We start from the raw sequence: 121,896 nt of genomic DNA, 5'->3' as shown, positions 1-121,896 counted from the left end.
CAAGAGAGTACAAACACAGGAAAAACCTGGGGATCCTCAAAACTAGATGTAGGTATAGAAGGAAGGGAAGGAAGCCCCAAGCCCCATTGCAAACATGTAACATTTAAAATCTGTCTTTTACCTCTGTTGTTCTGAACACAGCAGGAATTAAAAATTGTTGTTTACTACAATCCATTTTATCTCTTGGTTTCAAAAGCATGTAACACAGAGAAAGGACTTTGGATTCTTCTTTATGAATTGTCCATTTTCTAATTGGTAAAATTATGTGATTAACCTTTTGATACAGTTCCGGAGAGGCAGTTGTACATCTAACCATTGTATTTAGCAACTGTTAAACAAGAAATCAGAAAGGAAGACTACGGTACCCATGTCCATGGAGGCAGAAGAGTTTAGCCAAGAAAATAATCTTGATAACATACAGCAGTGCTTGTAAGGTGATTGTGTTTGAGATAACTTGGAGCTTTCTTCTCATTGTACCTGACTTTTAAATTTCATTTGCTGAATACCAGAGAAAACATTTGCCATGCATCTTGAGGAAAAATCCTTCCACTGAAAATTCAGAAAAAAAAAAAAAAAAAAAGGTGGAAAATATACATATTTTAGGAAGAAATTCTATTTTTTCCCTGTCTTTTGGGATGAACGACAACAACCAAAGCAGGGGGAGGAGGGCCGTGTGGTAGGTGGAGGCCTGGCAGCAGAAATGAGGCCACTGATCCATCCCCATGGCCCTGATGAAGGAAGCTGGCACCTGCAGCAGCCAAAATCCCAACCGTAGCGCTCTGAAGCCAGCATCACCACAGCCCTGGGCCCGAGAGAGGCCTGCAGAGCCAACCTGCAATGGAGAAGCTGCCTAGGCAGTGACCCCAAAATTTGGTCACTTTTCCTCAAAGGCTTCCAACCCCAGCACAATTTCCAAATTTTCTCCCTGCTCCCAGCTCTGCCCACCCAGTAGCAAAGTCTCATGCCCATTTCCATGCCTCCCACTGCTTTTTCCCAACTTTTGGAGAACTCCAAATCAGCAGAACGCCTCCTTTCATTGGCGTTTTAGGATTTTTCTGATTTTTTCGTACTCCCTTTTTCCTTTCTTCCCCGCACGGACGCGGCGATCCGTGCTCCCAGCCCCGCCGCTCTCCCAGGGCTGCGCGCAGCTCCGCGGGTGCGGAGCGGGGCAGATCCGCCAGGGGGCAGCAGCGACCCGCGCACCCGCGCCTCTGCGCGCCCCCGCCGCACCGGGACCGGAATGGGGCAGGGCAGGCCCTTGGGGGGGGTTGTGGGTTTTGTATCATCATCATCATTATTGTTGTTGTTTTGTTGTTGTTGCTGCTATTATTGTTGGTTTGATTTGTTATTATTATTATTTATTATCGTTATTACCATTATTACTATTACTGTGTTATTTAAATGGTTGATTCCCACCTGCAGGCGGCTCCCCCGACCTCTCGGCTCTGTACACCTGGGGGCTTTAGAGGTTCTTTAGAAGATTTTTTTTTTTCTTTTATATTTTTCCCCTCCCTCGCCCCCGACTCGGTGTGCAGCAGCTGGAGTTGTTCGTCTGGGGAAGGCGACAAACTGGCAGAGAAGTCGCGCGCTCTTTTGGAAATGACTCCTGCCGGTTTTCTAAAGCCACTTGGGGAAAATAGTCCGCTTTGAGCGTGTCAGGGAAAAAGAAAAAAAAAAAAAGAATATCCCCCAAAACAGGAGGAAGGGAAAAACAGATAAAATAAATAAATAAATAAATAAGTGAAAAAATAAAATAAAATAAAATAAAATAAAATAAAATAAAATAAAATAAAATAAAATAAAATAAAATAAAATAAAAAGAGTAAAAGAAAAAAGAAAGAAAAGAAAGAAAGAAAAAAAAGAAAGAAAGAAAAAAAAGAAAGAAAGAAAAAAAAGAAAGAAAGAAAAAAAAAAAAAGGAAGAAAATAAGAAAGAAAGAGAGGAAGAGAGAAGTTAACGAAGCAAACCCGCAGACGTAGGCAGCTCCCCGGTCTCCTGCGGGGAGAGCGACGATCGCAGCCCAACTCGCCGTGGTACCGCCTGCTGCTCCTCGCTCCCTGTCGGCCGGGAAAAATCCCAAATTCTTTCGTTTTGGGGGCGGGTCAGGCTCGCTGCTTCCTTCCTTCGTTCTGACATAGAACAGGAAGGTGACGTCATGTCGTCGCCTAGGGGCTGCGTCACAGCCCCGTGGGAGTGGGAGCGGGCCTCGCGCCGTGTGTGCAGGAGCTCGGGGCTGTCACTTCTGTGCTTTTTCATAATAACGCCCCGTCTAGGTCTTCTTTTTTTTTTAGGAAATGACTGCCTGTACACGCACCGAGGGCGCTGCCCGCGCCTCGAGGCTGCCCCTGGTCCTTCCCCGGCAGAAGCGTCCTGCCCGGCTGCCGGACCGCAGCCTGAAAGCATCTCAGTGACTAAGGTCGAAAAGAAAAAGAAAAAGAAAAAGAAAAAGAAAAAGAAAAAGAAAAAGAAAAAGAAAAAGAAAAAGAAAAAGAAAAAGAAAAAGAAAAAGAAAAAGAAAAGGAAAAAAAAAGAAAAAAAGAATAAATAAAAATACGATAAAGTAAAATAAAGAAAGAAAATAAAAGGAACAATATAAGATAAAAATCCAAAATACAATATTAAATAAAATAAAACTAAGATAAAACTAAACTAAAATTAAATAATAATAATAAAAAAATTCTCGCCCTGTCCTTACCATGGACCTGTTCCTGTCAGGATCGCAATTTTTCAAGCTTGTCACGGATGGGATGGGGAGGGGGAGTTGAGTCGTGGCAAGTGGAGAATCAGGATTTAAAGCACTGCACCCCCGGCCGAAGGGCATCTGCCTCTTGGAGAGGCTTCTCCAGATGATAATAATAATGTCCCGTTCAAGTTTGCTATTGGGAAGGAGAAACAAGCCAGTAAGTTCGGGGGTTGATTGTGTGTGAGTTCAGCAGTCCCCTCCTTTAAATTTCTCTGTAAAAGCTGTGTATTTTGCTTTCACCTGCCACATGTAAAACATGAGCTTAACGAGAGGTGGGGATGAGAGACGTATTTTAAAAAGAGCAGCTACACTCCCTTGTAACTTGAAAACTGGGCCAAATGCTGCCCGTTTAAAATCAGCTGTACCGATTTCAACGGCTTTAGAGCGGTTTGGAAATCATTCGATCCTGAACAACCCACTCTTTCCTTTTATTTTCCTTTCTTTTCTTTTTCGAGGTTGAAAACAGTTCGACATCACTTTAGCTGGTTTAGCCAGAAATAGCTTAGCTCTTATTTTCTAGTCGAAAATAATTTTCCTGTATTCCTACATTTACAGAATTATAAAATAAAATAATAAAAAAAAAACCTACTTTGAAGAAGAAACCTGGCTTTTAGCACATTCTGAAACTGCCGACAGCAGACAATACGTTGTCTGAACGAGAAAATGAGTCTGTGCAATCAAAAGCAATGTTTATAAACAATACAAGGAAAAGAAAAAGTGATTTGCAAATTCCAGAGCTTGCGTGGTAATTGTTACGGGCTATAGCACCGGCAGACTGCTGTTCTGATGCCAACTTTTCCGATCTGAGAGGAAGCCACTCGCAACACGTTGTTATTACTTTTCTGAAAATGAGTAAATTAGAAGGAAAACGTTTCAGTGCTCCTTAGAACGAAAATCAACAATCGATTGATTTTATTTAGTTAATTTAAATCATTTTTTTAATAATTTACTCCGACGTAGCTATTTGTATTTATTGTGTTAATCACTTTATATAACAGCAACCTAGATACAAAAACAGAGACAACTTCTGAACGTAACATGGGATGTTTACAACGCTTTTTTTTCTTCTTTTTTTTTTTAATCGTAAAATATCAAAAAAAAAAAATAGTTCCAGCCTCTTTGTCCACATAACTTAATTCCGGCTAATTCATTAATTTGACGCCATTAGCGCTCTCCCTCCCCCGGCGGCCTCGTGGAGCAGGGTCCGGCACAGCGCACACGTAACCCTAAACCCTCCCACGACACGGTGCCAAATTCACGCCCAATTAGCCCCGAGGCGTCATTAACAGCGGCAACACCCCCCTTCTCCCTTTTTCGTCCCCAAACTGGGTCCCGAAAGTGCAGGGACACGGGGCGGGGGGAGCTCCCCAGCTCCTCCTCCGCGTGTTTCTGGGGGCGGGAGAGGGGAGGGAGGTGGGAAACGAGGGGGGACAGCTTCCGAGGCCGCCCCCTTCCTCTCCCCGACCCTCGTCCTTCCCCAATCGGGTCGGGATAGGAAAGTCAGCGACGGGGTGCGGGGAGCGGACCCAGCGGGTGAGTACCTCCAGGGACCCCTAGGGATCCCCCCCGCGGGACTTTACCCCCGGGCTTCTTAAAGACGCACCTTCTGTTGAATAACTCTGGATAAATCGGCACAAAAACAGGAAAAAAAAAAAAAAAGGTGGGAGGGCTGGGGCGGGTGGTCGCGCTGGCTGTCACGGTCACCTTGCCTCGTCCCTGGGGTGAGAGGCACGGGGAGGACATGGGTGGAAGGAAGACCTCTGCCGCGAAGCTCCCCCTGCCCCTCACGAGTGTGATTTCGGGGGCGCGAAGGCTCGGTTGGGGCGCGGAGACCTCCCCAGCATCTCCGCCGTGCGCACGCCTCGGGAGTGCGCGGCGGACACCCAAAACTTTGTGTTACCCCCGCCCCTCTCCCGTTTTTAACGAAGCTGGGTTTTAACGAGGGTGCCAAGGCCCCGACGATGTGGGAACCGGTCCGAGCAGCGCCGTCTGTCCGTCTTTCTGTCCGTTCCGTCCTGCCTGCCCTCCCTGGGGAGGGAGGATGCGGAATGGGGGCTGGGAGGGGCGCGTCCGGGGTAAAAGGGGTGAGATCCGCGGCTGTGATTTATGGGAGTGTCAGCGTGGTCGGCGGCGGAGAGCCTAATATAATACTAATTTTTTAAAAAGCAGCCGAAATCTGCTCGCGGCTCCTCTTACGACAGGTTCTGAGGTTCCCTTCAGCACCTCGGGGTGCGCGTGGGTTTTTTTCATCGCTTCTACTCACGTCTTGCCGTCTCGCCAAGCACGATCGCTGTCCAAAGAGCACCCCGGTTCCTTTAGCAAACGTACCTTTACCTGTCCTGTCACGCCACGGGTTATCGTGGAATCTTTTGTACCTCGGTTATATGACCCGTGAGGTGATGGAGAGAAGTTTTCTTTATTTTGGTACTGGCAACGGGCGCTGGAGGAGCGCGGAGAAAGGGAAAAAAATAAGCATAAAAATAAAAGAGAGGGAAAAAAAAAAAAAAAGAGTAAAAAAAAAAAGAGAGAAAAAAAATAGGAAAAAACCAGTAGCATCACGCGTCCTGTTGCTGCCTCATGCAGCCGCAGCGCTACCCTTAAATACAGGTATTTCGGGGGGGGGGGGGGGTGTCACTGCCCTCACCGCAAGAGCTCGGGTGGCGGTGAGGTGCTCGGGTGGGACCGAAATAACCCCGGAGGCTCTCGGAAAAGTTCCTTGACCCCCTCTCCACACGCAGCCTGTGGAGAGGTTTCCCAGCCGAGGTGGGAAACGCGACCGAAATCCCTAGGAGGAGACCTCGGAAATCAATTACCGGGAGCACGCCGGGTTTGCGGAGTCGCAGCTAATGAGCTACCAAAATTAAAGTAAATAAATAATTAAGAGGCGGTTAATCCAATCAAACGTAACCTCCAACTTCTCGCCTGCCTCCTGACAGCCCAGTGCGGTCGATGCTCCCTCACCGACAACCGCGCTCGTAAAAATTACCCTATGGCAGTATCGGGTCTACACTTTAGTTAAAGATTTTTATTAAAAAAAGGAGAGGGGAAGAAGTGTAAAGTGTAGAAACAGTAGTAAGGTATAGGGGAAGAGGGGCAAGGTATAGGAACAGGGGTAAGGTAAGGAATAAGGATAAAGTAACACCTGCGAAGTCCTTCCAAGAAAAATCTCAGCACAGATGCAAGTCAAAATAAACCTGGTTTATTTTCCTGCCGGGACGAAGAGCGAAATTTCGCCATTCCTCGGTACATCCCGAATGACTTCTTCAGGCAGCAGCAGCAGCCCACGGGGGAAGCCCAGGGCTCGGTGCCGGCAATTAAACCTGCTGTGAGCCTGGCCTGGCTCACGGCCTGGACGGACAGCACCGTCGGATCTACAGTTTCTTATATATATATATATATAAAAATATATATATATATATATGAGTGGATTATTTTCTTATATATATACATATATAAGCTTTATAAATAAATATATAAGAAATTATAATGTGTATATATAAGATATATATCTGCACACACACATATATATACAAATACATGTGCATATATAAATATATATAGTGGGTTTTTTTTGTTGTTGTTTGTTTGTTTGTTTTGAGGAAAACAGCGTGGGTCTGGAGGCGGGGGGCCCAGGATGCCCGTGGAGCTGCGCGGCGCGGCCCCGCCGAGCGGCCCCCGGCAGATGTCGCTGTCCCCCCGTGTCCCGCTCCCTTCCTCCCCACTCCCCCCCCGCGCCTCCCACGGGGATGCCACGAGTGGGCTGCGGGGTGCGGAGGCGCAGGAGAAATAGCGCAGAAATTACCACGGCTCAGGGCTCCAAAAATGTCCGGCAAGGGGGAGCCTCGCCCCCCGCTCCCCTCCCCGCAAACCCGGCGGTTTAGGAGCTATCTGAAGTCTGGGTGAAAGTCCCAAAAGGCGCCGTTCTCGTCCCGTCACTCCCTGCCGATCCTCTTGGCTTTCACCTGTCTACCTGTAATTAGCGGCATTATTAACCGGAGAGGGGCTGTGGTTTTACAGCTTTATTTTTTCCGAAAGAGGTCTATCATGAGGTGCATCCGCACTGGAAACCTTTGTGTAAGGAAATACAAATTATGATTTATATATATGCATATTTATGCGTGTAGGCAGAAAACACTAAACTTTTTCCTTAATAGGAAAAAAAAAAAAAAAAAAAAGGGATTTTATTTTTTATGACTTCAAATTTTGGTCACTTCATCTGAAATTATTAATTTGTCATTGTACACGTTTTCGTTCTGATACTTAAATATTTGAAGGAAAGGAAAAGGGAAAGGGAAAGGGAAAGGCAAAGAGAAAGGCAAAGGGAAGATATTTTTCTATACCTGCATCTCCACTCTTTTAAAATACTTCGTAAACAATGCGGGATCAGGTATGTTCATGTGCAACAAGTGCAGAGCGTAAAGGCACGGCTCTGACTGTGTGCGGTTTGATTACGAGGCAGACAGAGGAGGCGAGGAGTCAAATCCTAAGCGCAAAGTGTTGGGACCTCGGTTTAGAGGACTGTGTCCCTTGAGTTGCAGATAGCAAAATAAAATAAAATAAAGTCACGGAGGAAAGGAGGTCTGATTTATTTGTTTGTCTTCAACCAGACGCCTTCTCTCACCTTTTCCGCTGCATTGGTCACCCCAAATCTGAGCAGTACCACTGCGGGCGTGGGGCTGTGTGTGGACAGCGGAGGAAGATGGGGAGGAAGAGAATGGAGGCGCTGTGCAGGAGCCGCCTGCACCGTGCTCTGCGGGGAGGGAGCGTTACACACCCCCCTCCCCCATGGGGGCACCGCCGGACAGACAGGCAGGCAGGCAGACAGACAGACAACAGAACACACAGCCAGGCCGGGCCGGGCTTCCCCCGGCTCTTGGCTCTCTGCATATGCTAATGAGGGAGACGCAAGTGTGTTAATTGAAAGCAGAAGCGAGGGAGTCCCCGGCACCGCTGGGCGCGTCCCGGCCGCTGTTCGTAGAGTCGTGCCCTGCTAATGAAGTATGTGATGATGAGGTAAGGGATGACATGACCAGACACAGCGTCTGCTTCCTTTATCTGGATTTTTTTTTTTTTTTTTTTTTTGTCACGTTTTGCGTGGAGCCGCCTGATCGCTTTTTATTGGGTGGCACATGCCACCCCGGCACGTCACCGCAGGGCTGGCAAAGCTGGAGCTGGAGGTAGCGCTGCAAATACCAAAAGAACTCACGTGTACTTGTGGTGAAACAGACACTGAGCAACACAGACCGAGCATGACACCCTGCTCTTTATTAAATATATATATAAATATGTAAGCATGACAGCCTTTCGGGAGGGCTTCCTTTTGCCCTACACTTTCATGCAGGTAAGTCATTCACAGAGTAACTGATTATATATATATGCATGCACTTAGACGTTAAAAAGGAAAAAAATAAAAAAGTGTATATGGATAGGCGTTGTTATTATGGAAAATATTACTCGTTTAAAAACATCATATTTCTGTACTGGACAAAGAGAATAGCCTTCTGTTTTAAGTCAAGTTTAAATTATTTTTAATAGCAATTCAAATGCCCCACTAAGATTAATAGAAGTGATTTTGATGTAATTTTGATGTAATTCAAGGCCTGTGCTATTTTCGGATAAAATAAATACAATGCTACCTGCAACGCTTTGAAATAATCCCTGATGATGCGTTTTTTTCTGTTAGGTAGGTAGGTAGAGGTAGGTAGTCGTTTTACATCTACATGCCTTAAAATAAAAGGCATCACATTTAATAATACAGAAGTTAGAGCATACAAATGTCTTCCTCGGAGAAAGCTCTGTGGACCGGGATCTACAAATTTTAAGAGTTTTTTTTTTTTTTTTAAATAAAAGATTTCTGAAATCAGTGCAGATATAAATGCGTTCATAGGCCGTAATCCAGCAATGAGATATTACATATCGTTTTAAACAGTTTATGCTTAATCTATGCCGCCTGATACCTTAATTTGTATGTACGTATTTAATTATTTATTTATTTGTTTGTTGTAAGACGAACTTAATTTGTTGATCAAACTCCCGGTTCAAGCTATCGGCATTACATCCGTGCACGGCAGCGGTGTGTCCCTCCGGTCCCAATAAGCGTGTGGTGCGCCTGGGTTTGTATCATTGCCAGCACTACCCGCGGTCTGCAACCTCTTGCAGACAGTAGCAGGGAGGAAACTGAGTATAAAGACATGTACACAGCAGTCTAACAAAAAAAGGAAAAAAAAAAAAAAAAAAAGAGGGGGGAGGAGATAGGAAAAGGGAAGGAGGGAGGTTTTTCTTTCCAAAGACGAGATGAAAGGAAAAGCGATAGCCTGTAACATCCAGCAAATTAAAAAAAAAAAAATGCAAATATACCTTTACATATGCATCAGCATTAAAAATAACACACGGCGGGGCCACGGGGCAGGAGGAGGATGGCGCAGCGGCGAGGTCCTGCAGCAGCCTGCGCGGATCCTGCGCGCACCGCGCAGCGCAGCACGGCTCGGCTCGGCACGGCACGGCACGGCACGGCCCATCGTGCTCGTTTCGGGGCTGTTTCTTTTGTAGCTGCCGATGCTCTTCGGCTGGAAAGGGATACCCGGATTATTATTATTATTATTATTATTATTATTATTATTATTATTATTATTATTATTATTATTATTATTATTATTATTATTCGTTCCGCTAATTGCGATCGGTTCGCTGGATCTGCGGCGAGCGCGCCGGGACCGTGCGGCCGCTTCCGCGAGTAGCCGGATTTGCATATTCCTTCTCTCTTTTCCTTTCCTTTTTTTTTTTTTTTGTTTTTTCCTTCCTTAATGCCCTAATTTCCTCGATGTATGCAAATGCGGCCGGACGTACAGTAAGCCCCCTGCTGACGTCAGTGGACGTGACCTCGCCGATAAACCCCGGGGTTTATCGACGCCTTCCTTACCAGGCGCCTTCCGCGGGCGCGCAGGCTGCGCGGATCCGGCCCCCACCCCATCACACACCCGTTGGCAGAAGCGGAACCCCCCCCAAGATCCCAAAACAAACCCTCCGCCCCGCTTCCCCGAGCCGCACCAGCCCCCGCCCCCTTTTTTTTTTTTTTTTTTTCCTTTTAACGGGACGTAATTTGATGCTTCTCTTCATCAGACGACGAGCGGGAAATAGAAAAACCCCCAATAAAAAAAATAAATAATAATGATATAAAAATCGCATGTTGAGACGGGTCGAGCATCCCCGCGGAGGGGCAGCGGTGCGCGGTCGGGCACCTGCCCGCTGGCCCAGGACCAGGGGCGGTTTCCTAAATCTGCCTCCCCCCTCTGGATCGATCCCCGCGCTCACACCGCGGTGTGAGATGGTGCTGGGCAAAGTTTTATAGCCGGGCTATGCTGCAGCATAAAATGCAGTCGGCGTTTTGAAAAAGAAAGGTCTTCCTGAGGTCTTTTTTAATTTTTTTTTATTTATTTATTTATTTATTTATTTATTTATTTATTTATTTATTTATTTTGCCGTGATGTCTTCCAGAGCTTCTCCCTACCTCTCGGATCTCGCCAGGAGATCCTGGAGCGAGCCACCGGGCGGCTCAGCTCACGCACACCTGCGCTGCTCCCCGATTCAATCCTCTTTCTCCGAAATTGAATGGCCAAGCCACCTGGGGGGCGGAAACACGCGTGTATTTAGGGGGAGGGGGAGGAGGGGATTGGGAGGCGTGCGGAATTTTGCAAATCCTCTCCGCGGCGTTTGCCCTGGATTCCTGCCCTGAATTCCCGTGGCTCGGTCTGGGCTCGCGTTTTCGGTCCTTACAGAGCTCCCTTTGTCCGTCGTGGGCTGCGGGGGGCTGTGGGGGGGAGTGGGGTGCAGGAGGGGGTGTCCCCATAGGGAAATTCGCGCCTGCCCCCTCCCCGTGCTGCGGGATGGACAGGCGGTGTAGCGCGCTGTGCATACACGTACACACACGTATGTAATCCATAAGCATATATATATATATATAAGGACCCCGCCCCTCCCGCCGCCCGCCCCCTCGCCCCAAGCGTACCCTGCACCCATGGGTGCCCCCCGCAGCCGCTTCCTGCCTCCCCCCCCACCCCCCGAGCACCCCCGGGCCCCAGGCAGGGGGGTCCCGAGCCTCTCCCCGCCCGCCCCCGCGCCCTAAAACCAGGCTTTTTCACTCATTTTCGGGCGCCGCCGGCCTCGAAGCCCGGAGCGGTGGAGGAGAAGCAGGGGAAGGATGCGAGGAGCTGCGGGAAGCCCCCTCCGCGCCGGGGAGAGGTCACGATACAAGTTTGCATGACAGCAGGAATGGGAGGAAGGTCTCTCTCTCTCTCCCTCTCTCTCTCTCTCATTCCTCTTTTATTTATTTATTTTTTTTTGGTAGCATTGTGATATTTTCCCCCGTTGTTGGCCGGTTGGTTGGCTCTGAGAAAAGTTAGGCAAAATGCCAGCGACTCTGCCAAACGGGACTCGGAAGAATCTGTTCAGAAGTTAGCCGAGGAAAACACCTTAAAAAAAAAAAAAAAAAAAAAAAACCTACCGATCGTTGCATTTTTTATTTATTTATTTTAAGTTTACAAATAAATGTGCGCCTTCCTTCTTCTCTAGGAAAATGTAGCCATTGCTCTTCTTTAGACGAGACATTTCTAATTTGTTCCGTCTGTCAGAATGGCACTAAGAGAGGTTTTGGTGCAAATTCATTATCTCTGGCAATGCAGAACGTATAGTAGGAACTGAAAAAGACCGTGGCAATGGACGAACAATAGGGCTTCAGTTCATCAGCAACAAAAGCGCTGGGGAAATTGGTTGAATTTCAGAGCACGTCCTCCTCAGCAGAGAGGGCTGGACTAGACCTTGGCCAACCCCCCCAAAAAACTTGCAGAGCCTCACATACAAGACTTCACTTTCCACTCCGGGGCGTAGGAGGCAATATGGAAAAAGGGAAGAAAATGAAAAAAATATATATAACTTTCTGCGTTTGTCTCCCGCTTTGGCGGGTGGAAGATCGCTCGACGATTTTACAGCCTTTTTGGCGCACCGTGGAGCTTAAAGCGGCACTTTCAAACGGGGATGGCGGTGGGAGAAAGGCGTGAATTTGGGGAGCCCCGAAGGAAACGGAGCCCCCCGCTCCATGGGGATCTTTTTTATTTTCCACGAGGCCCACCGAAGCCATGTGAGTACGGCGGGGGCTCGGCGTGTGCGCTATGGGGGGGTCGGGTCCGGAGCCCCCTGCGGGGACTGAGTCCCGCAGCGGGTCAGGAGGGGCCGGGAGGAGGCCGGGGGTGTCCGGGCGCTGTCCCAGCCCCTGCCAGGAGCTGCGATACGAGGGGGGCTCCTGCAGACCTGTTGGTCGCGGGGTGGGGGGGAGGCGTGGGAAGCTCTGGGTGTTTGCAGGGAGCGGTGCCGGGTGCCCCCGAGGTAGTGCGGGCAGAGCGACGGCCGCTCATAGAGAGTGAAAAAAGAGTAAAGGTTGCGCTGTCACCTCTTTTCCACGTGAAAAAAACATCCTCGGGATGGCCGGGGGACGAGGTGGGTCGCAGCGAACAAGCATCCCTCACTTCTGGGCTGGGCAGAAGGCTGCCGGGCCGAAAAGATCATCCCTCGGAGCTGGGGGTGCTGGATCACCCTGTCACCGGCTGCCCTCGGGCCGTATGGCTCGGCTCGGCTCGGCTGGGCACGGGTGTCCACGGGTGTCCCTGCTCCCTCTCCAAATCAGCATCCCTCCCACGGGGAAAAACTTCCCGGGGTTGTGCAGTGGGGGAAACTGCTTGAGCACGGAGTGGGAGAAACAGCCCTTCGCTAGGAAATGTGCTTTTTCAAAAAAAGAAAACCTACATCTGATGCAATCCATACGATGCCATGGAAGCGTGAGGCTCACGCCGGATTTATTTACCCCTGCAGCTCTACAACCCGCGGTCCCGGCTGCAGGACAGCCGTGGTGTGGAGGACCCGGAAAAGCTGTTGGGGAAATGCCGGCTTAACGCGTTTTGCATGTTTTGAACTGAAGGCTAGGTGGAGCCTCCGTCCTTTATTAAGCAACCGGCAGCTTATAGTATGCAAATGTCACATCTCTCTGTAGTTCTGGCCACTTCAGTTCGTCAGCCCCAGGTATTCTTAATTTTTTATTCTCAGCCGCAGCTTCCCACAAGTAATTGTACCACTTTTGTTATTGTTATCCCTATTATTTCCTGAAAACATCGATTACCATATTTAACCCTGCAGATACCGGGGTGCATTACTTATATCTATTTTGTGCTGCATTAGATCATCTGCAGGAAATGTGGCTACTTATTTCCCCGTTTAATGTAGAGCCAACCTTTCCAGTGATTTATTTAACAATCTCAAAAGTTAATATACACAGTGCTTTCTGAGCACACACACACAAACGTTTATCTGTTAACATAGGTTCCAAGAACAAGAACCGAGCAGGAAAAGTGTTTAAACTGCGACCTTTTATGGCTCTTTTTCAGATTTAGACAACGCAGACAGACCACAGGGAATGGCAATCAAGACACGAAACGGTAATTTTTATTTTATTTTATCTTTCAAAACCAGACGATGCCATACGCGTTATGTAAAGATTTGAATATGAGGTCTTTAATGCAGCGTTTCCACGTGTAACTACTGTTTGCGGGTTTCTTTTCATTTTTTTTTTTTTTTCCTCGAGATTTTGACCTCTCGATAGCCTGCATTTTCTCATGTCGTAGTTTGGGTTTGTACTGGATGTCCCTTTGCCTGCAATACTCTCAGCATAGCACAGATACAAGAAATGCAGCAGGCTTTACAGGCAGGTGCCTGTCAGATGAAATCGTGGCCACAAAGAAATGATGAAGCACTTTGCTGGGAGTCGAGCCAGCCGAGGGACTTACCTGGCTGCCAGGAGAGGGGTGCTGTGCGAGAAGCGCTGCCCTGGGTTGTACCGGCGTGAATTCTGCTCTGGTTTGGTACGAAGAGGGGATCTGAGTAGCGCTGGACCTTGTGATGCGCCTCACAGCAGCTTCGCTGGGGCTCGTACGCGTGCTCCTTGGCGGAAGGTGGGGACACCGGCATGAGACTGCGCTAATTAGAGAGTTCCTCTTTAAAGCAAATAGAGACTGTTTATTCTTAAGAAATCCACGCAGGATGTTACTTCTTTACGTCACAGCCATCTGGAGACCTATAAAAAGATTAGAAAACAAGCATGGCAATCACATACTAATCTACAGGCCATTAGCGGAAATTTATTAGGGAGGCAGGAGGAAAAAGCAAATGTTTGGAATCGGTAGCTTGCAATGTACAGATCATTTGAAAAGGGATTTTGGGGCTGGGAAAGCGTGCGTGTAGTGTTATCAGCTGCTATTAACGTTTCAGACGGTATTCGTGGCAGTAATTTCAGAACTACGCGTTGTACAAACTTTTCACTTGCTAGACAATGCTGCAGGCTTGGATGTGTATGTATGCTAGCAACTGCTGCACGCTGTTTTTTTGTGATATTTAGAATAAGCAGAGACTTCGTTGCACTTTTTTTCTGGACAGGTGTGGATTTCAAAGCCCTGCGAGGTGATTGAGAGGTAGAACATTCAGTTAGAAATGCGGCTAATGAACAGCTAGGTTGTAATTGTGGTGTTGGCTCTTTTGGCTTACTGAAGCTCTCCTGATTAGTCAACAAAACGCGGCAGATGTATTGCATTTACCACTCATGTCGGTGTGTGAGTAAATTAGGCGGTCTTGAGGAAAGGACTTGATGTTTTTAAGGTATGTCTTGCATCTTTAAGCATGATTATTTGGAAGAAAAAAATGGACAAAATAAGCCTTGCTCTTAACTGTAAATCCAGTAACATGGTGATGTGTTTTAAATGCATGCATTACTGCGTAGTTATGTGTCTGTGTTGATATGTGTTACACATGCATCTACAGGAGCACAGACACACGCACATGAGGAGTACCTGAATGTTCATGCCCCTCACTGGAACAATTTAATGCGTTAGCTCATGGGCTTGTTGTGTGTAACACATGCCTGATCACTACTGCTGCTGCCTCTAGCTATTGCCAGGAAAAATATATATATTTCTGTCTCTCTACCCATTCAGAGAATCTCATTAGAATTTTACATAATATCGCAATGATCATGTGCCTGCAGATGTGTAATTCAGCCGTCTCTGTTGTGTCTGAACAGCCTGAGAGGTAATGAGGGAGCAGGGTAACCAACAACGTGGCGTTACAGGGACCCTAACCCTCCCGTGCCAGACTCTGCAATACCCACTACGAGCACTGGCACGACTGGCTCCTTGACCCCTGGTATACAAAGCAGTGGTGGCAAACTGCGGTGCCCCCCGATACCGGGATATCTGACAGGCACTACATAAATAAGTAAATAGATAAATAAAGTATTAAATAATTCCGTCTCAGATTCAAGGGCTGGCAATCCGAGCGAGCCCCTGGTTAGTGGCATCACCGCTGAATTCAAGATCGGGCACTTCGGTGGTGTGTCCGTGTTACTTCGTGGTGGCAGCATTAATCTGGGGCCTTGTCTGGTAAATGAGACAGCTCCCCCGTTTCCGTGCCCTTATAACATTAACTCAGGGTAAAAAATGGGATGGTTGATGTAGATGTCACTCTGCAGTGTAACCACACGCACGTACGTGTTAAAATAAACACGAGTGCACACTCGCATGCATCCATGCACCCAAACTGACACATGTATGTGTGTTCCCCTGTGCACACAGCAGCACACACACAGACAGGCTGTGCAGCCAGTGCAGAGCCACCAGAGCTTCAATTTAACTCCATGCACTAAAAATTTCCCCCTTGAAAATAGCACCACATGCAAACACGGGTTAATTTACAAACAAATCCATGTGAGTGCGGTGTGGTATGTGCCCTACAATGCTACGGGAGGACAGAGCAGGGTGTGCTGTGCTTTATTTTACACCTTAGAAGAGCAGCAGCAACAGCACAAATCTCAGGTCCTAATTCCTGCAGCAGCCCGTATCGTGTGGGTGCCGAATTTTCCAATGCACGTCTTACTCCTGCTGCCGCTCCTGAAGCGCATTTATTAATTTCTACTGTAAATACTGCAGATCTCGGTGCGAGGATTCATCGCATCGCGTGCACCCGAGATGTTTGCACCCGAGATGTGATGTTTGCACTTTGGACTTGGGAAAAAATTCTATAGGAATCATACCGCTAAATAATTCAGAGTGTAATCGTGTATTTATTTATTTTTTTATTTTTTTGGGGGGGTTGGGGGGTGGGGGTGCTGGGTGCGGAGGCTGAAGTCCTAAATCCTCGCGTTACACGGGCGAACAGCCGGGGAAGACTTTGCCTCCCCCGGTTCCAAGGGGTAAAACGCGGTTTCCCCACTCCGGGTGCGAGGTCAATAAAAATCGAGGATAAATCGGTGTTTTTTTTTTATTCACGGGGCGTTTCGCCGCCCCCGGTGAGCGTCGGCGCACCCTACCGCGGGCGCGCAGGAGGAGAGCGAGGGAGGGAGGGAGAGGGGAGGGAGGGCGAGGGTATGGATGCTATAAAGCACGGCGGAGCCTGCTGCCCGCAGCATCCCCCGCGCACACGCGGAGGGCAGCGCGCAAGGAGCCGTCCCGGTGTCAATACCTGCGGGGCGGAGAGAGGCAAAGGCAGAAGCTGCCCGTGCCATCCATCTCACGGCGGCTCCCGGCACCCGCAGAGGCCGGGCCCTGGCAGCAAAGTGCCTCCCTCCCCGCCAGCCCCGCGGAGGCAGGGCAGAGGCTGAGACAGAAGAGAAGCGCGGGCAGGGAGGCCAACCCACCCCCACTCCAAAAAAAAAAAAAAAAAAAAAAAAAGACCTGAAAACGCTTTTATCTGTCCTTAGAGAGGGCCGGCGGACGGCAGAGCGGCCTGCGCCGGCCGGCAGGAAGGTGAGGGCGGCGGGCGGAGGCTGCGCTGGATGGAGGCTGCGCCGGATGGAGGCTGCGCCGGATGGAGGCCGCCGCCGGGCTGATGCACAGCAGAGGTTTTCGCCTGGCATCCTCAGCACCTTGGCCTCCCGCGGCACGGGACCTCTGACCCCGGGCCACGTTTCGGCGCCGGGAGCTCCCCTTTTTTCTCCTCCTCTCACGCCGGGGGCGGCAGCAAGCCGGCAGGAGCGCGCCTGCCTCTCGCCAGCCCTGAGACACCGAGGATTTTCCCCCTAAAAATCACGCACGCACGGTGTTTGCGACCGAGCTGCCACCGTTTGGCAAAACGCTCTCTGCCTGCATAGCCTTCAGGGGTCAGGAGCCGGATCCTCGAATCATCTCACTTTCTACTGGAATGTGATTTTATTTTATTTTATTTTATTTTTTCTTCCTCCTTACACCGCGCTGGAAACTGCCGCTGGCTTTTACATCTTCATAGAGGCTATAAAGAGCCTTCCGTGAGAACGAAGCGATTTACAATGCAAATAGAGGCCTGCGAAGGGATGGATGCTTCTCGCTCTTAACGCAGCTTGACGCACCTTAATAGCTGGTTTTATTTTCTGGTGTGAGCAGACGAATTGTGGGCTACCGCTGCCGGAAATCACTGGCTGAAAGGAAAAGTTCGGAATAAACTTTGGAGGCAACAGATCTCTCTCTTTTTCTTTTATTTTTTTTCTTTTTTTTTTCTTCTTTTTTTTTTTTTTTGAATGTTATTAGCTGCACATGCACGCAGACACACAAACCAGGTCACAGTTGCATAAAAGGATGAATATTTTAAATCAGGACTAGTGCTCTTGGAGGAGACAACACGGCTGTTTGCCAGAAAGAATTTGGAGTCTAGCAAGGGGGAGGAAAAAATAATAATAAAAAATAATAATAATAAAAAAAAAAAGCTTTGAGGGAAGCGAGTTGTTATCTTTGGTTATCTAGCTGTATGAGTGTTTTGGTCTTCATAAAGCTAGATAACCGAAAGTAAAAACTCCTTCAAGATCATCGTACAGCGCGTGAAAATGAAAGACTACTGCAAGAGACAGTAAAACCCGAGAAAGGTCAGGAATGCTTATTGAATCTAACATTTTTACAGCTGGAGGTGGGAGTGGAGGAAATTAAATGGCGTACTTATTCCAAAATGTGAAGTTGTCAGACGCCAGAATGGATAGCTAGCTGCTGCGACGAGGAGACGGTCCTGCTGGTAAACAATGCACGTGCAACCGCTGCTGTCATAACAAAACCAATAAGTAAGGACCCAGACCAGTTAACGTTGCGCTTATATAGGACATATATACCTATATATATACCTATATATATATATATATATGTACTATATATATTTTCTCAGGAAACTATTTGGGAAGGCCGAGTTTCATTTCGCGTAGTGATTCATTGCAAGGAAGTGGCCTTGCAAACAAAGCTAGTAGCTGGTGATGATGAAGATGGTGATACTGTGTGGACTGAACTGGGGAAAAACAAAACCAAGCCAAACAAAACTGTCTGCGTGCATCTGAGACAAAGCGTTGGGGCTTTGCTTCGAGCCATACGAAAGTAGGCTTTCAAAAAGTTTACACTGAGGTGTAGGCAAGCTTAATAATTTATATCTACTGAGGACTCGGTGGAGCTGCACAAGATGAAAAAAGTGATGGCCGATTTTTATTCTTCTATTCAGAACGCGAGCACAGATGCTTCTCTGTTCCGAGAGGGTTTCCTTGAGGAAGCTACTGAAGCAGAAAGACATGATGGAGACGAGACCGCCTCCCCCCTTGTCAAAGTGTTAAAAAATGTTCTGTGTCTTACTCCGCGCCTAGCATTGGAAATGAAAGTGACATTTACTCCCAAACCCACGTGTGCGCCTCCTCTCTTTTTGTTTAAGGATGATCAGATCTATCCGGGAAACAGCGCTGGCATCCCAAACCGAAATAATTAGGACGTATATAGACCTGACAAAAACGGAGGGGGGAGTGCTGAAGGGGGGTGGAGGGGGGGGGAAAGGGGGGCGGAGGGGTGGGGGCGAGGCTCTGTCTTGCCTAATTGATTCCGCTAAACGCCGCGCAGGAGATGTGAACGGCCGGGCGCCCCCGTTCCCACGCTCGGGCCGGGCGGCAGCGCCGTGCCCCGGCTGCCCGTGACAGACAGCGCGGCGGGGGGCGCGGGGGGGCGACGGGCACGAGGGGGGGGGGTGGGGGGCAGATCCCGGACCCTCGCCCCCCCACCCCACCCCCCCCTCCTCGGGAGAAAGGCGGCCGCCGCAACGGGGTCCGTGATGGGGAGGCGGAGGGGGGGACGGACGGACGGACGGGCGGACAGGACGGAGGCTGAGCCTCACGCCCCCCGCTTCCCCCAGGAGGGGGGAGGACAGAGGGAGCGTCGCGGTATTATTTATTTATTTATTTATTTATTTATTTATTTATTTATTTATTTATTTATTTATTTTTATTATTATTATTATTTTCACAAGCGTCCGTCCTGCGTCTGCGGGCAGCGCCTGCGGTGAACACGAACCGGGGAGGGGGGGGGGGTGAATGTCTGCGGGCGGCGTTTTTTGCTCTGGACTTGACCCGCGCGGCTCCCCGGCTGCGGTGTCGCGATCACAGCCCCGCAAGTCGCGATCGTGTTCGATACTTATCCCAGAAAAAAAAAAAAAAAAAGTTCCCGCGGCCCCGCCGCAGGTGCTCGCACGGAGCCCCGGCACCTGCAGCCGTGCCCGGGGGCTGCTTGCCGAGAGGCGTCGTCGCCGGCAATTAGCATCTGCATGACAAAAGTACGCCGTTTTCCTTTCTCGGGGAGCTTCAATTAAGGCAATGAGCTGCTTTCTGGAGAAAGCTATTGTTTACTTAGCCATTCAGCGGAGTCAATGCACTCAAGCTTTCGCTTGCGTCTTGCTCTTTGGCGAGGAAAATACCCGAGAAAAATCCTAATATACCCGCCGCACGCTGGCCATTGTCACATCGGGTTGTTGTGTTGGTGTTAGGTGGCTGCCGGTCAGTAAAACGCACAGGGCTGCTGTCGCTAGCAGTGCTGCTACACCTTTCGGCTCTTTAGGAGCAAGGCTGTGCCCCCTTTTGTCCCGCGTGTCCAACTTCTGGCTCGGGGACGGGAGCGGGAGGGCGTGCGGCTCTCGCGGCGAGTGAGGCTCCAGCAGGATTACCTGGCTGGGAGGTGCTGCCTCCCGAAAACTGCGGGGGGAAAAAACAATATGCACCTTTATGTTAGATGGGGGAGAGGAAAAAGAAGCGTAAATATCATTCGAGCAGTTCTTTGAAGGCTCGTTTCAGCACTGGGAGAGCCCAGATCAAGTTTATTTAGCATAGTGGCGCATTGTAAAACAGTTGGAGTGGAGTTGCAGGCTGCGTGAGCATGCATGTTAACTAGCAGGGACCTGGGCTGCCTCTTTGTGAGAAGGGAGCAGCAGATTGCTCTGCAAGGCCAATGTTAAAAAGGCAGCTGAATTTAACACCATCTGGAAGAAAAGATCCCTTCACGACTTTCTCACACCGTCAGACAAAACTAGTGTCTCTTGTTCCGAGCCCTTGTCTATGCGGCCATACAATACTGGGTCATTATACTTTTGCTGAGAGAAAATTTGAGAACACAATATGGGTAACCAGTGAATGACCAAGTTTCATTGTGCCCGCTTAAGTCGATTGAAATCTACGTCTAGAGCCATGAATGGCAGCATTGTTTTCCTCACCGGGGCTGTACTAAATGTCAGCACAGTGTAAAGAAAAACTTGAAGTCTGCAAATAACTTACCAGATCTCAATTATAATATTTTCCCACACTAGAACTAATATCATTGCTAGGGTCTACAATGCACAAAATACAAAAAAGAAGCGGGGAAAAAAAATAATGAGTTCATTTACAAGTTATTTTAGCCAGATAAACATTTTAATTTTCTTGCGGGAGCTCGAGTTTGGTGCGTGAGGCTGGCTAATCGCTTCCCGAAAAGTTACAGAACGGATTCTTATGTAATTGAGAAAATAAACTGTGTAAACAAGCTTGTGTTCTGCAACTACTGCAGCCCTCCAGCCTGGCACCGATAAGATGCTAGTAAGCGCACTCTATATTACGAGGGTCGAATCTTCTGAGCTGGGTCTAGGGAAAGCTCTCCTCTTGAGCGTTTGGGAGAAATAAAGCTGAAATTCATAAACAAAGTTGTGAGAAATCTGTATCTCCAGGTGCTGGAGAAATCTGTCAGTGCAAATCAGTGTGGACCCAGGTACAGGACAAAGGTTTCAATTTTTATATTATTTTTTATGGCAGTTAGCACTGCCATTTCCCCCAGCCCTCTGCTTAGCACCCACGCCGCTGGCAGGCTATCAAACCCGCTTGCCCTGAGACCTGGCTGTGGTCCCGTAACCCCCCCCCCGGGTGAAACACCCACGGCTAGGGGCAGCCCACGCGTGTCGCTGCTGTCCCGGGCAGGAACCCTTGGGACAGGAGCTCCCCTGGCCGTGTTGGGGGGGAGCTGCTCTGACGCCCCCCTGGCCTCGGGCTGACGGCTCCATGTAGGCACTGGGAATGTGGTCCCATGGTGTTCATTGCCCTTTACAGCCCTCGTTATTTTAATTTAGAAGAGAGAGAGAAAAAAAAAAGTCAGTCTTTGGCTGTTGAATTTCCTAACTAAATAGCAAACATGAGGTAAAAGGTAATGTGTTTTGATGGGCCTTGCTGGAGGGGATGGGAGAGGAGAAAGGAGGGTTGTGGCGTTGCAGCTGGCCATCAGCAGTAACCTGTTTGTCTCTTTTGGATGTTCTTCCCTGAATATAGCCATGGACACACATACACACAGACATGCACAGTGTGGTGTAAAGCAGGCACAAGGATTGCCTGCATGACCAGTGTAACGCAGGTGAAGTTGCGGCACTATCTGCTGCGGCAGGAGGTGCCTCGCACCCAACTCCTATCCAGCAGACACATGTACAGAGCACAGCAGGTGAAAGGGAGTGGGGTGTTCTGTCGGTGTCATTGCAGCTAATGTGATTATCCCCCTAATTTTATCAGATGAAGCTATTATAAGCCAAATCTCATGGTTTTATCCTCATCGCTTGCTCCTCCCAAAGACTGGACTTGTGGTTGTCCTCTCCTCTTGAGGAGAGCAGGAATGGCTTTGGGATTGAGTGAAAGAAGTTAACAAAGTGACCATTTTAGCAGGCCAGATCTCAAACTTGCCTTTATGACTTGTGATCGTGATCTCATACCACACCAGGCCACAGCAATCAAGGAAATTTACAATCAGCTGCCCACAGCAAAGGCCCTGTCATGGCCTCACAGCAGATGAGCGCAGGGGGCAGACAGGAAGGGCTCTTCCCATTCCCCATGCATGTTGCTTTTCCTCTGGCAACTTTTCTGCCCCCTTTTCCCTCAGACCCCAGCACACCCCAAGCCACCCATCACCACTGCCACCCTGCCCCTCATCCACCTGACAAAATGGTGGTTGGCACTGATTGGCATTTCCACGGAGATAGCCCAGCCCTCATGGGGCTGGTGGCTGCTAATTACCACTCTTAATTAGCGCTGATTACCCACACAGGGAGGCCTCCTGAGAGGGCAGTGGCTGTTAAGGCCTCACCAAGACAGCTGGGGGTACGGCCCTTTGGGATAAGGCCTAGCCTGGTGCCCCCAGCATGGTTCTCCACCTGGGATGCCCTGCCCTACTAAGAGTGTTTGGCCAACAGCCAAGGGGTGCTGCAAATTCATGGCACAAATGGCCTTGTTACCCCCATATACAGGGCTCTCAGGGCATCTTTTCCAGTCCCTGCAGTAGTTGCTGAAATACCAAGTGTGCAGTGTTGGGGACTCCTGGCATCCCTCTTCCTAAACACTGACAATTTAAGTGTATTGTGCAAAGAACCCCAGTCCTTTTTCATTTGCTTAACAATTAGTGGCCTACTGTGGTTTCAACAGTGCCCAAAAGCACGTGGCTGGCATGTGAGCGGTGCAGGAATGAAGGAAACTACTGACGCACAGGGGCTTGATAAGGAGCGCTTTAGCCTTTTGACCTCCAGTTTGTACGCCAGCATGGAGAAAGTAGAGGATAGGTCAAAATGAACTTCATAAATAATGGGAAATAAATCAGTAATTTGTCTTCTTTTGAGTCTAAGAGGAGTTTGTTCGGAAAAATAAATGTCCAGTGTTTTGGTTGAAAGCTTGGTCAGTCTCTCCACACTCATATTGAATCATTTTATGCCCTTTCTAAAGAACCTGTTTGGTCAAACAGGGTTGTTATAACTCCAAAACAAACCCTGTGCAAACAAAAAAATTGTGTGTATATATATATATATATATATATATATATATATATATATATATATATATATATAAATTTTAATCACAGTTTTATAAGAGATGTCTTTTTGGGTAAGTTACATTTGCTCTATTAGTTATGTTAGTTCTCAGAAAGGGACATTAACATAAAAAAAATACTCCACTGTAATTATTGTTTGGAATGTTACATCTAGGAAACAAGATTTTGAGCTTGTTTGTTTGTTTGTTTTATAAAATACTGTTATTATCATGAGCATAAGGATAAAAGTTTAATGTAATTGGAGTCTAACACAATAGCCTTGTATAAGAGAGCTGGAGTCAGTATCAGAAAATCTGCACAGCAAGGACAGAAAATACATGTAATTCTTTCTCAGCTGTGGCTCAGCAGCAGTTGTGCTACATCGTAAAAAAGTAAAAATAGCAAACTTTCATATGAAGTATGAATTACTGTCTTTAGCTTTTTTCTCTTTCAATCTGTGGTTGCTGTTGTGGCATCTCACAATTCTCCGCAGATGCACAGAAAAGTACAACCTTGTGGTGGAATGGCCTGAAACAGCCAGAACTAATTCTTTGCTGTCTTTTCTATGTTAAATATTTGGTTCAAACCAGACCAGTAACACCTCTTTCTCTATGGCTGTAGTTGGCTGCTGTCAGTTCAGCTGAGCACTGAGGATTTAATGGGTACCAGTATTTTACTAGTGGGCATAAAGGTATTGTTGGGACATATATGAATATTAATTTTTTGTCTTCCTGTAGATTCCCATAACTCTCCAGTGGCATAAATTAGGCTCCTATGGCATCTATGTAGAGCCTCTTTCTACTTCAGAAGCATTTGCACAGTCAGGATTAGCACAAGCAGGCTTGTTTTTGTTTACACGTTTATGAATTACTCTGCCACCACTCTGGCCGTATGGACAAGGCACAAAACTTGCATTTCTTTCCTGCGCAGTCCCTCACCAATGGGACAGCCTATGGTGACTAAACAGAATCAACTGACCCTTCACATTGTGTTAGGTCCATCAGTGTTCCCTCTGGCAGTTGACAAAGAGAGACCTCAGGGTTTTATTGTAAACTGTCTTTAAATTCTTTTCCACCCCAGTAGGAATAACACTTGATTTGAAATAGTTCTTTTTTGTTGTTCTTACTTTTTTTTTTTTTTTGGTGTGCGTGTAAAAGTTGTCTTTTTTTTTTTTTTTTTGTAAAATAAAAATACAAAGAGAAAACAATATTTCCTTTTCCTCATTTAAAAATGATTCCTCAAATATAGCTATGTTAGATATTACACCATCTTGCGCATCACTACATTATTAAGTGAATCTAATGCCCGAAGTCATTAGGCACATTCCTGCATGTCATTCTGATATCTCTCCAGTCCACTGGATTTTGAAGAGTGATTATGTAAATTTTTCACTGATAAATAAATTACTATAATTGTAGTTGAAATACCACTCAAATTCTTAAGACTATTGCATCTAAATAATATATTATGCATTGCTTAATTATTTATCGAGACTAATTCAAAATAACTGTAGGGCAAAACATACATTTGTTTTTAAATAGCCCCCTTTTTTTTGCACCAGGTAAAAATGTTCCAGATGTCAGAAAGAAAAGGAGAGAGAATAAAGTTTCCTTCATTAGATGTGAGGTTTTTGTTTGGATTAATAATATTACTACAGTGATGCCATTCTATTGCGATCATACTATCTATCCAAATATAAGCTGGCCAATATGTGTGATTTCTGTTAACAGGAAGACAGGAGAGAACAGTTAATATGGGTGGAAGGTGAATATATGCAACAATAAGAGGAGAATAGCATTTTTGACTTACACAGAGAAACAGTGATGTGTTAGCAAGATTTTGGCAGCTTTAGACTTAGAGGTGAGTATTAAGTGATGTATCAAGCACTGCATAATTAAAATCATGGGCTCTGTGTATTTTGAACCTGGCGTTGATTTTGGATGTAGAAAAGTCTCAATGAACTGACTGTTGGTTATTAGCAGCACTTGGCCGCTTTCAGAGAGGCCACTTAAGTGCACTTGTCAAGGAACTTTATTTTCCACCTTGTGCAAATTCTAATTCTAGACTGGGTTCTAATCATCGGTTAGGAATCATCATCAGTATCAGAAGTTCACAGCCTATACACAACGGTTTTTCTCTTCCCCTTTCAGAACTCTGTCTAGCCACTAATGAAATACAGGAGATTGATTGCAGAAAACCTTCAAGGGCATATTTACTGTACCATATATAGTAAGCCCCATTTGGTGCATTAGCATTTAGCCATTTTATGCAAATTTAGTGAGAAAATGACTCATGATTTAATATGCATCAGCGATAACTCGGAACATCCTTATAAGAAGAAAGAAATTAAAAATTCATTAGAAAACTAGACTGGTGTCTCTACACGGTTAAAACATTATTAAAACATATTTCAGTGCTTTGCTTACACCAGTGTTCTCATCATGGTGCCACCATTTCATGACAAAGAGCATGGAGGAGAAAACATTCAACTTAAAATGTCTGCTGGCACACATCGCTCTATTTGTATGTCACTAAACAATGAACGAGCATAGCCTTGAATACCAACTATTTAATTAGCACTTTTGCCAGCCATGCATAGAAAATAGCTCATTTACATGCGTCATGCTTAGCAATTATTCCCATAAAAAACTATCGATTTTTTGTTTAATGTATGTAGTATTCACGTATGCCATCGTAAGAAAATCAAAACATACGTTATTATTTTAAACACCTTGAAATTCAGAAATTTAATTAAAACATGTAAAATACTTATATTTCTCTTGGAGGTATATTTTAATTATTTAATTTAACCTTAACTGCGCCATAAAGGGCTGTATACAACTAATAATTAAGAACTTCAAAGGGCAACTGAAACCTCTAACAGTCCTCAGTTAATTAAAGGCTATTATTACAAACCTCTTGAACATACAGTTACATTTAATGACAAGTGGTGACTTGTAAATGCTGCATTTGAAAGATACCACTCCTAAACGCTGTTGATAGATGATGCTGGAACTTGTATGTTCTCCCAGTGAAATACTTTATTTTGAACATAAATGAGACACATTCATGAAATTAAATACTTCTGTCACTTGAAAGTGTATTATTTGGAAGTACTTTCCTTAGAAATATTCATTAGTTTTGTTCATGTCTTTCATATCTGCAAAACAAATATCGCTGAAGGACAAAAAAAAAAAAAAAAGACATGCCGGTTATTGTAAATGAAAGTCAGCCATTTGGGCACATTTTGCTAATAACATGCAGTATGCTGATGTGTTCACTTGCTGTATACACAATAAACAAGATACTATATTTAACACAAATGCTATTTTTTTTTTTTGGATGAGTTTAAAACACTATGTTTTCACAAACTGTGTGTTCAAGTATCTCCAGCAATGTAGGCCACAATACCTGCCAAAAGACATTGGACAATATGTTAGTCGTATATTGAGCCCTGTCCTGTCAACTCCCGACTATTCAGATAGTTGTTACTAACCTGTGGTGCCTTCTGAAAGAAGCAGCTCCTATAAACAAGAGATACTAAAACAAACAGGTTGGGCCTGTCATACATAAAGTTAATATTTCTCAGTAATGCATATAAGTTTGTGTATTTTGAGTTTTAAGCCTGATTTTGACCTGTTCTTTGTATGTTTTCATCCCTATGGTTTTGCTGCCTCAGATGAAGACCAATGCTATTTTTAACTGGATGTTAATTGCAGAGAATGTTAAAGACCAGAGTATATTTGAAGCTTCAGTTCTAATGCTCTAATAAATTCACAAATGAACAATGTAGTTTTTTATTATTTTATTTTTTATTTTTTATTTTTTTCCCCAAAAAGTGCTTATTTAGTCACACACTGGTGATTTTTAGGAATTTTATTATCTGATTCTATGTATACTGAACTAATAATCTGAAAGTACTTAATTTACAACAATATGGAGACAGCAAATGAAACAAATTACTGTATTTGGAAATGCTGCAAATACTTGTGGGAAAAGAGAAAGAAATATAATAACTGATTAGGTTAGCAATATTGTCTGGAAATCAAAATATAGGATTAAAAAAAAGCAATGGATACTTGGGAGAAAAAATATATATATTTGAAACATAAATAAATAGTCTGCGAAATAATCTGTGGAAATATGCACTAAGTAATAGGAAGAAACCTAAGAGTGAAGGTGGACTACAAATTAGTTATAAGGTTACAATATCACTAAAAAAAATAGGAAGGATAATATCTTTAATGCTGTATATTTAAAGGCATCATATTAGAACCCATAATTTCCAGAATTTTAGGCTACGTAGAATACAGCATGCAGTTCAAAAAACTGTAATGAGTCGAAGTGATGAGATTCACTTTAAAAGGGAAAACTGTTGTAAGTCACAGAATAAATGGATTGGTTCTGGAGGAAAGCTTGAGAGAACTAGCTGAGCTAACTGATGATCAAATGCAAATGCACATGTGGGTCAGGTAGGGGTAATCCCAGCTACCGAAGGCTTGCACCATGTTACATGGTCGCTCTTTGTATGGAGTTTTATGTAATATTGACCAAAATCTACACTGAAAATTGAATGTAATACTACTGCATTGCTGAGATGATGGTCAGTGTTACTTAGGAAAGGTAAATGAGAAGAAACTGAGCACAGGAGCTGGTTGTCTGAACACCTGGAAAAATCCTTGACAAGGAGGAAAACTGTGGGATAGTTTCAGAGGAAATAAAGGTGACTCTTGTTGAGTCATTTAAATCTGGAGTGGAGAATACTCCAGAGAACCCACTGGAGGTCACAGTCTTGTTTCCTAGAGAGGGCTGACCAGACCAGCTCTTAGATCTTTTTCATCTCTAAAATGTTATAATTCTGTTGTCACTTGATTCTGAGAGATTATTTTGCCTAGTATTTTATTTTCAATAAAATACTTCCTGAAGATAAACCCAGACAGCTCATTTGCAGAATGGTTTGGGGGAAACATGCCTGATAGAGAGGCCTATAGTGATAGCATTTACTGCCCAACCACTATCCTGGGAGTAGTAGAAACACAAACATTGGCTTGAAATACAAATTTAAAAATCAGAAGTGAAAATGGTTGGTTTAAGATGCACAGCCTTATGCTGAAGTTCCCAATGGTATAATTAAGTTATATATAAGCACATACCTTCCACTTATTTGACATGGATAGATATGTACTGCCTTTTCCTTTTCACCACTTCCTGTAAAACAGCTTCTGAATTACTTTTTTTTTTTTTTTTCTATGAACAGGTAGAAGTATATCATATTATGTATCACTATGTTTACATAGTAATAAATATTATATAATATTTATATAATACTTTGGAAAGTACTTGTAGTTTCATTGGAAGCTCTTAAGATGATTTTGTGTATTTGCAAAAGCTACATTTTCTATCTCACGTCAAGCAGTATGTAGTGTATTAACTCAATTGAACACTGCAGCTCTAAACCTTCAGGTGCCTGGTTTTAGGACCAAGATCACCCTGTGCAGCCCTGTGCTCAGGGCATGGCATGGGCACCATGAGGTGCTGTAACAAGGTCTGAAGTAATGACACTGAAACTGGCAGTATGCTTGGTGAGCAGTTGTCTAGAGCTGGAGGGGAATGCTGAGGATGGGGTTGTCAATGCCAAAATGCTTGAGCAGGTCTTCAAAGGGTTGCTGCTTGAAGGCAGACCTAGACCTCTGAATGGGGAGAGCCAGCAGAGAGCTCATTGTGTTACAGATGGCTGTAGGAGAGGTGATGGCACTGAAAGTAAAGGTAGTGCCTGCAAACAGCACTTTCTGTAATGCAGTGACCTAATGATTGGATCACTTTTACAGAAAATTGCTGTTGAAAGTTCAGCTCCTTCCTCTACTACATTTGTGTCTTCATTATCAGCCATGAGTTGGGTGAAGCTGTGCCACCGTGTGGGGATGGAATTGAAGGCTCAGCTGTCAGAGGAGAAGGGAGGGCAGAGGCACGGGGTTGTTTTATTGAGGGATCTGGGCAGCGGGGAGAACTGGGTTTGGAACCTGTCTCTGTGAGCTGTGTCTGTGGTTTCTCACCTTGTTTTGTTGGTTCTGATTACCGGTGTACTGCAATTCAATCATGAATACATTCTGGGTGGAGAATGGATTGAGAATAGCCCTGAGGAGAAGGACCTGGGGGTGGTGGTTGATGAGAAACTCAACATGAGCTGGCAGTGTGTGCTGGCAGCCCAGAAAGCCACCCGTACCCTGGGCTGCACCAACAGCAGTGTGGTCAGCAGGGCAAGGGAGGGGATTGTCCCCCTCTGCTCTGCTCTCGTGAGACCCCACCTGGAGCCTGTGCTCAGCTCAGGAGCCCCAGCACAAGAAGGACATGGAAGTATTAGACTGAGTCCAGAGAGGGGTCATGAGGATGATGAAGGAGCTGGAGTACCTCTCCTATGGAGCCAGGCTGAGGAAGCTGGCTCAGCCTGGAGAGGAGAAGGCCCCAGGGAGACCTCACAGCAGCCAGCCAGCGCCTAAAGGGGGCTGCAGGAAAGCTGGGGAGGGACTCTGTGTCGGAGGGTGTAGGGATACGGAGAGTAATGGTTTTAAGGTAAAAAAGAAGAGATTTGGATTAGATATACGGAGGAAATGCTTCATTTAGAGTGTGGTGAGACCCAGGCCCAGGCTGCCCAGAGGAGCTGTGGCTGCCCCATCCCTGGCAGTGCCCAAGACCAGGCTGGATGGGGCCGGGGACAGCCTGGGCTAGTGGAAGGTGTCCCTGTCCATGGCAGAGGGTGGCACTGGGTGGGTCTTAAGTTCCCTTCCAATCAAATAAACCTGTGATTTTATGATATTGCCATGCCTAGTTTTATAGTCCCTGAAGGAGGCTGGTTTGGGGCTAGCATGAATTAGATGTGGTGCAATTTCGGGTATAGCCTTCTTTATAGGGTCTGTGCCATGACTGCCCCCCACTCCTGTTCATATTCCTGTCCACTTGGGCCTTTTTCTTCCCTTGCAGTCTTACCCTCTGTACATGCTCAAGACCCGAGGAGCCTCGAGAAGCATTTGTGTGCAGCATGTTTAAGAACAGGGCCAGAGAGGAGGCTGTAGGGTGCTGTGGTGGTAAGCGACCACCATGAGTGAAGGCTCAGCTGCTGCTGCTGGGATGGGAGCTGGGCACCAGGAGCAGAAGAAGAGATGGAGGAGGAGAAAAAGGTGTGTCAGGGCCACCAGTGACAGAATTAAGCCTTTACAGACCTTCTTTGGTTGTTGCCAGAAATGTTAATAGAATTAATTCAGATCAGCCGTGACTTTAAATGAGATCAGAATCACATCCTTTTTTTCTTTTCTCCCCGAGTTTTGCCATCTGTCCATCTGTTTTTTTTTTTTTTTTTCATTGCAATTAGAACATTTCTCCTGCATGCATCTTTGCAGGCTTTAAATAAGCAATGAACTATAGCTGACAGGTTGAGGAGTTTGTATGCCAGAGGTAGCCTAGGAAGTATGGTAGGTGATGGTGTAAGGTATGATTATTGAAAGGTAACCAAGCAGCTATTATGCGCATCCTACTTCTCTGGTTGGTTAACTCTCTGTCAAACAGCAGGAATCAATTTCAGTGGTGTATATTTAAGGAGAAGTAACTGCAGTGATCAAGAATATTAGAAACTCTTCAGCCAATAAGAATGCAATGCATTGCAGAGCTAAGAGCAAACCTTTACAGTAATTGGGTATATCTGAACAGTAATTGACAATGAGAAATCAATTTTATTATAATTTTGTTATGAAAGCTTATTCTACTATGTATTTATGGAATTTATCTGTCATAAATAGAAGTCCAGATGAAATTCTGTTTAATTTATTGTGAGTATGGCGAGAAATGGGTAATTACGGCAAAGCGTGTACAGTTCTGAAACTTTCTACTGCTGAGCTCCAAAATAATTAGTAAATTATTACTAATTATTAGCTTAATTAGCTTACTAAATTGTTAGTAAGCTATCATTTCCCTTTTCTCAAATAGATTTAACAAAATGACATGATCTGTGTTTTTGTTGTCTTTTTTTTTTTTTTAGATTAGATAGAAAATGTCTGTGTAAATTAATAATGAGCCTTTCCCAACAAGTTTGTGGCAGATTACAGAAGGATTAGCTGTAGTTTAATCAATATTTCACATATATATATATATATATATATATATATATATACACATATATATATATATATTTTCACAAACATGGAAAAACAACTGAAGGAAATAACATTGATTCTACCTTAACTAGTTATGATGTGGGATGAATTCTCATCACTTTTTGAATTTGTTTTGGTTATTATTTAAAATATTCCACATATTGTAAAATTGAGATGGTAGCTGAATAAAATTAAGGAAAATTCCAAACCAGAAAATTCCCAACTATTTCAGTCAGTGGATCTAGACATAGAAATCAGGATGAAAATGAGACCTATTTCCCTATATTTTTTCCTATGTTTATATACAAAATCATTCCAAGTAATGTGCCATCCTTACCATAATGTGTAGCATGTGCATACATAATTAATTTGTCTATATATATGTATATGTATACAGAGAGAGGGAACTTCACATATCCAATCATTCATAAATGTTTATTAATTCATTTTAAAATAAGGTACATTTGATTGTGAGGCTGACTGCTCTTTCTGAAAGAAAAAAAAAAAAGGCAGGGAAATATTCCATCTGTAAATAATCTCTTTTACAAGAACAAGGACCTTACTTGACTATAATGATGTAAAATAAATAAAAAAGTAAAGCCCTCTTTACTTTCTATAGTTCAAAAAGGTATGAGAAAAATCTGTTTATAATAATAATAATAATAATAATAATAATAATAATAATAATAATAATAATAATAATAATAATAATAATAACAATTCTACTGCCTATGAAGAATGAAAATGCCTATTTTTCCCTGGGAAATTAATCTGTTGCTATCAGTTTCAGTTAATAACCAGTGCCGGTGATTTGATACTGGAGATATCTGATTTTGAATTTATTTATGCAGCAATATTTAAGGAAAGAGCTAAGGTTCAATATCCTTTATGAATGAAGATATTTGGTATGCTTTAACAAATGAACACTTGGTATTTACCAAAACAAGTTTCCAGTTTAGATATTGACCTCAAAATGTAGGTAGACTATAATGATTCAGCACTGCTTAGGAGTCAGTTTACACCTTGCTCTGAAGTGAAGTCTTTTAGTTTCGTGACTATTGGCAACTGATTTTTTTTTTTCATCTTCTGTAACTGTACATTTTGATGACACCTCTCGTAACGCTGGCTTGTCTTCAGTGGAGAAAGTTTTACAGTAACTTGACAGCTAGGAGAATGATGACATCAGAATAGTGAAGGAATTGAAAGCAGGATAACCGAGAAAGAAAAACAAATTTTAATCAAGTTTGCACACTTTTTTTTTTCTTTTTTTAAACTTATTTTGAGAAGTCATCAAGTTCCACTAACCAAGGCATATTTTAAGAAGCCTTTTTGACTTTTGAATTAAGACCTTGCATATACAATATTTCAAAAGAGTCTTTAACAGACAGAACAAACTGAATATTCATCCTTGTTTTTCTAATATAAGAGATACAGTTTCCCAATTTCATGTGAAATGATGAAGCTGCATGCTCAGTATTCTTCAATTCAAGGACTACTTGTTAGACTTGCATTCATAACAAGTAAAATTTCTGATATTTTATGTGAGCTAAACTTGTGTGTAAGTGTCTCATTTGATCCAAAAATTTATTTTATTTTATTTTATTTTAATTTTAATTTTTATTTTTTTTTTAAAACCTCCTCAGAGCATCTTATCTTGAAATTCATTCCAGAGTAGCATCTCTTAAGCCTGGAGATCTGAATGACACCAAGAAGTATTAGATAAATGTCCATTTAAAAAGTAATGTACTATCCTCTGTATTTATCCAAATTAGATATTGATTTAGTTTAAGATAAAATTAAACTCAAATATTTATCTGCAGTAATTCTTGGAGAAGCCACAACATCTGGAGAGCCATGTCTTTGCTTATTTTAGTAAAGCATGCTAAATAAATGAAATAAATTTATAAAGGAGATATATCCGTATGTATGTATATATGTTTGGAGAAAATTAGCAAATTTATTTGCTTCAGAAACAGCATAGTGTTTTTCAGAATTATAAGCTTGTGTGATCATCCTTTCAGTAAGGCTCACAACTGTAACTGGACTTCAGGATAAGGGTTGCAACATTACCAGTAAGTTAAATATCAAAACAAATAAGTCCATGCCAGAATCTCCTCGTCATGGGGGTCAACAGACCTTTGTACAAAGCCTATGTAGAAATAACTCTTATGACAAGTTTATCCAGGAGATTCATCTTCAAAAAACGAGAGTTAAGAAGGAAATTTTCTTAAAGAAAGTCTCATGGTGGATGAGTCTCATAAGCTTGACAGTTTAATTCCAGTCCTGTTTTGACATGTTTTAGTTTAATCTCAATGGACGCAACTGAGGGCTTTACATCTTCAGGAGCGGATGCTTAAATTAGATGGGAATAAATTCTTCATACGTGTTTATAAGGTTTCATTCTCTTAACTTTTTTATTATTGTTATTTTGAAAAAATAAAAAAATCTGTAATAAGGGAAAAAGAACCCAACAAAAATGGATTACATAGGTTAGGTAGATATTAAAGTTCTTGAAAGTTTCATGCTTTTGCCAGGTGGATCTTGTTTCCCGCAAGACCCAGCAAAAATACAGCTCCACAGAAAGCTAAGTGCCTTCTGTGATATGCTCATTTTAATTTTAATGGAAGTTGAAATCATTCAGCGCCTTGTAGTAGACACTCAGCAGCTCAAAGGACTTCAATTTCCTTCTGAAATGTAGGGGAAAGAACAATAAAATAAAATCTCAAGGCAGAGTCAATGTGCCCTAAGGAAATTTCTTTTCTGACCCAAATCTAGCAATCAGTGAAATGTAGCGTGTGACATCAGGAATTTTTGACAGAACAAACTGTATTTATAATTGTACCATTCCTTCATGAGCTTTAATACTGAGGCAAATGGCAACCACAAAACCAATAGGAAAAAGAAAATTTATGGGTGGGACACCGGCTGTTGAAGAGCTTCCACTTCCCATTAGAAGTTCTTGGCCTTGTGAAGGGGTCACCATGAGCAGATTCATATGAATATGAACAAATCTGCACACAGTGGCCATGCAAGTGGCCACTGTGTGCAGATTTGTCAAACCTTCCAGAAACCCAGGAAAGCTTGGCTGATGTGGTCCTTGTGGAGGCAGAAAGAAATGTTACAGGACTTCTGAACCAAGTTTGTAATTCCTAATTCTTTCCTGGTGCTGAACCCTTTATCCTAAACACAACAGAGTGATAAAAAAATACTTCAAGATAGAGTAAACACTTGTGAGAGAAAGGAAACTTTCCTGAGCTTTAATTTACTAGAGATAATATGAAAGGAACACACTTATTATTAGTGATTGTTCTTAGGTGTGTGTAGGTGTATGTAGCTGTGTATGTGAATGAACTGTTCCTGGACTGACTTTAAACGGCAAGACTTCTATCTGATATATTTGTTGCAAAGACTCTTTGTTGGTACCTCAAGGGTGAGCAATGCAGTGGTTTTTCTTTCTCCTGGGAAACAGAGAAGCATTTGGGAGAAAAACTGCTGGAAAAAAATACTATTGGAGATAATAGTATTTTTGATAATTATTTTGATAAGTATTTTAGATGTTTGATAAAATCCATTGATTTTCTTATAGGGAAAAAATGTTTGGGCTTATTCAATTATATTATAAAATTGATGCATGGGATTTGAACGCTGAGTGCCTTTTCTCATGTATTAGCGATGTTCTGATGCAATATAGCCTTCTGTCTAATCAAGCTCTAGATGCATCATTGGAGTTGCATTGCTGCAGGTGTCTGCATGCTAAAAAACAAACCCAGAGCATAAAGCAAAAAATAAGTGGATGAAAAGACTTTTAAGAAAATGTGGTACAAAGATTAAACATAATAATACCTGATGTTGCAATTAAATTTTAAAATATCAGAGTAAAAATAATGGGAAAGTTACTTTTTATATTTAATGTTTGAATTTCGATAGATTATTTTACCTTTGCATTGTGTTACAGAGAACAGAAACTGCCTTTATTTCTAATAGTGAAAGGAATCCGGGATGGGTTTATATAGAAGACAAAAAGTAACATGAGTTAAAAATTACAAAATGTATTGTTTGAATATGCGAATCCCAATAACTAGCTTAACCTAAGCTGTAACATCATAACCAACACAAAGAAAATACTATCTTCCGATAAAATCCATGAAACATGACTTCAGTCTTAATTTCTTTGTGCAGACGGATCCTTGCCTAGGTTAAGCAAAAACCTAAGAGCCATTTTCCACTGTTTTTCACTTCTTCAGCTTACATATCCACTTCAAACATTACTTTCATCAGTTCGGACAGTAGAAATAAGGTTCACATCAGTTGCTGGTGTAGAAAAAATGTCTCTGACTAACGAAGAACAAGACTTTTTCTGCTATCACAATGAGTTATTTAAGCAATTCCACTGATTTCCGCCACTAAGAAAGTTGGCAAATTCTCAGCTTAGGCAAAAGATCATGTCTCTGTTTATTTTTAAAAGTGGTTTTAGTCACAACACCCACCATCAATTTTAACAATAGTTTTTGGTTGTCTGTATGAACAGAACTTGAACTCAGGCACGCACTTTTAAAAATTCATCTATTATTCCATGCAGAATAACTAGTGCAGAACTCAATTTCTGCTTTTATTTTAAGTTTACATCCCTCCCTTGAGAACATTTGTTTTTCCCTGCCTTGCACATTGGCACAAGAAGCAGTACCTAGACTTTGTAAATACAAGACTGAAATTGCTATGGCTATTAAACATAGCAATTTTTACTCATTAAATAGCTTCTTCTGCACCTATATAAGAGGAAAAAAAAAAAAAAAAAAAAGTAAAATCCTGCTTATTTGCTTAATAGATTAGCTTAATGAAGAGAAAAATATTGTCATACATGTTCACGTAAGACAGAAATGTACCAGCCTAAGTGAAGGATGGGAATTATATTTTCCAGTCTTCATGAAGTTTGTTTCAGCATCAAGCATAGAGGTAATTTAAACTCATAGATGCTAGAGTTTAAGTTAAACATACATTTGCAAAATGTTTTGCTTCTGTATAAATTTTGTGTGAAAGCTGAATTGCCAAATTCATCCCTTAAAGAAGCAGTTTAGGTGTTCTAATGGTCCTTGCATTGTATTTAATCTAATAATGTGGAAAACAAAATTTCATAATGATATTAGTGTGAGTTTTGTAACTTTCACAAATATCAACAGTTATTAAATTTTTAGAAGTAATCTTAAAAAATGGAACTACAGTATGCCAAAATCAACATATAAGTCTTATTTATAAATTTTAAAAGAAAATCAAAACAGTACTTTACACCAGACAGTATTTTTATGGTGGTTAATACAAAGATATTGCAGTGTGCAATACAAATATAAATGCCAGTAAATGTGATATTATCTGTGTGCCAGTGGTGTAAGAGTTTTTTTTGAAATGAGAAATGTGTTTTATGAACATTTAGAAATGTAAATTATACCCCTAAAATGAAAAAGAGCTGTTTCTTGATAATTGCGTTTTTTCACTAAGCCAAAATTGTATGAAATGTGGCAAAATCTCATAATAGATAATTGACATGAGTTTTTTTTTTTTTTTTTTTTTTTTCCCCATTCTGTTTCCCAATCCACTTAAGATCTGATTCCCACTCTTCCCCTCACAATGCGACTGAAAAGTATTTATCAAAAAAAATGAAGACTGTGCGTATGCTGTAGTGTTCAACTTTTACGGGCTCACGCAAAACATCTGATTTTGCATTAAGCTGTCATTCACTTCTTGCTTTTCTCCAAGACTTATTCACTCATTTGGGGCCAGATTGTGCCATTGATTTTTAACAAGAATTCCCCACTGACTTTAATAGGTGGTTCTGCTCAAAAATCAATTGCGTGATCTGGATCACTGTGAGATTTCTCCCAAAGAAAGAGCCTGATGCCTCGTAAAAATAGGGTAAGTGGAAGTACTGATAGTGTGGCAGCAGTGTGAGAGCTGGGAAATGAAAGAAAGGCTGATAGCAAATGGTGCTCAAAAATAGAAACCGAACTGAAGGTGGTGTTTTGGCTGTTGGGCTGTCTCCAGGCCATGCACTGAAACCAATGTTTTTCTGTTTCTTCCTCAGCTGGAGGAAGGCCTCAAAGACAGGACATTGCCTTCACCCTTGCTCGGCATTCCTGCACATATTTCAGAGATGAGAAGGATGTTGCTGGGGCAAAAATGATAGGGATCAGGAAATCAGAATAAAAATGACACTATCTTTCCTAACTAAACAGGCTCTGAGAAATATGTCCCCAGAATTACTTCTAAAGTCAATATTCTGTCCAGGGACATCTCTTGTGAATAATCTAGACTTCCACTGGCCTAACCAAGCCCAATTATAGATCTAAGCATTGCTCTGAAAATCATTGTCCCCTAGCAGTGGTGCCTTAGAAGGAAGGCTTGATCCTGGCATCCACTATATGGAATTGCTTGTGCAAGGTGTTTCATGGAGGTTAAGTGTGCAATCTGTGATCTCCTTTGTATGAGGAGTACATCCTGAGCAGGTCCACTGAGGCCAGGGGATATACTTCAGACTCCCAACCACAAATGTAGGAGCTGGTAGGGTGTATTCGCCTAGGTTTATTTATGCTTGTTTCTGTGCTTGGGCACCTGAGTTTTCTTTGAAAGATACAAATTTCAACATTCTTTTTGTAATTTGTATGCTTGCCTCATTTACATCTTCCGTGTAAATTGCTGGTTTATAATTCATATGTAAATGTAAACTCTTTAAAATAATCTGTCCTTCAATTTGGGGAGATAATACTGAGGAAAAAAAAAACAAAAAAAAAACAACCAAACAAACAAACAAAAAAAAAAACAGAGTATTAACTCTTTATTCAGCTCAAGGGTTGCAGTTCATTGCTTCTCACAGAGATCTCATATAGGCACATTCCTGCAGCATACATGCGAATATGCTCTGCTAAAAATGGGCTTGCTTTTGACAGATGTGGCCTTAGGCGTGCAGAGGCTGTGACATTCATGGGTATAAACTATGAAAGCCTAAGACACAGAGGAAGCAGCCTTCCGATTTTCTCAAAATAAAGCAATGTAACCTCATGTAGGAAGGAGTACATTCAGCCTCCGTAAGAAACCCAACTATTGTTTAGAGTTACAGAAATTGTCAAAAATAATATTTAGCACTTTTACAGAGCTTTCCACTCACAACATTGCACAAGCTGTAATTAATTAACCAGCAAGATAGCTGATTTGACATGATGTCTTCTTTGCTTAGGGTAGCCATGGCTTTGAATAAAAATCTGTATACCAGTGAACAAAATTGTATCAGAGAGCAAGACACAGTAAAGAGACATAGCCATGAGTGTTTCTGGAACCAAAATATGTGAAGAAAAATACAGAAGGCAATATAAGGACACAGTGACATGGGCAACTTCTGTTCTATCCTGTGCCTAACTTGTTTCAGTTACATTAATTTGGAGTGTGCATATATATAATGTGCTATATATAATATATATACATGTATATATATATAATATATATATATATAATATAATATATATACATGTATATATATGTATATTATATATGTATTTATAAGTATACATATATTATTATTTTCTTTTTCCATTTAGAGATGGAATTGTAATGGTATACCTCTTCAACACTGTGGTTAGCACTAGGTGCTTTAGAAATGGCAGCTGTGGAAAGAGAGTTCATTAGCCCCACTCCATTTCCTCTTGCCCACCATCATTCTCTTCTGGGCTCCTGAGGAGCTGAGTTTCATACTACGGAGTTTCTCACCTACCCATCATTTGTCTTGGATAGATAAATATTTGTCATCTGTTCTATAATCAATTATTATTGTGCTGGCTTTTTTCTTGGCATTGATATGTACAAATGAAGATAACAGAGGTTCAAGTGACTGTGGTTGGCTGAAATAATAGGCTTCCAGGTATGCCAGAGGTTGACTTATGGCTGAGCTATGAAAAGAACCATGAAGATATTTTAAAAATGTAGTACAAGCTGACAAGAGGCTTATTCCAGAAGATACGGGTAAGAGTTCTGTCTTTGCTCTAATAAGACAAACACAATTCCTTACAATGCAGAACAGAGCCAAATTCTTAACTGAGTATAATGAGTTTACAGGAAAAAAAAAAAAAAAAAGGTGGTGGGAGGGAGAAAAAAGAAGCTCTTGTAAAGAATGGAAGAAACCATTCTGAAAGCAGGTGGTAAAATGATTTGATAGACCTAGCAGTTCAGAGAAAAACAAGAAGTGAGATTTAAAATGACATTAAGAACTTTACTAGAAGAATTGAGAAAATGAAATCTCCCATGGCTGTCTGGGGGGCAGTATCACTGCTGTGGGCCTAAGCTAGGACTCCTGCAGGTTTACAGGAGGTTTCCATTGCGGATATAAGGGAAGTGTCCAGAGAACAGTTTGGTAGATAAAAATGACAACTAGTCAGATTGGTAACAAACTGGAATTACAGAATTATAATGTAAATATAGCTGTGTTGAGGTCCAGAGAGGTTCTTTCAAGCACAGTTTTCAGTATTCCACATTTTCAAGTGAATGACTATCAACAAGGACATTGAGGAAAATACAATATATTTATAGAATATGGGACTGCTAGGGATGAGAATGAGAGGTACTTACTGAAGTGAATATGGTAATATGTTTCTGAGAATATATTCTGCTCTGCTTTTGTTTTATTTATATACCAAATGCAGAACTTTTTTTTTTTTTTTTTATAATCACTTTCAGAAGAGTTATAGAATTATTATTAGATATATAAAAAATAAGAATTATTATTTCAGAAGAATTTGCAATTCTGTGTTTTTCTGATATTGAAATTTTACCTATAGATTACTTATTTTCAAATGAACTGCAGATTTTTTGACTTCTAGCTCAGCATTTTAGTGCCTCCTGTTATGATTAAGATTTGACTGACATGCAAAAAATGTCAATTCTGCCTATCCATTAATATTGTATTAAGGTTGCCATCAGGTAACCTAATGCCATGCAAATTCATTGAACAAATCATGGATTCAAATCATAAAACCACAGAACGACTTGGGTTGGAAGAGACCTTAATGATGATCCTCCTTCACCGTGCTGGCCACACTGCTTTTGGTGCAGCCCAGGGCTTTGGCTTTCTGGGCTGCAGGCACACATTGGTGGCACAAAACAAAGTTGTATCCCATTTCTCTAATATTAGGGTTTAAACCGATCCTTTAAATAATCTTATTCAGGATGCACACATGTGGTTCAACAGTAAAACTGTATGTCCCATGAAGTTGCAAATAACAAGTTGCACCACAGAATGCAACTAGCAACAATTAGCATTTTTTCAGAGTGAATAATTTCTAGAGCCTAAATAAAAGAGGACACAAAGCTAGAGCTATTATTTCCTGCCATAAAAATAAGGCAATCTGTACTTAATGAATGAAACTATGGTCAAAACTGGAAGGTATTTAAATCTTTTTAAATCAGAGAAGAGAGAACAGCGTTTCTTAAGTCACAGAACCTAATTTAACTGTGAAACTTGCTTTCATGAGAAATAACCAGGAGGATACTCCAGAACAGTATTAGGAATGCTAATGGACAATCCATGTAGCCTCAGCTCTTCAGTATGGGAAATTATATGATGTACAGACAAGTAATTGACAAGAATGAGAAATAAACTTTCCCTCTGGACTAGTTACTTCATGATGGGCTGTTCTAACGTTAAGGATATTTTTCTTGTGTGTAAATAATGCCAGCAAGCTACACAGTCAGGATAATCTGATCCAGGACATCAATTCCCATTCTTTTTGTCATTGGATAAAGAATTCCCATGGAAGTAATGGAAATTGCCTCTGGGGCAGCAATGGTTAAAAATTCATTAGGACCATGATTAAAAGTGTTGTGTGAAAAAAAACAGTAGTGAAATTATAATAGTATAAAGAACATAAACCTATGTGGTCCTCTGGTTCTAAAAACTGAAGATACTTTGAACATAAGAATTTTATAGATCTTTAAACAATCTGTAGTTTGGGAGCTACAGAGTTTTAAACCCAAGTAAATGTGGTCAAAACAAGGTTTCTTCAGGCTGCTTTTAGGGAATGTTTCTATAATATGTGTATTTGAGAGATGAAATATTCCACCAAAATTTTAAAATAAAGCTTTTATTTATTTATTTATTTATTTATTTATTTTGATCTGTAAGAGCACTGTAAGAGCATGGAGTCTCTTTTTCTATGCAATCTGATGTAATCTATAGAACTTTTCCGTAAAATTTAGTCCACTTCTTTTCTTGAAGCACTGGAAGACTCCTCCAAAACCCTTTGCACATATGTTTTTCTCTGTGCTTTTTTTTTTTTTTTTTTTTTTCCTTTTTGGTCTGATTTCCACACATCTCTTTTCTCTATGCCTTCCAGTATGTATTTTGCTCTCTCCCTAACCCTCAGTGAAGCTTTTATGCCTCTTCCTTTCACACACCTTTTGACTTTCCTACTCTTCTTCTTCAAGTGCTGGCAGATGATCTTTGTCTTAAGTTATTGAAGTATCTCTGAGCCTAGATTGCTCACATCATGAGGCTATGTGGTGTGACAGATAAGTCATGCCAGCCAACAACTCCAAACTGGTTTAGTACATTTAATAAACAGCATGGCATAAATAAGTGAAAATTGTGCCATTATTTATGCGAATAGGAAAACCCGCACATTGCTGGAATCATTATTTAAAGACTTTTCCAATTGTGACAAGAATCACAAGAACAAAATTACAGTGCATTTTATGTATGCTTAACCATCATAGAAGCAATAAAAGGTGAGACAAATTTACAGCCCTGCATAGTATAAAATATGTCAAGATCACCTCGACATGTGCATACATATTCTGAAACTACAGAATATGGAGATTTTAAAGGTGGGCTATATCACTTATCATAAACTCTTTTGTTATCAACATAATGTAATGAATTGCCAACAATGTCATAAAATGCTTTTTCGCAACTCAATGCTCTGTTACAATTTCCTTAATCTTAAAAAAATTCAGTTCCCATAAAAAGACATATAGATACAAGCTTTAATAATCATATCTGCCTATGCACAAATATGCACACTAATAGGATGTTATTGTCAGCTCATCACTGGCTTTAGGATGTCATTCCTTTATCTTTCTTAATTAGACTTATATTGCAAAGTCATCTCTCAGAATAAACTGGGCTCATTTTAAGACTCAAGATATATTACTTTTATTATGGTATGTTTCCCACTCATTAAACTTTTCTTTTTTTATTTTTCTTTTTTTCTCTCATTTAGAGTATTTGCATTATACTCTTAAGAAAATTTAAAAAAAAAAAAAAAAAAGGAATAAAGAAATTTAAGTTCTCATGACAAAGCAGGGAGTGCATCTCCCTGGAAGTCTGTATGGGTATCAAAGCCCCCCCAGTGCCCAACACAAGCAGTGTGCACACAGAAGACATCACAGTCATTGGCTGGACCTAATCCTTTCTTAAGAGTCTCAAAGTCCTGCTTTCGTGTCAGAGAGAACTGTCACTGTAAATGATACCTTAAATACAATTTCCTCTGAATTGCTTGATATAGCACCAATATTTTGATGGGACGTTGCAATCTTTTTATTTTTTTTCCTTCCAGTCATGTAACAGAAAACAGGAAAGTACGATAATGCTTGCCAAATCAAATACAACAAATCAAGAGGGAACTGTAATGCTATCTGCAAACTTCAAAAAATGGTGTTGAAAATGAAATTCAGTGGCTACAGAAGAGCACTGAGCTTGTCCCATTAAGGACAAGTTAGAAATTTTCTTCACCATGCTTTCAGAAGTTCTCATGTTAGCCTTGTTACAAAAGGCCAAAAACGGATGAATGGGGCACACAGTGCTGCTGTGAGGGCTTGCAGCTCTCTGAGCAATCCTGCCCTTGCAGTGGCTGTGTGACACGTTGAGCCCTGGCTGCTGGCTGCAAGCCCTCCCTCCGTGTACCCATGCCTTTTTGCGAGAAGGCATGGGGCTGGGTGAGTTTTACCCACCTGCTTCCTTGTGCTGTACTAGGAAAGAGTGTTCTCAAAACAGAAACCTGGCCCCGATCCCATTCTTACCTCCTCTTGATGCTGAAGTTTTTTCTTTGTGGAGAGTGGGAGGAAACTTGGCAGGTGGGGAGGGTGCGCTCTGCAGAGCCGTGGGTGTGAACCTGCAAGTCCATGGATGTACCATCACTTGTACCATCAATTACACATATTAAATATTTTTAAGCTCTTTTTTTTTTTTTTTTTTTTTTTTTTTTTTTCACTGAAGTTTTTGAGAAACTAGTTTTCAAAATTAGGCACAAAGTACTCATGACAGAAACTTATCCAATAGTGGTCAGATAGGGCTTTTTCCTGGGCTGCCTCTTGAGTGTCACTATGAATGTAAAACTTTGCAAAAAGAGGGTAATATCAGAGTGGATTGCTCTCAGACATTTGTCTGTACTTCCTTGTAAATATGTCATGTTCTGGTTCAACATTTGTACTACATCATATGGTACTGTCTTGCTTTCTTATGTTATGTGTATTATGGTTTCTTATTTCACAAGACTAAGCATTTCCAAAATAGACACGTAATCTGTTCTGGAGTAGAACATTTGCATGGACATATATTTGCACGAGTACTGATGTTAGCCTTTATGATACTCCCACTTCTGCCAAGGGAAAAAAAAGATTTAACTGCCTAAGTTTTCACAGGTCATGCTGACATACAATGAGGATTTTTACCAAAATAATATTTGTGGTTTCTTACTGATAATCTATTTCTCTGGCTTTGCTCATTTCCACAGAAATCAAAGGCAGTGAAGACCTAATGGGTTATCTAATGCCTTTCTTTGCCTCTCTAGGATTTTTCCTTATAGTATATTTTTCAGTGTTTTGTCTTGTGTTGTAAAGAACAGGGCTCCACCATTTCCCCAGGGAAACTTTTCAGCAGCTTAATAGAATTCACCATTAAGAACATTTTACTTTTGTTCAGCTCACATTTTCCTTTTCTTCATTTCATTCAGATACCTCAATTTAATGATAATAATCTGACAATCATGCTCTATCGTCTCTCCAGGTACATTCCCAAACACTCGGAACCTAATTCTGCAGTCATCACTAACGTACAATGTCCTACCGATGATGGAAATTCAATCCTCAGATGCAGTCCTGCGAGGTGCTGGACACATCCTGCAGAGCGGTGCAGGTCTCTCCAGCCCAGCACCTCCCCGTTGAATTCAGGCCTTTTGCCTTTGTGTTTGAGCCTCTTCATAACATTGTCCTACCTTATCTGACCTAGACATTTGACCTGCTTCCGCCCTTTCTTTTCTACTAATGATGTTGCCCTCAGTGCCTTGGCTGGCTGCTTGCCTCCTCCCTGCCATTTGCATAGGGCATCCTCGTGGCAGTGAGTAAAAAAACACATACCTTCCCCTTAGCAGGCTAAAGTCCAGTTTTATGCACTAACATGAAATAAACCCAGACGATCCTCTTCATTTTGGGCAGGTTTATAATAATATGTAATTTCAAGTTATAAACTGAAATAAGTGACCATAAGGTAAACTCACATTTGTTAAAATAACTGCAGTTACTTCTTTGACAGGAGGTTTGTGTCCCTCCTTTCATTTTGTCCTGCTTTCAGGATTGTGTTGAGATTTTTAAGAGTAAAGTTTAGGAAAAGAAGATATATGCTTTAGAAGAACAATGTCTGCATAATTCATTCTAAGTTAAAACAAACAAACCAAAAAAACATACTACCACCACCACCAAAAAAAAAAAAAAAAAAAAAAAAAAAGCTGTAGTATTATTATCCTAAAATTCCAATAGTGGAAAAAAAAAAATAATAATTTTCACTAGGCTTTGTATTTCAATGTCAAATGTAGCATGGGCTTTGAGGAAATTAATAACTAAAAAATAATTAGAGGATAATGTCATTTTGAGTGCAGCTGTCCTGTGGAAACAGCAGGAATCCCACTGTATGTATCAGCATTGATCAGTTGTAAAAACAGGCACAAAAAATGAGTTTGGATGTGGAAGCCTGGTGATGACTAAGCTGTTTGACATGAACTACAGGAGTATTTGCAATCAGTCTGGGCTAGATTTTGAACTGTATCTTCAAATTAACAGTTATTTGCTCAACTGCTATAGGTGCCTTTTCATGAGCTCTGCTAAAGCTGCTTGCTAGAGAATTACTTGCAGCTGCTTTTCTGTGCTGAAAGTGAAGTGCGGTTTTTGGGCTGAGGTGCATGGTGAATCTGAAGGTGAGCCTGTTTTGCTGTGAAAGATTGTCTGGGGAAAGGAAGGCAGTGGAAGCATCGGTGGTGCACCCAGTGGTCCTGGGTTGAAGGAATGAGATGAGGTGGAATTTTGTCAAGAGCCATTTTAATTTGATTTTTCAGGAAAAAAAAAAAAAAAAAAAAAAGGAGAGAGAGAGAGAGAAAAAATAAATCAATGTTCTTGTGATTTTGAATGGAAGAAAATCTGTGAAGAACATCTCTTGATTTTAGTTCTCGTCCTGTTGCTACCTTTTATTACATTCCATAACTCCTCTGGGATCTGTCTTGTTTTTATTTCTTATTTGACCTGACATAAGTATCTCTCCATTTTACAAGAAGGCATTTATTTGTTTCACTGACATCTGGATTTCCTTCTGCTATGTGCCTCAGGCCTGTGTTGTATTATCTCTGGACAGACACCTATGTACATATTGCACTCTCATGGCTCCCCCAGCCTGTGAGCAACATCTGTAAATTACCATCACTCAATAGTTTAGCCAAAGAGTCCACTGGTATTGGAAGGGAAGCCAACTTGTCTTATACCTGTCTCCGTATCAGAACTCTCCTGTTTTCTTTGACTACACAATTAATATTAACAATTTGTACAATTTCATAATTTGTTTGATTAATGAAAACGTATATATTTAAGGGTCTTGTTTTTTTTGGGGGGGAGGGGGGGAGGAGGGAAGGGGGACGGGATGGGACATTTCTGCTCACTCAAAAATCAGCCTCCAATAAAGTTACGGTTACTTAAAAGTAAATTTGACAGAAGAATGCGCTGTAGTTGCTATTTTTCTTTCTCTTTTCTTTGCACCTATGGGAAATCTACATCAAAACTTTCATCCTTAGGCTTTTTTTTAGGGGTGATATCATTGTATATAGAGCAGAGAAACCTCTCTTGCCATAGGTTCCTGCCACACAGCAGAGCTTAGTGCCTTTGCACAAACTCTTAACCGAGAAAGTGAAATTGTGTTCCTCCATTTATCCCATGCTACATACACTTATTTCTAAACATATTGATATTATCTCTTGGAAAAATGAGAGGCATAGCCACAAAAAGCACACACACTCTATATTGCCAAATACGTTGCTTGATAATGACATCTTTTTATGTTCTTCTCACACTTTCTTGGCTGTGTTTCTTTGCCTAGTAGATCCTACCACTTGCATGCATGCAATCACCATTTTTCTATGAGAATGGCTCCATTTAGACTTAGGCATTTTCAGTCTCCAATGGGTTATTCTCCTCCAGACTGCTGCTTTGCACCACTGGCAGGGCCAGGTTGTGACTTTGTCTGATTAAACATTGATTGATGTTTCCAAGTGGTAGGCAGATCAGAATAAGGGCTGATTTGTCATCTGTGGGATCCTGTGAGTAATTGCAAAAATATGAGTCAACATTTGTAATGGACTCTGTGACTGAAAAATTTTTGTGGGTTACAATGTATTCTCATGAACTCAAATCGTTTATTAACTTTAATCCCTTGAAAAGTACTGGGTGAATAGGAAAGACTCATAGTATAATGTATACAGGGTGATCACTTCCTGCTTCCATAGAGTTCATTATTTTATTTATTATTTTTTTTAACCAACAGAGTGATTGGACCTGGAGTTTGTTCTCAGCAGAAGCATATTTCTGGCAAAGTAGTGCAACTGAATGGTCACTTGAATGCCCATTTATGCAGAAACATGCCAGCTACTGATGCATAAAGCCAACTTCTGGTATCACCTATCTTTTATCTCATTCTTTGACATGGCCTAACTTTACTTATTTTATGAAATTTGAGCATTCTGTTTGACTAAAAATAACTGTACATCGCTGAAACGCTCTTTTCCTAGCCTAGTGGTTACAGCTTTCAAATTTTCATCCTGGTTCCATGGTATAATCCTTGCTTTTACAGAAACTCTTTGTATACAATAAACCTTACCCATGCAGTCCTCTAATGTTATTTGCAGCCTAGCAATATTTTGCTACTGAAGTTTTGTGGTAGAGAATTCAGAATTGATGCAATATCTTTTGTATCTTCCATCCCACACAGAAAAGATTTTGTACTTCTCCAGCCTGTGATTTGGTGACATTCCGTAGGAAGCCAAAGATATCTGGTTATTTGTGTGTTTTCTGTCAAATTGCATTGAGATTCTTGCTTCTTGCCCACTGACATCCAAGTTTTCAGAAATGATAGGCACGTGTTTTTGCTGCTGAAGTAAACAAAGCATGCAGGACCTTTAGAAAAGAGATTTTCAAACATTAATACATTAATACTGTGATTACCAAAGCTTCATATTATTTTCCTGTTCATATCACTGAAGAAATTTTGCAAAAAAAGTAACAAGATCAGTAACAAGATGAGGATTTTTTTTTTGGTGGTGGTAGTGGTTAAGAACACTTTCCTTGCATGTTCTGATTACATATAAAAGCAAAACTGCAGAAAGCGACACTGGAGCTTAAAGGAAATATTTGCATGAGCGTCTCACAACCCTCTCTGGTTTTTCAAGACTTTTCTCTTATTTAATCAAGGGACTTTATAAATACTTGTTTTAGAAAGCTTGGCAATCAATGGGAAAAATACCGGTCTTGACTATGCTGTGTTTTCTGGGAGTCTGAAATTATAATGAGAACCTGACTTGACAAGAAATTGATTTTCATAGTCTAAAGGAAGATCATTAAGAACTTAATTTTCTTTACATAGCACATAGGAGAAGGATCACATTTAGATGCTTTAAAAAGTTATCAATCTCTTAAACACTCCCCATGCATGGAATAAGTTTTTGTATATACCTATCTAAATATGGCACTGTTGGGACGTGTACATATAGGTATGTGTGTACACGTTACATGTGTGTCCATAAACAGATAAAATATCATCTCTGAGATTTCTTAAGCATATGCATTTGTCATTATACTGAGAATTCCCAATTTCTCTCCCTGGTAAAGACAATCAAGCCAAATCAACCTATTTTCTTGTTTATACAGTTAAAGTCATCAGACTCCAGACTAGGAATAATGTCATGTGAATCAGTGGGAAAACAAACAAAGAAACAAAACAAATGTAGGAGACTGAGATATAGGCTCAGTCCTGTTCCTTGTGGTGCATCAAAAATTTTTCATTTGCCATTTGGCAAATATCTGCACATGCAAGAGTCCCCTTCAGGGTATAAGGGTGACTCACAAACATAATATTTAACACAGATGCTGCTGCACTGAGGTCTTGTTTGTTGAATTCCCCTTACAGTTACATTTGTGCTGATGATGGACAGCACAGGTGAAATCCTGTCACCACTCAGCCTGGAGAAGCATTTACTTCAGATTTACTTCAGAGATGATCTTTTTTTTTTTTTTTTTTGGTCAGGAATAGAACAGTGGAGCACAGGTGTGGGGATTGCCATTACAAAGTGCTCTGCATAGACTGATGCATTGATAGGGATTATCCAGGAAGGATAAATACAGCAGAAGCATAAACCACATTGCAGAATACCACATTTGTGCTTTACCCTGCTTTCTCAAGTTGCTTTTCAAAAGGCTAGGCCATTTGGGATTCTCCCTTTGAATGGTTCTTTGTCTTTTGATATAAAACGTAGCTGGCAGATTCCCATTTTGAGTGACATGATAAAGGAAACAACGAAAATTTTTGTTATTATCTGCAATGATGCTACTGGGAAAGCAAGTGAAAAGGGGAAATCCATGTCCATGCCCCCCCATCCACTGAAATGTTTGTGCTTGAACTGATTCCAAAGGCCCCAGACCTGCAGGCCCATGGGCTGCAGAGCTGCTGCTCATGGCAGATTTCTGCACAGCAGCGAGCAGGGATCCACTCAGATCTGTGCCCCTGACCACTGCTAATGCCTGCTGGCAAACAGCCTCATGCACATGCTCCCCCATGCATGCATCCTTTATGCCACAGAGCTCCTCGGGGGGAGGCACCCTGGTGGGATGGCCACATCAGGAACACATGGTGCCTTTTCCTTCTGGCGCTTCTAGAAACACAGGCGGCAAATGTCTCTGGCACCACAGCCTACAGCTGGAAGGCAGAGCCAAAGGGTAAGCTACTTTAACATACAGGCAGATTCATGCAGTGAAGGATTAGCAGGTCCTCGAGCTGTAATACAGTTTGTGGATGTGGTTCATTTTTTAAGGGGAAAAAAAAAAAATAGAAGCAGCAGCAGTGAGTATATTTTTAAAACGATTACCAAAGTATTTCTGAGAAACACCTTCTACCAAAGTATTCTTTTGTACTTTATATACCTACTTTTAAAATCCAAAACAAAGTTACTTGACTTCAGAGAATAGCAATATCTGGAGGATACTGATCATGGATGTGTTTGCCTGTACTGCACTCATATAGCTTTGAAATGAGAAAAAAAGACTGAATGGCTTCACATTATGGATGTTATTGTCTTGAAGGTATAAATGGTAAATTTCTCTCCATCTTTCTCTTCCTTAGACAAGTCTAAATTTTGTCACAACTTCAGAATGGCAGCTTGTGCTAACTGCAGTAATACAATGAATAATTCAGTACTGCTTGTATCAGAAGTTTGGTTTTTAGCCAGTCATACAAATACTTTGTTAGGGTAATGTTCAAATGCAACAATGTATGTCCTGATAATCTTATTTATGAATACTGATCAGGATGGGCTTTCTCATATCAATTAGAGCTAAAAGACTACTTTTAAAAGACTAAAGTCTAAAAGTAGTCTAAAGTAGTCTAAAAAGACTACTTTTCAACCCTAAATTTTGTTGCATATTTACATTGATGTATTATGTATTTCTAATGCTTAACTGTGGGTCATGGTTAATAGTCTGTTTTTGATTCCATGTTTGTTGATTCTGTGTATTGGAGCTAATCTAACTACCTCTGGTAGTTATAAGGATATGACCTCACAGAGGGAAAAACATTAGAGCTCAAGAGGAAAAATGACACTTGCTTTTGTAAAGGAGGGTAGAATATTCTGTCCTGCCTAAAAATGCAACTCCCTACTTTCTCCTGCTAAAAATCCTGCAAAGCACAAAAAGCATCAAGTTCTTTCTGATATGAAGTTGTTGCTCACATACAAATCCACCTTCTCAGTTTGCTTCTGAAGGCATCATTCCTGTTTTCCTGATGCAGAAACTGAGGCATGGGATTTTTCTAAACCTGTGTAGGAGTAGAGTATATACACTAGATTTCATGTCTTCCTACAAAAAAGACTTGCATCATACATGTGTTTTACACTGTAAATATTTACAAAAATATTTAGGTTGCTTGTATCTGTGTGCTCATAAAAGTTTATTCTGGATAGAGTCAGGTTATTTGGGGCTTTGGTTGGTAAAATGGTACCAACAACTATAAAAAAAATCAAACCAAAATGGATATTTTTTTCAGTCCTGAAAAATTCTCATATAATTTACTCATGATTGAGCTGATTTTGTGCCCATCAAATATATTTTCAAATGAGACCTTTTGTATGAAACTCCACTGATAACAATACCTATTTCATAATGCCTTGAAACAATATGCTTACTCAGAGGTAGTAAGCCTCACAGTCTCTTGGCAAAGAGTAAATTATGTTTTTATCCCTTTTTCCATTCTCATTGTGGTATACACAAGAAGAACTTACTGGAGGTCACATTCAAGGGACCAGAGCTGGGGTTGAAACCAGGGCTTTCCCAGTGCTCTTTCTCTACTTAGGGCACCTGATATTCTTATTTCAGTTGTCCTTTTACTGTAATACAAATGAATTTTTTTATGACAAGAAAGTTAAAGAGCAAAATATCTGAAACATGAATATGTAATTATTTTTGTGTTCGGCTATCTATAAACTGGAAGATTCCTCTTCTTTTGGTACATGAATACACATGCACCATCACATTTCACACAGGATGAAAGAGAGGTGGTCTTGTTCTACAAAGTTTTAGTAAAACAAGAAAAATGAGCATGCTTTGCAACAACCATCATTTTCTAATGCACTTAACAATTCTCTGTTTCAGAGCAGTATGTGGCTAGTGACTTATCTTCCTGAGGAGAGTGACCAAGATGTCTGTTTGGAATTATTCCTGGAATTAGACCAGCATGAGGTCTCCTCTACCAATCTAAGGTAATACTGCTGAAAGGCAAGAAATCCAAAGTGATGTATGCCCAGATGACTGTGCATTGACAGTGTCAAGCTTGGTAAAAGTTCTGTATGCCTGAAGACAAAAAAAAAAAAAAAAAAAAAAAAAAAAAGGCCAGGAGATTGGGTAACCCCAGGGAGGCCATCACTCCATGAGGCACAGCAAACAGAAATTCCTTCCCAAGGGGTATTTAGTCAGTGGAAGCAAAAGCTTCTCTGCAAGTTGGACAGGTTTTACTAACAGCCCTGACTTCTGCCACCATGAAGCTCCTTCTTTAGGGTGCTAGCTAGTTATCTCCCTGCCAATACAGAGCATAACAACAGATACAAGAGCACTAAAATTCTGTTCTCCTTTAACCCACACACCATAGGAGGTTCCCATTGCAGTCATTTTGTGTCAGGGTGAGCCTGATCTAAAAGGAGAGTGAAACAGCTCTACTGAGACTTACACTCATGAGTAAGATGAGTATGATTTGCTAAGCGATATGCATGAAAACTAATTTGCTTGATGAAGAGTGATCATTTGAAATGTTTTCTTTAAATGACTGTTGCTTAAAAGCAGCAGAAAAGGCACCCAGGTCTGAGGTATTTCTGCCTCATTCCCCTTTCTCGAGGTTGCATAAATTATGTATGCCCTTATCACTTTGAATAAGAGTCTGATCTCAGAAAGATATTAATTATTACGTAATAACTTTCGCTAATTGTTTCTCCCTTTAGAGTATTTAAAAAACTGGTTGTATTGACAATAATAAAGGGTAATGAATGGCTGTTAAGATGTCTGTAGTACAAAATGAAATAGTCACCATTTCTGTTAATAATTTCAGTGAGACAAATTCAGCATGATTTTAATGATATTATGTGTACATTATGCTTTTTTTTTTTTGACCTCTTTTGGGAGGGGGAATAACCTTAACATTTTTCTACATTTATGCAACCTGATAAACCTCCATCAGGGCACTCAAGTTATTGTCAAAAAACACAGTAAAATACCTTGAAATACATTCCAAATGATGCATATCCTTCACATTCAGAAACTTCAAAAGTTTGACCTGATTTTAGTTGGAGCTTTGTAAACAAGGGGCTGAAAATCCAGGTTCTTAGTAATAAGGAAATCCTGACTCCGAAAACACAGATGACAAAAACAAACACATTTTTAGAAAAAGACTTGAACAAAGATTATTTCTGCAACTTGCTCAGATATTTAACCTAGTTTCATCATGCATATGCAAGTTAATATAAAGTTAATAAATGTCTATGTACTAGAAATCACCTGTGAGATTTATGACTGTCTTAACATCTCTTATAGACAAACGCTGTCTCATTTTCTAATATCTGTTTCAATAGCAGTTGCCAAGTCAAAATATGTCATATATACAGTTCTTGTTATTTAAGGAGAATTATGCAAATAATCATGTATGTATCTATATACTGATGTAGGTACATCTCCCTCTCATTTTCAATGGCCTCTAATTTTAGAAGTGAATTAAATGCTTATACAGTTTTGAGGTGCTTGCTTGAAGTGTATAGTATTCTTAACACAATTGACTTGTCAGTCTTTGCTTAAACATTTTATTTATTTAAGGTGCAACAAAATACTCAATCTCTGTAGTATTTTTAAGTGTAGCACCATTCTAACTCTGTGAAAGCACCAATGAGACCTCAAAATGACTTTGATGTTATTAGATTTTCTTAGATATGTGTAGCTCAGTTACTGGTATTCTATGGTACAAACAGAAATAATAGAAAAAATATAGCATAACCACAACATGACAAATGAAAGTTTCCTAAAAAATTTAGTTTCTTGGGAAGTAGTGAGTGTCTTCATTTAAGCACAGAATACACATAGACATGAAAATTACTTTGCTCTGCTGTATCAGTGCTTCTCAAGAGCAGTTTTGCCGAAGTTTCATGTAAATTCCATTGTAGTAATATCTTACACTGCGGGTTGCGTGATAACTCTTGGGGATACAGTAAGAACCACTGTGCTAACCATCTCATCTAACTAACCAACTGTGCTAACCATCACATCTAGTTTGCCTTGCTGATCCAAAACAGTTTGGATAGCATAAATTTTATGTCCATCTGGACTGACTTGGGTCAGTAAGGTAACTCAAGATGATGTGGTATTTTTTCATCTTCTGAAGAATTGAGATTTCTTTGACAAAATGCCAACAGGTAATTGCTTACGAATATTTTGATAAAATACTTAGAGAACCAGCTGCTGCTACTTTATTTTTTATTTATTTATTTTTTCCCCCTAATTAATCTTGAGTATTTCCTTGCAAAGTAGCGCACCTTGAGTAGGAGTGAGGAGTGCCCTCACCCAGGAACTGCCCCTTCCTGGCAGTTGGGGTCTTTGTCTGCAGAGATAAGATCTAGAGGTAGCTGATAATAAGGACAGGCACAAGTATTTAGACAGAATTTAGGCTGTCTGAATTTAGTTCAGTTTAATCTATGTAACTCATTCATTTTGACATCTCTTCTGGCTCTGCCAAATAGGTCTGGTGGTGAACTTGTAATGGGTACATACACAGAGAGCTAAATTTATCACAAATAAAGCTAATTTATTGAAAAGCAAGGGTGCCAAGCAAAGCTGTGGCATCTAGGGAGGTGACTTAAGCAGAATCATCTGCTCTCCTGCTGCCACCACCAGCAGAACCTACCACTTGCTTCTTTTAAGCTTCATTATGAAATGAAACGGCCCTGTGATGAAATGGCTCATTCTGTTTTTAGTAACAGGTTTTAGTAACCACAATGAAAGAAAATGGTAAAACACATATCAGAGATATCTCCAAATCAGTTCTTTATGTATGCTTTTACATCATAACCACTTTTCAATTTTAATTCATTGCTTTGTTATAGTCTGCACCATTAGTCATGACTCTTACAAGTCCTCCAAGAACTACGTGTTATGTGAAGAGGCACTCCTTACATCACCATTTGACAAAAAAAAAAAAATAAAATGTAGTGTGCATAAAAGTGTATGTGGTAAAGATAAAACAAAACAAAACAACAACAACAAAAAAGATTAATTAAAAGAGAATTGCATAGAAAAGCTTTTGAAGCATAAGAATTAAAGCTTCCTTTGAAACTCCTATGATGCTGTCACATACATTTTTTTTAACTTACTCAATGAATGGAGTTGGATCATTAAGATCTTCAAAGCCATGGTGCAGGTGTCTTTAACTTAAGTCAAAGGAGTTGCCAAAACAGGTTGGGCACAGTCTGTGCCTGATGGACAGGGCAGGGAGATCAACAGGGTCTGCTCCAAGTGCTATGGTGGGCTTGGCACCTTCTCCTGAAACACCCCATGAACCACACAGGTTTTCTCTCTGTAGACCAACAGGAATGAGCTTTTGCAACTCCTAGGGAATTTTATTTGCAATATAGGTATTTGTTTGGTACCTGTGTGTGGTAGTTTTACATTGCTATGCAGATTGACCCCACCACAACCACTCTATTACTCCCACTCCTCAAAGAAAAAGGGGAAAAAATTATGAAGAAAAGGGCTCAAGGGTTGAGATAAGGAAAGGGAGATCACCACCAGTTATGGTCATGTCCAAAACAGACTCAGAGTAGGAAGATTAATGTAATTTATTACCTATCGCTAGTTCACTAGAACAGTGAGAAACTAAAAACAAACTAAAACCACCTTCAACCCCATCTACTCTCTTCCACCTCCTTCCCCTGAGCAGTGCAGGGGAACGGGGACTGGAGGCTGTGGTCAGTCCCTGACGCTTTGTCTCTGCTGCTCCTTCATGGTCCCTCTCTGACCCTGCTCCATGTGGGGTTCCTCCCACGGGATGTCTTCCTTCCTGAACTGAGCCTGTGGGAGCTGGACACTAGGAATGGGCTTTTTACTCTGAGTGTGGTGAGGCCCAGGCCCAGGCTGCCCAGAGAAGCTGTGGCTGCCCCATCCCTGGCAGTGCCCAAGGCCAGGCTGGATGGGGCTGGGGATAGCCTGGGCTGCTGGGAGGTGTCCCTACCCATGGCAGGGGGTGAGATTAGATGGTCTCTAAGGTCCCTTCCAGCCCAAATCATTCTGTAATTCTGTGAAATCAACTTTCTAAAGGTTGTGTTTGTTGGTGTTTTTTTTTTTTTTTTTGTTTGTTTGTTTGTTTGTTTTTTTTTGCTGTTGTTTGTTATTTCCCTTAGTTATATATTTACTCTTTCACAACAGAGAGAACGCTACGAATACACATGTATGTATAGAAACAAATACAGGAGAAGACAGAATCTAGTGCATTTTTAAGCATGGGGCAGGAAGAACAGGCTTCGAGGGGTCTGCTTGAAGTCTGCAAGACCAGTTCTTGTGTTCGGGGCTGCTCTTTTTAGTATTAACTCATTCTCTATACTGTTATGCTTTTATTAAATAGCAAGAAGTCTTGTGTTGTTTATGTATCCTGTTCAAGAAAGTAAATCTAATGCAGTAGGGAAGTCATTGACTGATGTTCACTAATTCCAGATCCATTTAGTATCTGGAATGTCATGACACCATATTTTTGTTGATGGCTAAGCTGCCATCAATTACTTCTGAAAAATGAGAGTGGAACTGTTAAGTATTCAAGTTGAGTCCAGTGGGTCACCATTTAGTGAATATAATGACTTAGTTCTGTGTTTAGAAAACTGTCAGCATCTACTCATAGGAAAACAGTGGCATTTGCTTTTCTACCACATTTTTTCTAGTACATTATGGAACCATGGACTCATAAAATAACAGGGTTGTAGAAAATCTAGAGCTGGAAGGAACCCACATGGATCACTGATTCCAGCTCCTGGCTCCACACAGGACCACCCAAAAATCAAACCACATGTCAGAGACCATTTTCCAAATTCTTGAACTCCAGCAGGCTCAGTGCCATGATCACTGCCCTGGGGAGCCTGTTCATTGCCTGACCAATCTCTTGGTGAAGAACCTTTTCCTAACACCCAGCCTGACCCTCCCCTGTCCCAGCTCCATGTCATTCCCTTGGGTCTTGTCACTGTCCCTAGAGAGCAGATATCAGTGTCTGCCTCTCTACTCTTGTGAGGAATGCAGTACAAATCTAATTTTTGCCAATTTCAGAAACAGAGAAAATTAATTTGGTTATAGGGGTTGCATGCAAAAGCATACATATTTGCACACATATAAATGATGGTCAGATTTTGACAGATTACTTCTTCCCACTATCACCAGCAACACAAAGTAGGATGAAAACCACTGCACAGCAGAGCCTTCCAACAGTAACAACAATCCTAGAGCAGATCAGGAAGACCAAGAAAAGAAAATACTCAACGAATAAACCAAAACCCATCCATTCAGATTTATCTTCCCATTTGCAAACTGTGTAATGTCTCAGAGAGGACTTCCAGTGGCTACAACTGTTAGCTACCTTTTGCATTTGAGGCTGATGAATACCTTGCATCATTTTCAAGAAATATTTTACACATGTATCAGCCATTCACTGTAATTTGCTCCACTCTTCGGTGTATGAATATCTAAGAAAGTAGCACACTGGAAGAAACAGCCATGGTAACAGTAAATTTTAAACAACTATTACCAAGCTCTCACCAAAGCTTGTCATTCACACTCAAGAATATGAGTGTTCCTGCCATAGCATTAATCCAGCTGGAGGCAGGAAACATATTGTGTTACTTACATAGCCAAAAATACAGAACAGATTTACAAACAATTATCACAGTTATTTATTGAATACCCATAAATAACAAGTATATCAAAGGTGACAGAAGATAATTTGCAAGCAGCAATATGTATTTATGTTAGTCTTAACATACACTTATATCATTGTATTATCTATTGTTAATGCTTTCCTCTGCTCTACACCTTGCACTCTGGCCATTTAGCTGGTACTAACTTCTCTAAAAGTGCCCTTCAAATCTGTGCAGCAGGTGCAGCCTCAAGCGCAACCCTGCATCTGCTATTACAGTAATTCCCTGTTTGTTTTCTAGTCATGCCACCTGCTTTGTAAAGCATTGTGCACACGTGTATTGCTTACTTCCTGAGCATGTGAAGTTCCAAGCAGATGTTCTGCTACAGATTTTACATGTGGCTTCGTTTCTGTGTTCCCAAGATTGACGCTCTTGTAGGATACTCTTCGTAATCACATAGGTACTGCAAGGGGTGGTTGCTTTCCTGGTCTCATAAGCTTGTGGTGGGAATGGGTATGGAAGGTATGATGTACAGATGGGTTACCTTCAGGCCTGTTTTTCTTGTCTCGGGTTTATTTTCAAAATTGCTACCTTGGAAATGTATGATGTGTGAATAGTGTCCCACCCACGTGTTCTCTGAAATTCTTCCTCAGTTGACTGATTTCTCTCAGCTTCATGGCTGTCTCCTGAGGGGAAGCATGCTGTCAACACCCTTCCCAGGAGCCTGGTCCTCCTAAATTATCAGATGTGTTGTCTCCAACAGAGCATTTGTGTGAAACAGCACTGCAAAAGGCTGGATGCAAATTAAATATTTCACTGTGGGTTGAGCTTTGAAGCTCTGCAGCGTGTCCTTTTCAGAGCTGGGAATGGGATGGAGCTGGTGGTGAAAAGCTGGAGTGATGGACTGGGATCCCCAGTCTCCGAGGGTGATGCAAAGGTACCCTTCACCTTGTTGCTTTACAGTGTTTTTTTTTTTTTTTAGCAAGGATTTTCCATAATATGTCTGTACATTCCTCACTGGTTGAAGATGAATAAGTGTCATAGTATTTAAGTTATTCTACGATGGGTTCTTCTCTAGGCTAATTACATAATCGCTGATCTGCTGACTGTTCTGACTGAGAACCACTCCTGCAAACCCTGGTTGTAACATTTGAGTTTGATCTTGTTTCTCCTATACAGGAAGAGATTCCAAGGTGAGATTTAGAAGGCTTCCTTAGGCACCTTGGACTAAAACTCTGCAAAAATAGACTTTTATGGTAGGATTATGACACTGAGCCACCAAAAGCATATTCCTTGGCTTTGTCTTTCAGTGTTTATGAACAGGACCCCTTACAAAATAAACGTTATGAGAACAGGAACAATGACTGTATCCCACATATGAAAGATGATCTATACAATTAATACAATAAATATTGGAACAGAGTGAGAATGACATAGTGATTAAAAGCACCACACAGCATATTACTTTATATCAAAATATACATTGTATATGCCTTTGAGCCAAGTAATTGTGGCAGCTCAACAGCACAGAAAAAAATCTTTCAGTTAATGTTAAAGAGGCAGATGTTTCTTGTGTGAATTATGGAGCTATTTTATTTGTGCCTCATATGAATGAGGTATAACTAATTCTTCTGCTAGGAGATGCTCTGAAAGGAGAGATGGGCAGTTTTCCTATATTCCTTAAGGATAGCTTGAGGATCAATAGAATCATAGTATCGTCTAGGTCAGAAAAGACCTTCAAGGTCATCAAACTCAACCATCCACCTGGCCTACCATGTCCCATTACTCAACCATGTCCCGTAGTGCCATGTCCACATGTCTCTTAAATACCTCCAGAGATGAGGATTCCTCCACTTCCCTGGGCAGGCTCTTCCAATGCTGGACCATGAAGAAAATCTTACTAATGTCCAACCTAAACCTCCACTGTTGCAACTTGAGACCCTTTCCTCATGTCCTGTCACTTGCCACCTGAGAAAAGAGACCAACAGTACTTGAGGTATGGGCTCACCAGTACTGTGTACAAGGGGACAATCACTTCCCTAGTCCTGCTGGGCACACCATTCCTGATATAGGCCAGGATGCTGTTGGCCTCCTTGGCCACCTGGGCACACTGCTGGTTCATATTCATCCGGCTGTTAACCAGCACCCCTCACCATCCTTTGAGAAATAACTTTTTTGGCTACTAGGAGAAAGGTGATGACAGTGTCATTGTACTTTAGCACTACTAAAAATATTCTTGTATAAATATTCTTGTAGAAAGAAGTTTAATGATGGAATTTGATTTAATTCCATATTTCCACAGGATGTTGGAAATTATACAAATATTTCATCTCCCATGTAGGAATCTCCCTGAAGTGAAGGTACCTGCTACCAAATAAGATGAAGCTCAAGCAGCCAAATTATTCCTTCCTTTCATATCCTAGAATCCTACTGAAAGCAGATATATATATATATATATTAATATATTAATTTATTATTTTTATTATTAGTAGTATTAGTATTTTGCATGAAATCCATTTCTTTTTCCTCTTTGTGGACTCAGTTGTGTTCCTCTTGTGGTCACCGGGAGTTGACCATTCTCTTCCAAGAGGGCAGCATTAAACTCCACACCAGGTGCTTCTGGACAGAAACCCAAGAACTGATTCTGAAACCTTCTCTCTAGTTGGCAGAACCACTGAAAATCAGTGGATAAAACTGGATGAATCAACTTCATATTTCCATACCATCAAAATATACAATAAAAAAAAATACAATATAAGAAAAATCTCAGATTAATATAAAAACAAGCTTAGGAGATTCAGCCTTTTGTTTTGTGATGCGAGGAAAGCAGAACCCTTGGAATTGAAGGCTGGCTGTCCATATTGAGCCCTGTCTGCAAAATTCAGGAATGTATTTCATAATATCACCTTATCAGGATTAATACAGTTTGATATATAGTATATATCTCACTTGTCAAAAATAAACGTGTACTTCTAATTTTTACCTACCACTAGTGTGTTTGCTTAACCTGTTATCAACAGAAAACATGAATTCATTATTAAAGCAAAAGATTTTAGAGGGCGGTTCAGACACTGTCTTCATTTTCTAAAATAACTGTAAATCTTATTTTATAAGATTTTAAATATTATTTTATAAGCAAGAACATACATCTGATTTAAGGTTGAATTATGTTGATAAATGAAGTGCTCATATCATAACGGAGGAACAATTTAAAAAAAAAGTCCCTGTATATAGGTTTTGCTTTGTCACCGTGCTCTACTCTATATCAGAAGAACAAAGGCTATATGCATAATGAGGTCATGCAAATGAAGTGAAATCAGCAGAAGTATAGTGGGGGAGGGGAAAATGTAAAATATGGCCATCAATATAATGACCAAGGAGTAAAAAATGTAAATGTTTAATGCTTGCACATTCAAGTTCATTTTTCTGTCGTCTTTTTGAATTTGTAGACTGAGACTCTTGAAAGACCAGAATTAAAAGATCTTTGTTTTGGACTAAAAGGATTAATAATGTTATTTAGCAGACTGCCCAGATATACCTCCCCAGCCTACAGCTATTTACCTTTATTTTTTTAAATGATAGAAGCATGGTAATAATTAGTGGGGATAATGGAGGAGAGGGAGATACCCTGCTATTAGTGTTTGCAGTGAGGGTTTTTTTCTTGCCCTGCTGCACTGTCTGGATGCCAGCTCCCCATCTCAGCCATGATGGGAGCTCAGAGTACAATAGAAGCACAGCAACAATATGAATTACAAATACATGTATATCCTACTGCACGGCTGTTCCCTCCCCCCCCCCCCCCAAATGAATGTAGTCTAAAAATATCCTACACTCTAAATTGCTTTACTACTGAGGCAATGCCTTGCAAAAACATTATGCTTACTTACGGAAGAAAACAAAACCTCAGACCACAGACAGAAGAACGTTAATGTGGATTGTCTTGCTTCTGACTGTAAAGTAACCATATTTTTGAAAGACGTTACTCTCATTTAATCTTGTAGAGTGCATGCTTGTGTTAAGAGCAATAGTATTTTACTTCTGGTTAAATTATCAAGAATATCTTGTTACTTCAAATGAAAAAAAGGTGGGAAATGTAGATACTACATGACAAGTACATGCTGTGCTATTTATTTTTACTGTAGCTTGGCAAATTAATATCAGCTTCTGGAAAACAATTGTCAATTATTTGCTCACAAGGTTATCTCCTGATTAAACAAAAACAAACAAACAAATGAAAAGGAAATATACACCAAAATAGAAAATGGAATACATATTAAAGTTATTTTTTATTTTTAGAGCTTGATTCACCAAATTAACTTATAAGAAACTGCCCACATTAGTAATGAGTTGATATTAAGAGATTTACTCAGGTAAGTGTAGCTATTTGTGTGCAAGAACTTGCAGGACCAAGCCCGTAACTGTAAATATTTAGAAAATAAATCATTGATGAAATACAATATATCCTTCTGTTTACAAGACAAAAATATTCATTTGGCAATTGTAAAATGCGCTAATGAAAGGCTGTTTTAAAGAAGTGAAAATTTGCTAAGTATGAGTGACTTCCTTTGAACCAGTTAAATCCTTTCTTTAGTTGCCACAAAAATAAAAACTAAAATGAATCGCTCTTTTATTTATCATTTTAACTCTTCTGTGAAGAAACTTAGCACTGCCAATGACAGAGTATGGGGCTTAATCAGCACAGTTAACAAGGATTTATGAACTTTTTTTTTTTCCCAATGCATTTAAAAATACACAAGCATATATGTGTACATAAATTCATTTTATTACAAGCATTTTACACAAACAGAACCTTAAGTAGTTGAAGTACTAAAAAAGCCAATCAAAATGGTCTTCAAACATCCGCAAGTCCATAAACCTCTTAAAATTGTCCCTCTAAGAACAAAAACAACAAATACACATGCACACAAAGCCTCCCCCATAGCTAAATTATGGAAATGCAGGCTGCATTACAGAATATTTGCCAGTTATGCCTTGTTTTGGATTTGAAATTCCCACAAGAATATGGGAGGGCCAGAAACACAAGCCACAGAAACAGGAAAAGAAGTAGAACATGAGGGCTTGTGAATAAATCCATGAATATATCAAGAATCAGGGATGGTAAGGTTACGTGTTTTAACAGTACACGTTGCTGGTAAACCATAAGGCCAGATATTTGTGAGATGCAGTATTGCCTGTGCTGCAGAGAGGGGGAGTATGTGTGTGTGTGTGTGTGTGTGTGTATGCTTGTGTATGGACGTATGTATGTGTGTCTGCACGTAGTGCGTGTGTGTAAGACAGAACGTGGAGGGAGGAGGAAGGGAGAGGTGGGGGAGAGGAAGGGAGATGGGCACAGGCAGACACAATAAAGCATAATAGCATTCCTGCATGTCTAATAGCTTAAATACACTGTGTCTCTCTGTACCTTATTGCTACCTCTTTTGCGAGCAGAGTCAGAGATTCAGTTATAGTTCATCAATACTTCATCCTTGGTTCAATTACTTTTTAACCTAAAAAAAAAAAAAAAAAAAAAGATTTCTAGTTTCAAGTATGGGGAAAATGAAATATTTAACAATATTTTCTAGATATAACAGTGCTTGCATATCTCGCATACTTAACCTGGTACATGTCAATCACAAAATACTTACACTCAGTTATTTATAATTTAGTTATGTAGCACACCTTATCATCCATCAATTAATATTAATAGCTCCAATTTATCTACTGATAACAGCATATCTTTAAAACCTGCAGTTTCAGGCTGTACAGTGAAGTCAAGCCCATTGATGGCAATGCACTTTCTCGATAGCTTTTGGCTTCATGTCCACTGTTTTGCAGAAACTCGGCATTTTTATGTTTATTTGATAGACACTGTGGCTTTCACGGAGAATGACTGGATGGTCTTAACAAAGAAGGGCAAGGCAGCATTGCAACAACCACCTTGCAGACCCCGAACCCACGCTGTATGTTGCGTGGGGCTGGAGTGGCTTTTGTTTTTGACGACTTTTGTAGGCTTTTAGGTTTTCCCACCCCCACTCCCCTGCATCAAACGTCAAGTTAATTTACAGGGTGCTGTTACTGGTACATTTCCCTGGTCTGCAGCTGTCTGGAAATGGCAGCTGGGACCTCATCGGGATGGTGGCAGTGGGACAGGGAAGCCCCCAGTCGTCATCTGGGAGCTGAGGAGCACCCAGAGTCAAGGCAGGCAGCTCTGGGCACGGGATTGAGCCCTAGAGGTAGTTTTTAGGTTCAGAGACCTCTGGAAGGAAAGTTTGCTTTCCAGACATACAAGAAAGATCTCCAAAGATGAATGGAGGCTGGCTGAGCAGCAATTGTAAATAAATATCCTTCCTGCGTTCCTTATGAATTTATCCTACACAGTTACCAGGCAGATGTCTGCCCCTAAATTATTGCAATTTGAAGGGAAATATCTATTGTGCCCACTGTGTATTTATAAAAGGTGTCCCTTTAATTCCAGAAGTTTACTTTCCACAAATAACATTATAGATCACAGTATTTAGAACAAATTATAATGATCTTTGAAAAGCTATATACAAACACGCGAGAGTGATTTTACACCCTTCTATCTTTATGTACGAAGATGCCTCAATTAGTATTTTCCAAGCAGCACAAAAAATGCAAGCAGCTGTTACGTGTGAGCATGCATGCAGTGAATTTGTATGACCTCACTTCCATCATCTAATAGCTTCATAAAATATGTTGGTGATGCCTAGCATTCCAGTCCTAACAGCTGGGACAGATAAAAACTCAGAACACAGTATTTTAATGAAATTGTAAATAAACCAAGTGCTCACTCTGAATGAGAGCTGGCACAGTGCTTTGACACATCACTGATCTTAAGGAACATGTTTTCTCAAGGTAGTGCTCTCCAGATATCCCCAGTAACTTTGATGCAGGCTGTCAGTGCCTCCTGTGAGCTGTCTGGTGGCTTGCCGGATTAGGCCCTCACCAGGCATATCCCCTTAAACATGACTCCTAAGTCTCTCATCTGGGCTGAACAGCTTTTAAAACTTAGCTTGGTCTGAACACCAGAGACACATGCAGCTGAAAGTCTATCCTTACAAGATTAGAGTACTCTAGCATTAAAAAATGCGTATAAGGACAAGGCCCTTGCTGATTTCACTTTTCCTACTGTATTTTATTTAGATGAGCTTGTGTTGATCTGCATTAGCCTCATGCTTGCTTTGGCCCATGCCTGCAAGGCACTGAGCACCTTTGGGGTGTTTGCACCCTTCCCGAAGACAGGGCATGCCTTGGTGGCTGCCAAAACAAAGCACACGCTCAAAGCAAACAGGGAGAATTCCAACTTTGTTTCCTGAAAACAGCATGCTAAGATGCTCCTTTGATCTTCAGAGTGCTCAGATAGATTATAAATCTTACCATTAAAAACATATCTCACCTGGGGGCCATACCGTTTTGTGCAGATGTGGTGCACATGCATCCACGCATGCGTCCAGACACATGCTCTTGGGTCTGTGGGAAAAGCATTTTTCACTCCCTTCATGTGCAATAACACAGTTGTAAGTTTTTTTCTGCAGTGTGCCATAGTCAAATTTGTACTCTGTATAAATATAGTCACTGGAAACAAGTACATGTAAAATACTAGGTTTAACACCCCTGTGTTATATAATGTGAAGACTTCCTACTTTTTCCAGTGTTTTGCTACCTTCTGGCTAATTTCCCCAATTGAATTTGAGATCTTTTGCAATAATGACAGACAGGACTTTAAGTAAGTTCCTCTTCCACTTCATTGTCATACATGAACAGCAGGATTGAGCTTAGGTCTGTTAAAAATTTTGTAGGAAATATCTCAAAGAATTGATAAATAAGACAAAAAGAATGTCTTTTTCCCTAAGTGAAAATGCAGTGTTGCATTTATGTACTTAAAACGCTATGATCTGTACTCTTAAATTTTATGAATGTCTGATAAGTTCTAATAAGAACACTTACAATTTAAATCAGTTGCTATTTCATCTTTAATTTAGCCTGCAACATTACTATTGTTTATTATTATTATTATTATTATTAATTTATTTATTTTGTTTAGGCATATAGCAACAGAATAACTTCTGTTAAGACTGAAGGAGTCCTACTGTACTATACCTATATTTTTTACTATTTTTACTATACCTATATTTTTATATTTATATCCTACTATACCTATAGTCTTGTTCTGTAAATATTTTGAGGCATATGGCAGCATAAATAACTTTATTTTTCATATTAATTAACTTTACACCAATATCCATTAATACTATATTTGCAGTATAATAGGCAATTTTATTAAGGTTTTTTGTTTTGTTTTGTAAAAAGACAGACTTTTCAATCTTAACACTGCATACTGCATTACCACCAATATTTGGAGGCCTCACAGTGCATTACACCTTCATCCACAAGTAACTTTACTGTTTTCACATGAAATCACATAATGAATTTGAAGGTCTAGATGATGTGCTAGTTACATAAAATATGAAGAGCAGAAATCATTGTAGGTAGCAACCACTGCAAACAGGAATTCTTAGGTTTTGTCCCTATTTTTTTATTTTTTTAAATAAAGATCATTTCCAAGTCTCAGGGATGTGCAACAGATCTGGAATGTAATTTCAGTATGTCATGGTTAACCACACATTGTTTAATCTCATTGTCTCAAAAATCTGTGCTCAAAATAAAAACGAGAAGAGAAGCATGCGAAATCATTCTATCAGGTGGGAGATCAGATTACTGGAGTAATTAGACAGGTCAAACTCATTTTCAGAAACCAGTCCAGTAGAAGAAGCATTTTGCTCTTTGTCATTTTCTGTAGGTAACATATAGAAATATGTATAGAATGTATAGAAAGACTTTTAGTCATTTCATGTAAATAACTGGTATGAAGGTAAGACAGGCTTGGATACATGCACACATTCCAGACGTACATCGAAAACCTTAACAAGAAGCATGCTGATAAATTATTTGATTTTGAAAACATTTTGTTCAAATTCCTAGCAGTTCACACTGCAACCAGGAGAGACCAAGGAAATATTAAAAATACTGTAGAAATAATAATAATAAAAAAGATGTTTGTCACTCATGTTTAAATTGATGTATGCTACTGTCCTATAAATGTCACATCAGATAACCCTGAAAAATTACTGTGAATCCCCATAATTATGCATATTCATGAAAGTATTTGCATATCGCATATCACATGGGGAGGCTGTGAGAAGAGGGGTTGGGGATGGACTGAGTGATCCAACAGGCTAAGATTTTTGCAACAGACTCAGCAACAGTTCTGTTTCACAGGTTTTACCAAACCAAACCGAATTCCTAGCACTGCTCTTGTGGTACTTGGCCCCTATGTGCGTTTTAGCATGTAGTGTCCTTGGGATGCAGTGGCTGTCACAAATTCCTCTTGTGGCTGCTCTGCTGGTGACAAAGCTCAGAGCCCCGTGACCTTTGGAAACATTGGTATTGATAATCTTGAGCCTCTCCCACCTCGATGAATGACCATGTAGGCCGATATCACTGAGGCCTTCTTCAGGGCCAAGGCTGGCACTTGAAGGTCCCAAATTGCTGTGGGCTCATCCCCCAGCAATGATCCCTGTCACCAGTAGCTCAACTAGTCTTTGTGACACTTCTTGTGGGGCTGACGAGCTGCCCCCCGGTTCTACCTTACCTCTGCCTTAAGTGAGATGCCCTTAGCCAGCACCCAACGCAAAGACCTTTTGCTATCTGATTCCAGTCAAAACCAAAGGAAATTCTGGGCTTGGATTAAGCCCATATACTGCACTGTGCAAGGGAAGGTTAGCCCAAGCGGGGGCAACCAGCAGGGCAAATCTATATAAACAATCTTGTAAAACCATGTCCTCAGTAGGATGTAGCCCTGAGTTGGGCCTGCTTTCACGTAAAGGCATGCTGAGAGCTGTGTGAGCATGTGTGCTTGCATGTGTGCCATAGAAATGGTGACTCTGGAAAAATGCACACAAAACCTTTTGTTAATTTTATATTGATAATTAATTTGGGGGCTGGAGATTATTTGAATGTTTGCATTCATAGGCCTGTGCGTACACATGTGTAGAGCTAGGTATATGTATGTGTCCATAGAAGTATTTCTGTTTAAATGTCAGTGAATTTATGTTTTCATAGCTGAGTATACTTCAAAAGAAGTCAAGCACAGGAAGCAGTTCTCACGTGGCTCTTGCACAGACACATGCATGTATTTGCCAGAAAGTGGCTGGCAAGTTTGACAGGAATGGGGCTGCAGTAATTTTCATTGTTCTAGTGTTATGACTCATCTGCAGAGGGTGTGCTGTTCACAGACCCAATGTAAAGCTTTGTTTGTGCTATGTTTAGCTATCTGTCAGGCACAGGTCACCTATATTTTGAACATTAATACTCTAAAGGAAACAAGAGAACCCTAATTGGATGATGTTTGCCATGCTGCAAGAGGTTTATAGAACCTGTGCAAGAAAAATCCATGATAAATCTCTATCTTTGAATCTGTAGATGTATATTTCATGTAGTTAACCCACAGCCAGAACAGAGACGCAGAGGATTGTACACAGTATCCTGTACTGAGAAAGTATCTGAATTTTAAACAGGAACATTACAAACATTTTTATATGTGCTGCGTTGGACAGACAAATTTTGTTCAAGGATGACTTGAGAATTGTTTGAAATGTTCAACATCCATCCAAGTATTCTGTCCCATAGAAACAAAATGTACAAACATTTGCAGTATATAATAACCCATAGTTGTATGAATGCTGGCATGTAAAAACTACCAAATCCTAACAGGCTAAAATAATTTTTTTTTTTTTTCTTCCCAGTATATTTATTTCCATGTACTGATTTACTCCTGCCTAAGTGCCAAGAAGAGTAAAAAGTATTTATGATGTATCTGAACTGCAAAAAATGAGGCCTATTTCACAAAGACTCCACCCCCTGGGATTTCAGTGAATATATGGTTGCTTTCATTTTTTCAGTGTTTAGGAGCATCATCACAATTCATTATTTCCTATTTCACAAAAATTAAAAAACACATTTTTATTACAAGTATTAATGTTACCTTTTCAACACATAATGACCTAGTGTTTTGTCATATTTTTATGATTCAAGGCTTATTTAAATTATGTGTCTTCATCTATGAAATGCTTCCACAGACTGAGGAAGATCACTGGCAAAAAATTATGTCTAACAATGATCCCGATGACTTGTTTTTTTTTTTTTTTGGTTTGTTTGTTTTGTTTGTTTTTTTTTGAAGCTGTTTATTTGGTACCAAAATTTATACATATTTTTTGTTGTTATTGTTAAATTAAACAGCACCCATTTGGTAGCTTTCAAGGCAGGTCATCTGAGTTAAGTGATATCTCTAAAAGCCAGTACTGCTGTACAATAACATTGATGCCAATATTAGTGCAGTTTGCAACTACAATGATATAATATTGTTCTTTACACAAACAAGTAAGCTTTGTAATAACAGAATCTCAATTTTTTTATAAATTGCAGAGTAGTTAGAACCTACTGTTCTAACATGCTGTTAGAACCACAGCTAATGAAATTATTTATACATGAGAATTATGAAAAATACATGTGCATTATTTCATGTGTGATAATTTCTCTATTAAAGAGTTTCTGGTTATATATACAGTTACGCAACAGATAAAAACAGCACCTGAAAGCATGGTTTAGCAAATGCTAACTCTAAGATATACGTTATGAGGATATAACAAACATTGCAATCACATAGAAATTAGATATCCTGTGTGATACCTGTATGGAGTGCTACCATCTGTGCATTTATTGTGTTTAGATACATAATTGTTAGGGCCAAATCTGTAGAGAAAATATAAAGATAGGGTAACCACGTTTTGAAAACTCTCTCGTTGGTCAGTCAGCAGTACTGCAGCTTTCAAATTCCAAAGAGGATTAGTCTAAATTATTGTGAATTTTATATTCTAAATAACTTTTGAGAAAAAATAGATTGAATATGCAAAGTTCTTTCAGGAGGTTATAGAAATATTTTCAAAATAAATATTGTTATAACGTCTTCCTTCTAGCTCTATTTCATTTGAAGGCAGAAATATCTGTCCCAAATTATTTAGAAAATGAGAACATATATACATATATATATATTTAATAGGAAGAAAATATACATTTGCACATATATATGCACCTATATATACTGTTACTCTGTTATACTTCCATATATGGTTATATCTTTATATATGTGGTATTTTCATTGACTTTCTGAGTAACAGTTTATGTTTTTTATGTATTACTACCCTGCTTCTATAAAGAATGGATAATGTGCAGGAAAATATCAAACATAGTATGGAACAGCATACTTATTCATAAAAAAATTAAGTAAAAAATACCCCTGCAACAATTTGTAAAGTTTGTATTTTCATTTCTCCCTTACTAGGGTAGATATTAAATAAATCAAAATAAAAAGGCACTAAGATGAAATATTACTTTGTTGGTTATGGTGAATCATTTAATAAGGTTTTGAATGTACTATTTTTTTACTTACTTCTGTAGTACTCCCATGAAGAGTCTGCACCAGAATTTATTTAGTCAATGGCATATAAGATGAGTGAAAATTGTAGAATTGGATTCCCAAAGGAATATTAAAAATCCTAACAAGATCACTGGAGCGATCCAGCAAGATACTGACTATTTTGCAGATAATCTAAGGAGCCCATGAGCAGGACAAATTTAAAGTGTGCCCTTGAAGTTAAGGATATGCACAAGCATAAGTACTTCGCTGAGTGGAGACAGGTTTTTCTAGCCATGTGGTTTTGGTGTTTCGGAGCAATATTGTGCTGTAAGTGTTGAGAATTAGTTTTTGAAATGTGCAATATTTATTGCAATAAGCCATTTTCTCCCAGCTACATATCACTTCAAGATTTTTATTTATTTATTTATTTATTTATTTATTTATTTATTTATTTATTTATTTATTTATTTATTTTCCCTCATGAAAGGAATAAGGGAAATCATTTAGCAAAGACACTGGAGTCTGGGTTTTTTTCTCAGCTCTGCCAGAGATGTTTTGTTCTCAGCTCTGCCTTCATTGTGAAGGTCTGCCTTATGAGGCCAAGTTCAGTCTTATTAATCAGATCAACGACTACTGAAATAACTGTAAACAGTAGCATTTATTGCCTTGCCAGATCGCTGAGGTGTTTAATTTGCTGATGTTTGTGCATTAGTTTGGAAGTCCTCATGAAAGGAACAACTGTTATCGCTGCTGCTGCATCTGTGTTTTCCTCTTGGGCATCCCTTTGGAAGGCTGCAGCAGGGCTGTCTTTGGGCGCAGTGACCCAAAGGTGGCTCCAGCCCTCTCCATTCACTGGTGCAGGTGGCCCATGTGTGTATCCTGACACGATAGCCACGCACATGGGTGTCAGGCTGGAAGAATGCTCTGTGCAGGCTCACAGTCACACCAGTGTCACCTGCAGAAGGTCTTTTGGCCCATCCAACCTACTGTGCGGAGCAGGTGGAGCCCTGGAGGAGGCACCAAGCAGGGTTGACCTGAGTCTATCAACATCTGATGGGCTCCGCTCAGACCAATGCAAGGCAGGATGAGGTGGTAAATTCCAAAAGTGTCAGCTATGCCTTATGCAGAACAATGATTGTATTAATTAATGCCCAGAGTAGAAAGGTTTTTCCACTCCTTGAAGAATTTCAGTGTTTCTGCCACTGGGACATATTTTGGAAATACCTGCTTTATAGTGTATTTTTTGGGCAAAACCTATCACTCTTTATGAACTATGAATAAAAGTCAGTCCTATCGGCACTGGTTTAGAAATTCAGGGAGGGACATAATGTACAACGTTTCTACCTCCCACTGCCCTTCACATTTTGCACTGCTATAGAAATGTGGATAACAATGCGATCTGTCTCTAGGTCTTATGTTTTCCAGCATTGACTTCTATTTTCTTGTTTTGCTGTTTTATGACAAAAAACTTGGTGATAAATACAGAGCTATGGCATGGATGTGACTATGTTCATAGCGTTGTATGAATCATGCAGCTTCTCATCAAATTCTATTAAGTTTCTATTAATTTTCATAGACTTACTTTAATATATTTTATGACTTTTTTTTTTCTTGGTCTCCCCTACATTTTTTTGTCAGTTTTGTACACACCTTACCTTCAGAGTCATCCCCTTCATCCCCTGCCTCTCATTTTCTTCACTTTGCCTCCCCTCTTTTTTTCCTTCTGCTGTACTTTCTACCACATTCCTACATCCCTACATCCGTCTCTCCCACAGCCCCGGCTTTGCTTCCTTGCCCACTGCTTCCTGCATTACCTCTGTTCTCTCTAACATCCCCCTGCTTTTCTCCCCTCCTGCCCATCCTGTCCTCTGCATCTCCGGTGCTCACGCATGCACTCCACCAGCTGCTGTGGGTCCCTGGGCTTTGAAGTGTAATTGGGAGCCACTTTTCTTCCTGGAGAAGTGCCCTAGATGAATGTGGCCACTCTTTTTGGTAGGAGAGGATCAAAGAAACCTCACGTAATGAGGAGAGCTCTGCTGCTGGATCACATTTGTGTCCCACATACTTGTTTTCAAAGCGTAACTGAGATGTTTATGGCAGAAGCAGTTCTACATTACAAGCATTGCACACAGTGCAGACAATATATTTTTTCCTGCGACCTCACTTATTGCAATGATTACAATTTGTAAGAACACCATAGCACGGTGTATTTATAAATAATGTAAAAAGGAAACAAACTTCCCTCTCAGACAGATGACACGGCCCAAACCCTGCACAGACCATGTGCGGTTATCACATTAGATGAGATAACTCTTGGTGCACAGTGTGGCCACAGAATAACCCCCTGCAGCCCAGTGGTGGGCACAGTGGCCAGGATGCCCCTCAGCTGGGTGCTCTGAGCCTACAGCCACTGGCACAAACCTTCTGTATTGGTGCTTGGAGAGCACAGCTTCACTGCTTTTATGAGGGATGGCGTCGTCTGAGACGTGACCACCTACACATGTGTCAAATCAGACCTGCTGAGCGTGCATGTGTGTAGGCTAACAAATACAAATACCCCAGCTGTAGGCATCACAGCGATCCATTAGCCTGAATTTTCTTCCTGAGCCTTGCTGCATTTAAAATTTAATTTAACTACCTGCATGCTCCACCAATTGCTCCTTATTTTAGCTGTTTATTTCCACAAGTATCTTCTCAATGAGAGATTCGTAGACACACCTTAATGAAGGCATTCATTCTTATTTTAAGTGTCTTGTGGAAGTCCTTCACATGGAAATCATTACTTAGAAGGTTCTCCTTTGTATGGAGAGTGCTAACACGTAAGTTTTGGTGAGGATGTGCCCCCAGACTGCAGTGAGAATGTGTACATGGGCAAAGTTAGTGAGGTAGGTAACGGTTTACAGGACTGAGCCCAGACACAGTAACTGTGGGGGCGAGATATGGACAGACGCAGTTTGCAGAGACGTCAGTTCATGATGAATGTGGGTGTATTTGGAAAAGGCACTTTGCTCTCTGACATTCATAAAATTTATACCATAACTGTATATTGTAAGTGTCAATATAAATATAAAGAAAAATCTTTAGATAAAGCATTTCCAGAGTGAACATAATTCACATAAACATCAATGACTCAAAATAAAAGGAGATAGTACTGAGTGCCCAGCATTGCAAGGACCCAAGCACACGCAGCATTGCTGACTTCTGCAGGGCTCCCCATATGATGAAAGTTACCTTTATTCCTAAGTGCTTCCATTATTCTCTTCCAATAAATTCATCCCTCTTCTGCAAAAATCACCAGCACACCTTAAAAAGAATGAGGATTTTGTAGGGGTACCAGTGCAGTCAAAGCTGCTGCACAACTCTCTGGGTTCCTCCTGTAATGAAGGAGCACATTTGAGCACTGCTGTTAATGGAGAGCTCTGCTTTTGAGTTTCAACTGCTTGCACATCCATCCCTAAGGAGCACTAAGCTGAAAGTGGCTTTTATTCTGATTTTCTGGACTTCCTTCCATGGAATTCTTCAAAGAGAGGATGCTGCGGAGGCTGGCGTGGTTTCTGGGCTTTGAGCCTGATGTGCTTCCCTTTTGTAGAGGATGCTCATGTGGGTGTTAGGGGAATTCTTCTGGTCCTTCTTCCTACTATCCTGCTTCTCGATGTTTAAAGGATGGAGAAAAACACTGTGCTGACTTGCTACTTTGTTTAGCTGTAAAGCCAATAGTTTCTGATTTTACTATTGAATCATTAAGGTTGGAGAAGACCTCCAAGATAATCTGGTCCAACCACCCCCCTACCACCAATGTCACCCACTAAACCCTGTCCCCAAGCACCATGTCCAACCTTCCCTTGAACACCCTCAGGAACAGTGACTCCACCACCTCCCAGGGCAAACTGTCCCAATGCCTGACCACTCTTTCTGAGAAGTTTTGGTGCAACTTGCTTGGTCTGCAGTATCTGTGAATTCTCCTTGGAGTACAAGGTCTGACTAATCTGTTCACAATATATATATATAAATATATATATATATTTTTTAAATTATCTTTCTCTTAGCTAATATACTATCATAGATAGCACTTAACAGCAAAACAGCAAGCCAGCTTGTGTTGTTTATGATCAGGGAAGATCAGAGTGTAAGGAAGGTACTTATAAATGAAATATTTCTGCCAAATCACAAATATTGCTTAGTTTATGACAATATTCTGCTAAAACATTTTTTTTTTCAAAGACTAACAGTATTTTTAAATTAAAAATGTTCTGAAAAATCACTAATTCAGGAGTGTTACAGGGAGAATGAAGACTAACAATGTTTGTTAACTGAGTCAGTTCTTTTCATTTTTACTGAAAAGAAATATAGCCAGCAAAAGACTTCTAACACATACTTTTTAAAAAATTGATTTATTTTGGCCTTGGTGCTCTATGGAGTAGGTGGTAAAATTCTGCAGGAAAATAAGAATGTATAAATGCGAGAAAGGTCATTTTTTTCCCTTTAAGAAGTTTAAATTTATTTATTTATTTCCATGTCAGGAGATGAGAATATCCCAACCTCACTAATCCAAAGTGCAAAGTGATTGATTTCCCAAGTAGACCCGGCTGAAAAATAGCCATCCACCAATATCCTTCCTCTCCTGCTGCTTATTGGCACCACCTAATACACATAGTACATGTTTTGTCTAGGAGGGTGCTAGCTGGAAGGCTGAGGTTCCTGAAGCAAAGACATCTCACTGCAGCAGGTCTCAACAGCAGCATTCATGTGTAATCTGCAAAGCCAATCTTTAGCAAAATTCTCTTTTTCATTAAGCAATGCTGCACGCCAGACACTAATTGTTCCTTCATCATGTTATTTCAAGCAATTGCATGCAATTTACATCCATAAAGCATCTATGGCCTCCAAACACATTGAGAAATAACCAATCACTTGGCAGCAGAGCAGCTTGTGCCTCCTTTGGCTGCTTACACCAGTACAAAACATTTGATCACCGGTGACCAGGCTTTGTTTTCCCTCCATGTTTTCTGCCAGCGACAGCCTGATTAGGATGCCAAGTGTATCGTTAGCAGCACTGCTAATAAGTAAGTGCTCCCTGGTGCTTATTAGCAGGATCTGGCCAAGAGGAGAGGCTGCCAGCAAAATTCTGGAGCTGGGGAAGAGGTGGGTGATGGTGAAGACCTGATGGTGGCATATGACGGGACTGGTGAAGGCTCAAGGTCACTGCTGGCGTTCAGATATCAGGGCATCATCAGCACCGTGCAGCAGCCACAGAGAGCAGGTCTGTGCAGTCCGACATTTATTCATTAGTGGGGCCTTTGAAACTGCAGCTCACCCAGCTGAACTTGCTTGTTTTGTCCAAATGTTTAGTGGCATCTTTTAGAAGTTTTGCACCACATGCTCTGATTGAGGTTAACACCATCTGCATTTTAATGCTGAGCCATTTGTGTCCAGTGAACTATTACCTGAAGAGCCCTGCTCTTTACCATACCTAAGCTGGTGGTGGCAAAGAAAAAATATACACAAAAGATGTAAGCAAGGGAAAAAAGGAAATATTTATTTGTTTGGGGCAGACCACAGAAATCCAATTGCTGAGAAAAGGAGTCTGCAGAATAGGGGGAAAATATGAGCCTGTGCCAGGGAAGATCCTATGATTAAGTCCATTGTTAGGGGCTCTTAGAGCTTCTGTACCCCTAAAGAAAAACTCACTATTGAACCCAGTGAAGCCTGCCAAACTTTGGAAGACAACTTAGGTTATGGTGCTTATCTAAGAGGTGATAGTAAAGTGTGTTGATGGAGAAAACAGAAAATGTGCATCTGTATTAGCTGCTTTCCTGCAGAAGCCATACACATAGCATTTACAATAGTTTATTCCACAGAAGTGCTTTACCTGTAAGCACAGTTCTGAAATTGAAAGCTCTGATCTTGAGAATTCAATGTACAGAGGATAAAAATACAAAATAAACTAGGCCTGTTGTGTGGTGTAGTAGGAAACTTTTAAACTCCTTTTATTCTTGTTTTCAGAGTGAGGACAGACTAAAGTTTGTTTTCTTTGAATGTTTTTGTTGTTTGGTTTGATAGTTGGTCAGGGACTTGAGATATGTACAGACAGACATCACCACCAGTTAGATTTCACAGTGCCTTTAACTGTATATCCAAGGCTATTGCTTGCTAAATGCTGTACTCAGAAATACAATTTTTACAATACAACACTACTTCCTTAGTTTTTCCTCATTGTCTTTCCTGTGTCCCAAATAAGGCTGGGTTCCAGAACACCAGTTCCCATGGACTGCCTCACCAGTGTGCCTTGTCTGTTTGGAAGGAACACCTCCAGAGCCTGCAAAGCTGCTGAGACAGTTGATAGGGGTACAAATTAGTGTTAATTGTTGCCACCTTTCTGTGATACAGACACCTGTCCACCGGGAACCAGCTGGAGACCACCAAACTAAATTTGACAGAAAACAATGAAAAGACACCAGCTGAAAGTAGTCTCCAGTTACACGTTGACCATTTGAACTGGCCTGATGAGGGCAAGCAAGAAGATGCCCCATGCAATATTTTCAATGGTGAAATGTTATTTTCAGCCCATCCGAAAGCACAAAAAGACCTATTCTTATTTAAAAATAGGTAACAATTGGGTGATAGTGTGAATGGCCCTAGGAGGGTGATAGTTGACTCCAGTAAGGTACCACCAATCCATTCTCTCCTGAAAGCCTACCATTCGGTAGGCTTTACACTTTTCTGGTCAGATCTCAACTGGCCCTTTATCTGGTTCTCTAGAGCAATGCTTCAGTCCCAACCCCGCTGTGGTTACTGGCTCAATTGGTAGGCTTTAAAATTGCCAAATGTTACATTTGGTACGCTGCCTTACTAGTAGGTCAGGAGAAACTTTCCAGAGGGGTGGCCAGACATATCAGGCTGTGGGTGGCAGGCTTCTTGGTGCAGTATATCCTGGATCTTTAAAAGTCTGTGTATGTACAGCATATCCTTGTAAGAAGACTGGTACATTGCCAAATTGTTTTTTCATGCTTCATATCCACACAGCCACTTTGAAACAGGCAACAGAAAGAAACCAAACAAACAAAAACCTAACAACAACAATGAAATACCTCCATTTAATCACAAGGAACACTACTCTGAGTCCCAAGGAGACAGGCTCCAGATCCATTGTGCACCTGGATCTGTTTGATGAAGTTTTAGGCAGTACCATGATTCTGGTCCCAGATATTCTGCAGAAAGCAATGGGTTTGAACCTAGATAAACTGGCTCTGACTACCCATTGTGCTATGTTTGTTGGGAATTAAGAAAAGAAAAAGTGATGATAAATTACAGTGAAATAATGGAATAAAAACAACAGCAGGAAAGAGAATTGTGTATAGCACAGCAAGGTTATCTGCCTTACCAATCATTCACCATTTTGTATATATTTGTGCAAACATAAATAAACTACCAACACAAGAGAATTAGTTACCTAGCCTAAGTTCGGGTGTTTTCCTTAGCATCAGCATGTATTTCTGGATGAATTACCAGGCCATGCTAGTTAAAAACAAAAGCCTAAAATTATGTTTCGGAGTCTGACTTTGGCTATTTTGAAGGTGCTGAAAAAACAGCAATGTCTATCAAGTTTAATAGGAGTGGCAATAATTAACTTTTTGGAAAATCAACCTACATTTGAGTAAAACATAGAAAAGTCACTGAATAGGTTTATAGGAAAGGTGAAATATTTTGTTAACCCAACTGACATGTTGAAAAAGCAGGGAGGGTTTCAGGTTCATGAACTCTTCCTAATGTCTGCACTGTAAGAGAGAACTCTTCCTATAAATTTTGCCTCATGTAAAGAGGCCTTAATGACTGCAACAAAATTACTACAAAATTGACTTAGAGAATTCAAACTTTCTATTTTTAAGAGGTCTAGGTTTAGGCTTCAGTTTTTGATTGACATGACCATGTATATTTTTGGTTAGGGCATTCCTAATTAAAGTGATTGTGTCTTGGGATTAAGCTGGAAACTGTTTTAAAAACTGTGTTGCTTTTTTTTTTTTTTTTTTTTTTAATTCTCTTTCCTTCTTATATTCCACTGTGTCCTGTGAATCTTTATATTTCAATGTTGCTGGTTTTTTGTTTATTTGCATGTTTGTTTCCATTTTGAAGACCTAAACTGCTGCTGGTAAAATAGTGAGACCTACATCACTGACGTCTGAAAAAATATGACAAAGCCATATTGTAAGGATAAAATATATCAAGCAAGGGTCTTCTTGGAATTTTAAAGGCTGATTCATGTTTCATTCTCCTTCATAATTAAATTTGACTCCTTACTGAAGCAACACATTTTCACTCTTCTAATTCATAAAGAGTAAGCACCACAATATATAACTCATTATTCACATGAGGCAATTCATTAATAAAGGAAGTACTTAGATACAGCAATATTGCAAAAATAATGTTTGGCCTTTTGTGAATGAAAGACAGAGAAAAATTCTGTATTTTACAGTTGAGAATTGCTCCAGAAGTCTGACACAGTGATGTGAATTATGTCATAAACTATGCTTTCTAATTCCCTCTTTCTTCCTTGACTACAAAGCCTATATCTGACCTTAAATGTTATACTGATTATTTTTTATTTTTGCTATAGCTAGCTAATTGCACCAAGACTTGCTCATGTACTGTTGCAGGAAGTTTAATTAGCAATTGTAAAAAATCAGCCTTCTGAAACACAAACTGTAATTAGACCAGGCTGTAGCATTTTGCAGTTGTAATAGATGTATTTTGTGCTGTGCAAAACTAGGCATTTTAATTATATTATCTAGTAGTTTAGAAAAACAGAAATCATTTTTAAGACAGAAAAGACCAGTCTAATTTCATTTTACCTTTCAGCAGCACACAGCCAAAACAAGCAGTTTACAAAGAAGAGCTTGAGATAATATTTTGTTCTTACAGATCTAAAAAAAAAAAAAAAAAGGAGGGGGTGGATAGGGAGGGAAGAGGTAAAGCAGGTGGGAAGTGCTTAGCAGCCTAACAGGCTTTTATGGAAGCATTGCTGAAATGATCTCTGAGCTAATTTTTAATCCAGAATGAGAATTATTTGATAGGTTTTCCCAGTAATTAGCAAGATCCATAATCATGGCAACCTATTCTCATCTACTGGTGAATCCAAGGAACTGTGTGCATCTGCTCAAACAGTCAGGCAGTCTGCAACTGATTTGCTTTGTCACAGCAATACTTGTAGTGTCTGATAAGAAAAAAAAAAAATAAGAAGGAAAAAAAGCTAAACTATCATTGTATTAATAGCTAAATTCATGTAAAAATAAGTAATATCCTGAAGGAGTAGAAACCGTGTTGTATTGCTATGTCTGGTGGCCTAGAGTGTTGTTAGCAATGAACACAACCAGACGTGCTGAACTGTGCCTGGCATAGACAAGCAGCTTCTGGAACCTCAAAACAGGCTCAGAATTAACTTATATTATTAATAATCACATACTTTGCTGGCTGTAAGTGATTTTAGCTCTTTTTGGTAATCCCATGGGAGACAATGACACTGACAAACCCAACTTCAGCGTTTGGGGTTTGTTTATTGTTTGGCTTGTTTCTGATGGTGAGCAGAAGAGACAATTTCAGGTTCTGTTCAAGGAACCTCAGGGCTCTCTTTTAGACAGTTCAGCCTAATGGAATTAAGCCTGACATGTTTCAACTCCATTTCTTTGAAAAATAAACATAAAACAATGGTCTAGATTTCTAATAAAACTCTTGAACCGTGTGAGACTCAAACTTTCCCTGTTCCTTTACACCTCTGTAAATAAAGACCATAAAAGAGGAGTACAACGGGATAAATCAACACGAATTTGAAATCCACTGCAGCATATTAAACGGCGTGGTCTCGCTGAAAGAAAGGGCAGCCCCGCGGCTCCTTGCAGTTTGAAGCTAATTGTTTTCGTCAGGATGGGAACGTCTGGAAGTCCACTGTAGTGTCCCACCAGCAAGGCTTCAGTAACTGAGCTGGCCCGCGGAGAATGAGCCCACTTTGTAGCAACACAGCGGGCTCAGACACCACCTATTCTGCTCCCCAAACTGTCATGCATAACAACTTCATTGTGCTAAATTGAACTTGAAAGCAACCAAAGGCTATGAGAAGGAGAGGCTATGAGAAAAGCGTGCTGTCAGCGCTGGCAAAGGCTGACCTGGAAAGTAGGCTCAGAGACAGGAGAATAAAGGACCAGGGCCCGTGAACGCAGCATATTGTTTCATTTTAAAGTATGATTCCCATACCAGCAAAAGTAGCAAATGCAATGTAAATTTATTTAAATGGATTCCACTGCTTAAAAGTTTGCCAGCCGCTCTTATCCAACTTTCCCAGCTCTCTGATTCGTTACTTACAGTGGGAATATAATGACATATAGTCATCATTGTAACAGCTTCTTTGCAGGGGCACAATGATGATTAATAGCTAGCAGCAAATTTTCACATGGGCTCTGAAGCACTATAGCGTTAAGCAGCCAAACCCTCCCAAATCCCCCTTTTCTGTTCCACTGAAAAGTCCTCTCCTTGTACCTTGCAGATATGAACAAAGCCTATCTTAATTCCAATCAGCTTTTCCTCATTCAAAGAAACTTTCTCTTTTTCATAATTGATTCATGTGCATTTTTTTGCAGTCTTTCACTGAGCCTGAGACTTTTTTTTTTTTCCTTCCCCCTGGGGGAGGGAGGAAATCATTTCAGTAATAAATTGTTTTGTTTTGTTTTCTTCTCCAAAATATATTTCAAGAGATTTCTCAACTAGTTTAGCATGCACATTAGAAAGAACCAAAGAAACATGAAACTGAAAAAGAAGACATAGCTTTCTCTGCATTGAAAAATTATTAACCAGTAGCACAGAGGGATGAGCTCAGAGAAACAGCACTAGTAAAGTCAAACGCTGGAGAGCAACAACAATAAGCTGCTTCTATTTATTGTATCAGTTCTCATTCTCATGAGAAACTTACAAATGAAACTGGAATAGATTAATTTTTCTGTGCAGAATTATTTCAAAGACAAGATATCTTTGAATAGAAACATTTTATCAAAAATATTTAGAAATCTTAGAAATAATTTATTTTTCTTTTAATGTTTGTTCAATTATGTGAATTTACTGGTTTTCCAGAAATATGCTTTCCACGCTGACAGAGAAAAAAAATAATAAATTAGTTCTGAATCAATCTTCCCCTCATCAGTTTCAAATAAAGCTGCATTTTGAGAGAATTGTACCTGGTTTACAACAGAATGAGCATAGAGCAGATCAGCAGAATTCAGTTTTTATTTTCTTTTGGGAGAACATTTCTAAAGACAGAGGAAATTTTAAAGCAATATTAGAAAGCTAAATGTCAGTTTGCTTTGCTCCCCCTGTGGAAGAAATGATTATGATTCTATAGCTCCACATATGGGTCGCATACACTGCTAATGTTTCACTGATATGCTTTGCACATTATTGGTGTTCTACTCATGAATTGCTGCATACTAAATTTGATCTGTCCAAACCAGGAAGGTATTTCCTAGCCATTGACATTTCAACATACTGTAGACAAGAATGGATTTTGAAATTAGCATAATATCTAGGAATAAATACCGTTTGTTGAAATCACTTCATACAGTATATGAGATGAGGAAATAAATATATTTAGCATCAATCTTCTTCTTCATGTACTTTAACAGAACACTACATTCAAATTGCACATAAATTCAGCAAATTTATTTTCTAGAAGAAGCTAAAATTTTTATCCTGATTTCACTCCCAAAATGTTATTTTGGGAAAACATAAAATATCTGTGAACATTTTCAACTGTTTTTCATTTGTGGAAAATTTTTATTCAGTTCATTTTGCTTCAGGAATGAGAGCTTCTAATAAGAGAGAATGGCAGATTTGTTTTGTGATTTTCACTGAAAATTTTAAAGATTACTTAGGAAATAGCATTGAATATAAAAATCTCTCCTGAGATCAAATTTCTGCTCCATTTCTCTGTGTTGCAGCACTTTACAAGCAGGTCTGCTAGTTTTCTGTTTCTCAGATTTTTACCCTGGTGTAATTTAGCAACATTGCATATGATTTAATACACGTGACCCAAAACTCAAACCAGGCTCACAGGATTTTTTAAAGTGTTTTAAATGTTCATTGAAGTAAAGGTTGCATTATAAAGTTGGGATTCTTTTGCTGTGCCACTGCATGACACTACATTCTTCTACATACTTGGAAGATACATTGCATCCAAGAATATCTTGTTTTGTTTTCTACAAGCAGTTTCACTTTACTATCTGTTGACATTTAGTTGAACGACTTAAAAATAATGCAAACTCTAACACTTGCCAGTAACTTGTACTGAATGATGTTTACATTACAATTATTTAAGAGGCACCACCATAGAAAATATTCCTGGAGAAGTAGCAATGTAAACTGCATATGAATGCGGGAGTTTTATTTACCTCTTGATGGACCCCAAGTTTCTCAGGTGGAGTCACACATCGGCCTGGTGTAACTGCCTGCTGTGATCTATATCTAGAACCCCAAGTTTGCTGCAAAATATGTCAAATCTTATTTAGCCAGCAAAGACTCCATCGAGTATGTGTCTGAAAAGCCTCCTGTGTGTTTATTTCAGAAAATACACAGAACTGCACACTCCTGATAGCCTCAGACAGAGGTATGCAAATAACTGGCACGTGGAGCTAAAATCTCAAAAAACATACCCTTTTCGGGATGTGTAAGCATGAGCATACTCCACACATCATGTTCATGCATAGTGATGTACTTTTGGAGGACAGCAGAACCCCAGCACAGTGAAGCTTTTACAACTAGGAGGCTGCATAAGAACATTTGTTCTCCTTTTCAGTGTTGTGTTTGTACTAGTTTGGCTGAACCTGATGTAACCGTAGTTTTAGATGGGAAAATGTCTTTCACTGGTAGTCTCTAGTGATTTCTGGGCACGGGTCATACCACATAATTTGCTGAAAATATTAGATGGATTCAACCCAAGGGCATGGCCAAACATTCACAGCCTTTGCAGAAGTCTAGATCTTAATCTCAAGCTTGTATCTCCAGAATACCTTGCCCTTATCTTTGGCTTATCCTTTGGCTTTGGCTTGAACTTCTAAACCACAGACTGCTGCTGTTTTTCCTCACTTTGGAAAGTGTTCATTTCACTTCCACCAGCAGTCCTGAGATATTTTGAAAGGTACCAACTGTCTCCCTAGTTTCACAACCAAACAACACATACTTGACCAGTACAGCAGCTGCAAATATGCAGGTTAAATCTCGGAAAATGCTGAGGTACATTTACCTGTGTTTGTTGGAAAAAGGGTCTAATTCTGCCATCTCTACTCATGCTAAGCAGTAGCTAACGTCAAGGTATCAGTGGAAAAGCTTATGCTGCAAATAACCATTCAGCATGAATAGGAGTCAGAGTCCAGTTCTTTGTGGTTTGGGGAGGCAAGAAGTATTCACATTTATTTCTCACTCTCATTTGCAATTCATAAATATATTCCTTCCCTTTTTCCACTTTCAGCTTTATCAAAACTTCCTGCTACTTTCTCCCCAAATCTGTTTCCTCACATGTTTCTTCCCTTTTCTATGTAATTATTTTTCATGGAATCCAGAAAATCCTGATTATTGCTCCCTGTGCAGTCACCTGCACTCGGGTTGTGCTTTTCCATACTTGTTGAAACTTTTCTTCTGCTGAGATCCATGCCATTGGACATCCGTGTCCCCTATTGTCCCTTATTGTGTGTTGACTTCTCAGAGCAGTTTTCCAGTTCATTTCCTATTTTTGAGTTTGATGACAGCATATGGCTTGTTGTCCTCCATTTTCAGCAGTTAGTATCATCTTTTTAAGGTCACACTATTGTGTAGCAGAGTCACACTCTCTGCATTGGAGATCTCAGACCTAACGTACCTACTAACGTGATGTAATTCTGCCCATAAGGGCTCACTTCTATAAGGAAGAAGTGTGTCTGTATAGTCCTTCAGTTCTTCCTATCTTAAATTAAATTTTCTCATTCCAGATCTACACAGTTGCACATTTCCGAGTTATTCTGCTTTATTATCCAGTTCCAGATCACTACTTGTTTCCTCTGTGGGCTGTCAACCTTGTGATGAACCTAGATTAAATATCTGGATTAAAATTGTGCCAAAGCTGGTGAACGAATACATTTAATTGTCTTGGGAAACAGCACTGTGAATGTATTGGCATTACATTTTAGGCTTAGTTTCAGCTGCATCAGTCTCTGTTAAACAAAGAAGCCAAATGCTGTTGTAAAGAAAACCCTTTTTCGTTTCAAAGTCTACCAAATTATCCAAATAACAGCTTTTTTCTTCTAAATCTCAGCTCTGAAAGAGCTATAAGAGATAAAAATATCTTGCAGAAGGTTACCATAGAATAAGACCCCATCTTCCATTTTCTGATTTTTATTTTTGCCCTGGGTTCCGGCATATTATTTAGGTCATCGGTAACAGCAATAAATCATAAGTATCATTAATATCGTAGACACAGATATCCCGTGACATCATGTTTCTTGAATTATTCTTTTGGTCCCTTGTTGACAATTTCTCTTAATTGCTCTGAAGGCAGTCAGTGCTTTCTGTCTAAAATTCGCCTGTTCCTGTTTTCTCTCACTCTCACCTTTAACCTTTTACTTTCAGGCTCTCATGGATCACCAGCCATTGTATGCTTATCCAATAAAGGGCCATCTCAGAAAGGGGTCTCTTCCTAGGCATGATACATCTTATTCCTCCATACTCTTAAAGCAAACAGTCCTTTTCAAAGAAAAGGAGCACTTTGTGCTCCTTAGGAAATAAGGAAGCAAATGTATCATCCATTATAGGTAGAGTCAGCACATGTCGCTTCTTGCCCGAACATCATGCAAAACAAAGCGTTGTAAACAATGGGGGAGGAAGATAAGGGTAAACTCCAAGGGGAATTATTGTGGCTGGAAAACTGTGTGTATTGTGACAGTGGAGGAGAAAAGACTCAGAAAGGATACGAGGAAGCTACGGATTTTTACAGCTGTTGATAGGAAATGAGAGAAATGGTTACTGGAGATATGGAAAAGAATCAGCAGGTGCCCTTCCTTCATTAACTCTCATAAAACAACATATTCATATTTTCACAGTGTGAAAGAATTTAGAAAAGTTTCCAGAGGGGCACTGGAAAATTGGAGATGGTCCAACAAAGGGCCATCAAGATAATCAGAGTGCTGGGGAACTGGACACATGGAGAAATGTTGAAGGAATGGGGTTTATTCAGCCTGGGAAAGAGAAGGCTGAGGGGTTCAGAGTCATCTCATATCTAAATGGCTGTTATAGAGAAGAAGCTATGCCAGCTTCACAAGAATGTGTGGTGACAAGGCAACAGGCAATGGGCACAAGATGCTTGAGGGGAAGAGATGAAGAAAGAAACTTCACTACAAGAATTCTCATGTACTGTAATATTTTGCTCAAGGAGTGGTAGAGTCTACCTTGACAGAAATGTTCAAGGTTTGACTTGACAAGGCCCAGTATAACTTAACCTAAGGCCTTGTTTTCAACAGAAGGTCAGACCAGGTGATCTCTAGAAGTCCATTCCAAGCTATGCTTCCCCAAGATTCTGTGACTCAGTCACCAATCCATACTAGAACAAGCTTTAGCATAGAGTTAAAATCCAAGAATAAGATTAACTTTACATTTAAAAAGTTAGAATATGTTTGAAACATTAAAATAAAACCATGTATTTTCAAATTATATTCATTTCACAAAGTTAAGCTCTTTAAAAATTCTAAAAAAAATCCAGACTTCCATGCCAATGTCCTCAGTTCTTTAGACAACCATTCACCACTCTCACTCTAAATCTCTCTGCCTTGTAGGTAGCTGTGTCAGCTTATGTCTCAGATGTCTATCAATTAAGCAAAAATAAAATATTGTGAGCTTCCATTAATGTAAATAAATGACTTTGATGAAAATGTTTATTCTGGGAGCAGAGAACATAATTTCATAAAAAATGAAGTTTAATCGTTTTAATTGTATTGCTCTGTGACTAGTGTTACTACAACTCTTTTATTCATCCCCACTTTGATTTTAACTCTTCAATCCCTCTTTATTTGTATTTCTAGTCCTCCAATCTCACCTCTGTTAGTTTTAATCATCAAATCAGCTAGCACGTCTGTTCAGGTGCTTCTCCTCCTATTCTTCAAGTTATCATTTGTCATAAAGTAGTTCATCATTTTTCACATCTCACTGCAGTTATGTGCTTTCAAGCAAATCTCTGCTTGGAGCTGATCCTTCTCTGCGATCTTGCACACAAAATCCCTTTTTTTCTGTTGACCTTCACCCGTACCTCACGCCCTTTCCAAGACTTACAAGCTGGTAAGTCTTCTTTCACTCTTGCAGTACACTTTGCTCCTTCATTCTGAAGATATTACTTCAACTGGAATTACTGTCTACAACTATGCTTTTTGCATAATATTAACTCTTCATTTTTATTTCCACCACTAGTATTTCCTTCCCGTAAGACCACAGATATTACTTTTATCTTCCTTTTCTAAATTCTCATGTTCATATGCTTTCTAGCTATGGAATTAAGGCCAGATATCAAGTGATTTCTTTCCTTTGCATGTGTGTACAGATCTAGACAATAATTACATACTTTGCTCTGTCTTGCTCACTACCACTCTCTGTCCTACCACTCATATGAAAAAGTGGTAGAAGACAGTGCAGAACACAAAGACACCATAGCTACATTGGTAGACATGACTCTGATTAATATTTTCTCTCAGTTATCAGCATATAACCATAAATACAACTTGTAAGAACTTGTCCTCATTCTTTCAGAATCCCACCAGAGTGAAGGCACACATGTAACTTAGGTTTTCTGTTTGAATCTCAGCTCTCTTACATCTGATTACTATCAGTTGCTGAGGGCAGAGTATTGAATGTCATAGGGCATTGGATCTAACATCAAGGAATCACCTGGCTATTACAGCTTCCTCACGCAAGGAAGAGGAGAAGGGATGAAAGATGCTGGCTGATTGGTCATCTTTCCCTTTGGGAGAGATGGAATTGTGAGAAAAGAATAGGTGAAAAAGATGTGGTATGTTTCCATTCCACCAGGACTTCTGAGGGCAGGTTGGACAGGAGCAGACTCACCAAGCTTTAGTGGTCCAGACATCAGGTAAGAAGTACACCAGTAAGAGTGATTAAGGAAATTTAGGTCAGGTAAAATATAATAATAATAATAAAAATATGCACTACTGGAGAAAATAAATAATATTCTAGATATCTGCCCAACAGAAGCCTAACTGGCAAACTGATGAGTGTGATAACATTTCCCCAAAAAGGAGCTTAATTTAGGGACTGGAGGTGGATGAAGATGTATTTTTCTACATTTACATGATTTTTGTTTCCTTATTTAGTACTGACAGTCTGCTTATTGACCTACAGTGCATGAAAGACTATGCTTTCTTTTAACTGGTACCAATAACAATAAAATAACAACATACTGACATGGAAAATGGCACAAAAATGGGAATAAATTTGGCACAAGAAAGGGTGATTATATTTGTCTTCTCTTGTGGAAATTCCTGAGTAGGTGCCAGCAATTAGATAGAGTAAAATGAAAGGAGATTTTATTTATTTTCTCACCACATGTTATGTTAGAAAATCCAGATAGATTTTGTGGTGGTATTACTCAGCTGCGCAGCTGAGCTCTACCTCAGCCACTCTCTCTCTCCCACTCCTCAAAGGGAGCGGGGGAGAGAATACGATGCAGAGGGCTCAAGGGTTGAGATAAGAATGGAGAGAATGCTCAACAATTATTGTAACAGGAAAAACAGACTCAGAGTAGGTAGATAGCAAGATTTATTGCCTATTACTAACAAGCTAGAGAAGTGTGAAACAAAGGAAGGAAGCCAAAAACACCTTCCCCCATTCTCTGTCCTCTACCTCCTCCCACTGAGCAGTGCAGGGGAAGAGGGACTGGGGCTGCGGTCAGTCCCTGACTCTTTGTCTCCGCTGCTCCTTCACGGTCCCTCTCTGCCCCTGCTCCCTGTGGGGTCCCCTCCTGAATTGATCCTGTGGAGGCTTCAGGACCTGCTCCCACACGGCTCCGTCCCACGGGGTCCATCCATCCCCCAGGAGCAAACTGCTCCAGCACAGGTCCCGCACAGGTGGGCGGCAGCTCCCCCCAGACCTCCTGCTCCTGCGGGGGCTCCTCTCCATGGGCTGCAGCTCCAGCCCGGGGCCTGCTCCTGCAGGGGCTCTCCATGGGCCGCAGCCTCCTCCAGGCCACATCCACCTGCTCCACCGGGGGCTCCTCCACCCATGGGGGGGCTGCAGCGTGGAGATCTGCTCCATGTGGGACCCATGGGCTGCAGGGGGACAGCCTGCTCCACCAGGGGCCTCTCCCTGCACAGCCCGCAGGGGAACCCCTGCTGCCTGCCAGGAGCACCTCCTGCCCTCCTGCTGCACTCACCTGGGGGCTGCAGGGCTGGTGCTCACTCTTCTCTCTCTCCCAGCTGCTGTTCCCCAGCAGTTTTTTTTCCCCTTTCTTAAATCAAGAAAGGGGAAACAACATCACCTGTTGGCCTGGCTCTGGCCAGCGGTGGGGCCCTTATCTGACATAAGGCAGCTTCTGGATTCTTCTTGCAGAAGCCACCCCTATGGCCCCCTGCTACCAAAACCTTGCCATGTAAGCCCACGACAGACTGCAACTTCTCTTTTCCATGGAAGCTGAGGTGAACTGCTTTTTGAGCCAGGCTGGCTCAAACAGTGAGAGAAATAAGAGAATTACTGTACAACTTCCATTGTGTGATTTAGCTATATCATTTGTCTGAATGAACTAGGTATGAACTTGAAATACATAGAATGGCATAATAGATGGATAAAACAAACCTGTAGAAAAATGGACAGAGCAAAAAGCTATTAAGGATCACTCACACACATAAAAACTTGTGCTAATCTGTTGAATACTCATTCATGGATGCAATTCAAGACTACAGCAGCCTGAACTGGGATCACATTAGACATAGGGCTGTGGAAATGTACCATTCCCTATGAAGCGTCTATGTGTATTTTGTACATATTTTCTGCTTTTTAAGTGAAAAACAAGTCTCGAAATCATGTGTGAGTCATCATAACTTTTGGGTGTGAAATACTTGTGTTCTGCTGCAGAAATTCTTGTTGCTTGTTTGGCATTTCCTGGAAACTAATTCTATGAACCATGGGATATAATATAAAAATGGAGCATCACTGTCAAGCTATCAAAAAGAAATCAAACTTTCAATATGTAGGTAATAATGCTACAATCTACAAAGGTGCTATAATATAATATGTCCAAGACAATATGCTGTAAACCCACTATATTACCAGAACAAAGAATTTTGAAAAGACAACCTTTCATCAGAAGTCTTGATAAGCTTGCACCAATGATCTTAATAAAATTGGACTTGACTCTACTACTGTACTCATAAAATTGCCTACATTTTGACATTTCCTCTATTGGTTCATGTTTCCCTATAGAAATATATGAAAGTCAAAAAGAGAAAGATCTTGAAATCTTTTTCATGCTTTTGTTAAGATACTTTCTTCAAATAGTGCTTAACTTGAGATAACTCTGCCAGCTGCATAGAACCAAATATTTTTAACTTCTTTCTCCATCTTCAAAGCAGTTGTTAAAATAAGAAGAAAATTATTTAAGTATCACTTCCATGGTAGACAACTCAATTTGCTACTTTTCTGGCAGGTAATCTATACATGACAGGGGATACAGTGAGGTCTCTGTACTTCTTATAATAGAATTGCTACAAGGTGAAGTTTTTAGTTGCAGAAATTAAAGTTCCTCCCCCACTCCCTTTTTTTTATGGAATATTTAACTTTTTGTTTTAATAGAGATAGCAATTTGATATGCTTTGTTTTTTGATGGCTTTGTTTCTTGATATAAACTATATCTCTATTATGTAAAATATACAGAAATCACAATTTTCCTTTCTATTCAAAACATTATTTCATTGAAGTTCATGTGAATAGGCTAATCTTAGAGATTCTTATAATCTTATAAATTCTATGTTTGTTTGTTTGTTTGTTTGTTTTTTCCTGCTTGTCACATTTCATATGAATTGAAAAAGAATTTTATTTTAAAGGTGTTATGAGTGATCATTCACATCACAAAGCAAATTATTTTCTAATTTTGTGCAGATAACATTTTCAAATGATTGAGATTGTGTCCAATTCTCTGCTGGACTGAAAAAAAATTGTGTTCTGTCAAAAATAAAGGTGAAATTTAACAAAGGAAAGATATGTCTTTGGGTAGTTAAAAATCTCTCAAGAGGGTAACATGGTCAATTACATTAAACATGCATATATATATATAATATAAATATATATATATATATATATATATATTCTTTGCTGTTGCTTCCTATTCTTCTCAGCTTGTCTACTGTTCTTTATTTTTCCAAATGGTTACTGTTCTTTCAAATTTAGTAAAAGGAAGAGGGGAAGGAAATTAGACCATGTCTATGTTGAGAAGTAGCTTCAATACTCTTTATTGTTAAGAATGTAACCAGATGCTTAACTAAAATATTTGAACTTCAGTCTTTCAGTTAAAAGCTCCATTTTTAGATAAAGCTCAGCCAGAGGAAAAGCGTTCGCTTGCTTTATGAACTGAGGAAGTAATATGTGTGCATGTTTTCAAATAAAGCTAAGTCTGGAACTAGTTTCAGGTTCAATATCTGTCACTCACTGAAAATTGGACCATCTGAAATCCAACGCAAAGCAGAACTCACAAATGATTATTTATTTATTTATTTATTTATTTATTTGTTTTTGTGAAGGTGTAATTGCACTCGTTACTTGAGTCCCAAGCCCTTATAGTCCCCTCACCTTGCTTTAGTTTATACAGTATTGCTGCAGTCGAGCAGCAGAACTTTATGAACACCTGAACATTGTTGATGTAGGCTTATGTGCATACAAAGTAGTTTTATGGCACTTTGTTTGAATTATATTGTTTGAGATGGAATTAGAAAAACCTTTATTTGCTGTCTGACAGCAGGAAAGCTGAAGGTAAATGATATTAATGGCATAAAGTCAACTTAGTTTACATGCTGCTCTTGAAGTTGAGTAGTTACTCTGTTGTGTGTTTGGCTTTATGCCTAACCTCTGTTAGTGTTATAAACATGGAAAAATGATGCAAGATTTTTTTCTTGCATACCTCTTCAAGCAAAATAAGGTCACTTGTTATAATTGTCCTCCTTAGTACTGATAAAATTCCAAAGTACACCTGCTTTAGTTTATGTATCTCACACAAAGCAACTATATTAAGCTATTAAAAGTGGTACGTACATATGTTTCTCCTTCTCCTTTCCAACCTGCCTTAAACCATTTGGCCATGATCCAAATCCCACCAAAATCAATGAAAACATTTTCTCTAATTTCATTAAGTTTCAGCTCTGATCTGTAGTGACCCTATCTAGGGAAACGTGAGCACAGTGCCTTCCTTCAAAACAGCAGCATATTTAGTTTTTCTGTTTTCATTTCTTTTCTTGCTTGGCAGCTTAAAGTCTTTGCTGTTCTGCTTGCATAAGCTTCATAGATTTTGCAGCAAGGCAGCAGAATGAATGGTCAGCCTCCTTTGACCCACACACTGTCAATCTTGACCTTCAGATAAGATCTGCTATCAACACTGGAAAGAAAATATTCATAAAAGCACTTATACTTGTGCAATACCCAGCCAAAGTGCTGCCCAGGGGCAGCAGATATTTCTTTCCTAGAAGGTCATGTTGGTTTTGGACATGAAAATCTGTAAAGTTTGTCTGGACCATGTGCTACTCTGAAGTTTTAAAAAGTCTACAAAAGGTCTCTGAGAACAGCATAGTTCTGATGCAATCATCCAGCTCTAATTATAGAAGAAATAGGACAGAAAGCTTCTGGTGCAGAAAACAGCAGGCACACTTTTTTGCTTTGATTCACATGTCCTGTGAAGCTGGGCTATCTGCTGCTTCTGCAATGGATGGTCTGGTTACTGAAGACTATCTGTGCTGGGGCTGAGGAAACAAAAATTACCGTCTGTCTTACTTTCTCTGAAGAGCAATCTCAGCTCTTCAGGGGTACCTGGTGAGCTATGCTATGACCACATGTTTTCCTTTATCTGGATGCTGATACAGGCTGATATTCTGTCTAGAAGTCTGCAAAGTGTGGACCTACTTTTGTGAGAGGAAGGCAGCCATGAAGATTGCTGTTGGTCAATCCTGGCTTGTTCTCCTTACCTGCACCACCACCATGGCCAGCCACCTTCATGTGTCTGGTCCCCTGTGTCTTTGTGTTTAATTTTTAAGGAAAAGACAGTACCTTCCTGTCCCCAGAGGCTATATCTGTCTTCTGGTGTTTTATCCAAAGCATTGCATGTATAGAAGTGCTTTTGAACCACAAATAGATCTCATATGAAATGTTAGTTTTCTCCCTCCCTCCCTTGTCCCTAGCCTTATATTTGAGGGGTTCCCGAAGGAAATAGGGTGAAAGTTTGAGACCGGTACTTTTGGTTAGTTTCTTTTCTGAGAGCGTAGGAGGTTAGTCAAACCAAGGAGTGTCTTCTAAAATTGGATTATCTCTCCCTGTGATCTAGGGAAGTTTTTAATGAAAATCTACGGCAGATTCTGAAAATGCAGTCTCTGGCAAATTGCAGAGAGGAGATAGGTCAACAATGCTAAAATAAAAAATTAAAATAAAAAATAAAATAAAATTAAGGACCAGCTCCCTCTTAATTTCATAAGATTTAAAAAAAAAAAAAAAAAAGTTTAGTTAATGCATGTAGAGTTTAATTTATTTTCTGTCTAAAGTTTAAGACATCAGTTGATGTTCAGGTCATATTATCCAGCATTTCCTTGCAACCATGAATGCTAGAAACTTTCAAACTTAGAAAATAAAAATAGGTATGTCTTTTCCAGTTGTTTCCTAATTTCTTCTTTTCACATAATTATTTACTTTCCAAGGATCTTCTTCTCTAGATAGTCCCTGGAATATTGTTCAGCTCCAGCAAAATCATGGGATTTAGTGACATTACTGCATTAAAAACTAGGGTATAGTCAAAATCTGGGTATGATCAATATGGATAGTTTACATGTACTGACCAAACCAAAGATAAGTGCTGCAAAGAGATTGCCTTGTGTTCCCTGACCTCATACAGACCAGCTCCCCTCCAACCTGGCTGTTACTGGTCATCACTTAGTGCTATCAACGTGTCCTCTTCATTCACTCCCTTTTTCCCTTTTCTCTGATTCATGGGGAGTGTAGAGGTTCGTTTGTTAGTCCTACACTCAAGGAATAATTGCACTTACAATAGTGTCAGGTTGCTGGATGTTGTAAATATCAGTTGGCCATGCTGAAGAAAACAATGAGGGCATTTAGCTCCAGATGCAGTCCGTAAGTTCTGAGGAATGCACATCATCTCCATGTCCAGCATGCCTGCATCTCCTCTTCCACTTCCGGAAGCAGATTTTCCATTCCCGTTGAGCTCATGTGGCAAAATAGTATAACTACATGGGGAAAAAAAGGAAATCTCTGAAATACAGACAAATGAAATGAGGTGCTTTTTGGCCAGAGAATGGTGAGAAAAGTAAAATATGGAACAGAGAGAAATCGAAATGATGATGGATTTTCTCAGAATGAAATAATTATCTCATTTTCTCCATGAATATATAAAATATATTTTAAGTCTTTGTCTGGGAACTGATACCACCTCAAGGGAGTAGCACATCTGCACAAAATGTCAGGGATCAGCTGGTTTTCCCAGAGAAACACAGTTTTTCAGGAGCAGGCCTTTTGTTAGGCGTGTGATAACAGTCTTGTTTGGCCCAGATGCACAAACTAGCAGAAATGGCTGGATAATTTACCATCTTAATTTGATAAGATACATACACTAGCTGTGTAACAGAAATTGTTCAAAGGCAATTTAAGATGTAACTGCAGAGAAGTTCAGCCCACCGAAAGCTGACACATGCCTGTATGATACAAGTGAATTGTCAGGAAAATATCTCAGCAGCACCATTTCTAGATTGTCTGAGGCAGAAAGCTCTGATTTTTTTTTTTTTTTTTTCTTTCCAGAAAGACAAACTCTAAAATACAAGTATGTGTCCAAGCTTAAAAAGCTGCTGCAAGTAGAAAAAAAAAATCACATTTTTTTTTTTTCCCCCAGATAATTTCTCCTGACAGTTAATTACATCTATTGGATAGTGAGGTCTCCACTCAAAAAGAAGACTTAATTTCTGAAAGATTTTTGTTTGTTTGTTTGTTTAAGAAAAAAAAAAAAAAAGATTTTACAAATATATGGAAAATCATAATATGGTTTTGTGACAACACTTTAAGTGCTGAAGAAGTAACGTTAAAAAGATTCACATAAATTCACTGAAACTTCTTAATTCCCTTTTTCCTTTTGGATGTTCTTTAATGCTTCTCCTCATTCCTTTATCAGGAAGGCATGTAAGAAAAAAAAAGAAAAAAAAAAAAAAAAGTGAAGGGGTTGGGAGGCTCCTTTCCATCTTTTCCTGCATGCTTTTGGTGTGATTTTCATGCACTGTCTGTTCTCCACTACCAGTGGCTTAAAAGTCTGGACTGTGGGGGCAAGGCTTGCCATGGCATTGCTGCTGGGAAGGATTTTCTCCATCTACCTTTCTAGTCCCTGCATGATTTGGTCTCAACTCCTCGTTTCATATAGATGAAACTATATGAAACATGCTCAACTCATTTCAGCCATGTGCCAGCCCTGCAGTTCTCAAACTTTACCTTGTTCTTCTTAAAATATTTGGCAGGACTTTTTGACACTGCTGGTAATGAGCTGAAATTTCTAATGAAATCTGATCAAGTTAATGAAGTTGTAGATTTCTGAAGTCCTTCCGCAGTCATCATGCTCATTTAATTTTTCCACCTGAAATTGCCATGAGGTGTCATTATATGGGAACTAAGAAATGCAATTAAATGTAAATAAGAAATGATTTTTTTCTGTACAGAGCTTGCAATTGAGCTGTATATTCTATAATGAGAAAAGAGTACACGCTGTACATATGGAAAAATAAGAGCAAATCAAGATAAATAGACCAAAATTACATTATTTTCCCTTCTTTCCTTCCTTCCCCTTCCTCCACAGCACTCCAGTATCTGGAAGCTGTTTATATCAGAAAATTATAGGAGGATAAGAAATGACCTCCACTTCATCAACACTTTAATATCCGTAGGTACTGCGTTGCACTCAGAGATCACAATACTAACCATCCTTACTTACCATGTGGTTTTGCAAATCTAGACTAGCTATAAACAACCAGTAAGAGGCCATGAAGACTTGCTATAAACCGCTCTCCTTTGTCTCAGTGTCTTTATCTGGCCAGTCAGGCTCATGAAGCATGGTTCACACTCAGTTTGCTGGCAACTCTGTGTGCAAGTAATAGAAAAGGAGACAGCTATTTTTGTGGGTTAATCCACCCTTCTGCCTTTTCATTGGCTAACATGAACAAGAACATAGGTATGGAACTGTGCTATTTATTTAATGTAAATAACAAATCTAAGGTATGTATACTCTATGCAGGAAATATCATAAACTTAAGCTTCAGAAAGGAAAACTTGGCAAAAAAAAAGTTTTGATTTTCTTCCTAAAGTTAGTCTTTACAAAATGACATACTGATGTCATGTTGAATCTATTTTTTGTGTTGAGATTGTCAAAACACCAACACAAAAGATGTGAAGTTCTATGGCAACTCTAATGGAATGATAACTTTGTTGCTTAATTATGGCCTTTTTCTTGTTGACAGAGTTAATTGGAATGTCTCTCTGCTTCCTCCCAGGATGAGACCTGCAGCTAGGTGACATCTAAGTTGGGACTATCATCATTTTTGACTGGGGAATGTTCCTTGACAATGCGGCAGTGTAGATATGTTTGCCTTTTTCTAGACCTGTATGCATTTTTGTATTAAAAACATCACATATCTAGACACCTTGTACAGAAATACCAAATATATTGAGTAAAAATGGGCTTTGCTGACATGTGACATGGCAGATCGATCTGGTGTTGTAAGACACGTCTTGTATGGCCTCATGGTCTGCTTATTTGAAGATGTTCATACAAGAGTGTCCTCCTGGGCCTTATGTGTCCTCTAACTGTAACAGCTACTAAGCAAAAGAAGATAAACTTGGAAATAACCAAGAGAAAGGCTGATTTTCATTTTGAGAAAGAATATAGAGCCAAACTGATGGAAATACAGTAAAGCACCCTATAGGAGTAACTGGTCAACCAAATTAAGTAAGTTAAAAACAAAACAAAACAAAACAAAACAAAATAAAATAAAATAAAATAAAATAAAATAAAATAAAATAAAATAAAATAATAAAATAACAGTAATAATAACATGTGAAAACTACCTATAATTGGGTTCTATTTCTTCTAGTTCCTGAACCTTGAAGGTTGAATTCGGTGTATTTTAACTTTTGACTAGAACCATTCTTTCTCTTCCCTGAAAGTGCACAATTACTCTCAAAGTGCAACAACTGCAATAATATCAGGAGCTGATGGTAACAGCTGAGTCATATGCACTCAAATGAATGAGCACACACACACAAAATAATGGGACTCTAAGAGGAACCCAGGTATTGTGAAAAAAACAGAGGCAGAGGTTTAAGGCCTGAATCTTGGTGGGTGCTTGTAGTTTTCATCAGGCATCTGCCTCAGGTGTGAGTCAACAAATCCAGCACAAAAATATCTGGGTTCTGTAGTCACAGAATGAGTTGAATGTCTATGGGGTTGATTTAAAGCATCAGAATTAAATGCCTAAATTCAAACTGTGTGACTGTGCCTGAGAAATAATGGAGGGAAGTGGCTTAATATTGCTTGTATTTTCACTAGGAGACACTGAGGTTCTCACTTTACCAGTGGTGTATAAACATTACATGGATGTTTATATATTCTCCTAGTGAAACACTGACAAAAAGAGTTTAGCAGAGGAAAGGGCAATATTAAGGGTCTACACACATGAGTCTGGTCCTTTCATATCTGACCTTCATGAGTGCAATACAGTTTTTTTAATTTGAAAGTATGACAAGGACCTTAGCCAGCAAAATTAAAGGCAAATACAAGTAATCTGAGAGGGCTTAGCTATTATTCAGGTGGCATCTTGAGATGCAGGGCAGTGGGGAATGTGGCAGCAGTGGTCACATTTCAAGAAGCATTATTCCTCCCAGGGAAATGTGGAAGTTCAACATTTGTTATTTACCACTCTAGCAGTTTCTGTTTCATTTCTGCTGTCACTCGCAGCATTCATACTACATCGGAAGTCAGCTGAAAACTGTTTTTTTTTTTTTTTTTTTTTTTTTTTATGAGTTATAAAGTCAATATTCAGCCAAGTGAGTCTCTAAGGCTACAAAACCCATGTCTTTCTTTCTTGTCTTTTCTCTTCTTTGTATCTGGCAATATCTTGGAACTTTTACTTCCATATTAACTCTGTTTCCCCTGTTTTGAAACTAACTCCAAAAACCTGCACTTTTTTTGAAGCAAGGAGAGGCCTGTTTGCTGCAGTCCATTAACAGTCTATCAGTACACTTTGCTCTCAACTTATTTACATTTGAGTCCTTGCTTATAATGAAATCATTGCTGCTGAGCATAGAGTATTGCTACATGAACACAGATCAGTTTGCTTGGTTTTTGTGTACATTAATAAATTAGGGAAGATCAAATATCTCATGGAACTGACACATACAGAACTGATCCTGAAGTAACCTTGTAGTCACTGTTCCAAGTTCAAGAGAGTGCATTAAGCCATTGCTCTGGAAAGGCAGTCCCAACAGCAAACAAAGATGGTGATTGAATGTTAGGTGATAAATGAGGTACAAGATAACAATTAGCTTCTGTATTTGCAAATAAAGCACAAATTCAGGTGGTAGATTGCGTACTTGCAGATAAAGTGTTAATTGGATGAAGAACTTGAAAGCCTGGAGTACTGGAAGCTCAGAGCCATGGACAAGGTGTAATTGTGCTTAAATAGATAATGCAAAATTGCAAGGAAATGAGAAGAAGAAAAACTGAAGTTGTTAATTTAAACATACATAATTAAATGAGAAAAATAAATTAATAGTTTCCATGGTGCTTTGCAATAGCTATGGGAAGTTTTAACTAAAACTGTGTGTTTTTTAAGAGTGTTTTATTGTGTTCTATATTTTATTTATTTTTTAACCTAATAATTAAAGCTGATTCCTGACCAGTTCCAGAATACCATTCTCTATAACATTTCTCCAACTAGCTACTCCTGTCACTCTAAGTAATGATTAAATCATAACAAAAAGCTACATTAAGAGTTTAGAGAAATATAAATACAGAAATCCATTTATAACTTAACTTGTAGTGAAGTGAAGGAAAAGGGGAAGAAAATAAAAAGAAAAAAAGAGAAAGAGAAAATAGATTTAAAAACAAAGAAAAAAATACATTAAAAAAAAAGAAAGAAAAAGAAAAAAAGACAGAAAAAAAAAAATTACAGCTGGGTAACAAAGAAAATATATTGCAATAAGTGCCAAAGAGAATTTTAGTGTATGCAGCTGAAAAATCTAAGATGGCAAAAAGAGATCCAAAGCGTCTTTACAAAGATAAAAAGATGGATAAAAGTATTTTTACATTTTTTACAATGTAAAATACTTTGTAAAAGTATTTTTACAATACTTTTACAAAGTATTTTTTAAAGATACAGAGGCAGATCTATAAATTAAAAAAAAAAAAAGAAAAAAAAAGATATTCTAAGAATAAAACGGATCCTACACACACTGGGATTCTATACATAAATGGTTATGATAAAGCTGTGAATAGACTTACAACCCAGAAAAAGTCAAGATTATTTCTGCTTTACATTTGGAAATAATAAGGACATTTTTATTATATAAGGATGTTCTCTAATGAGGTTAATAAGTACATTCCAGTCAATAAATAGATGTTAAACAACATATGTCACCCAAATAACTTTTATCCAAGAGTCTTAAAAGACTTGGATGAGGGGAATGTTCATATACTGATAATTAGTAATAAACCTCAAAATAGAAGGGAAATGCCAGAAAACAGGGAGAATGTTGCTGTGCCAATACTGAGAAAGGACAAGTGGTCCTATCCAAGTAGCCTTAGCCAGTTAGAAAGAATGGTTTTGGGAATCAGTTGGTCAGGAGTCAAAGGACTGCTCACAGCTGATTAAGGAAAATGAATTTTTTCAGATAGATTTCATTTCTGAGTAAAGCTGCTATTAGAACATGTAACACAACAGATATTCTCCAAATTTACCTGAAATGGTAAAGGGGTGAAGAACTGGCTATCAGCCTGTTCTAAAAATGGGAATGAAAAAAAATGGGGTTTTCTACCGGGATTTTCTGCAGGGAACTGGACCACCACTAGTGTCTGTCCACATTTTCATCGATAATGTGATTGTAATGCTGAAATCAGTTGGTGGGGACAATCAAATATAATGTGGTCTGCTTCACTTAATAGGTGGAGGCAGTTCTGACATTTGTATAATGCTGAATTAAAGGTGAACATTGAAAGCAATCTGCACCTGCAAAATCAGGGACTGCACCCTGGTCAGTAGCATCCAAGAAGGCCCCAAGAATTGCACAAAACTCCAGCTCTGCTGTGGCAAGAGGAGGGCAGTGCTATCCATGCAGTACAGCGGCATAAGAAATTGGGGTTCATCATTATGCTCCACAATGGTGAAAACAGGTCTGAAATAAATTTTTTTGGGAGGTTATGGATCAGCCAAAAATTGGTGGTCTACAGTGAGAGGCTTAAAGACCCACTCTATTCAGTTTATTGAAGGGAAGGTTGGAAAACGACCTGATTACAGTGAACAATTACCTGTATGGAGAGTGGATCAGGCCTACAGGACTCTTTAATCTAATAGAGGAAGGGATATGAAGAATGTGTGGCCAGCAATTGGAGCAGAACAGATTCAAACGAGAAATTAGTTGCAATCTTTACCAGGGAGGCTCGCCAATCTTCAGATGAGTTACCATGGGAGGCTGCAGGACTTGCATCTCTGGGTGTTTTGGGGAAGCTTAACACAAGGAACAGATCAGTCAAAGAGACACCCTTGAGCTCAGTGCAGGAGAGAGCAGATGAAATGCTGTGGCCTGCAATGCTCAGGTGTCAGACTGGTGTGGTCTAATGAGTCCTTCCAGCCTCAAGCTTTGGCAAATTGTGGATCAATAATGGTAACAGCCATCATACTCACAATGGTAACCACAACTGCAACAGTAACAGCAACATACTTTTGAATCATTATGTTGTGCCTGAAATGTAAAGGGCCAAATCCTAGCTAAGGGATGTTGCTCAGGAAAGTGGATTATCCTGTGTGGGAAAGAGATAAGGTTTGGGGCCTTCAAAGAGGCCTTCTGCTTCAGAATGGTTGTCTTGAGGTGAGATGAGGAGACAGCTGACCAGATGTGACACCTATGTCCTGCCATCTTATGATGTGGCACTGCTGGAAAAGGACCACAGCAGCACCTGAGGCCCCTGTGCCCCCTTTCTCTGCTCCCCAAATGTGCCATTTCTGTGGAGCATCAGCACCTGTACCCTCAGAGGTGTAGGCAGAAGGGATTAGTCAAAGAGACGAGTCCATCACTAACTCTCATTTGTGAAAAACGTAATTGACTATGGCATTCTTCCTTACTGGGGAAAAATGGGGACCCTGTAAGGCATCCATGGTCAGGCTGTAGATGAAAACTTCACAAAGATTTAAAGTAATCTAATCATAACTTTGGGTACATCTTCTTCTCCTTGACCTGATCATCATCTTTCATGTAATTAGCACCTACTATCTACCAGATTAAACTAAGCAAACTTTCATTTGACATATCCTGTATAAAACTCTCAGGAGGTTAACATTTTTAAATGAATGGGATTGTGGAGTACCCTTCTCCCATAGCTTCAAGCGTGAGGCATTGATAAAACCTTCCCGTGGGCCTTTCTGGGGAGAAGCTACCCTGAAGCTGTGGCATGGATGTTGAACCACAGGTGACTAAAACACCCTTTTGCTGCTTCACATCTGGAAGAGGCTCTGCACTTTGTAATGCCTGCTGCTGCTTTCCTTGCTTCCTCACAGGGAGACAGAAACCCTAAAACTTTCTCCAATGTGCTTAGAACTAACATATCAAACCATTCTTTGCTTGCTTTAGAAGAACTTAGTTGCGTATTTTCATGATCAAAATTTTCATATGTAACTATTCTAAATATAGAAATCTTTGCACAAATAATATATATATATATATTTATTTTGTTATTGCAGTTTGCAATATATGCAACACAGTGTAATAGATTTTGGCATTTCTACATGGACACTCTTAACAGTTGTATCAGCTATTTAAACGACTGATCAGTTCTTAGCAGGTACATTTATTTGCCTTTGCAGGCGTATTGTTTTGTCTCAAATCTGAAAGAAGATATCTTCTGAAAAATAAAATATACTTTTTTTCTCATGAATCGTATAGGTATTGTCATGCTCAGTACAAATTTTATGGTTTCAGTTTAATTTCTCTGTGCTGTGCCTGAGGACAAACCTTTGGATGTTTTGTGTCACATGTACTTTTTTGTAAAAAGGTAATGTTCTTGTTGAACATTTTTTTTTTATGTTATTCTTCTGCTTCTGGAGAAAAAAAAAAAAAAAAAGAAAAAAAAAGGCAAAAAAAGCTACATAAAGCAATTGCAAATATGCATGAAACTTTCTGGGAATTAACTTGATAAAATCACTAGTGAAAATTGGTTTTAGTGTATCCTTCAAGGCATTAGGATTGTGATTCTTGTTCTCATATGAGGCCTGAGGTGTTGGCAGTGTCATTGCTCCCAGAATGAACTGCTGACAGTTCACCGCAACAGTGCATACCTGAAGTCAGGCAGTGCAGGAGGGTTTGCAGTGTCAGGCTCTGTGACAAGCAGATGTGCTCTGGCCTGCAAGCTCCTGGGGTGAACAAGAAGTCATCAGCCCTCTGAGGGCAGCAGGATCGGCAGCCCTGTGGTGATGCAGAGTGCGCTCAGGCACCAGAATTGCAAATGTCCCTTTCTATTCCTCTTCCCCCTCTTTCCCTCATGAAGAGCAGGTCTCTGACACCATGACATTTATTTTATTCTCCAGCCACAGTCGTTCCAGATGCCCATAGAAATTAACAGGGGACATTATGACTAGTCTGGTTAACTCCTTTTTGTTTGTTTCTTTCTTTCTCTTTCCCAGTTTGACATACCTGGTGCGTTGGCACAGTCGCTTTGCAAAAACAAACAGTGAGAAGTGAACCCTCTGCGGGCAAACCATCAGCAGCAGGGGCAGCATCCCTTGAGCATGTATGGGTGGCATGGGCACACACAGCAGGACCACTGGCTCATGGGCAGCTGCTCCAGAAGGATGCGTTTCTGCAAGGGATGGTGCTGACATGTAGCAAGGATGAAGCATGATGGTATGGAAGAGCAGTGACTGGCACACCAGTTGGCCAGTGAAGGCTTTCTCCTTCTAAACCAAGCTTTGCAGCCCCAGATCCTGGTAAACGGGTGCCTCCAGGAGGTCAAGAAAGAGCCCGGATAGGCACAATGGCCAAGCACAGTGGTGGTTTACAGATCTAGGGCAGAGAGGAGCAGCTGGGTTGGCTGGGGTGGCACAGACCAACAGACCAGTCTGCAGCTGGCTGCCTGAAGTGGTTACAGATGCACCGCTGGACAGTGGAGTTGGAGAAAAGAGCTTTTGGGCCCCAGCTGAGTGCATAAACATTGTCCTTGGCTACCTGATACAGGCTGCTGTTTCCAGCCAGCAGAAATGTACAACTATTGTTACATTTGCAAAAACACCTGGTCTTTGGTTAACAAACAAGTTTATTTTACCAATGCCAAGTACTTAATAAAACACTTATTAGTAAAGTATTTTCTTCTGAGGTAACTTCTGTTTATTACACTTTTAGAATATGGGCTGTGATGACAGTCCTATTTTACTTCAGGTACAAAATACAGATGATCATACAATCAAAAATACAATGATTCCTAACTTCAGCCTTCCCACGTTCTGAATAAACGTTGGTCTTGCAACAGAACAAAAAGATGTTGGCTTTTATTTTGTTTTGCTTCTGCTTTATGTTGTCTTTAGGAAAACTTTTTCTATTGACATTCCTATGCAATGTGATTCAGGGTGTGCACACTATGGCATATTTTATTAACATGTAAGATGAAATATGCTACCCATTGCAAGCCTTAATAAATATGAAAGCGTGGCACAAGACAACAATGTCTGTGCCCACTGCAGAGCTTTAATTGCTTGGGAAAACTGAGCAAAAATTAACTTCACATGGTGAAGCTATAAAACAAATTAAGGACATTGAATCATCTGCAATGCCTCTGGTTATATCTGCTAAATATTTTCTAACCATTCTAAGAAAGCAAAACAGAAGGCAAACCCGCCATGAATAGAAACAATAATGGTCAGTAGCAAGCATTGCATGTTGTTTGAATGGAAAGCAATTTATCACTTCTGAAATAAAAGCTGTTTATTCTTGTGTTTCACTGTCTGTAGCAATCTTTACAATTTATCTGTGAAAAAGTGAGGCACTGTACTACTATTAGCATATGAATAGTTGACACACCAAATTGGCTGTACAATAACAGAAGGACATTTACTATTGGTGTTATGCACACAGACAAAGCAGCCATTTTGGGGGAAAAAAAAAAAAAAAAGAGAGAGAGGGAGAAAGAGGTGGTGAGGGTGTTTAACCCATTGCCTGTCTTTCTAGTTTCACACCACTGCTCTGATGGGGCAGCCTGGCAGAGCATCTGGAAGTCCCCAAAAACAAAAGCACCCAGGTTAAATTCCGGGACAAAGATCATACATGATAAATGTGCATCCAGACTAGAAATCCAGTGCAGAACAAGCGATTCTGTGCATCTTTGCCCAAGGCAGGGGGTGGCGGGGTGCAGAGGCTGCGCAGGAATGAAGCATTGCCGTGGTACAGTTTTATTTCACGGGCCTTGGGTCAGATGTGTGAAACTATTTCTCAAAGAGGCTGCATACATAATTGAGGCCCTATAAAGGGCTCTCAGTTGAAGTTGCCAGGCTACATTCATTTCAAAAGCAGGGCCATTTGTTATCAAATTTAAATTAACTCTCTCAGCGCTGACTTGGGGTTTACAGAACAGCATGTCAGGTGGCACTAGCTGTTGGAGGAAGGAGGAGCAGTGCCTGATAACTGGCAGCAGCATCATTTCACAAAGAACAGGAATCTTGGCTGCGTTTAGGCCTGTGAAGTGGTAATTTTAATAAAAATAATAATAACTTGAGGGGTATGTTTGTGCCTTATTGTCTCATAGGAGCCATGGTCCTCTCAATGTTTTTTTTTTTTTTTTGTTTGTTTGTTTGTTTGTTTTGTTGTTGTTGTTGTTTTTTGTTTGTTTGTTTTGTCTTAAAAAAAAATAAATCTTGATCTCAGCTTTAATTTGGAAATAAATTAGTAAATCAATTAGTAAATCAATACTTGCTGTTGTGTTCCTGCAAGTATACTATGTCTTCATCATCATCATCATCATCATCATCATTATTATTATTATTATTATTATTAATATTATTTAACGAGTTTTCAGCTGTTTAAATACACCGATAGGCATCTGGGAAGATATTTGTAAGTTTCATCCCTGTGTGAGCTACAACAGCTGGGCTTGATCCCGCAGTCTTATCTTGCACCAGCAGACCTGGTAGATGTGACTGCAATGTGACTTTTGTCACATTTCAGAATGACTAAGGAGAGAAAAGATGCCCAGGCCACACGCCCCAAAGCACAAGCATCCCTTCTCTGCGTTCAGTGATGTTCACTAGGTTCATGCTCTCCTTGTGCTTGCCTTCAGTAAATATTTTAACAGGTGAGTGCCATTGGCAAAATATTTGTGGAAAGCTTGTAGTGGATAGGGGAAGAGCAACTGGACCGGGACAATCCCAAGCCCAGTACAGGGTAAGTGGAAAATGGATTGAGAGCAGCCCTGAGGAGAAGGACCTGGGGGTGGTGGTTGATGAGAAGCTCAACATGGGCCAGCCATGTGTGCTGGCAGCCCAGAAAGCCACCCGTACCCTGGGCTGCACCAACAGCAACATGGACAGCAGGGTGAGGGAGGGGATTGTCCCCCTCTGCTCTGCTCCCATGAGACCCACCCAGAGCCCTGTGCTCAGCTCTGGGGCCCCAGCACAAGGACGACAGGGACATGTAAGAGGGGGCCCATAGGAGGCCACGAGGATGATCAAGAGGCTGGAGCACTTCTCCCATGGAGCCAGGCTGAGGGAGCTGGGGTTGTTTGGAATAATGTCTTTAAAGTAAAAAATAAGATATTTAAATTAGATATAAGGAGGAAATTCTTCATTCAGAGTGTGGTGAAGCCCAGGCCCAGGCTGCCCAAAGGAGCTGTGGCTGCCCCATCCCTGACAGTGCCCAAGGCCAGGCTGGATGAGGCCCTGGGCAACCTGATCTAATAGCTGGCATCCCTGTTCATGGCAGGGGGATTGGAACTAGAAGATCCTCAAGGTCCCTTCCAACCAGAAACATTCTCTCATTCTCTGAACTAATCTCAGAGCCTGGAAAGAAACCTTTGTGATGGGCACTTTTAATGCCCTGTCTGGTTTCACTCTCAGGGGATGCTGGACTCCTCTGGTCAGCAGAAACTCAACTGTGTAGTGCTGCAAGGTGCTGCAGCCCAGGTCCTCTGTGGTTCCTACCTTCAAAGAAATCCAGTGCCTGTGAAAGTGGGTGCCAGGCTGGGTAGAAGCCAGGGCAGTCAGGCAAAGCTTTACAGCCTGAGATCCAAAAGGAAAATATTTTGTTCAACAACTTAGGACCTTTTCAGCCAAATGTAATTGATGCGTGCAAAGCAGATTTTGAATCTGAGCAATGAAGTCAAAGAGTATGGGAAAGGGGAGAAGGGAAGGGAAGGGAAGGGAAGGGAAGGGAAGGGAAGGGAAGGGAAGGGAAGGGAAGGGAAGGGAAGGGAAGGGAAGGGAAGGGAAGGGAAGGGAAGGGAAGGGAAGGGAAGGGAAGGGAAGGGAAGGGAAGGGAAGGGAAGGGAAGGGAAGGGAAGGGAAGGGAAGGGAAGGGAAGGGAAGGGAAGGGAAGGGAAGGGAAGGGAAGGGAAGGGAAGGGAAGGGAAGCTAATTTTGCAATCTGCTCACAGATATGACAAGAGATTAGAAAATGGCTAAATTTATCAAATGAATTATTAATCATTAATTATTTGCTCTGTCTTGTCTTAAACTAGGTTTACTCAGGCTAATCAGCAAAGATATTCCAACAATTAAACCCAGCAGAACATCCCAGCTGTGCACATGATGTGTGTGTGCCTGAACATATTGTTGTACATTGCAGGCATTTTTAGCAAGAAACAGATGCCCATACTTTTAAAAATTCTGTATGAAGGACAATGACACTTTTCCCAGTAAGTTTTGTTTCAAAGTATTAAAGGTTCATAGTTTTAGAGCTTTAAAACCAGAATTTTTTATTCAATTCAATTTGACATTTCTATTTTCATATCCCTGAGAAATTAGCTTTCCTAGCTAAGTGTAAGACTTACCATTGTGAAGCTTAATGTACTGTGCTAAATATAACATTTTTAACTATCCGTGTTTTTCTTTCTTGAAACATAAGCCTAGAGCATTTAACATACATCCCTTCATCAGCATAAGATGCTGATTTGTCAGAGGCAAGTCAAGCCTGTTGTAGCTGTTGACACACAAGCCAGCAAGACTGAACTCATCTCTGTGGTATCTGAAACTCTGGTTTCAGAAAAATGGCAAGAATATCACTGCACACTGTACCACTAAATACCGAAATTACTTTTTCCCCATAAAAATGGACATTCTGGTTTTTAGTATTCATACAGCTAAAAACATAAATAATTGTTTAAGCAGTTAACAGGTGACTGCTTCAGGTTGTCTGTCATATTGGAGACTGATCTGTCCTGTAATCTACAAGTATTTTCTGAAAAATCAGAAGCAAAGACAAACTGAAATAAAAAGTCAGGATAGTGAAGTTACACAGGACAGCATTTACCCTTTGATTTTTTAAAAGAAAGATATGTCATGCATGCATGCTCCTACACAGCCCTGGATATTATCCTGAAACTACAAACCATTTGCTTATTCAAAGCTCTGTGCAGCTAACAATGCTACAGGGCTAGTAAATCCTACCAAGCACTCTTTGAGATTTGTGTTTATTTACTGGTGGAGGTAATGTACCATACTTGTGTATCCATGACAACACTGTAACATGCCAGAGCAGCACTAGGTCTTTTCTTGCTACTCCAATATGAGATTAAAAGTAAGAGGCTAAATCTTATTAAATAGCAGAAGCTTTTCAGAAGATAAAACGTAAAGTTTATGGGAGCATATGATAGTTGTTCATGGTACTATATTTGTGCTATTTCAATGCTTTTGTTAGGTTCATCTGCTGATTGTAAATAGCACATAATGGTGAGCATACAAGGAGAGATAAAACTTTGCAGTTTCTTCCAGAGTTCTTAATGCAGGAACGTGGCTCAACAGTGTCAAGCTTGAACTGCTAAGAATATCCATTTTAAGGAGTATTAAATTGGATCATACTGTAATTTCTGTCTTTTCTTGAAAGGTGTTTCTGGTTCTTAACTATTTTTCTTTCACATGAAAAATACTTTGATTAAGAATGTTACGTAATCCAGTGGATTAGTAATGTAATTGCCTATTTATATTTATAAATCCATGCATTCTCTCAGTGCATTTGTGTTTGCCATGGCATTGATATGTTATATTGATATGATTGAGATGCAAATCATGTATATGTTGTGGAATTTAGACATAAAATGAGAATTCAATTCTTTATAAGCCATTGTTTTACTTAATGTTACTCCCAATTATGTTATGATTGCTTTGACAAAGGTTCCACATTTAAAGGTTTAGAAAAGCACCTTGAAAAGTTAAAACAAATTAACTCTGTGCAAGCAAATCAATGCAATAGAGAAAGAATTCTTTTGCTAGCAGTAGTCCTCAGAACAATATTTATCTTCTCACTCTTCAATAAATAACATGATAGGTCAAATTCTATCATAAGTTTTTGGGCATTCATAGATTTAAATGACAAAAGATTTTGATTTAATATATCAGATGTCCTCTGACTATATTTCATTTTCCAGATGTGTTAGTATTCAAGCTATTGTACAAAGTATGGGTTTAACATGTTACCTATCATCTGATCACAGGATAAAGAGAGTTTTCTGTTTTAATATTGTCTGTTACAGACAGTCAATTGATTCACTATGATTAGAGGTGAAGAAGTCCTGAAACAATCAGTAAGCCTTAGCTGGAACCAACCTATTAAACAATTCATTAAACAATATGAATTAGGATACAGCAGCTCTGGAAATTACACAAAAAGGACCTCTTGGACAGTACACAGTATCTTCTTATTGGTTTTCAGAATAACAGCAAAATAAAATGCAGAAGAGAGACATGGGTTTTAGTTTGCTGCTGATTTAATTTTATCATCAGACTTCAGGATGAGAGGGAGTGACTTAGACAAGAGTTTTTTGTGTGCGTGTCTACTTCCTGACGTGTGCACTCACAAAGAAAGCTGTGAGTTTGGGGTGGGATGTGGGGATATAATCATTCCTATTGCTATCTTAGCTAGCACTTACTCTGTGAACTCAGGGGAAGCCTTGTGCTAAAGGCACCCATCTAAGTGCCTAACTTGCATTTTGAGCACAGAAAGGAGTGGAAGTTCATTCCGGTGCTATTCTAAGGTGTATTTAACTGTCTGGCATCCCCAGTGTTGCAAGAACAATATTTTTCATGATTCCAGTTTTGATACTGATGTCAAATTGCCGTCTAAACAGCAGTGCAGAAATTCCTCTTTGAGCAATCTTTCTCCCTTTTCAGGTCATAGGCCGATGCTGTTCTGTCTCCTTTAATATATTCCTGTGATGTTGTTGTATAGACTTATAGAATCATAGAATCATAGAATATCCTGAGTTGGAAGGGACCCTTAAGGATCATCAAGTCCAACTCTTGACACCGCACAGGTCTACCCAAAAGTTCAGACCATGTGCCTAAGTTCACAGTCCAATCTCTTCTTAAATTCAGACAAGCTTGGTGCAGTGACCACTTCCCTGGGGAGCCTGTTCCAGTGTGCAACCACCCTCTCTGTGAAGAACCCCCTCCTGACGTCCAGCCTAAATTTCCCCTGCCTCAGCTTAACCCCGTTCCCGCGGGTCCTGTCACTAGTGTTAATGGAGAAAAGGTCTCCTGCCTCTCGACACCCCCTTACGAGGAAGTTGTAGACTGTGATGAGGTCTCCCCTCAGCCTCCTCTTCTCCAGGCTGAACAGGCCCAGTGACCTCAGCCGTTCCTCGTACGTCTTCCCCTCCAGGCCTTTCACCATCTTCGTAGCCCTCCTCTGGACACTTTCCAACAGTTTCATGTCCTTTTTATACTGTGGTGCCCAGAACTGCACACAGTACTCGAGGTGAGGCCGCACCAGCGCAGAGTAGAGCGGGACAATCACCTCCCTTGACCTACTAGCGATGCCGTGCTTGATGCACCCCAGGACACGGTTGGCCCTCCTGGCTGCCAGGGCACACTGCTGGCTCATATTCAACTTGCTGTCTACCATGACCCCCAGATCCCTCTCTTCTAGGCTGCTCTCCAGCGTCTCATCGCCCAGTCTGTACGTGCAGCCAGGGTTTCCCCGTCCCAGGTGCAGGACCCGGCACTTGCTCTTATTGAACTTCATGCGGTTGGTGATCGCCCAGCTCTCCAACCTGTCCAGATCCCTCTGTAAGGCCTTTACGCCCTCATTTGAGTCCACAACTCCTCCAAGTTTGGTGTCGTCAGCAAACTTACTCAAAATACCCTCTATTCCTACATCCAGATCATTTATAAAAACATTGAAAAGTACCAGCCCTAAAATGGAGCCTTGAGGGACCCCACTGGTGACCGCCCGCCAGCCTGACGCAGCCCCATTTACCATAATCCTTTGGGCCCTGCCCGTTAGCCAATTGCTCACCCATCGTATGATGCTTTTATTTAGCTGTATGGTGGACATTTTGTCCAGTAGAATCCTATGGGAAACCGTGTCAAAAGCCTTGCTGAAGTCCAAAAAAATCACATCAGCTGGTTTCCCTTGGTCCACCATACGGGTGATCTTATCATAAAAGGAAATCAGGTTAGTTAGGCAGGACCTACCCTTCACAAACCCATGCTGGCTGGGACCAATGACTGCTTTGTCCCCCAGGTGCGCCTCAATAAGACCGAGAACCAACTTCTCCATGACTTTACCAGGCACTGACGTGAGACTGACAGGCCTGTAATTGCTCGGGTCTTCTTTCTGACCCTTCTTGAAAATTGGCACAACATTTGCCAGCTTCCAGTCTACCGGGACCTCTCCAAATTCCCAGGATCGTTGAAAAATAATTGAAAGAGGTTCCGCGATGACATCCGCCAGCTCTTTCAGCACCCGGGGATGAATCCCATCCGGACCCATGGACTTGTAGGGATCCAGGTGGAGTAGCAAATCCCGCACACGTTCAGGGTCAGGGGTCTTAACACAGAAGACTCCTAAAGACAAAGTAAAATGAAGATCCAGCCAAAGTCTTCCCCATAGCAGAAGGAGATGGGAACGAGATCTACTCCCTTTCAGTAGTTTTGGTTTCACATGTATTAGGAGGTAAATATCTCACATGATAGTATCAGTTCCATAGACAAGGATTCTCCCTTATCCAGTGATCCCATCTAACTTGCCCGTGGGTGCCTTTTTTGGGGACCATAGGGAGGGATGCTGTGCCTGTGGCTGCTCAGAGGCTGGTGAAGAATGGAAGAGCGCACGAGACAAGAAGGGCCACCAACCATGCTGGCAGCAACTTTCCCTCCAGTGGCTGTCACTATTTATTTATCATTAATACTTATGCACCCCAAGATCAGATCTCCTTTAGTGTTTCTGCCCAACAGTAAGAAATGTTAGTTTGCAAGTGATGGTAGACTGAATCTCATGCAGTAAGTCAATATAAAAAGAAGGCAGCAAGTTAAGGGAAGGCTGAAACAAGCAACAAACTGAAAATTAAAATAGTTTGCCAAAAATACTTGTTAAAAATGAAAGGCATTGGCATCCTGGCTTGTATAAGAAGCAGTGTGGCCAAGCAGGGCTAGGGAAGTGATCGTCCCCCTGTACTCGGCTCTGGTGAGGCCGCACCTCAAGTACTGTGTTCAGTTTTGGGCCCCTTGCTACAAGAAGGACATCGAGGTGCTCGAAAGAGTCCAGAGAAGGGCAACGAAGCTGGTGAGGGGCCTGGAGAACAAGTCCTATGAGGAGCGGCTGAGGGAGCTGGGATTGTTCAGCCTGGAGAAAAGGAGGCTCAGGGGCGACCTTATCGCTCTCTACAGGTACCTTAAAGGAGGCTGTAGCGAGGTGGGGTTTGGTCTGTTCTCCCACGTGCCTGGTGACAGGACAAGGGGGACTGGGCTTAAGTTGCGCCAGGGGAGTTTTAGGCTAGATGTTAGGAAGAACTTCTTTACCGAAAGGGTTGTTGGGCATTGGAACAGGCTGCCCAGGGAAGTGGAGTCACCATCCCTGGAAGTCTTTAAAAGACATTTAGATGTAGAGCTTAGGGATATGGTTTAGTGGGGACTGTTAGCGTTAGGTCAGAGGTTGGACTCTATGATCTTGAGATCTCTTCCAACCTAGAAATTCTGTGATTCTATGATATAGTGTGGAATGTATATGAAATTTGAGGCCAATAACTTTTCTATTGAGACATGAGACACGGCATTGTTGCGTATGACAAAACAATTCCTCTTTGCATCTGCCCCCCGTGTTCCACAATGCATCCAGGATAGGTCTGTGGACTGTAAAACCCAGTTTCAGTTCCAGTGCATAACCACAGTCCTCACAGCTGTGTGGTGATCAACATTGAGTGGCCAGCAGCACTTCTACTGCAAATCTATATCTATCAATAAAACTAAACTAAAACTATCATTAAAACACTGCATTTTATGAAATATTATATTAAAAATACATTAAAAAGCAAAATAAATACCTTAAAGAATAAGCAACATGACGTCCTTTTCTGCAATCTATTTCCCAATTGCCCAAATAAATGTTGGGCAATTTTAGGAACTAAAATCCAAATGCAGGAGTGGGGAAAAGTTTAGCTGTTCTACAAATAGAATACTGTAAATTTTGCTTGTATTGTCTAAGAGTAAGGTAGGGCAGTGGGACTGACAAAGATAAAGATATAGGTGATAAACTTGCATTTTTGATTAGTGATGTGAACCAAACCGAGAAAATAGTAACTATGGAAAGATCTTGCATGGCCTTATAGTTTTCTCCTCATCAAAATATTTTTCCTGTTTATTTTTTTTCCTCTGCATGTCAGCAACCAGAGTGTTTGAACAATAACACTTTCTTAATAACAGGATTTGCCATTCTTATCAACTATGTTATAGCAACCTGTCAAAGTTTTACTCAAATGCATCCTATTGACAAAATTCAGCCCATAGTTAACAAATGTGTAAGGTATGTAATATTTTCTGTTTGAAAACATCCCATTAGGTAAACTGTTTTTGAAGATCTCAGCTGATATTACGTGTTCAAAATGCAAGAAAGAAAAAATATTTTTATTTATTAGAGTCCAGATGTTCATTTATCTGTTGTTCATACGTACATCTGCATACCGTTTACATAGCAAGAAAACACCAATGATTTTTAAATTTAGCTAATGTGTCACAGTTATGCAGTTGCAGATCTGGAACAAGTATAAAATCTCATATTAGTAAGGAAATATATAAAACAGCGATTTATACTTTACATTTTGTTTGTAGGATGACATTATTGACTCCGCTAGACAGAAACAGTTCCCATTACAAAAGTGGAAGTGGTCTGAAGAGATTTTGTTAAATGTGGCTCTGCTGCTGACATCATTGACTGGAAACATAAGTCACAATACAGTACCACAAATTGAGTTGCCATCAGTTGCTCTGGGCACAAAACAGACAGCTAGCAACAGGTATATTGTAAAAAAGATTTATAGGTTCTATTTGATTCAGATAAGCATCCAAAAGCATTTAGGGTGGTTACTGGGATGGACTAATGGAAGGGATGCTAGTATGTTTCAGATGATGTTTTAGGGTACCTAAAAACAACCAGTTTGATGGAAGCAGCTGTTTCCACTATTGAAGTCTCTAATGTGCTTACCCAAAGCACATACCTTCAATATAAAGGTACTGGAAATGCAGTGACATTGCATGAACTTTGCACAGCAGTAATCTGATCGCAACATCGTTAATTATTGCAGAGAATGTGCATAGGCAAAAATGGAAAGCAAGGAACAGCAGTTGTCATGATTAACTAAACATGCCTCAGAAAAGAAATAAGTAATCACAGCTGCAAACAGCATTTCAGCTGATCCTTACACAGAAAGGATTAAGGAAGAGTACCTGCTTCAGAAATGGGTTAGGTTGCCAGTGGGTTTGTTTCTTTCTTCCTTTTAAAGGTCCAGTTGTGAATTTCATTGCATCCTCTAAACCCTGAAGTTTATGCAAATTGAAATCTTCTATTCTTATTTCTGGTGCTATTATACCTTTAATATTTTCTCAAATTCTCCTTGTATATATAAAAAAGTAGACTTTTTTATTTTATATTTAAATATAAACTGAGGTTGGTTCTGTAGCCTCATCCTTAATAACATATTGATGTTTCGCCAGAGTTGAGGTGGATTTTAAATACTATAAAGGTGCATTGTCTTTACTTCCTCAGAAAGGACTGCAAGACTCTTCCACTAAAACTTGTTGGAGGCATGTTTGAAGTTTCTTTTAATGGTCCTAATCCCAAAATATGCACAACCATACTGAGTTTTGCAGTACAATATGAATAATACCATACAAAATTTGATAAAACAGATTATAGAAGTACTATTCTTATTAAAAATATATATCTAAAAACCAGATTTTAGTCTGTCAAGATGTTTAAGAAGAATTCATATATCTGTATTTAAGTTCAGTTCACTGAGTAAAATGTTATTTTTTCATTTTCAAATGCTTAAATGTAAGTGATGCGCAATTTGACTTTACAATTATAGTTTTTTCTAATGCGTTTTTTTTGCCAAAATTTGAACTGTATTCAAATGGATAGAATACACAGAATTTTAGTAAGAAAGCAATTTTTTTTTTTTTCCAGTTGGTAGTTTTATTATAATAAAGATTTGTGCTTATCAAAAATAAATAAATAAATAAATAAATAAATAAATAAATAAATAAAAATCTTGGTGCCTGGTTATATCATTAATTTAGCTGCACATTATTTACAAATTTCCTTGCCTGAGTGTAAGTGTGTGACAGGCAATTAGGATATAGGATACTTTGGTTAAATTTCATACATTTGATTAATTACTTAAAAGTGATAGAACAAAGTTTTCCAAGTCCTAAGTCTGGGCAGGTAAAACCATCTCAGATCATTTATATTCAATCTAATTTTAAGATCAACAAACTCCATTAATTCTACAGGATTTTAAAGGATATATTAATCAGTGTTGATGTTGTTTAAGTATAGGACTTATTTAACGTATGCACTAAGAAAAAACGTAGTTCTTACCTGTCTATCTTTTGAGACTGCATGTGTTCTTAATCAGTTTAGTACAGACACTGTCACCAATAAGCAAAGCCTACAGTATCTGATTGCTTTACCTGGGTGTGTTCTGACTGTATTCTGAATAGTAGCCCAAATCTTTCATATTTTGCAGCAGTAAATCTAGACTCTGAATGGTAAAGCTTGCAGAATATATTCCACTCACTGATCAACTTCTAAAGAGCCAGAACATCACCTGGGAACTGTAAGCCCCAAGTTCTCCCCTAGAAGAGGCTCAGTGAGGTAATTAACGGTCTTGGGATATCATCAACACACAGACATGATCCTTCCTGTTCTTATGGCTGTGAATCAGCTGAAATTCATTGGACTGGTTCTTGATTTACCTCCTTCTGACACCGGGTTTCATGGTTACGTGACATGCAGATGCTATTTCCATTAGTCTGAATACAAATACTAGACTAAGCAAATGTATGAAAATTCGTCTCTCAGGCTTGCAGCCTACAGAGCACTGAGGTCCCTGGGTTGTCCTCACAGGAGTGGAGAAGGAAATTCACGTCCCCTGTCTTTTAAAGCATCAGATTCAAGTTGTTTCATTATAGTATGCTACATGCTTCAATACTCCACACACTCCCTGGCTGTTTCTTTTCTACTTGCACAGAAGCAGTCTGTATACATCGTATGTTCAAGCAGCTTCCATGATATCTCTACCTAATGCTATTGTTTACTCTATGCATGCCCACAGAAGTAAACTACAGATGTTTTTTATACAGTGCTCTTAAATATAATTCTCTCTCTTCATTTTCTACAGGAAAAATGGAGTGTAGAGCTGACTTTCAACACTTGATGCACGTTTGGCAGGAGGCCAAGGCGAATCAGAATAAGCATCCAGAAGGATATGCCAAACACAATAAAATCATAGCAACTTAATATGATTTAATACTAATAAAGCAGTTAAGGTTAATGGAAACAATCCTTGATCTTTTCTTCTTCTAACAAGTTGAAAAAGATTTTATAATGTATCACATTTAGGGTTGGTCCCTCCAGCTGGAGCTATCCATCACAGACTATGTGGAAACACTAGTTTTTGCCCATATTACAGCAGCAAAACTCTTGAGCAAGACTTGTGGCAGAGGGTGCAGGGTAATGGTGATCCACACTTTTTGCTGCTGAACCAATTTAAGCATGGGCTGAGAAGCTGCCCTGACCTGGGCATCAGGTGGTTAGGACATGCAAGGAGGGGCTGCAGGAAGGAATTAATCTCAGTGAGGTCCAAGTGATGGTTTCCTGAAGATCTGGTAGAAACGGGAAAATGTGAGAAAACCCAAGAGGCTGCAGGTCTGAAGGAGTCCCTGGGCTGTTTTAAACTAACCTTTATGTTGAGAACAAGCATGGAAAGTACCTACAGGGTTTGATGACAGGCACCCAGTTGTACACTGTTCTCCTGCTTATGCATTTTAATAGATTTTTTTCCTAACACATTTCTCAATTAGTTTCCCCTGAAGTAATGATGTCAGTGCTGCTATAATGTCAGCACTGTAAAGAACATTTGACTATAATTTGCTTTACCTTCAAATGGAGAATAAAATTTAAAGAATTATTTATATTGAGTTAACAAAATGATCCCAGAAAGATACTTAAGCTTTCATTTAGCTCATCTGCTGTTTAAAATCAGGTGGCAGACATTATGTTCACACATCTGCTGCTTAATCTTATCATCATCATCATCACCATCATCTCACATGAACATAATTACTCTTTCTGTAATGTGTAAATTTGAATACAATGTGTAATAGCATTTTAACAACGGGTGGGAAATAATTGCCTTTTTCTCCTTAGACTGGGCTAAATGGTGTTAGCAAATAAGTATGAACTGCATAAAGATGGGAAGTGTTACTTTACAGGATGCAGTTGTTATAAAGTTAAAAAAAAATGCAGACAATTGTTGTCAGTTCTCCACAGAACTAAACTTAAAATTAGTTAGGACTTTAGGTTTTTGTGACCTGTAACAAGCTAGAAGTTTAGGCTAGACTCACTCTCATTTGCAGCTACCATATTTAATCAATTTCGTGTTTCAGATGAAAATCACACAAAGCTTGTGACCACTGTTTTTTATACAGGCTGGCATCCTGTGACAAGTGGGGTCCCCCAGGGGCTGGTGGTGGGCCTCATGCTGCTCAACACCTTCATGGATGACCTAGATGACAGCATTGAAAGCACCCTCAGCAAGTTTGCTGCTGGCACTGCACTGGCTGATGAGGCAGACATGTCAGGAGTGAGAGACATGGAGACATGGACAGGCTGGAAGAGTGGGTGAGCAAGAACAGTGAACTTGCACCAAAGAAAAGTGTGAGGTTCTGCACCTGGGACAGTATAGCCCAAGACTCCAGCCCTGCTGAAGGGGATGGCAGTCCTGGTGGACACCAAGCTGAACAAGAGCTAGCAGTGCTCTGCTGGAGCAATGAAGGCAAATCAGATCCAGGGCTGCATCCTTGGGGGCATCAAGCAGAGACAGAGGCGTGATCGTCCCACCCCACTCTGTGCTGGTCAGGCCACACCTGGAGCACTGTGACCAGTTCTCCAGGTCCGTGGGGTTCCAAACAGGCATGGACAGTCTGCAGAGAGCCCAAAGGAGGGCCACAGAGATGATCAAAGGGCTGTAGAAGCTGTCCTACAGCTGAAGACTGAAGGGGTTAGGTCTTTTCACTGTGGAGAAAAGAAATTTCAGACAATCCTCAGGATAACAGGATTCTGGAACTTAAACAGTGGCTGCAAAGAGGACAGAGGCTGAAGCCACATGGGGAAGACAAGGGGTAAAGGGTACAAGCTGTAACATGAGTGGTTTCATATTGATAAAATAAGTTTTTTCAGTTTAGAAAGAAATCATTGGAACAACCTCCCGGGAGACACAGATTCCCCATCACTAGAGGCTTTTAAGATGTGACTGAGCAGGGTGCTATATAATCCTATCTAAGCTCCCTTTTCCATGAAATGTTGGTCCAAACGATCTTTTGAGGTGCCTTCCAACCTGGAATGCTCTATTAAGGCAAGGCAAGGAGACATTGCAAAGTGTTGCAAATATTCCTGTGCCACTAAGAACAATGCATTTTGCAGCAGGATAATCTATAAAGAAAAAAAAAAAAGTGCAAGACCAATTAACAGATCATGAATCTGCTGAAGTAATAGTCCATTTTCAGGGCTGCATATTTGGTTTTCTTTCCCTGTTGAAGAAATATGTTTAAGATGGGATCCAGGTGTCCAAAGTGGGATAAAACTGCATGACAGCTGCATGAGGTGGGAAGGAAAAGCATTTTCCAGCAAAAGCCTTTTGGTAGAGAAGTGAGATCTTTGCTTCCAGGTCTTAATGGAAAAGTAGATTTTGGGACTATCAGTGTGGTGTGAAGTGAGCCCATGCTGAAAATTGCACGATGGTCTGCCACCGCCATGAAAGAGGCCATTAGTTCTACAAAAGGACTAGGTCACTTCATGGGGATGCTTCCCATTGCTGAAATATGTTTGAATTAAATTAATTTATGAATAATAATGAAAAGAAAAAAAAAAAAAGATTTTAATGGATGGCACTAGGGTCAAAGTTTAATGTTCTGAGTTCTGTTCTTTGTGATTTAAAACACAAAGAAACATGGATGAAAATGCAGTTCAATTTCATCCTCTTTTGTGTGTCTTTTTGTAAGTATCTGTATAAATGGCTACCTCTGAAAATATTCATATGGTTATAACCACCATCAGAAACTGTTTTTCACATCTTACAAATGATTTGTGTTTGTCTGAATGCTTTTCTCATTATATGAAGTGCAAAGTTAGAAGAAAGATGACACCTCATTTGTGGATCATTGTGTTTGACCTCTGTGGAAAGAAGCAGTTTATTTTATGGTATTTATTTTGTAATAAAGTGATAATGTTAACTCTGTTTTGTTTTGTTTTCCTTTGCTTTGTTTTGTTTTGCAGATGAAACATCTTAGCCACATTCCATGAAACCATTTAAGATTGATTACTGAGAAATACATCAACAGTCCTGAAACAAAATATGTTAACAAAAAGAAATCTTGATCTTCATCATGGGATATTTTGAAAGCTGTAAGTGTTGATAAAATGTATACTGAGATGTGATGTTCCCACTGGTTTGGGGCAAGCTCTGCATTTGAACAGCACGTGGCTTTAAAATGTTTGAGAAAAGGCACTACCAGGCTGATAAAAGTAAAAATATGTCTCACAATTTATTTCCAGCATTTTTTTTCTTTTGAGCAGAGAAGGCTTTTTTAGCAGGTGGACTGTTTTTAACGCATGCAAAAATGGCAAGGTGTGTGCTTCTTCATGCTCAAAGGTATGTCTTAAATCCTGTAGTCAGAGCCAGGAAGGCATAGAACCTGGAGAGTACTCAGAAGCTGCTAGTGTAAGTGCATATTTAGGGGCATGCACATGCATTAACCCATGCAGATCCAAGTACTTGACTGGGTTCTTCAAATGGTTCTTCAAAGAGAAGCCAGTCTGCTGAGCTTACAGTTGAAATAAATGAAAGATGGGAAAGGTTCATAAAACCCTGCAGTTGCATGTACAACCTCTGCACCAAATATTTGTCTATTTGCTTACTCTCCTACTCATTTATTTATTTTAGGTGGCATTTGCCAGTAACTTTTACAAGGTTCCTTTCATTATTTACCTATTTCACTGCATACTAAACATGCCACTCTTCTATTAAATTAATTTGCTTACTCGTTTGATTACTTTTGATACTACAAAATCCAACGGACAAATAAGTTAAGGATGTTGTTTCATTCTAAATGCACATAAACATCAGAAACAGGCTAATTTGCATCCAGCCATCATTTTTAGAGTGGAAATCAACAAGCTATGATCAGTACCTAAAGAATGATTTTTCTATTTTATAATAATTATGAATTTTAATATTAAAAAACATTATGCTTCTATGAAAGTTATGTATATTTCACTCTTTAAAGTTTTCTTAGAGAATTATCTTTACATTTATTTTCCATTTAATTACATTTTTTTTCAAAATTTTTAACTTTATGTTTGTTTTTCTTATAGTCAGAATATTATAGATTTGTATTAAAAAATATATAAAGTTTAGTTAAAATCATGGAATCATAGAATATTCTGAGTTGGAAGGGACACATAAGGATCATCAAGTCCAAATCTTAAAACCATTTCAACAAAATTTTGTTTTCTACTACTGTTTTAGATTAAGATTTTAAATACCGAGTTAAGCTATTTGAGAAATAGCTTAGTAGTTCCCTTGCAGACAAAATTTTGCTGAAAGATCATGAGGCAAAGATGCAAAAACTAAGCTCTGTGTGTGTGCATGCATGTGTGTGTGTTGCTAAACCCTGCTGGTTGTTCAGAACATTTTTTCCACCAGTACAACTTAAGTTGTGATGTATTTAATGTATACTTCTTTCCCAATTTCCTAATGAAATAAATAGACCATATTACTTAAGCACATTTTCCTGTTTGGACTCCTAATTAAAATTTTACTTTCTTTTAAATTATTTTTCCAAATCTTTCAGGAGGTCCAGCTGATGAAAATATTACTCTTTTTGGTCTTTATCTATTTTAACTGAGTACCATGGTGATGTGTAAACCTCTGGGCAGCACCATCCTGTAGTGATGGAACAGTAACAAATAGAACAGCACAACTTAATTTTGAATAAAGGTTGTTGTTGTTGTTGTTTTTTTAATAGCCAGGACCACACAGTATCTGAGCTCAACATATTCATGTTACAAGTTGTTTTAAGGGCTGTGGACTTGTTGCTTGCTACCATTTTTTGTGGGGAAAAACAAAAACAAACAAGCATTAAAAACAGTGTGCAAGGCTGCATGGTGGCAGTACTGGGACAGGAGGTTTCATCAGCCTGGCTGCTGGTTAGCCACGATGGAGCTAAGCTCTGCTTGGTGCTCACCTCAGAGGGCAGTCAAGCAGCCTGGGCTTCCATGGGACATCAGCCAGAACAATCATGTCTTGGTGCCCTTTAATTAACAAGTGACACTAATGAGAGGTGTGACACCTAGCAGGCTGCATTTAGCTGCAGGTCTAGCTACATGTCCATGCATATCACAAAATGACAGTCAAAATGCATATCACAGCAAGGAAATCCTCCGTGTATAGAACCATCCTGCTTCCTGATACCTCTGAGTCTTGTCCCCAACCTCTAAATGCTGGAGCTAATGCCAACAGTGCGCAGAGCAAGGAACAAAAGGGCTGCTGGATCTTGCTTCCACTGGAGAAGAGAGAAAGGCAAGGACTGACCCTTGCCCCCAATGTACACTGCCTCTTTACATCACCTTTCATGGAGCTCGTTTAACCCTGCTTCCTTAGGAATGATGCACAGCATGAGTGAATTTGGCTCTGGGTTTATTATGGATATCAAAAACAGAAAGGCAAAGAGTACAAAATTAAGTGTATGTTCATAAGAGTATATGAGGGCAAAATTTGTGTTCTGTATTTAACAGAAAGCCAGAATATGTATGCGTATGGACATACACTGACCATCAGATGAGGGCAATACCACCAGCATCAAGCGGTATGTAGTTAATCCCTTTAGCCATAGAACCTTGCCATGCTGCTCCACCACAAGGAGACAGCCAAAAGCTCTCACTTTTGCATTCCCCTTTTTACTGGTGTTCTCATCTCTGTACCAGCAGCTTAAAGAGTTAATAAAGTTTCATTGCTCTAAAAGGTTATTTTGCAACTAAACGCAGCAATTCAAAGTGGAAAATGGAGCGGATGCAAGGTGAGGCTTTGTGAGGTACTGACCTAGATGTGTTGCTTGAAGAACATTTGCAGCATTGCCTAATTGCTTTAGGTCATGCATTAATGAACCCAACAGAGCACAGTTGCCTTCTGCTCACAGTTGCATTCTGCTCAGAAGATGTTACCACACCTCTTGAAGCTACAAACATCTGATATTGAACTGCCCAAGAACACGGAAAAATATTCTGGTGTATTTTGCATGCTGAGAAAAACAGTGCTTCCTTCTGCCTAAACATTAAAAAGGTAGGACTTGCATCTGCTCATCCATATTATGCTTGTGGACTTCACCAGATTTAAGATTTATGACTGCACTGTGATCAAACAGTACAGGACTGAATTTCGATGTATCTCACATCAGTTAGATCTTTAGAGTTTTGTCTTCAGACAGCAACTATAGGACTGCGTACCTGGAAGCTGTCACTGTTGCACATTTTATTCAAAAGAGGCAGTCCGGTGCAGTCTGGTGTACTGGCTTCTAAGTTTCTAAGTCTTAGTATGTGAAATACAGGAGTCAATCCTTGGCCTGATTATTCTTGCAAGAGCAAAAAAATCACAGGTATCTACCACAGTTGGAACTGATCATGTCCCTAGGAAGAGTATGGTTTCATGTCAGTCTTTTTGCCATCAGTATGTACCAATCAAACCAGACATCCTAATTAGCAATGTGAAAAATAAAAAACAAAAACAAGCAAACAAAAACACTTTTTAAACTTTCTTTTTTTTTTCTTTTCCTTTTCTTTTCTTTAGCTTTTTTTTCCTTTTTTTTTTCTTTTTTTTTTTTTCTTTTCTTTACCTTTCTTTTAACTTAATATCTGCAGTTAATTCAATTCATTAATTTTTTCTCTGTATTCTTCTTCATTTTCCACTGCACTTCAGTTGATCAGTTCAATTGTTTCAGTTCACCAAGCTTTCTGATCCAAAAACAACTAACCTGACTTCAGTCCTCTCTAACCTGCTCTCCCGTGTGGTAGCTAGAAGTTTGCTCTTTTAACACAACTACTGGATGTGTCAACTGATTTCAGTCAATTAATG

General features: G+C 40.1%; 1 long non-coding RNA gene across 1 annotated transcript; it reads left to right on the top strand.

Annotated features, from left to right (window-relative positions):
• Window positions 1-4,167: 4,167 nt before the first annotated feature.
• LOC311221174 lies at window positions 4,168-102,365 on the top strand. Its single transcript, XR_014619296.1, has 4 exons — window positions 4,168-4,276; window positions 13,174-13,224; window positions 51,243-51,349; window positions 101,699-102,365. It is a non-coding gene; the product is annotated as an uncharacterized lncRNA (long non-coding RNA).
• The last annotated feature ends 19,531 nt before the right edge of the window (window positions 102,366-121,896 follow it).

Source organism: Netta rufina (genome assembly GCF_964035555.1).
Source record: "Netta rufina genome assembly, chromosome: Z".
Classification (NCBI taxonomy): Eukaryota; Metazoa; Chordata; class Aves; order Anseriformes; family Anatidae; genus Netta; species Netta rufina.
Note: the sequence above shows the minus strand (reverse complement) of the source record. Positions and strands in the feature narration are given on the sequence as shown.